The following is a 132,864-nucleotide window of genomic DNA, read 5'->3' as shown; positions in this document are numbered from 1 at the left end:
TTATGTTACCATGGCAACAGCTGCAAATTTCAATATACCATTTTCTCAATAATAATTATGAAAACTTTAATTTAAAACTAATATTTTTCTTTTAATTTAAGTCTATGCTGTGATTTATTAACCATACTGCTTGATTTAACAAAACATTAAGTAAACAGCCAATGTTTTTCTGAAAAATAGGGTCAAATGCACATTCGGCCATCAACACTTTTTTGTAAATTATGAACATAATGTCCAACATGAACTATTATACATTTCTAGTAATATTATTAAAATTAGTTGACATTTCAGCATGAAATTACACACACATATAATAAGAATATCCACCTACGTAACGCTAACATTTTATAGTTACTTATATTACTTATGTTACCATGGCAACAGCTGCGAATTTCAATATACCATTTTTTCATTACTACATGTAATTATGAAAACTTTAATTTAAAACTAATATTTTTGTTTTAATTTAAGTGTATGCTGTGATTTATTAACCATGCTACTTGATTTTAAAAAAACCCAATTAAGTAGACAGCCAATTGTGTTTTTGAATAACAGGGTCAAATGCACATATTATCAACAACATGTTTTTGTAACTTGTGGACATTATGTCCAACATTACATAACGAAATTCGCAAAATTGAAATTTTAATGGTATTCCTAGACAAGACAATTTGCTTAATTTCCTGCTATTTGTGCCCCACCCTTAGGGTCCTGGGAGAGGGGTAGAATGACCAGATTCACAAGGAAATGGGTCACAGATATGTGCTAGTAAATCTGAACAAATTAGTTTTAATGCAATATCTATATAGTAACTATTGTGAACTCCATCCCTACCCCGGGGACATTCACAAGTTATATACACTGGTCATCTATAACCTTTACATATTTGAATACTATCCAGATATAGCATTTCAGGCAAATGAGCTGACCTAAAACCTTTTCACCATATATTTTCATCGCAAGGCACTAGCAGGTCTGGGGGCATAACCCACCCCCGGGACATTTTATAGAGGTTCTAAAATACCATTTTGCGGCCATTTCAAGGAGGTTACATACTTAAAACATCAGTATAATTAGACAGTATTTTTCTATTATTTTACCCCCATGCATCCCCCCCACCACAAGGGGCATGACGTAGCCCAGTGGTAAAGCGCAGTCGGTTTGCGATTGATTCCCATCAGCGGGCTCATTGGGCTATTTCTGTTCCAGTCAGTGCTCCACGACTGGAATATCAAAGGCTGTGGTATGCACTACCCTGTCTGTGGAATGGTGCATACAAAAGATGTTTTGCTACTAGTGGAAAAATGTAGCAGATTTCCTCTCTAATACTACTAGCCTATGATTAATAAATCAATGTGCTCTAGTGGAGTCGTTAAATAAAAAAAATTAATACACCCCCCCCCCCCCCCCCCCCCCCCCCACATCATTGCCTCTCCCCGCTAGCTACGGCCCTGCTGTTTGGCAGTAAAGCTAATATGAATAATTGTTGTTATCCAGATTTGGGGATTTCCTTTTAACTCTGGCAAAAAATCCACCTGTATCACCGACAAAAATGGGAGTCCATACGCTTATGCCAGTTCATTTTTTCATGTTGGGCTCTGTCGCTTAGGCCCTTGGGGGGGGGGGGGGTCCAGAATTTGTTTATGTGTGGCACAAAATGTAGTTGGAACTGATTAAGACATTTTTGAGAAGTCAAAAATGTGAAACGTTTATGCGTGACACATGGTAGTCCGAGCGGACATATAAAATATGCACCCTACCGCAATAGGTCACTTGAGATGTCACACAAATAAATGTTGAAAACATTATCGGAATCATGAATTTATATCTGTCCAACTTCTTCTGACATGTTTATAGAGTGAAAGAAGAAGAAATCACTGGCAGTTGGGTACAAGAAGTATTGTATCTGGGTCAAACGGCGTAATATAGGTCAACTACACTGAAGTTTTTGCGATTTTTCTTTAATATTTTTATCAAGAATGTAGGATCGTTTTAGGATTTGTGTTTATTACATCCTGAATACATTTTATTTTCATGAACGACTGAGACAAAAACAATGTTTTGGGTCATTGCCTACACAACAGTGTCTGCCCTGATAAAGCACGTGGATTTTTTTTTTTAATTGTTATTTAATTTTTTTTAATTATAACCATATTTTTAAAATAAAAAACATGATTACTTACTCTGAATCTATTGCAAACCATTATCCTATGGTAATTTTCGCATATTATGTAGGTCCATACTTACCACACGATTTTATTATTATTATTTTTTTAATGTTGCACAACACAAAAAAGGACCGTGTCGATGTTCTAAAAAAAAAAAAGGTCCATAACTGTTGCGTGGAGAAAAAAGAAAGAAAAAGGACCTTACACCCATTGGTACAGGCCTGATGTACTAATCATAAGCGTACGGGATCCTGTTTTGTTTTGGAGGGGTGGGAGGGGGAGAAGGGCAGGCTAATGCCCGAAACTGAAAAACAACATTTATTAATTTTAGCGTTACTGCCAACCAGCTTTGTATAATATAGGATTTCAAACAAAGCACTACACATTTTTACATAGATTACAACTAATATTGTAGGAGAAATTATGGAAATATTAGTACATGATGAAACGGTTTCAGACCATGCAGCTAATTTTGCCCGAATATCTCTGTCGTTTTTCACCCGAATTTTAGATTTTGGTACTAATATATTTATAAAAACACAATAGATCCAACACAACTGCAGTTTACCTCATGATGATTATTTTATCTTTATAACATTTGCAGATGTGTGTGCAGGGAGTGGGTCGACCGTCCCCCCTCCCGGCCCCTGCTTGAGCAGATTAAAAAAAACCCACAACAACAACAACAACATATAATACATATCCCGGCTGAGCATGAATAAAATCCCCTATAAACTTCGCTCTCAAGACACTCCCACCTAAAATCCCAGCACACACACCTGATTATTTATGCTTTAATCTATTTCAATAATAATAATAATAATAATAAAATATTTTAAAAACGGTGCCGCGACATAATTGACACACAAGAATGATTTGCGATTGGTTATTGAAAATAATGTATGTCAAGATATTCCCCAGACTAGTTCAGCAGATATTCGTAACCCATCGTTTGTAATTCATTATAAAAAGGAGAAAATAATATATATCCACTCAGTACTGATTAATATCAGTGTGGATGTAATATGTAATGTTGAAAAGGAAAAAGGAAAAACTGGCAGAAAAACACAACAAAACAACGACAAATATGGAACACATGTACATTTGTACGTATTCACTCATATAGTCGACGTAACTGTTCAAGTAAACATAGCTAGTTAGAATATCGTCTGCTGTAGTATAAGTAAAACAGATAGCCGCACATGCAAGCAATGTGTATTATTGCTGTCAAATTGTATGGCGGGAAATGTGCTGTCACATGACCTGTTGTTTATAAATAGAAATAGGGAAATGGCACTTTTCGATCAGTTTAATATGCCATCTGATTACAACTATTTCATTGTGTTTGTACCTCTTTTAGACATGAAAAGTGATACTTATTCTATTTTAATGCAGCTGTCATGATGTAGTTCATATATAATAGTGTATTATGACAAATTTGTACAAATAAAAGAAACCGCTATACTACCAAAAAACAAGAAACAATAACAAACAATAGCACGTGCCATTTGATGGGTCATTTCTATTTTTAAAAAACCCCATAAGATATACAACAACAATTCAGCAAATATTTGGATATGTCATTCTAAGACTGTTTATTGACATTTTCTTACTTTGTTTTTGACAAAAATGTCAACAGTTATTTTAGAAAACAATTTTTAAATGAAAACAATGCTAAGTGACGTCATTGTGATGACGTTTGACGTGTATATGTTACAGGAAATATGTATTATCAGGAAATATGTATAATTCCTGAAAATTTCAGGAATTATGTGTAATGTCTGATTCACTCAGGAAATATGTGTAATACCTGAAATTTCCAGTAATTATACATATTTCCTGAAATCTGATGGTGAAAATTATACATATTTCCTGAAATCGTTCTGATGAGAAAACCAATAGTATTTAAAGAATAGTTTGTATCATGTCTGGCATGAAATAACAACAGCAATATGTTTCTAAATTGAAATACATTTTTATTGAAACATCATTTTAAAACGGAAACATAGCACATTATTTCAACATAATACATATCGGAATGTCTAGAGTCTTGTTTAGTGTTCACATTAAGGTAGGAGTGAATTGCACTTAGGAGTTTATTTGTACACGGCAGTGTTGAGTGACACCTAGAGTTGCACTGCATCTTGGCCTTGAAACACTGGCAATGATTAGTTGGACAACGCTTGGAACCAGCACAGTTGCACTTGGTAAAACCCTGCCCACCACAGTTAGATTCAAGTTCAACAGCTTGGCGGAGAGAAACGGTATTCTCTGTGTTGAAATCATCTGCAGAATACAACTTGGTAGCACACACATCAATTTGGTTGCGTGAATATTTACCACTGAGAGTGCCACCTTTCACAGCAATACTGTACATGTCATTGTCACTGCATTCAGTTACAACATCAATGATATTCCGTGGATCAGTTCTACCTCTGTCAACATGGGGGATAGGTATAGTCACATTGTCGCCGACTTGTACGGGTGCAAAGATACGCTTACTTCTTTTCACCATGCGTTCAGCTTGCATAGTTTGGGTTTCTTTAGCTCTCTTTCGCTGTATCTGAATTGCTTCTTGGCGAGAGGAAACAAGTTCTACTTGAGCATTCACAGTAACTTCATCGGATGTAGTTGGAGAGTTGGGAAGAGTTGCTGGGTCAGATACAGAGGAGTCAGTTGCAGTGGTCACGTGATCAACATCTTCACCAGGAACTGGCATTGCAATGGCTGCAAGTAGATCATCTTCTGACTGCAATCGATGGAGAATTTCAGGAGGGAGGCTAGATGATGATTAACAAGCCTTCTCACATAAGATGAAGAAGTATCCCCTATTGTTTTTATAACCACTTATTACTTTACATCAAAGACATTCATAAAGACATTAAAAACAAAGGCACACTGATACCAGTCAAACTCGAGTGTTTTGATTACTAATCTCTTTTGCACAACATAAATGAGAAAACCATGTCAGGATTTGTCGCTGCTAATCCTTAGGTATGTTTGAAGTAATTAACTAGCCACTGCTAATCCTTAGGTATGTTTGAAGTAATTAAGAAGCCTTCTACCACAAGATGAAGAAGTATTTTCTTTTCTTTCTTTAACAAATTGCTACTTTACATCAAATACTGCTCTTTAATTACTACTGGTTTACTCTTCATGACCCAAGAGAATGCTTTCAGGAAATATGTATAATTTTCACCATCAGATTTCAGGAATTACACATATTTCCTGAGTGAATCAGACATTACACATATTTCCTGAAATTTTCAGGAATTATACATATTTCCTGATAATACATATTTCCTGTAACATATACACGTCAACGGCAGGAAACGGGTTAAGTTAGTATGAGGTTAAAACTTAAGAAAATATTTTTATATGAATTTTAACTTTATTCATTATAAGTCATTACATTCATTACATATCAATTCATCAGTTTTCTGCAATTGAAGCAAACGGACTACATGTATATATGGTGAACACATGGTTATTATTCAACAAAGAACATTCTAGTGTTCATTTTGGCTGTGCAGTTAAATTTCAATGTGACAACTGGAGGGTTAGTTGAATTTGAGAAGAGCCAGTAAGATTTTTCTTCAACAGGCCCTGCTGGCAACTATGGCTTTCATGTTAATTTTCAACCCTGAAAATTGCATTTTTACAATGCCATGTTAGCGTGTTGAGTTCAGAGAGTTGGGGAAATAATTTGGGGACGAGAATGCTCCGGTATTTTTTTCAACAAAAATCAGTAGTCTTTAAATGCATTCTAGAGCACATAATATAATTATGGGAGTGACCATGTCATGTACACATTAAAGAAGTCTAAAAGAAAGATATATGTCAAGACATATTTCTGTAATGTTTATTATTACTTTCATGATGTCAAATATTTAAAGTATGGATTACTCAATATAAGTACAAATACATAATATATACATGTAGGCCTATACTGTTGATTATTTAACTTAACACAAGTTACATAAAAAGCTATCACTGATTTTTTTTTAAAAGAAGACGATAAGCAAGCACAAAAGAAGAAACAAAAGTGCAAAGTAGTTTGCGTACATTGTAGATAAAAACTTACAGAAATTAGCGATGTTGAATCGTTTTAAATTAATATGACAGAAATTTGACGCCATTTTATAATTCTTGAATTTAACACGTTTACTTTTTTTTCAATTTTGACAAATGGGATGAAACATACTTAAAATGTTTATTTTCACGGCAGATTAATCACTGAGGTCAGTCCCCAATTTTTACGGTCCCGGCAAGAAAATGTGTGGTCCATGCAAACATGTCCGGCTTAGGGAATAAAATGCTGTGATTGCCCAAAATACTTTATGGGTCATTGAGATTACCAGCAATGTGCGGAAATGTTTATAAATACATGTACCATTTAAAAAAAATGAACTGCTGTTCGCAAACTGGGAAACGGTGCACCGAACCGTGGGCCTAAAACCGCAGTTTTCGGTAACATCGAATAATCATGCCATCCCTACATATAACTATAAGTGACATATAAGTTGAAGTATCAGTATGCATAAGTGTAAAGAATGGTAAAATAATACTTCACTGATACTCAACATATATTACACTTTTAAGTGGTTTATCAGTGGTATAAGTGAACTGGAGTTGGATATTTTTCTTGTTGTTTCTATAAGTGAAATATTAGTTTGGAACACATCATTTCTTTTGCAAAAGGGCCAAGTCCAAAATATTTTCACCTCCCAACAAGCAGATGAAACAATTGTGACAGTCTATATAATGACAGAAATTCATTACCCAAATCTGTGCAGGCTGAACTACCAGTGACCCAATTAGCTATATTCCTACATCAGCAGTGGGAATCAGAAATTTGTGATGGGTTTCTGGTTAGATCACTAGATGAGGGTAAAGGGACCCAGATCATTGTGTCAGACAGTGCTAAAAATTCCATTTTGGAGGGATTGCACAAAAATATTGCAGGCGGTGGACATAATGGGATTATAGTAGGATGGTTTCTAAGTTAAAGCACATTATTACTGGCCCAGCTGGGTTAACAATGTTAAATTGTGGTGTAAAACGTGGTAAAAAATGTCCCCACAGCGTAGCAATAGAGCAGGCATGATGACCAAAATATCCGGTTTTCCCTTTCAGAGAATAGCAGTTGATCTTTCAGGGCCATGGCCGTAGAGGTAATAAATGAATTATGGTAGTTCAGGACTATTACACAAAATGGTCCAAAGCCTACTCTCTTCCTGACCAGGAAGCGGTGATTGTAGCACGTAAACTGGTTGATGAGTTAATTTGTAGATATGGAGTTCCACATGGATTACATTCAGATCAGAGTGCTAATTTTGATTCCAAGGTTTCCCAAGAAATGTGTACATTTTTCAGTATTACGAAAACACGAACAACTGCATATTACCCACAATCTGATGGTATTGTGGAACACATGAATAGAATGTTAATAGCCATGCTTAGTTTATATGTATCGAAGGTTCAAACAGATTGGGATATTCATCTACCCAAGTTAATGCTTGGCTATCAGAGCAGTGAACAGGAATTGACCAAGTTTACTCCTAATTTTTTCATTTTTTGTTCGAGAAGTAAAGCTACCAATTGAAATTGTGGAAGGTTCACCAGATAGTACAGTCCCAATTTCAAATTTTGTATGGGAGACTCATCAAGAATTTCAAAGGGCTTTCAAATTAGTTGTGAGAAAATTTGAGAAAAAGTTATCATAAGCAAAAGTTTAATTATGATCAAAAGGCTGTGATTCAAACCTGTAAAGTAGGAGATTTTGTTTGGTTGTTCAAGAAACAAGTCAAAAGGGAGAAAAGTACTAAATTGGTAACACCATAGTTAGGTCCTTTGAAAGTAGTAAAGAAAATAAATCAAGTGACCTTCAGGGTGCAAGGAAAGGTGAATGAAATTTTTTTTCAGATAAGTGAATAGTGATGTATGTTAACAAATTAAAACCTGCGGGTATTTATCGAGTGGATGATGTTGAAGGCGATATGGTAGAGCCAAGGGTTTGAAATAGGGTTGTTCAACCAGAAAGACCCACAAAGGCAAAGTCTGGAGTTATGGGATAGTTGGTCGGAGGACGAAAATGGCAAGGATTTGATATTTAATCATGTCGTAACCGAGCCTTCACTGGTTAACACGCTGCATTCTCCTTCATTTAGTACTCCATATATTCTCAGTTTGTTGCCATTGATTATTTAATTACCTCTCTTGGGTCGGTTTCTCAAGAGGGTAGTTCTTCAGTTGGGGTGTTGCCTGATAACGTGAATCAAAATTTTGATGGGAGCACGTTTGAAAAAAAACATACTGAACTGAAAGTGGTAGCTAATCAACGCATTATGAATGAGTCTGAGCAGGTGAGAAGTCCCAATACTAGTGTTCACCAATTGTCAGACCATTTGGGTGGGGACAGTTCTGTATCTAAAGACCGGTCATGCGAATCACCTGGCTTAATCAGAACAAGATTAGGTAGAGTAATAAAACCACCCATAAGATTTGCACATTTTGTCATCAATTAATGTTTTTTCTTCTTCTGGAATGTCTGGTATATATAAATGTTTAGGATGGTCATCCAATCTGTGTGAATTTGAATGAAATATGTTTGGGGGGTTTTGGGGTTGTTTATTTAATTTTTTTATTGGTGACATGTGACTTGCAATATTCTGAATTGAATGTGACATACCGGTAGTCGATTTGTGAATATCGCTATTTGTCATGTTTGTATGGACAGAAATACCAATAAGTTTGTATTGATATATTTTAGGGGTTTTGTTGGGGTTTTGGGGTTTTTTTGGTCAGAATTATTGGTATACTTTGTATTATCATTTTGATGAAATGTCATTCTATAATTGTTGGTAATGATTTTGAATGTATGTTGCAGGGGTGGTGAAAAAAACAACTTTTTCCTGGTCTGGGACCGATTCTCGATCTCTGAGACCGAATTTTTTTTTTTTTAAACGTGCATTTGCCGATCTCACTTTTGTCATTCTTGTCGGTCCGAAGCACCTGTCCATTTCTATTATTGGAACAAATTCCTATCGATCAAGTGGACTGGCCTGCCCAGACATCGGTATCTCGTGCATAATTTAAAATAATAAATAAATAGTGGTCAATATGGCTGGTGTGTTAGACGTTGTGATTTTAAAGTCTGCCTAAGTATATCACCAGTCACTGAAGTCGGACCTACAGTAGTGTCAATCGACTGCCACTAGGCTAGATATTTGTCAAAGTCACTGAGCCGGTCAAGAGATTAAACAGACGTTAACGATAGCACCATTCTTGGTTTGAAGAGCCATCAAAGTATTACACTCCAATTAAAACAAAGGACCCAGAATTTACAACTGGTTACAGTCAACATCTGTCAACAACTGTGTATGAAACTCTGTCGGGTTGAGTGTCCTTGTCCGAAACAAGAGGCGTTTGTGCAATACAAACTGCTTGAAATATAGCATAAAATATACTGAAATAATCTATAAATGTATTTATTGTTGACTGTTCAATGTAGTGTATCCAATAATTATAAAGGATTTTAAAATTAACAAAAGGTTTCCACCTTTTTTGTTAACAAGTAGGAGTAAACATGTACTGTTCTCTCTAGAGCCAGCAGAGGTCAATTTCATTCAATCAGTGATGATGTTATTACTCTCTTTGTCTAAACATGTGCTAGCTCAGGCTGTCAAACGCTTCAACTGTGCAATCTTTTTCAGGATACAGTACTGAATACTCGTACTTTTTATACATATATAGGAATTAAAATTCATAACTTTTATTCATTTTTTATATTATTTATTCCATTATGTAAAATATATACAATTTGTGGGGGGGTTTTCACTGATGTGATAAAAAAAAAATCATGTTTATTGTTTCGCGTTCACGATTTAAGATAAAACTATATAAATGTCACTATGATTTTTTTTTAAAAACTACTTGGCAAATATCGTCTTTTTAATGTTCTCTTTTTTTATTTATTTGCCTTCAAGACAGTCTAGCAATGTGTCTGTGTCGATGGACTGACAGATGGATTGACAGCTTGTATTAATTTCAGTTGTCATGCTAATTAAATAATTTAGTCCATATTTATCTACTACTTCAGGATTCAGTTACACCCTCTGTGCTGTTACAATCCCCAGCTGTACTGAATACATATTCTGATGGTACCATGGTTGGGGGAAATTTGTCAATCGGTCCCATGTGATGTCATCACTACCCCCTGAGGGGAGAAAAAAAAGAGAAAGGAAACCCTCTACATTTTTCCATTAGTAGAAAGGGATCTTTTATATGCACTTTTCCACAGACAGAAAAGCACATACCATGGCCTCTGATCAGTTGTGGTGCACTGGTTGGAATGAAAAAATCCCAATCAGTTGAATGAATACATCGAGGTGCTTCGATCCTGCGATGCAAGCACTTTATGTTAGCACTGAACCGACTGAGGTAAATCCCTCCCCCCATCTCGAAAGGAATTAAAATAATACAAGTTTCCATAACAAATAACACTAAACATTCATGATGAATGATATTCCATAAAGTTTCATGTGTTGTGGCCTAGATATGAGTTTGTTACTGTATTATGCCACATACATACATGTACGTAATGTTAAATTGGTCCATATTATAATTAATATGCCTATTAGAAGAAATTGAATGATATAGTTAAAAAAATTTGATGTGTGATTGGAAGATTTGTATAGGATGTAATTATGTATAACTGCACTGATGTTTGTTTTAATGTGAGGAGTGACTTTTTCATTTATATACATTTTTACAAATATAACAAAAACAAACCATCTAATTCTAATTTAGATTAACACAAGTTTTCTATTTACCTACTACTGTCTGACTAAAGGCATATCATATAATAATCTAACCACAAAACAATTCAATGAGCATAATCATTTCAACTTGATATATATATATATATATATATATATATATATATATATATATACTCTGTCAAAAAAGAAACGCATACATGTAGGTGATAGGGAAAGAAGAAAAGTGTTTGATTTTACAAAATATAGTTTTTTTGTACAATGTTGCTGAAAGACCATGTTTGTTAATGTTCCTGGAATGGGACAGCATGCCCAAATGCACCCTAAAACAAATTTAACGCACGTTGTGCGACAATTGCAGGAAATCAGCGTGAAATGGTCAGATTTTGGCAAATGCACGTGAAACTCGGGGGAAAAGATTGGGGTAGTGATGGGCATTTAAAGCTGCAATGCTTGCAATGATGCCTCATTTCCATTTCGATGTAGACGAGTTACAAGATGCCAAGACTAAGGGACGGTCCATAAATGTCAATGGTTTTCATAATCCTAACAATGTTAGGATTGGGTTTGACCCCCTCCCCCCCTCCCCTAATCCTAACATAAAAACATTGATATAATGTGTACGAAACATTGACCTTCGATGGACCGATGTTTTACCTGAAAAGCAATCCGAACATGGCTTTTACCCCCTCCCCCCCTTCCGAACATTGTTCGGATTGTGAAGCACATCGATATTTATGGACCGTCCCTAAGCCTACTAAATCGAAACATTGCAATAGGCTGCCTCCAGTTAGGTGAATCACAGTCAGCAGTCGCACGCCACATGAACGTCCATCAGAGCACCATTTCACGTCTCTGGGGTAGGTACCAGCAGTTTCAATCGGCTGAAGACCGGCCCAGAATTGGAAGACCTCGCATAACAACTGCAGCACAAGATCGCTACATCCAGGTTCTGCACTTGCGTCACTGAACTGCCACAGCAACTAACACTGCTGGACGCATACCTGGTTTGAGAAGGGTGTGCACAAACCATTCGGAACCACCTTCGAGAAGCTGGTTTACGGGCTATGAGACCATATGTTGGCCCTGTCCTGTGATGTCAACATCGACATTTACATGTTCGCTGGTGCACGAATGTACAGGGGTGGAACTTGGGAAACTGGCGGCGAGTATGGTTCAGCGACGAATCACGTTTCCTTCTACAGCGATGTGATAGACGACAACGTGTTTACAGACACCACCATGAATGTTTTGCCAACAACTGCGTCACCCAAGTTGACAGATTCAGTGGAGGGAGTGTCATGATTTGGGGAGCCATCTCATACACTGGCAGAAGTGAACTTGTGTTCGTACAAGGCAACCTGACATGAAATTCTTCGCCGTTACCAGGGCTGCTTACCCTGTGTAAATTTTTACTGTAAGATAGTTGATATTTTCCTGTATTTTGCCAAAAAATTCTGTATTCTTGTAATTATTGAATAAAATTTTCTGTACAATCTGTAACAAGTTCTGTACAAAGTCAAAGCTGAAGTGATGCTATCACCTAATTTCCCACTACTGGGATTTATTGACAACATTCTCTAAAACCACAGAGGAGGGAATAAAAAACCTTAAAATTACAAAACTTATTAATTATTTATTGATATACCTACACGTGAATTATTTAAAGTTTAAACCATATGTTTTTGTAACTGTTTCATGCATTCATTCTGACATCAAATGTATCCATTTTTAGTAAAAATAGTAATATGAAGGTGAGATATCTCAACTAAGTTCATAATTAAAAAAAGTATAGAATTAATTTTAACTCGATTAAAAATACAGAACCTTTTTTGTACTATTTATAACATCTGATATTTTAGATATTAATAAACATTTTTTTATTGATAATAAAAATTATTATACAGAGTATGACAAATATTTTGAAAAGTCACTAGCCACAGGGCTAGTGGGTTTGTGAAAACCACTAGCCCACCAAGATAAAGCACTAGCCCAAATTCCTGATCAATTATAACTGGATTTTTATATAATTTTTGTAACATTACACATTTACAAGTAAAACAGTAAAATAAAACAAACACTTAAATCATGTTGTAACTTTAATTTTTTTGTCGTGTCGTACGTTTGGTCTTTTGTCAAGTGTGATCCATCGTCATTGTCCCGTTTTCGCTTTTGTCTTCCCCCCCGGGAAAAATAATTGAGCAAATTCATGGTTGCAGCCAGGTATCTAAACCCACTATCAAAATAATTGAATTTAAATGAGGGTACGACAGTGTGACACACGGTAATAGATGGTTAGGTGTATTTGGTAGTGGGTTATACATTTACTAAATGATTTAGGGCCTACTATTTATGTCGCCAGGAACACTGTGTAACAGTGATGCCAATTGCTCAAATACAGGGCATCATCCCCTGTCAGACCAATATCAAAAAAATTTAACGGCGACATCTAATCCATTGTTTAAATGATGAACAAAAAAGGTATTATCTTGTATCGGTAGCTGTAACACATTATCCAAACCACTACACGTAATAGGCCAAGCCGAGTCATTGCATGTGCGGTTACCATTAAAGTAAATTGTTTTCCTGATTGCTGATAACCACATGTAAGCGAAGTGTTAAATTAGAAAACAATAGGTAAATAAAACAAACACTGAAATTCAAAGCATGACTGGGGTTTACTTGATTGAGATTAACCTGTTATCGCGATTGGTGATTTCCAAGTTCTTAGCCTAAAACATATGTGCGAGATTAACCACCACATGACGTGTCCAACCAGTCAAAACACGCGTGTCATTAGACTTATTTCCTGTGCCAGAAAGTTGAAAGAGAAAAGTAAACAATGCATGCTGTAACTGTGACGATGTAGAGATAGCATGTTACTGCAGTTTGCAGACCTAGTTCAAGTGGATTATTATTATATACTGACTGCGTTGTTGATATTATTCGATGACAAACGTCACAATCAAATTTATTAAACGAAATTTCAACCGAGAGAAACAGAAAAAAGAAGAGAAAAAAAAAGAGATAAGGATAGTGGGGACCACTAGCCCGCACGTTTGTCACTAGCCCGAACTTAAAAACCACTAGCCACGGGCGTCGGGCTAGCAGATTTGTCGAACTCTGTTATATACATTGTTTTCTCATCCCCCTCCCCCCAAAAAAAACCCCACAAAAAAACTAAACAATACCAATAAAAAAATAATATTAAAAAAATAAAAAATAAATTGTTCTTGGCACTTTAATTTAAATGCAGTTCGTATTTAAGGTCAAGGTTAATAATTAACATTTATGTTTTACATGCATCAAGTGACTTCAGTAAAGTAAATAATGTTGCTACTTAGCTTTGTTCAATATGATGCAAAACATATAACAGTTATGCTGATTCTTTGTACTATGAAAAATGAAAATGATTAAAGCTTGATGTATTTCCATTAGTCACCTAATATCATATATATCGTTTTTCATGGAAAATGAAAACTGATCTAAATATATATACACTTAAATTTTAAAACTTATGATTAGTTTGAAAATATATGTAGCAAAAAATGTATTTAAATAGATTTTCATTTTCCATGACATTCACAAATGTCACGACTTTCCAGGATTTTCATGCTAATTAGGTCAACTCCAAAAAAGTCACAGTAATGGTACCAGTCAATTATTTGGGGATCAAAACATATTTATAGACACAAAGATTTACTTCTTATGACACTTACTTAAGGAGATATGGTCATTTGACGAAATGCCCTAAAAGTGTTTATTTTAGGAGGTAGGGATACAATGGACCCCATGGGTATCATCCAGCAATTCGAGGTATCAAATAGAAAACTGTATTGCTCTGAGCATTTAATGAAGAAACTTTTGGCCAATTTGTGGAACTCTGCTTACAGTATTGGTTGACTGCATGAGAAGCCATTAGACTTTGAGCTACTTTCAAATCGAAAGCGATTTCCGAGTAAAAATATGTAAAATAAGGTCATTGTATACCCCCAACACAAGGTTTATGGGAATGAATAATGCTAAAATATAGTTAGTAACACAAAAACAATTAAAATAAATCAAAATGAATCATCTATGGGTGTCAAATAATTATTTATTGCATGAAACTCTAATATCGTTATTTTAGCCTTTTCACGGCCAACCAAAAATCATAAATGTGCTCTGCTGAGAAAACGTACTTAACCTGTTTACAGCGAGTGCTTGCTGATGTTTAAAATATAAACTTATGCGCTGGTGAATGCCGGCAGCCACCGGCTGCGGCCGTATACTATAGCATATTATGGCGGGGTGATGGTGTCAAAAGTATAAACCCAGCTTAAGCCGGGGCGGCGACTGCAATCGTTTTTAGGCATGGATACAGGTGCAGAAAGACACTGATAACAATAAACTGTAATCTCCAGTCGACAATTACGACACTTCCATGCTCTCGTTCACTCATACCACGTGATCGACAAATGACATCGATGGAGAATTTATTATAAGACCCACCCCCCCCAGTTTACTACATCAATATAATCAGACACTAATTAAGTAGGCCTACTGAATAGACTTAACGACCATGGAGGCGTGAAACACTCGTAATTCCTGAAGACTGGTTTTAAGTATACATGTAGCATTGATAAGGAACACTGACCAGTCTTGTTGGTATTAATTTTTCATTTGGTCGTAAATTTCGCGCTAAATGTTTTTTTGCGCGAAAATAAATGATTTTACAGTAGAATAGACTGCTTCGCATACTTTGTACTATCAACATATGTCACTTCATGTACAGCAAGTTGTAAATTTGATCGATTATGCTGGCTGCAAGTGTGCATAACTGGGGTCGGCTGCATGTGTTCCACGGGGCGATTTTGAACGGAGGGGATGTTTAAGCAATGACAATGAAAAAAGTACAAGAATGAGAAAGTATGTGAATGAAAGCTTTATTTGACCATAATTTGCAAATTAAAATACTTTTTTTTAATATATTAAGAACCCGTATTTTTGCAAAGATGGTACCCGTACAATCGGCCGTAAAATCCGTACGCCATACAAATCGGCATTTTAACCGTATAAAATACGGACAATCCGTACAAGTACGCAGCCCTGCATTACATGCTTCCCATTTTGGATCGACAGAGAGAACTCTTTCAGCAGGACAATGCCAGGCCGCATACGGCACGTGTAACAATGGATTTCCTACAGATGAGAACATTAATGTGCTGCCATGGCCATCGAGATCACCAGATGTTAACCCCACTGAACATCTATGGAATGAACTGGACAGACGTGTATGCCAGCGTGACCCGGAGCCTCAGGCGCTTCTACAACTGACACTTGCATTGCAGGAAGAATGGGCTAGGATTCCACGTGCCCGGATTCAGAGACTCATTCAGTCTATTCCAAGGAGATGTCGCGCAGTGATTGCTGCTGCTGGTAGCCACACAAGGTACTGATTTCAGCGCCCTCGTGCGACGATGTTTGGTGACGAAAATGCCTTGACTGCTGTCAGTCCATAGCAAGAACATTGTCACATACTCATGTCAAATTTGACTGTGATACGATCATAAATAACGAAATTATGCCACTTTGTATTAAAGAGATAATTCCATGAATATTTTGCCTATGCGTTTCTTTTTATCTATACTCTTCAAAAAAAGAAACGCAAAAGGGTACAAATGGGTTATAACTCCGATTTTATGTTTCCTACCGGTTCATGCTTTGTGAATATAAGGTCATTGCATGTCCCAAACACATTCCCACGGTTACATTCGATAAAACGCAGCTACTGTAAAATAAAGTTTCAAAATGTGAATATTCGCAAAAACGCAGCCACGTGCAAACCATGTCACCACTGCACGTGCGTTGTCTGCACGTGCAACATGAACACCGACAGTATAAAAGTGCAGGGTGTTCGCTTGCCTGGCCTCTGTATCTGGCCGACAGTTGACAATCCAGGACATGCCATGTCTCAGTGAACCGCAGAGAAACAATGCCATCGGCCGACTAGACGCAGGCGAATCCAGAACGGCCGTTGCCAGGGCATTCCATGTGTCCCCAAGCACCATCTCCAGACTGTGGGACCGTTACCAGCAACATGGATCAACACGTGACCTCCCTAGATCCGGTCGACCACGGGTCACTACCCCTGGGCAGGACCGCTACATCCGGGTACACCACCTTCGGGAACGATTGACTACTGCCACCTCCACAGCCGCAGCAATACCAGGTTTGCGCAGGATATCCGACCAGACCGTACGGAACCGCCTACGTGAGGTAGGAATTCGTGCCAGACGTCCAGTTCGAGGTGTCATCTTAACACCACAACACCGTCGACTCCGACTGCAGTGGTGCCAGATTCATCAACAATGGCCTCAACTGCGATGGAGACAGGTGTGGTTCAGTGACGAGTCCCGATTTCTGCTCCGACGTCATGATGGAAGATGTCGCGTGTATAGGCGTCGTGGTGAACGTTATGTGGCAAAATGCGTGCAGGAAGTGGACAGATTTGGCGGGGGTAGTGTCATGGTGTGGGCAGCCATCTCACACAACTGGCAGAACTGACCTGGTCCACGTGCAGGGCAACCTGAATGCACAGGGCTACATTGACCAGATCCTCCGGCCACACATCGTTCAAGTTATGGCCAACGCCAACGCAGTGTTCCAACATGACAACACCAGGCCTCACACAGCACGTCTCACAACGGCTTTCCTACAGAACAACAACATTAATGTCCTTCCTTGGCCATCGATATCACCGGATTTGAACCCAATTGAGCATCTATGGGACGAGTTGGACCGACGCCTCCGACAGCGACAACCACAGCCCCAGACCCTGCCCGAGCTGGCAGCAGCCTTGCAGGCCGAGTGGGCCACCATCCCCCGGGACGTCATCCGTACTCTGGTTGCTTCAATGGGCAGGCGGTGCCAGGCAGTTGTCAACACACGCGGAGGCCACACCCGGTATTGACTCCAGATGACCTTGACCTTGGTGGTGTGTCCTATCACTTACTCACAATGGACTAGAGTGAATTGTAAACAATCCTGCAACATTTGGTAATTATCGGACTCACCATTCAATAATTAATTCAATTCTCCAAATGTTACGACAATGTGGTTTTGCGTTTCTTCTTTTGAAGAGTATATGTCAGGAGTTTAACAATATATCACAATTCAACATGTTCAATGATAAATTGTTGTGCTGTTTGTTGAGATTTTGAGCCATTATTGTGGTCACTTGTTTAGAATGATCTATATTTACCTAGGGGACAAAACCATAATGCATATAGGATAATAAATGAGTTACCAGTTATTATCAAATTTATGTCCTGAGTGAAGTAATTTTCAGTTGTCATGAGCTTTAGCAAGTGACAAATGAAAATTATTTCATGAGGAACATAAATTTTATAATAACTGGTACTGGGTTTGTTATTCTATTTATTACCTCAGCTATTTTTTTCTTGAAAAGCCTTTTTTACGCACATGCATGAAGGCCAACCTGTATAGAAATGATGTAAACCACTTTACACTGTTCTGAGAATAGCTGTAAATTTGTAATTTAATCACGTTCATAGATAATTTCCGAAAACAAAGTTCTTTTTATTCTGCTACATAATCTATAATGAATTGCAGTAAAATTACATTTTGTTATAAATTTAACACCAAAGACAGAGAGCCGTAAATGCAAACACTTTAAACTACATGATGTCATTTCGTGTGCTTATCAAATCGTGATGACGTCATATTTAGTACCGACAAGGTCATTGGTTCGGAAGCGTCAAGTTGTCCAATAGTATTGTTCGTTAGATCAATGCAGAATATTTCTCATTTTCCGTTATGAGTGACTGCTGGGGTAATAAATAGCATTAATACCAATAGCGATATAAAAACTATTGTAAACTGACTGCGAGTGTGTTCTGTATTGTGATTGGTTAATTACATTCTTTTTTCGGGATCAAATAAACAATAATACCTGGAAAGCTAATGACATCATTAGCAATTGGAACAGGCGAAATTGATGATTCAAGGGTCTACAGTTAGATTGTAGCCAGGTATTTTTTTCAAGAAATACCAAATATACAGTTGGTTCAGAAGAAAAATGATTCAGTTAACAATGGACATAACCATATGGAGTTTTTAGATTTGTGTATGTTATTGTCTATTTGATGCCTGCAAATGTTTCATTTTTGACCTCAGGCTAATGCCTTTGGTCAAAAATGACATTTGCGGGATCAAATAGACAAATCTAAAAACTACATATGGTTATCTCCTAATTATTGTTTAGTTACTACTACCAGAAGTGTTAATATAACAATGCCCAGAAGGTATCCTAGGGTTATGTCATAGTCAAGCAGACGACAAGTCTATGTTCTCAGTGAATAAAAGCCACTACCATTTTTAAACCAAGAGGGAAAGGCATGTAATGTATATAGCATTAATACCAATAGCGATATAGAAACTATTATCATTTAGTTACTATTACCGTAAGTGTTAATATAACAATACCCAGAAGGTTACGTCATAGTCTATGTTCTCAGTGAATAAAAGCCACTACCATTTTTGAAATGAGTTTGTTGAACCAGAACATTACAGTTACATTTAGATTAACACAAGTTTTCTATTTATCTACTACTGTCTCGTATAACAATCTAACCACAAAACAATTCAATGGGCATAAGGCCGGAATTTTTTTTTTACTTGTTTCCTATTACATGCTGGAAAAATATAGGGTAGGTAGGTAGGAATTTATTTTTATTTTTGAAAATAATTTTATTTATGGATATTAAATAAAGGTATTTACTACCGGTATCCAAAATAACCTCTGCATGTATAGAAATGCATTATGCAAACCAACAATACCATTCATCACAGTGTTTTCCCTAGAAATAAAGTAAGGCATGGTAAAGTGACGTTTTGGGGGCATATTTTATGTGCAGTTTTAAATATAAGTTGTTGTTTTTTCCCATATTATACAATTTTCAAACGGACAAAAACCTTACGGCCATTTTATTTTCTATATCTATTTCATAACTTAATTAAAAAAAGGAAATATGTAGTACTATCCACATAGGTGTATTTAAAGGCTTCTTTTTACATGGGCAACTTATAAATTTATAAAAGGCAAGGCATTTTGATTTTGAGGGCAACATGGTGCTAACCTATCTGTGGGAGAGTACATACAAAAGACCCCTTGCTGTTTAATAATAGGCAGAAGGTTTACTCTCATACTAACACTTAACTTCTGTACTGGTCCAGGACAGACTTGGTTGAACCTTAATTGGATAGAAACCAGTAAATAAGTTATAACAATTTTTTTTAATGAAAACTGAAAAGAAGGGTTCTATATTTATAATAACAATAACATTTAAAAAAAAATGTTATGAATATTATCTTTCCTAGTGTATCTAAGAAATGGTAGACTTAAATTTTATAATTTGCAATGTTAGTTTTATTCTGTATGCATCCAGTATTAAAGTACACACTTGGTTTGAAGCAATCAATTGGTCCAATGAATATAAATGTAGTACAAATGCTCAGGATGCTCAAACGAATGTTGAAAAGTAAAGTTTGTTTTATTTAACGACGCCACTAGAGCACATTGATTTCTATCTTTAATATCATCGACTATTGGACGTCAAACACATGGTCATTATGACATTGTTTTTAGCGGAAACCTGCGAAGTTCCCAGTGACCACTTACAAAAAATAACTAAACGCATCGAGATCTTACTGACATATTTAATCATTTGATTTGCCAGTAAAATCCATCAGTATCAGTAAACATTCCCTCCCCTAGTTTATCATCAGGTCACTAAATTTCTACACGGCCAGTTTGTCGCTGGAGTAAATCATTAAATATAGTTATTATTATTATTATTATTATTATTATTATTATTAATCGGAACATCTCGCTACGCTAGATGTAGAATAAATCGGAAAAGATCGCATATATATTCGTGAAAACAATTTTCCGACTCTTCGCCCAATATCTCATGAAAGTTACCGAACTTCAATTTGAAGGGAAGTAACTCCATCAGTCAATTGTTAGAAGAAAAGATTTCGTGGCTAACGGGTCGCCAATAAAACTAAATTTGCGACAGTAAAACCACCGATATACGTCCACAAATCGGAAAACACAGTAGGGTTATCCCCTAAATGACACCAAATTAGTGCTTGTGATAGTTTTGGAATGTTTTCGTGGAAACTGTTGTTATATTAAAAAAACACATTTTTGGATATACAAAAAGTTTTAGGGTCGGCAGGTTCAAATTAGGGTCGGTCGGGTAACCGGAAACAAACAATATTTTATGATACGCCTAATCATTTTAACTTGATATTTATATATATATATATATATATATATATATATATATATATATATATATAAACTAGTGTCCAAAAGAAAGTATACACACTAAAAATATTAATAAGTTTCATCGAAATGAGAAAAATTTGATAAAACAATACTTAAACATGTCTCATGTACAAACACAACATTTCCGGCAACAAAACGCGAAACAAATTGACACTGTACGCAAATACCGCATTAAATGGAAAAACTACTTTGGGTGATGTAGCACGAAATCCACGTGCAGACTACTGGTATAAAACAGCTTGTCCGACAGGTCACGAGCACAGCAATCAAAAGCACACCAAAGTTATGCCACGATTAAGCAGTATTGAGAGGGAGAGCGCTATTGGAATGGCCCAGCAAGGAGCCACAAACACCGCCATTGCAAGAACGCTCGGTTGCACCCGTGTCATGGTCAGCAGACTGATGCAACGTCTACGACAAACCGGCCACACAGTAGACAGGCCTAGGAGCGGTAGACCACGAGTCACCACGCCAGGTGAGGATCGTCACATCCGGACAATTCATCTGAGGGACCCGCTTCATGACAGCGACGTCAACGGCAGCGACGGCACTGGGACATCGGATCTGTCGAAACTTCAGTATTCGAGCAAGTCGACCCTACCGCGGAGTTCACATGACACCTCAACACCGACGTAACCGACTGATATGGGCCAGGTGATATCGACGTTGGCAAGTGCGTAACTGGTGATGCGTGATGTTCACGGATGAGAGTAGGTTCTGCCTGTTCAGGAATGATGGTAGGGCACGAGTATACAGACGATTAGGTGAACGTGTGGCGCCAAATTGTGTTCAACAAGTCCACCCATTTGGAGGCGGTAGCGTCATGGTTTGGGGAGGGATCTGCGGTGATCTGAAAACGAGGCTCGTTATTATTCACGGCAACCTGAATGCTCAAAGATATCGGGATGAAATTTTGCAACCCGTTGTGCAGCCACAACCACATGGCATTGTCTACCAGCACGACAATGCGAGACCTCATACGGCAAGGCTCACCATCAACTTTCTTAATAACGCCAACATCAATGTTTTACCATGGCCAGCATGTTCTCCAGACATGAATCCCATTGAGCACTTATGGGACTACCTGGATCGGCAAGTTAGAGGACGGCCAGTGGCACCAATCACCACTCAACAACTGGAACAATGTCTCCTTCAGGAATGGCAACGCATCACGCCTAACGTCATTCGTCGTCTTACGTCATCAGTGCGTCAACGTGTTATGGCGTGTATTAATGCGCATGGTGGGCATACACACTATTAATTCGACATTTGATGACATTTTGCTGAAAATTCAATGACACTGACAATGAAGGCAAAACCTTCTTTTTTTTTTTTTTACATCATTGGTTTCCTGAATCCTGACCACAAGATGGACTACATAGAAACTGTTGGTCTCTGCATGCTGCTTCACTGAAACATAATTTTATTAACTTACATTATGCACAGCATATAAAAATAAGTGACATTCAATCATACCTGCTAGTAGCTTCAAAATGATCACTTGAAGATTTCCCTATGGCAGTGAGAATGTTATCCTTTTTGTCAGAGTGCTCAGATAACATTCGAAACAGATGTTCACTGAAGATTTCTGGCAAGTTTTCGAGCGTCTCCTTTTCACAAAGGCCTTGTACAAAATCTTTTAGAGGAATAGAACAAACAAAGTCAAATGTTTTTTCTTTTAAATCAAATACCAACTTTTCTCTCTCTGAAATGGATTCAATTTTTAGCAATTGGCTAAGATGCCTGTAAACAAATGGCAGTTCTTCAAATTTTTTCAAGTTATATTTCTTTTCACAACAGTGATGCCTCACTGCAGTAACAAACCATTTCAAAGTCAAGTTGTGTGTCAGTTCATCAGATGTTTTAATTACCTGATCAGAACAAAGCCTTTCCAGAAAGTAAGAGTGTATTTGTTCATTTTGTGATGTAGCCATAACCTCATATAGAGATTTGCAGGAATCTTGTGATTTGAAAAGCACAGGAGACTCAACACACTTTTTCATAAATTCTATAGCAACAGAGTCAGATTTGTTTAATCCTTTTATCATACTGATTACAGTTCCTGTAACAGTGTCTGACACCACAGATACAATGGCTTCATGCCTCAATTCCAAATCATTCACAAGCATGAGCAATGCTTCAAAATTGTTGTCCCTGTAATACTGCTTAGAATCAACTATAATTCTAGTTTTCAGCAGTTCCAGTAATTTCTGTTGATGATGTGACTTGGATAGAACCAAACTATTTACAATACCAATAGTAGTGTCCAATTGTGAATGACGCAGGAGTTTCTGCAATAGTTCTGGTGCACATTTGTCTCCAGCTTTTTCCTGTGCAAGAATATTTCTACAAATCTGCTTACATGTTTCTAGGCTGCATGGGAATGGCAAAGGACCACAAAAGTTAAAGCAATTCAACAAGAAAGTAGATGACATGGCAGGATAACAAAACTCGAACATATCCAGAATGTGGTTTGGTCGGTTAGGAAATGCAATATGACACAATTCTATTACAATGTTCTGAAGTTTATGCAGTGAGCCTGAAGGAACATGATCAGGTGAACACATTTTTAAACTTTTCAATATTTCCTGAGATGTTTGCTGTGGAATTGAAGCTTTGATATCTTCTTTGGTCTTGCAGTCATAACCATCAACATGGATTAATAAACCACATACATAGCCAAACAAAATGAATACCTCCCAACACGGTGTGGACTGGTTTAAATGTTGATGGATGTTTTGAATAACTGTCTTTTTATTCATAGGCTTGTATTTCATGTATTGACGTGCACGGTAAACAAGGCTATCCACATCCATTATTGCATCTTTCAAGTTGGTTGAATTAACTATTGCAAGCATATGATTAACATGTTGTGCAAATCCCATTTCAATGTCGTTAACTTTGCCTTTAATCATGGAAAATTCACGAATCATTGGTGTAATTCTTTCTACTGTTTTCCAAGATTTATCATGTATTTTTTCAAGCCAGCTATAGCCAAAATATCCTTTGGTTTGTGTGAATTCACATTTGTACTGTAAGCTATCACAATGAATAGGAATAGAAATCATACTTGTAATCCAAAGTCCTTCACACAAAGGATAAAATGGTGTCTCTGCCTTAAAATCTGCTTGTTTTGATTGTAATTCTATCCAAAATTCCTTAATTAAATTCTTTTCAATGGGATTGTGCATAATCATCTGAATTTGACATGTCGGAGCAGGCTGAAAAAAAAGAGAAAAAGATCATTCATTTAAATTTATAACTGAATAGAATTTTGAAAAATAAACAACTAGAGGCTATTTAATTTTCAATTTTATCAGTAGTTGATAATTCATTAATTTGTAAAGACCGCTTCAGAATATTCATGTGTCAAGTTTAAGAATTATCAAATTAAAACTGTATGAGAGAAGTTGATCTGTGAGAAAAAAGACTTTCAAACTTTTAATTTCTATATAAATCTTTTAACGTCAAACACTAGGTGTAAATAGATTGAAAATGTTTAATATTACATTTTTATTTTAAAAAAATTATATTTTATAAAAATAAAAATAATTCCTAAATATATCTCTCTATTAGTTTGTGAAGACTGCCTCAGAGAAACACAATACTAAGTTTCAAAACTATTCAATCAAAACTCTATGAGAAGACAAGACTTTCAAATGTTCAACTTAAATCTAAAACATAAAACATTTCAATATAAATTTAAAAATTCTAAATTTCCAAAGTATTTCTCTATTAGTTTGTGGAGTGTGCCCAATGCAGAGGATCATTGTATCAAGTTTCATAACAATCCAATTAAAACTTGAAGAAAAGTTGACAAATGCCCGACAAATTGGTATTAGAAAAGCTCCACTGACGAATTTATTTAAATGTTTTAAATATTAATCTCTAGAACAAAATAAACATGGACATTTTCAATATTCATTTTTTAATTTTAAATCTTAAAATGTAATAAAAATTCAACAAGCATTCTGAGTACTGCTAAAGCAATACAAACATCTGTTACGGCCCATTTTTTTCACCAGTATGGCTACATGTATGTCTACATTCAAGGCCCAATTTTTAGCTCTTATTAACTCTTTGGTAGATTGATTGACAGATTATTTTTGCAGCTGATTTCTATGCATGAATGAATGATTTTCTTGGTAAGATTTCAGATGATGACTTTTTTTTCATGATTATATTACTGATTACCTTTTACACTATTTTAATATGCTTTCGGTAATATGCTTACCAGGCAAAGTGAGCCTAAACTTCACTCTGACCAGCATGACTTTGCCGTGCCAGTCACCGTATGGCGAAATCTGTGTCGCCTTTTAAAAAATAGTCATCACTTGCAATATACACATCATGGATGAATGGTGATGAACACCGATTCATAAATAATAATTAAGTGTAAAGTGTCAGAGTTTGAAGAGACACTGGTGCCACAAAAGCATGCGGCAGGCTCATAAATAGATGGTCTAGCTCAGAAAACTCCCGTGTCTGGCACTAATAGTTGGCCTAAACATGCTACTGACTGTTGAAGTGTACTGTCAGGCAAATGTGCTGGAAATTGTACAAGGTTGGGGATCTAGACTATGGCAAGTGAATATTTTTAGGGAGTTTGGGTCATGCTCCACTGGAAAATACATTGAAAAAAAATATTCATTTGGAGCAGCAGACCTCGACGTGAAAAAAATGTAGGGAGTAATTAACTAGTTTTACGTAGACTTTGTCATAAAGAATAAATTCAACATACAAAACAGATGCCGAAATTATAAAATAATACAGGCAAGCCTGCCCTAGTGGATTTTTAATGTATATGCACTCATAATAAGCGGTGACCTGCCCAACACACCCAGCGGTCACTTAAACTGGATCCCCAAGTCGCTAAAGTGCCTGTGTTAAGCGGCCACTGTAAATTCTATAAAAATGTGCAGCACGTAAGCAATTTTCATACCTTCACAGATATTAGTCCCATTCAGTTTGACAACTCCACAGTGTATCAATTAAGAAACTGTGACGCATTTAATTGCCTCTGGGTAATCTAAGCTTGACCATGGTAGATTAATCTACTAGGACAATACTCTGCATGGAGTAGTTATTAAATGAAATGAGAAGACAAACTTGTGAGAGAATGAATTCTAAATGGTTAAATTAGTGCTTTTCAATTACATTTCATTATTTCTAAGGCGACATGTGAAAACTATAGAGCACATATCCATCAATTAGTAGTACAGACGATAAAACAAAATAATAATAATAATAATAATAATAAAAAATTAAAATAGAGATTGTAAACATTGCACCTGCATGTATTAAGATAACTTCTTTTTGCATATTTTATTTTTTTGATTAAAAATGCAAGTCTCCCTGCTGTTAAAAACTTTGCCCTCTCTAATGTTTGAGTAACAAGTGACTTTGCTCTATGATTTTTACCTCGCGTGAGGCCTGATATATAGAGAATACTAAACGAGTCCCCATGAGAGACCGTTTATATTACAACGAGTGTGTTTTCGATCGTACATCACGAGCGGAAGCGAGTGATGTACGATCGACAACACATGAGTTGTAATATAAACGGTCTCTCACGGGGACGAGTATAGTATTCTATTTATTACAACGCGCTACATTATTAATTTGGGTCGCCAAATAAAAATTTTGTCTCTCACTAAACAGGACACTGAACGTAAAGTTTTAATGGCATGTTGTTTATGAATGAGTTAAAGTAGTTCCATGGATCATGTGATCGGAGGTCATGACCTCTCAAAAAGCATATCTCACATTGTGGGATATGAAAAATCTCTCACGGGTATCTCCGTCACTGCGGTGTAATAAATATATATATATATATATATATATACACACACACACACATATATACACACATACATACACACACACATATATACATACATACATACATACATACATACATACATTTTTATTAAGTGATACTATTTCTGGAAGATGGAATGTTTTGTTAATGAGCACCGTTCCAAAAGTATATCGAGCCACATAATCATTACGAGGTCGATACGATCCGGGATCGGATTTCCACATCATAAAAACTGTGTCAGTCTTTTTACTTTTTTCTTTGACTCAGCTACAGTCGACCCCCTCACCCACCCCTCATTTTAAAAAATATTTTGGTACTAAAAACTTGACTTACAGGTGAATATACAGGCATATGGTAAGATATGATAGTATATGAGCTAACAAAGAAAAAATACATACCACATCAGTGTGAGTTGCACCATTTGATTCACTTTTGTCAGTTTGTGATACTGGATTTGACTTTGTGCCTATATCTGGATTCTTCTGAACTGATGAGGTGGATGTTCTGGATTCTTCTGTTTTCTTTGAACCCGGCACCTTAAATGATGACATAAAAAACTAATCAAAAGAAAAACACTTTCAAGTATAACAAGACATCCACGTACATATATACAATCACCTGCATATATACAGTCACCAGAGTAAATTGATGACACCAACTACAACACTCATGAAGTGCACAACACCCATTTTCCTTTGTGGGGGAAGGGGGGGAGGTCAGAATGATTAAATTAATGATTTTGTTTCTCAATGGCTCAAAGTAGCTTCACACCAAATTTAGTTGTAAATGGTCTCAGACTACATTCTATGTGGTCTAGATAAATAATCTGAAGAGTAATTCTCTATAGCTCAAAATGCATACATATAACCCCTCTCAGCAATTAATTGTAATAGGGATGGGACGATACGGTTTTCTTATTTTCAATTCGGTTTTTGGTCCACGGTTCGATTTATTCACAATACTTTTCACAAGTAGTATCATACATACATTTTCATAAACTATTTTAAGAGCAAGACATTTTATTTTTAATAAATTATGTTTGTTTGTTTGTTTTGTTTAATGAAACCACTAGAGCACATTAATTTGTTAATCATCAGCTATTGCATGTCAAACATTTGGTTATTTTGACATATAGTCTTAGAGAGGAAACCGGCTATATTTTTCCATTAGTAGCAAGGGATTTTTTACATGCACCATCCCACAGACAGGAAAACACATACCACAACCTTTGATGTACCAGTCGTGGTGCACTGGCTGGAACAAGAAATAGCCCAATGACCCACCGACAGGGATCAATCCCAATCAATGGGTCATTCTACAGAATGCATCACTTTTCAAAATACAAATTCAAGATAAAACAATTAAAAGATATAAATATTTACTGTTAACTTTTGGAAACTAGATGAACAAAGAAACATAAAATTATATCTGGCGACGCAGAACTGTAATCGGCCTGCACATACAGACACGTGTTACTCTGTGAACAAGGTCATTATGTCATTGGTGTTACCGGACAAGTGGGGTAGTTCAGCAGTGTGATCCAGTTGGTTTAAGAGAACATGGATGTGTTATTTGGGTGTCCCTAACAACATATATGGAATAACTTTAGAATTAAAAACTATCCAAGAGTGTAATTGTGCATTTCCACACGGATATTCTGTATGTGACTTAAATTATACACTGTGGCAGTTTTAATTATTTAATATATGGAGTCCTTCAAAATAAATTTCATCAAAGTCATAAAGGTAGAAGATACACATGTATGCTTTCCTGAATAAATAATTTAATTTCAAAAATAAAGTTTCTTGAGAAATGACAGCTAAAATATCCTTGCGTAACACCAATGACAAAACAAGTAACACCAATGACAATGTGTACCACCAATGACATTCAAGACTGAATCCTGGAAATACTATTATTCTTAAGACTACCACTACACTACTTATTAGCAAAATTATGTAATTAATATTTCCTTATATGGTTTTTTTCTTTTGATTATTCTTCTTCAGCTTACAACTATTAAAGGCCCATTAGAATAATTGGAGAAAACTTGGAGTGTTTTCTCTTTTATAGATACATTACCTGTCCTCAAACAAGGGCACCTCCCCCCCCCCCCCCACAAGTGGTCTGGTCCGAACATCCCAACAGCCAATGGGATGGCCTAAATTCTTCTACTGCATACTGCTCTCTAGTTCCGGTCACATGACTGTAACTTCCTTCTTTTTCCCTGAGCGCATCGCACGGAGAACAGGAAGCAGGGAGGCCTGGGCGGGATGAAATCTTGAGGACAGGTAATGTATCTATAAAAGAGAAAACACTACAAGTTTTCTCCATTTCTTTTCACATTACCTGTCCTCAAACAAGGGCAGCATTCAACAGATGGTGGTGGGTGCCGAGATCCATAGATGCTTGTGATAACTCCCCAAACCGGAAAGAGGCTGACTAGTGGAAGAATAAGGCCAACCTTGGTAAGCTCTCCTCCTAGGGATGCCCGTCACAGACCAATGCAGGTAATGTTCGTAATAACAACCAGAATGGTGGCATCCGTCAGCAGTGGCAAGTGCGGCTCCTAGAACAAAGGACCAGGAGGCGGCAGCCACATCTCATGCTGGTTCTGACAGGGTGGGAAGACGTAGCCACCAGGGATGCAGGTGTTAGGTAACCCTCACGTATTGAAGTGTTAGTAATAACAAGCGACAACCTAATGAGGTGCATCCGTCAGAACATTGAACAGAACAAGACCCCTGAGTGTTTTCTGTCTAGTACACCAAAGAACTGTTAGTTCAATATGACAACAAATAACCACATGCAGTGCAGGGTAAAGGTTATCGAGACAAAAGTTCCAGCATCAGTGCGTGAACTGTGCAAAAGAACAAAAGTCTAAGCAATCCTCACCTGTCGATTCGATGGACATCTCGGTATGCAGCTCAGAATCCGACAGACATCAACGGCGACGAGGACGGCTTGTATTCAACAGAGTCTGTGCAGCAACAACCGGACCCAGATGATGGAACCCCTCAACGTCTTTTGTGGAGATATCCCTCAGATAATAGTTGGCGAAGATGGAGTCCGTAGCCCAGAAACAACCAGTGATAATGTGCTGAATGGGTGTGTTGCAGTGCAGGGACATTGTGGTAGCCAAGGCACAGAGTTCATGTGGATTAGTAGCAGATGGAGCAGGTAAACCCTCCTTCTGATAGGCGGTCAGGATAGAAGACCGGATCCAGGTGGCCACCGTGTTCTTGGTAATATCCCTCAACCGACTCTGGTTACAGGAGAGGAAAAGTCTCTTGCGATGTTGTCGAAAAGATCTGGTCCTCTCGATGTACTGGTGCAGGGCTCTGACAGGGCACAACGCCAAGTCCTCAACGTCTGCTGGACCAACGACAGAGGAGAGGGCCTGCACAACTGATTCTTTGCAACAAAGTTCATGAGTAACCCCAAGTTGACCGCACGACGATCTCTGTGAAAACGTACCAAGTCCACATCAAGAGCATGGAGTTCTGAGACACGGGCAGCCGTGGCAAAACCGAGTAAAAACACCGTCTTCCGCGTCAAGTCTTGCAGGGAAGAGGATTCGATCGACTCATAAGGTGCGGTCGATAACGCTCATAACACCAGATTCAGGTCCCATCTTGGTGGCCAAAACCGGTGTACTTGATCCTCAAGGCGAAACCCTTTGATCATCTTATGGATCTCAGGAATACCCGATAACTTCGTTCCAGTAGCGACAACCGAAACGTACCCAGCGATGGTAGACCCCTTCAATCGTAAAGCAGTCCGCAGATACAGCAAAAAATTAGCGAGACGAGGTATCTGGATCGTCTGAGGTTTGAGATTTTGCCGGACACACCATCGGTGAAAGCAAAGCCATCTGACATTGTAAGCCGCAGTAGTAGATGATCTGTGTGCTTTCAAAATGGCCGCTGTGGACTGCAAAGAAAAGCCTTTCTTCCTCAAACTCTTGGAGATAAAGTCCACGCGTGCAGTTGGAACAACTGTGGACGTGGATGGTATAGTCTTGACTTGGGATGCAGCAACAGATAATCCCAGTCTGGCAGTGGTAAAGGATGTGGATCGGCAAGACGTATTAGATCTGGATACCACATCCTGGATGACCACATCGGAGCAAAGAGTAACAGGCGACAATGGTACAGCTGAAACCTCTGAAGCACTCCTTGGAAGGAGGATTGGTGGAGGAAAAGCGTACGCATCCATCTGTTCCCAGCTGATGGCCAAGGCGTCGAGATCCAGAGCTTCGGGATCTGGCACCGGAGACACGTAAACCCTCAGCTGATGGTTGAATCGTGTGGCGAAGAGATCGATGTTTGGTGTCCAAAGTCTGTTGCACACCCATCGAAACACTTCGGGATGGAGCATCCATTCTGTCGGCTGTGGCCATTCTGTCGGCTGTGGAGACGATGGCCGAGACAGCGTGTCGGCTAGTGCATTGGAAACCCCTGGAATATGGCGAGACCGAAGTTGCAGCGGAATCTCGTCGACCAGCTTGTAGAGATGATAAGTCAACTGCAGCAGACTGCTGGAGTGGGTTCCGCCCTGACGGTTGATATAAGCCACCGCAGTGGTACTGTCTGTGGCCACCATGAGAGAGGCCCCTGTCAACATCTGTTGCCAATGAAGGATAGCGTAGTAGACTGCCAACAACTCTAGCAGGTTGATGTGGAGTCCGAGTTCGCCGGGAGACCACAGCCCTGAAGTAGTCTAGTTGCTGAGATGGGCTCCCCAACCTTCCAGTGACGCGTCGACGAACAGGTGATGAGTGGCTAGGAAGGGCCGCATAGAGACACCGTCTAAGACGTTCAATTGGAGCTGCCACCACTGCAGGCTGGAGCATAGATTGTCTGGGAGCGAGATGATCAAGTCCGGATTGTTGAAATGAACAAACGGGTTGAGAAACATCTGCAAGCGCCGCAACTGGAGATGACCTCTGAGTGTAAAATCCTGGGTGGAAGTGAGGAGACCCAGGAGACTCTGCCAACCGTGGAAAGTCATTGGAGCGGTGAGGGCTATGGCAATCATGGTCTGGATCTTCTCCCAACGGTCTAGAGGGACTTGAACGAGGCCCAGATCGGGTCGAAGCCAAGCGCCTATGAACTGTAGAGACTGCGTGGGAGCCAGTCGAGATTTCCCGATGTTGATAATCCAACCCAGATGCTTGAGAAAGTCCATGATGAAGGCAACATGTGCAGTAAGCCCTGTCTTGCTCTGGCACTTCATCAGGCAATCGTCGAGGTACGGGTAAAAGGATATACCTCTGCGATGCAGGAAGCGGGACATCGGAGTCGTGATTCTGGTGAACAGCCATGGCGCCATGGATATCCCAAAGGGCAGGACTGTCCATTCATAATGCCGACCCTGTAGTACGAACCGGAGGTAGCGATGACAATCGGCATGCATCGGAATGTGAAGGTAGGCGTCCTTGAGATCTAGCGAGGCAAGCCAATCCCCCGGTTTGATCACGGCAAGAACATCTAGCAACGTTAACATCTTGAAGGATGGAGGAGGAAGCAGGTAGTGGTCGCTGAAAAACGCCAAGTTGTGGATCATTCGCAGCTCCGGTGAATCTTTCTTCAGCACGAGGAAGATGTCCGAGTAAAAGCCGGGTGTTAGGCGTGCTTCCGAAATGCTGCGAACGGCTCCCTTCTCCACCAGTTTGTTGACGGACTCCTGTAGGACCTTGACTTGTGATACGGAATGCCGCGGTTCTCGAGGTGAAGTGGTCAATGGAGGGATGGAAGACAATTGCAGACGATACCCTGTCTTCAAGATCGACGTGACAAATGGATCTTGGCAAAGTGTCTCCCAGTTTCGCCAATAACAGCGAAGTCGGCTTCCGACCATGGATATTTCGACCAGTGTGTTGCACGTCAAAACCGAGTTGTTGTTCTGGTTCAAAATCAGGGGCGGCCGTAGGTCGAGACAATCTGAGCAGTCCAAGATTGGTTGGCTAGCGTCAACGTCGGCCAGGTTTCCCCTGGGTTCGATTGGGAGGACCGGATGGTCGTTTGTCCGGAATCCGTCGAGAAGGTAGACCTCGAAAGGAACCTCTCCAGCGCTTAGATGGTGGTTGTGCAGTGAACGTAGTCTTTCGCTTCGTGGATTTCAATGTTGAAATAAGTTGTAAAGCTTTGACAGTTGCTGTCGACTGCTGGTCTTTATCATTGGCCGTAACCATGTCAGAAACCTTGCCTGCAAACAGCTTTGTTGTGGACCACCATTGAGCTAACAGCTCCTTCTTATGCTAGAAATGCAAGATTGACTTTTCAGATAAGCCTGGCGACGGTACTGCATCAACATCGATGACATAGAGGTAACCGAAGACGTCAGGAAAGCCAGTATCTGCGCCGATTGTTGAAACAGCGCGTAGCACCGTGCATCTTTTGCCTGGGTGGCCATCGCAGCAAGGAAAACATCCAAGTAAAACAACACAAACAAGCAACGTCTCTTGGCAGTATCCATGGCTTGGACTTGTTTGTCCGTCAAATCCATAGTTGACGACTTCCCAAGACGGTGAACATCTTCATCCAAAGACGGAGCCCCATCTTTAAATGGCATGTCAAACACCGGATACATACGGTGATTCCAAGACGGGAAGGCGACAAAGGACGCTGTCTCTTTAAAGGTGCGGTCTAAATCTGTCGCCACGTCGGATATGAGTGTACCGGCTGCCAAGGAACGGATAACCACATCTTCCGGAGGGACATCAGTCGCTATCATCGGTGTCGGTCCCTTCTTGGACGGCGTTGGTGGATGTGGCAAGGACGGCAACATGTCATAGACGGCCGCCAAGCAATCCCTCAGTCATATGGTCAGTAGAGTCAGGCTCATCAATGATAGAAACCGCTGTAGGCGCTGCATCCCCAAATTCTCGGAGCACTCGAGCACAGGCCAATCGATCTGCCGGAATGGAAGCCGCCGGTACGTCGAGAACCCTCGGAGGCCCTGGAATTCACATCAATCGAAGGTCGGCGCCGACGATCCATGGAACCCGTAGGGAGCCGTGCAGGTCATGGGGAACGGCTACGGTCCCAGCTCCAATGCGCCGAAGATGACTTCCCCACCGAAGATCGGTGAGCCTTGGAGTCCGTGGAACGTCTATCTGCATGAGCCGGCTTCTTAGAGGGCTGCGTAGAGACCGCAGGCCTGTCATCAGCAGTCTTAGGTATCGGTGGAGCTGAAGAAGCCGCACCCCCTGAAGAGGGGACTGGAACCAGATCTGACCCCGAAACCGCCGGTTTGGGTAAGGTCGCCATTGATGCCATTGTTTCTTCAGCATGGTCGGTAGAATGGAACGTAACACTTCCGCCATGGAGTCAGCAATTGAAGGCGAAGATTCCACCTTCTTGGTCCTCGCTGACACCACCTTCAGGTAAGCCGCGAACTCGACATCAGACAACCCTGAACAAAGGTCGCATCTTGAAGTGAGGCCACATGGAACACGACAACCTGGACATAAGTCGTGAGGGTCGCCGCCGGCAGTAAACTTCTTGCAGCGTAAACACGCTCGAACTAGTCGCTGAACATTATCAGACATGATAATAATAATTTTTCAATCTGTCAAAAGAAAGAAAAAACCAACCACAACATAAACACAAAGCCGGTAAATAAAGACGCCATTTTGCAAATGGCGTCCGACACGACAACCGGCAATATAAACAACATTTCATGTAATTAAACGCTTGGAAAGTCAAGCGAAATATGCGAAAGACCTACGAAAGCTAACGAAAGCTAACGAAAGCTAACGAAAATGAAGGTGAAAAACATTTCACCTAAACACAAATACAAAACCAAAGGTCTTATAAAAAATAAAAAATAAATCGACTCCAAAACAGAGCCAAGCAAAATGACGTCCAGACCCTTTATTTAGCGAAGAGAAAAAGAAGGAAGTTACAGTCATGTGACCGGAACTAGAGAGCAGTATGCAGTAGAAGAATTTAGGCCATCCCATTGGCTGTTGGGATGTTCGGACCAGACCACTTGCGTGGGGGTAGGTGCCCTTGTTTGAGGACAGGTAATGTGAAAACAAATGTGTGTTTCTGTATTGATAAGATACAGCCGGTCAAGACAGTTTAAAAAATATACTAAATTAAGATACAGAATTTTAATTTTATTTAAATATTAAATTAAAGATTTATTCATTCATTACTTTATGTAGTTATTTTCGTGTTTATATTAAGGCTCAAAATCTATTAATGAGTAAAAAGTTGTAATCCTACTTTTGCTTTTACGCAAGCGCTGCAAAACTCTACGTTAAATGTTCCAAATATTTTCAGAAAACGAGGACGCCTTATAAATATGTGATGTCATTCTAATGTTTTCAGTACATATACTATACAGCAAATCAAACAAATTATGTCACTATTCAAGAAATAAATCATAAGAACTGCGTCATTATTCAAAAGAGTTAACTATTTCCTTTTACCGTATATCGCTGTGTATTAGCCGACTTTTTTATACAAAAATTATCAAGTCAAAGGCTGGGGTCGGCTTATCTAAGGAGTCAACATTTTATTGGAAATGTAAAGTTAGAATAGTGACGTCACGGCTCGACTCGATCTATTGTCATTACTGTGCTCTGCATTTCCGCTTTCATAAAGGTTTAATATTGCATTTTAACACAAGCTATTACAAATAAAAGATATTAAAATTGTATATATATGTTCATCTTTAATAAATGTTGGTGTTTAAAAGTTATTTAGTAATATTTATCTGTTTAAACAACAATAAATAGTGACCGATCAAAACAATTTCGGAAAACTTCGCAGGTCACGTGTCATTACAAAACTGCTTACTAAACCGGTGAACACGTTAATTGTTCCAGCTTCATTTGTTTGGTTTGTCGGCTTGGGATTAATCGACACGGGTGGTTGGGTATGGTAGGGTATAGCCGACTAGTAATGAAAAGACCGATTAGCACAATCAACAATGCAAACAGTCACTGTGTTTTTAACGTGTGGCTGCAATCAAGAATGTTTAGGTATATTTCGCTATTTTGGTACTTATATTTTACGAGAAATAAATTAACCGGACACCGTTTCTATAAATAGAAATCGGCTACTGCTTCCGGATAAGTTTGCTGTGACAAATCACGTTTGAAAGCAGATGTACTTTGTCATTTTGTAGACCACACAGACATCTGACTTGGTTAGTTTTATATAGGGGGGTCGGCTTATATACAAGGTCTATAATTTTAAAGCCGATTTGGAGGGTGAAACTAGGGGGTCGGCTAATGCATGGAGTCGGCTAATACACAGCGATATACGGTAACTAAAAAGCCATTTTAATGCATGATATTGAATACTTTTCAAAAATAAAATTTAACACGAACACTTTTTTATTTTATTTTTTTTAAAGGAAAAAATCAGTTTGTCCAGCGTTACAGTCCAGTCCGCATTTTACTAACGGTTCGACAGGGAACGCCTTTTTTCATACTATGAAATTTACCGTATATCTTTGCCTGTAAGTCGATCTCAGCTATAAGTCGAGTCCCTAATTTCAAGCCCTGAAAACTTTTTTTTATTATTGACCCGTTTATAAGTCGACCCATGAAAAACAACTTATAAATATTGAAATATTTCATATTTTCAGCACATGAGAACAATAACGTACAATATTTGAACAAAAGAAAATTATTTTACAAACTTTGGTTTTCACGTTTTGTACATCGCAATATAATCAGACTATTCCAATCAAACTAGCATTATTACATAGCATCAAAACGAAATATTCCCTTAGTAGAGTGAAAGCTGTTTGACTGTTACTGTGTGGCACTGTACAGATGGTTTTGTGCACAGACAAAAACTTTATTTATAAACATTGACAACAGATCACTACGATAAAACTGAAAGTATCACGTTTTGCCGCCATATTAATACATGTAAGGAGGATAACTCTGGAAAGTACCAAATGATGTGTGTCCCTATTGCTCTAGTGAACTGCAGAGATCAGTCTATTTTAAGGGAAAGCTCAGTAATATTCATGAAGTTAATCACCGACAAGACATTGTTGGAACAACCATTAATGCCAGTGACCAGATTTCAAAATAAACTCAGGCAACAGGTAGTTAATATTGTTTACATTTTTGCTATTAGTGATGACTGTTAATTTAACTAAGTGGACTGTTGTCTTGGCATGTGAGTGAGATCGCACGCCTTTTCGCATAACCAAAACTGTTCTAATGCCAAAATAAATAGGTTATAAAAAATAAATGTGTCAAATTAACATATTTGAGTATAAATACATGGATACTTCAACAATAAAACTTGTAAAATAATTCCCAAAACAGTAATTGTTTTTGGTGAATTTTTTTTACCCTCTTATAAGTCGACCCCCCAAGTTATAAAATAATTTTTGGGTGAAAAACATTTGACTTATAGGCGAAGATATACGGTACTACGTACATGTACATGCTATTTATTTCTGAGCCGATTGTTTTATAAATTGGACACAAAAATAGTATTTATTTTTTAAATCCAAAACACTTTTACTTGTCTTCTTACGTCAAATCAAACTGGAATTATTAACAAAAAAAACGACCCCCCCCCAAAAAAAAACCCCATTTAAATTGGAGAAGGATGGGACGGACTATAGTAAACTTAATGGTTTTAGGGGTTTGTAAAGTTTTGTATTTAGATACTTACTTGTCTGAACTTTATTGTTAATTGGAAACTTCACTAATTGTGAAGAAAAACCTCACGGCAAGCAGACGACAAATCCGGATGTTAATTGCGCAGATCAAGCATAACGCAGTTATAGGGACGTTGAAGATATACTCTTTACATTCCAGAAAAATATTTATTTTACCTAAAGTGCCATTATGCAGCTATGATGCTGCACAAGTCCCTTTAATTTTCAAATCATCTTCAAAAATATGCAAAGCGAGGAAAACGGCATCTTATTCAAACGCATTGTCATTGGTGTTACTAATGGTAACACCAATGACAAATAAGTACATAATTAATTCATGCTCTCTAAAGAAACAGTTGAGGAAACTGAAAAAGTGCATGCTGTAGCAGACATACGATGTCTACAATAACATACAAAAAAGTTTCTTAATTAACCATTACATAAATACAATTGTAACACCAATGACAGTGAATAAACCTACTTTTATATTTTGACAACTCATTCATGACATTTAAAGAAAACTATTCACAACTGTTCATATGTCTGATGTTTTTGAGAAATAAGTTCGATGGCCGATATCTACCGGTGGAATGTTTCATCCAGAGAGCATTTAGTTTATTTTGTTTTCTCGTAAGTATATACAGTAACACTAATGACATAAAACCCCAGGGACAAGCTTATATTGCCCACCATCTTTTGAATACAGAAAATATTTACAAGATTCCTTCTTTAGTGTGTAATTAGTCAGCCATCAGTACGTATTACATTAAAGGTATTCAGTGTTATGTCTTCTGTTATATATTTTAACAGAGCATGTTATGTATAGTGTTATGCTAGGGACAGGCAACACCAATGACATTTTACGCTAATCTCGAATAAAATCTCTATCAAAGCTGATTACCAGAGAGAAAAAAATCCTATGACAGGATGATATTATTAATAAGGTATCGTTAAAGACAACAAATTTAGTTTTCTATATATAAATAAAAAAAGAAATTGTACAGGGACATAAAATTTAGCGATGCTGAATCGTTTAAAATTAATATGACAGAAATTGGGTGCATTAAAAAGTCTTTACTTTTTTCAATTTTGACAACTGAGACGAAACATACTTAAAATGTTTATTATCTCAGCGGATTAATACCTGAGGTCAGTCCATATTGTGGGAGGTTACAATTTTTACGGTCCCGACAAGAAATTTGCGGATTCTGTGCAGGATCCGAAAGCCAATGCAAACATGCAGGTTTAAGGGAATCGAATGCTGTGATTGACCGAAATATTTTATGGGTCACTGGGATTACCAGCAAAGTGCGGAACTGTTTATACATGTACCTTTTTTCCTTTTATTTTAAATGGAAATGAACTGAGGTTCGCAAATTGGGAAATGGTGCACTGAACCGAGGGCCTAAAACCACAATTTTCTGTAACACTGAATAATCGTCCCATCCCTACTCAGCAACAGGACAATTAATATACTAGCTGCCTGTACGTGTAATTGTATCTGAAAACAAAATATTGTCTACTCATCAAAGAAAAAACCCAAAAAACATATGAGAGCTGAATTATAGTCAGAAGCAAACAAAAAGCTGTTAATAAATTATTTTGAAACAATGACTTACTCAACAGGGTGCGAAATAAGCGGAATCGTATCGCAAAATGCGACACATACTGTGCATTTTTGTGTGGCAAACAATTGTGATACAATTTTTAATTGTAATTAAAAATATATATTCTGGAAATGTGCCTGGCATTAATGCATGCATAGACTACATTTAGTGCTTGCATGGGACTGTAGTTTAGAATGCAATAAAATTGTCAAAATTAAGAAAGACACGTACACGCCAGAAAAATGCACTGGAAACAAAGATAAAAGAGAGAGTCCCATCCCGTAAGTATTCAGAATACCAAGGAGTTCTGAATGCCAGACACAGAATGCTTCAGACAGTAGAAATAATTTATTTGATTGGCAAATTATACTCATTATTCATGATTTGTAAATTTATAAATGAAATAGTTTTGTGGTTATTATTACATTTTTGAAATTTGACTACATCATCAATAATGTTCGACAATTTATTCAAATAAAAATAATTTATTATTGAAAATGAGTTATTTTATTCATGAGGAGGTGTAACTAAATTCTAATACATATTTCTCTGCAGTTTATCTTATGAAATACTTATATGACAAAACAAAATTACGATCGATGGCCAAAACTGACATGAAAATGTGGGAAAAGGCCGATCGCATGATTTCCTGTTGGTATATGAGGACAGGAGAAAGTGAAAGTGGAAAAACAGTGATGTGTTCTTGGGGAAATATGCTCGCAAAGAATCTGACTGGTTATTTTTCGCTAAATATTTTTAAATATATTTTGACTGGTTCCCGAAGTGGTTATTTGGTTTAACCTGCCTTAGGCTTTCACTGTATCCTATCCTATGACATTACCAGAATGTTGGGGGGTGGGGTGAATGCCTAGCAAGAGAAGGAAGAGCTCAATCTCATAGGCACAATTATTGGTCGTAAAATTGCAAATGCCCAAGAGTTTGCGAATGCCCAAAGGTGTTTCATAATATTGGTCCTTATAAGAAACTGTTATAGCTTCGTCAATTTTTAAGATATTAAAACTGTTTATGCACCATCACGAAGTAGATAGATGGAAACATAAAAATATGGGAAATCAATTGAAATCATGACGTCATCAATGACGTCACTTTGTGTCGGCTTGATTTCAAAATGGTACCGTCCAAAGAACAGTGTGGTGAAGTTGTTAAATTGTACTACCAAAGTAAATCACTAAAAACAGTGGTTAAAACGATGAAAAAGAATCATCCAGACTTGAACAAGTTGAACACTAAACAGATCCAGAGAATTGTAAATAGATTTGAAGACTCGGGATCAGTAGAATGAATGAATGAATGTTTAACGACACCCCAGCACGAAAATACATCGGTTATTGGGTGTCAAACTATGGTAATGCAAACAAATAAAGTGATGATCAACATCAATACAAAAATTCAGGATTTAAATAAAAACAGTGTACAGAACTGTGCAAAAATACAAATATCACAGATAGATACTGACTTTTACTCAAAATTTCAATTGTATCTCGAAGAAAACAAGGGGATTTGTGCTGTATTGGCCATTCTCAAAGAGAATGTTACACCCCTGCACCATGGTGAGGTTACAGCACGCACAGGGGCGGGATCAGTAGAAGACAGGCGGCAAAGAAATCCTGGATGCCCAAGATCTGTAAGAAATGCTGAAACCATTGAACAAGTGAAAGCTGCGATAGGCAAAACTCCTGAACGGTCAGTATGGAGAGTATTAGGTGATATAACTAACTCTGCACCAGTGCTACAAGCATCTACAGAATGTTGAAATATGATATGAAGCTTATACCCAAACAAAAATTGCAAGCTTAATTGCTGAAGCTGGCAACTAGCTGGTAACTACCTTGCGACAAGGTTGTACAAGCATATTTTACACGGTAGTAACTACCGCATTTCGAGCTAGTATTTGGAATTTTTTTACAACCATGCGACCAGCTTGTTGCATGCTTGTAGCAAGCTTCCGACCAGTTTCTTGCATGCTTGCAACTAGCATCTCGCAAGCTTCTCGCACGCTTGCGACGAGCTTCACGCAAGCTTGTAACGAGCTTCCCGCAAGCTTGTTCAGTTTAAGCTAGTCTTTGTAATCTTTTTACAACCTTGCTGCAAGCTTCCCGCACGCTTGTGACAAACTTCTCGCAAGCTAGTGACGAGCTACTTGCATGCTTGCGACAAGCTTCCTGCAACCTTGCGACTAGCTTCCCGCAAACTTGCGACGAGCTTCCTGCACGCTTGCGACGAGCTTCCCGCAAGCTTGTTCAGTTTAAGCTAGTATTTGGAACCTTGCGACGAGCTTCCCGCACACTTGTAACAAACTTCTCGCAAGCTAGCGACGAGCTACCTGCATGCTTGCGACAAGCTTCCTGCAACCTTGTGACGAGCTTCCCATGCTTGTTCAGTTTAAGCTAGTATTTGGAACCTTTTTACAACCTTGCTACGAGCTTCGAAGATGCTGAAGGTAGCATTAATTGACACAATAAATATGGATCGCTATCTGAATGTGCTGAAGAGGAAATTCATTCCAGCATTGAGAAGGAAAAGTATAAACATTGATGATATATGGTTTCAACAAGATGGGGCTACCCCACACACAGCTGGTGATGTGATTGAATGGCTATCACAAACATTCAGGCACAACTTCATTTCTTTCAGGACTGACCAGGAATGGCCACCACACTCACCCGATTTGAGTCGCCGTGACTTTTTCTTGTGGGGATATCTGAAAGATAGCCCTACTCCTACCAATACGAATGAACTGAAAGTTGCAATCAAGAGGGAGATATGTGCACAAATGTCATCAGTAAATTTAAACAATGACTTGATGTCATAATTGCCCAGAATGGACATCATGTAGAACATATTTTATGAATAAACACTGAAACATATTGGCTGTCATGAAGGTAATGCCCAAGTATTATACATCAAATAAAGATTTATTATGTCTGCCATGCTTTCCAATTTATTGTATACTGATGTGTGTAGAAAATACAAATGTACAGAATAAGGACTGGGGCGTAGCCAGAGAGGAAAAAATGCTGAGGCAAACCCAGACGCTGGGGTAACCTGTAAAATAAATATCAGTGTCATGGGAAAAATAAAATAAATTGGGGGAAATTCCAGATGAGGCAAACGCCTCATCTGCCTCCTGCTGACTACGCCATTGAAGGACAAATAATATGAAACACCCTGTATTTGAAACAAATTTAATATTATTGAAATATATTAAATCTTCTCTTTTTTATGATTTGTAAATTATTTGTGTTTGTGTGTGTGTGGGGGTGGGTGGGTGGGTGGGGGGGGGGGTGATGGTGGGGGTGATTAATACATATCATTTAAGATGTAAAGACTTATAACTGATTAACATTTATTGATATCATTTATTTTAATAACAAAAAATGGACCATCTTGTACCACTTCCTAAATCATTTGGAGGAAGAAGATACATTTTGTACATCTTACTCAATCCTATTTTAACAATCAATCTTTAATTCTGCAGATAAAAATAAAATTAATAGAAAGTAAGTTCATTATATAGGCTGAGTGCCAACATAATTGATATGTACCTGCATGAGGCCCCCACCCTACCTTCATCGAGCCCCAAATATCACTAAATTCCTCGTTAGGAACTTTTAAAAATACCTGCATTATTAATTTGTTCTTCAAAGCACAAAAATGTAATATGTTACTTTTATTTTGTGGATTATATTTCATGCATATTACAGAGCAATATATTTTAATTAGTGTAAATGTTTTATACCACAGTAAATTGAGTAATACGATGTACATGAACTTTGACTATACATGTATGCAAAAAGTAAAACAATATTTACTTTTTAAATTTTTATTTCTCACTTTTCTCCAGTAACTTCCCAATCTAGATCACATATACACATGGACTGTTAATGATGTTGAAGCTCCAAGCGTAGAACATGTCTTATCTCTTTAGTTTCAAATTTATAACTGTATTAAAAATAGTGTCAATACATGTTCACTGGATCAATTTTTGAATTATGATAGCAATGAAATTCAGTGACATGGGTGTTAAGAGTTGCTTTTAATAATGGTGTCCATGCATTGGTGATGTTCTTCACTCATCAAGTTATTAGTACAATGTATGTCAAGATCCAAGGGTTGTTTTGTACCCTGTTTATTGTTGGTCAAATATGGTATGGTTATTTTGTTTTATTTTATGAGTTTATTGTTGGTTAAAAATGTATTACGATTGACTGGGTTTGGAATGTTGGTGTGATAGTGTAGTGAGCGAGGACACATATTGCACAGTCTAGTGTTCTCGAACAAACAAGTTGTTACAGCAGTTGATAATTATGTTTTCTTACACATCCGTTATTGAGAACACCATTCGTTATTTGTGACAACACATACTTGTTAATACATTTACGTGTGTTAACATCTTACAGACATACGACTGGCTGCTCTTAGGTGATGACCCAAGTGACCTCTCTGATGGGGGAGAGGACCCAGTGGACTCCTTTCGCAATCATTCAGTGAATAAATTAAATGTGTTCACCAAATGCTGAACTATACTTATAGTACTTTTTTGTCTGTATCAGTTGGAAACATTATTAATTAAAATATTTAACTTCAAATATTACATTAATAAATACAATGTTAGCAAATGTTTAAGACACTTGGTTAATAATTTCAACTTTATAATGCTGAACTATTCTTATTTGTCGTCTGCTTTTTATGCTATGCATTCAGTATGGCCACTACTAGTACAAAACATATACATCATGTAAATAGAGGTTTTGATCACACACTGTTAGCACGACTACATTTTGTTAAACGTATGATGACGTATCTGTAGCTGTTTACATGGTTAGTGTAAGAGGTTTCAATGACATTAACAGTTACGTATAGTAGAGGGCGCAAATTAAAATGGTGACGTCTAGTGAGCTGGCCACAGACCACAATTAATTTCGCTATATGTTTCTATATAGCCTTAGTGGCTATAGCATTTTTATTAATATCAGCAGGTCCATGGATTTTTGTATGTATCTTTGCCTGCCTGGGGGACACATACCCTGAAAAGGACAACCCCTGTTGTCCAGCTCTTTCTCCCAGGATATTGGTTTAAACAAACACACCCTCTAAACCTGGCCAGAGTACACCCATTTTACACAAAAAGCACTACTTTTGCATGGGCCGGAATTACCACAAACAAGTCTTCAATGTCAACACGTTACACATGTTTACAAACTACATGCTCTCCCCTGTCATTTCAGTCAAATATTTTATATAATTTATAAAAATTTATATAAGATAATTATAATCTGAGGCCAGCTGCTTCATTCCAGATCACGCTACACCCCTTTATTGTATTTACAAAATACATATTTTGTTTGTTCACTAGGCCTTTAATTGTACAGATGGGTATTTTAAAGTGTTGGATTTTATTTATGGAAACGAAAACACACACACACACACACAAACTCCCTCCCCCCCCCCCCCCCAACTTAGGAAAGAAGAATGGGGAATGAAAGTAACAAGAACAGCTCCTTCACACCATCAAGTTGATAAGTACATGTTTAGTATTCCAAGTTGAACAGCAAATTTGGCTATCAAAACAATCAAACATATTAAATATTCACACCAAGAGAATAAACAGACCTTAAATTAACAAGTTTCATGATCTGAGGTTTTCGAAATATTAAAATACTTAACATAATTATGTTTTTTTTAAGGGATTGTCTATCCATTTTTTATTTTATTGTATTAACTTTATTTTATGTTATTAACTTTATTTTATTTTATTTTATTATATTATCTTTAATTTTTATTATTTTTATTTTTTATATATTACCGACATGCACTGTTACAATACAGTGGCGTTGCATCTGAACACTTCATCTGATGCATGAACAGCATGTGATGCATGTGTACACAGAATATCACGTGTATGTGCTTATCGTGGAACTCACAATCACCAATGCAAGTGAGGTAATCACATGCGTGAAAATGGTCCCAAGACAATACCTTAATGAAGAGACGAAATGGCGAATTGTCGGTACGATAGAGGGAGGTACGTCAATATGTCAAGTTGCCCGAATGTTTGGTAAATCAAAAATTGTAATTTCTAGAGTGTGGGATAAGTACCGTCAAACTGGCGGGGTTGCAACGAGACCTGGGCGTGGCAGGCCTAAAAAGATGACACCTCGACAAAATCGTACCATAACATTAATTGCTCTACACAATAGATTCAAATCAGCTGCTGCTTTCAACAGTGAATTCCGTACAATAACAGGAAGGCGAATTTCAACATCGACCGTCAAGAACAGACTCTACAAAGCCCGCCTGAAAGCGAGGCGTTCTCTGAAGGGTGTGAGCCTAACAGCTCACCATAGGCGGCAACGATTACGGTGGGCTAGGCAACACCAGGGACGGACTGTGCGACAATGGCGTTACACCATATTTACAGACGAATTGAGGTTCTGCCTCAGATTCACAGATGGCAGAAAACGTTATTGGCGACGTAGCGGTGAAGATATGCCCAGGCTACAATTCTAGACCATGATCGGTATGGGGGTGGTAGTGTCATGGTGTGTGGAGGGATCACACATGACAGGCGAACAGATTTGATTATTGTTAATGGAAATTTGACTGGCCAGAGATATCTGGACCAAATTTTGCGTCCTGTCGTTGTTCCAGTGGCGAGAAATATTGGCAGAAATTTTGAATTTCAAGACAATGCCAGACCACATCGCGCTTGGATAGTCACCGATTACCTACGAGAACAAGGCATACCGACAATCGACTGGCCCGCTAAGTCCCCCGATATGTCCCATATAGAGCACATGTGGAACATTCTCGGGCGGAGAGTGTACGCCAGGGACCCAGCACCCGCCAACGTGGCCCAGCTTGCGGTAGCCCTTCAGAATGAATGGCGGGCAATACCCAGAGCAACCATACGTACATTAATCAACAGTATACCATCAAGGTGTCGAGCATGCATCGCCCAAAATGGTGGACACACCAGATATTGATATACACGCCCCAAATTGGTTTTCCAGATGTTAATTGAAATAAAACATTCACTATCATTTCACCCGTTCCCTTATTTTGTGTCAGTAGTATATTGTCTTTAATTTATTTTTACTTTAAAGTTATTTTATTAACTTCAATTCATTTTTAATTTGATGGGGTTTTTTTGTATTTATTATGGAACGAGAAATGACTTCACCGATCCTTTTCCACATACAAGACTGCATGTTCCGAGTTTTATTTCCCTCCAATAAGGGCAGATAACAATAACCATGTGTTTTAAAAAAACCATACAGACTTTTTTCCTTTAATTCAAAGTGAAGATCGTTTCAAACCAAGTATTTCTTGGTCTCCATAAGCTCGAAATAGATCACAATACACGATTAGGGTGGAAAAACGGTATCAAACGATCATGCATGAGTGTATTATTCCATTTCTTACATACCGTGTTTTGGTGGGTTTTTTTTATTAATTGATGTATATATATTAATGTATTTAAAATTAGTTTTGAAATATAAAGACATAGTCTAATATATTTGATATTGGCCAAATGTTTGTGGAATTGACTAAGTATTTTAGTAGGAAGGTCAAAAAAGGTCAAAGTAAGTATGTAACTGATATGTGTAGCCAAAATGTTTTATATTGTCAGGAATATGGAGTGTTGCAGTCCAGGTAATGCAGTGCCACAATTATATGTATTAGCAGTATTGAAAGGTGTGCTTTTAGTGAACATGGACAGTGGGATGGATATCTCACTCGGCTAAAAGTTCACATTAACATGGTTAATGAAATATATTGTTATTTTCATTAATGTCCTGGAATGTGGCTACAGGTGATGCCAAAGATGTTATGGTTCAGGACAGCAACTAAGGGTCGTGGCAAAGTTCTTATGCATGGTTAGTCAACCTTATGGGCAACCAGTGTAAATGCAACCAGGCTGGAAATCAGCGGTTAGCTGACATGGGCAACTGATGGAATGGTGACCTGGACTGGAAACCAGTGGTCAACCGACTGAGAGGAGACGAATAGTGGACAGTGAAACATCTGAATAGCTACACTGAGACAGTGAAGGGAGAAAAGAACATATTAAACATGGGTGAAGACAGAGTAGTAGCAGTGATAATGGTGGATTAGTGTCTGGCCTGTTTGTTATAAACTCAAATCACTTTGTTTTGAACAGTGCCCTGACATGGACTTTTATGATTAGTTTGGGGTTTTTATTCTTAAATGTGACATTCTTTGCCCAAAGTGTTTACATTGAACTTTTGTTAAAATTGGGGGTTGTTTGGGTTTTTTTTTAAAGGTTTTACTTATTGAATGACTGAATGAATTACATGGAATTGGCATTTGTGCAGAAATGGACATTCGCAGATGACTGGTGTGTGCGTGTGTGTGTGCATATGTAGTTGCTTGTATTAGGTACCGGCAGGCCACTGCAATTAGCGTGGGAATTACATAAAGCATGGCCAAATACCTAAAAATAGGTCAACTTTAACCCAGATTATCTCATTTTTAAAAACAAGTAATAAGTTTATTTTTAACTTCACATAAAATGTCTTTGAATACCCTGTCTATACATGCATTATACATGATGATTTCGTTTTGGGAAAGTATTGTAAAATAGCAATATAAAACATGCATAATGGCCATTTAGCGGTTTTTCCGGCCATTGTTTTAATCTGTCCAAGTGAAACAGCCAGAGGTAATTGGCGTTTTAACCAAACCGCTATGTGATGTATACACTGAACTAGGTCATGTCATTGCCATATTAAGGAGAAGATGACAAGCTTTCGATACGTACCTAATTTGCTTTGATTTTTAAAAATATTTATTTATTTATTTACATTTTAAAAAAACCCTCGTGATTTGGATCAATAAATTCGATATAAGCATACAAAATAATACATATAAACTAGGTATCAAATTAAAGCTGGAAATGTCTACTTTCGTTTGGTATACGAAACTATGCATGTAAAGCTATCCTCACTTTGAGCTTTGCAAAAGAAAAGGGGAACCCCATTTGTGAAAAAATGGCAGCGCCCGTGGAAGACATGGATGGCGACGAAAAAACTATTCCATCGAGATTTCAGTCTATGCTACGTAAGTATTTAAAATTATTGATGCAATCGTTCACGGAATTGTTTGTTAACATGTTGCAATATACGTGTCGTTATTAATTATTTTTTAAATGATAATATTGATGATTGAATTGGAACAGGTGTATAAATATGTAAATACATTTGCTATCGTCAATGTGGCCCATCGATTTATTTTTTTCGCGGCACGAGTAATGAGCTATTCATTCAACTGTGTTAAATTGCTAACGTGAAATGGTCATTAGAACATAATGTGCATAAAACTAGTACATAAAATTGTGTTTTATTAGTTTTACTGCTAATTAAATTGTTGAAGCGGCATGGACCTACGAGTTCGCTACATTGGTCATGTGACCTTAATACAAGCTTTTGATTGGTTGAAACAAAATCTGGTATTAATCGCTATTAAAAAACACTTCTATTAATTATAATTTATAGCTTATATTAAAATCGTTCATTATATTATTAATACTGTTTTTTGCATTGTTTTATATTTACTTACAAATTACACTGCAGTTGTTTTTCTTTTGTTAAAGGGGCAGCACATTAATATAATTATAATATATTATAAAACCAATACCTTTTTGTTTAAAATATAAAGATTGTGGCAAGAATTACATAGCCAGCCACACACACACACACACACACACACACATATATAATTTTTTTGTTTTGTTATTTCTATTTTTCTTTCTTTCTTTTATTTTTGTTACTTTTTTTCCAAAGAAAATTTATAATATATTTAAAACTCCATGTTTAGGTTATAGTTTTTAGGTTATATAGTCATTTGTTAGCAACAGGATTTTATTGTTTAATAGTCTACATAATGTTTGTTTTGTTTTTTTAATGTTAATTATGATAGAACAAATTACACAAAAAACATTTTATCCATTATTCAGGTATGCAAACCATAATTGCAAGCAGATTTTGGTTTTCCAGTCAAGGAATTTGGGTCGGTGTATTCTACAGTCTATTCGACAAAGTGGACCTGATTATTTCATTGGCCAAGTGATTGACCTGTCATTCACAGAGTCTGGAAGAGTCCCCCTTTTTGGAAAAATGTGGACTAAAAAAAGAAAATCTTTTCCGATTTCCAGCATCTGCTGACATTGACACAGTCTCAGCAGACTATGTTTTCAGTTCTGGTTTTGATGTGATGACAAAAAATGGACGAACCTGGAGTATTACCAGTTTTGAGAAAGTTGAAAAACTGTTTCAACAATATGTTGAGCTTTACTGTTAAGAGCAGGACTGAATGATGAAATGCTTAATTTATTTCTAATTTTAAACAATGCTGTGCTATTAAGTTGTATGCTTCATCATTTAAGACTAATGGTCTGATGACCAAACAATTAACAAAATCATTCTAGATACGTGAAAAGACCACTTATTTTTAATATTTAATATTCCTGTTCCTGGTAAATCTGTTTCATAGTGACTTTTAGTAACAAGCATCAAGTGACTGTTGAATATAACATATGTAAGACAGGACAGTGCAACATGCATTGATAGTTTTATTTCTGCATGAGAAATGGGTTTTTTGCTAATAGTTCATCACTAATGGCTTCATCTCTACAGTTGAGTTATCGCTTTGACAACGGATACACAGCTCAAAGTTCAAGGAGTGTACTATATATGTGTAACAATCTTGGAGCAATGAGTTTAACACCCAAGAGAGTGTTATGTTGGCACTTTCACTACGCAAAATCTTAGGAAAATATCTTCAATAGTTTTAGAGTGAGATCCATTTGAAAATTGCCGAAATATGACATTTTGGTGGTAAAATTTCCCGTATTATATTTTTAACATTTTGTCAATATACCAGATAATATAGTTAAACCAATGAGTTTAACACACATAATAGCATTTTGTAAGTACTTTCACCATGCAAAATTTCAGGAAGATATCTTCAATAGTTTTAGAGTGAGATCCATTTGAAAATTGCTTATTTTGGTGGGGAATATTTCCGCGGTTCATTTTTAACATTTTGTTATGTTTAAGAGCTTGTAACTTCATAAATTACATTCCCAAGAACTTGAAAAAAAAATAGCCTTGTACTATAGAACCAGTTGTATCTATATTATGATTCTTTGGATGTGTAATTCTATTACTTTATGATTTATGATTATGCAAAAATGACCCCGAGGCCAATTATTGTTGATTTTTGGCACATATTTTCCTGTTTTCATACAAATAATAAACTATGAAAATAGTAATCAAATTAAGACATTCTTACAAAATTAAATGGAGATTATAACATATATCTTAAAATTAAGTCAACTTTTTATGTCATTCCATATCATTTTGCGATATTTATTCCAAAAAGGGCACGCCTATAATGTAAAACTGTTCTCGACGCTTGCGAAATGACTAAAATGGACATATTTCAAAAACTAATAAAGATATTGTAAAAACTCTTTCTGTTCTGTGTTTGTATTCTTCCATACTATAAGAATCATGAATTTTAATTTTGTATGCTGGTACCTACTTGTATATATTGTGTATTGTTTATGAATAAATGTTAAATTATTTAGCTGTCATTTGTGGTTACTCTAGTTTGTGACATATCTGATTTATGAATATAATTATTATGTTGGACCCATATTCGCCATATTCACAATACATAACATGTTTGATGATTAGTGAATTTGTTGCAGCTCTAGTATATACAAAACTATAATGTGTGTAAAGTTTAAACAATTATAAATATACTAGATAAAGGTGAAAATTCACATATTGATGTGTTTGTAACTAATACAAAGCAAATTTCCTGGAAAGTGCTATACAAAATATGTGGTTTGCTAATTTTGTATTAGGAAAATTGCTATACAATGTTTATAACTTACTTCGTGCCCTGTTCAGTTAATGTATCCACTGAATTTGCAAGCAAACTGCTTATATATGATGTTTGATATTATGATGATGTATCATTAATTATGTTGTATAAAAGTTGAAGTGGTTTTTAAAAGAATGAGGTACAAAATATTACTTGTATTTTGTAATTGAGAATGGCCACAATTAATTTATGGCAAAATGGATTTTAGAAAAAATTGTGTATAATGTGTATGGCAGGCAAGATTTCTAGAATATGGTGGCTACATATGTATATATAGTAAGTGGTAGGGTTTTGGGGGGTTTTGGGGGTGGGTGGGTGGGTTTGTGATGATGTTTTGTGTTTTTACAGTCAGGCCACCAAAACATCAATGTCAATAAATAAAACAAACAAACAAAAATATAGTACTGTTAACCTAAAATTAATGTGTCCCTAAATTAATAAGAGTGACGGTTGGCAGGCTAAAATGTGCATGAAATTAATGTGAGTGGCCTCCCTTTGAAATATTACTTTCCTAGCAAAATACTTCTGTCCTTTTTGGTTAAATCCGAGTTACAGTTGTCATCAATGAAATGGTTAGTTTTGTTTAATGACACCATAGAGCACATTGATTTATTAATCATCGGCTACTGATGCAGCATCCCACAGACAGGATAGTACATACATGTACATAACATATGCCATTTGATATACCAGTCATGGGGCACTGGCTGGTCGTCTTCATTGAAGGAAGGAAGGAAATGTTTTATTTAACAACGTACTCAACACATTTTATTTACGGTTATATGGCATCAGACATATGGTTACGAACCACACAGATATTGAGAGAGGAAACCTGCTGTCGCCACTTTATGGGCTACTCTTTTCGATTAGCAGTAAGGGGTATTTTATATGCACCATCCCCCAGACAGGGTAATACATACCACGGCCTTTGATATACCATTCGTGGTGCACTGGCTGGAATGAGGTCTTCAATGAGATCAACTTACTAACATGTCTGTTTATACATCAAGTAATCTGTTTAGTCCCAAGTGGTTTTGGTGAGATCAACTCTAAGCATTAAATTTACGTAATGTGTATAGTTACCTAAATCTGGTTAAACATTAGTACATATGTATCATTACAACAGTACTTTCCTAAGAATGTAGACATATTTCAAAGTCATAATGAAACAACAATTCACCCAGTGGTATGCTGACCTAAGTTGCAGTGAACCTGAACAGTGAAAACAAAGAAACAGTCGACCTCAGGTTTAGTACGTGTGTTAAAACCAATTAATTAATGTGTGATAGATCATGTCAGCTTGTGACAGGGTCGCCAAAGACCCTGCAAACATCACACGTGTCTTGCATCTTACTGGACTATTGGACAATTAGTGTGTCTCGCCTACGATGAATTGTACCGGGCATAAAATTTGAATGTTTCAAACAACCCAATATGTTGTTCGTATGGTTTTAGCATTTACACAAACAATTTTCTTCAGTAGTTCAGAAAGAAAGAAGTGTTTTATTTAACGACGCACTCAACACATTTTATTTACGGTTATATGGCGTCAGACATATGGTTAAGGACCACACAGATTTTGAGAGGAAACCCGCTGTCGCCACTACATGGGCTACTCTTCCGATTAGCAGCAAGGGATCTTTTATTTGCGCTTCCCACAGGCAGGATAGCACAAACCATGGCCTTTGTTGAACCAGTTATGGATCACTGGTCGTGCAAGTGGTTTACACCTACCCATTGAGCCTTGCGGAGCACTCACTCAGGGTTTGGAGTCGGTATCTGGATTAAAAATCCCATGCCTCGACTGGGATCCGAACCCAGTACCTACCAGCCTGTAGACCGATGGCCTGCCACGACGCCGCCGAGGCCGGTTCAGTAGTTCAGATACAAATGAAAATTAATGGGCAACAATATTCAAACGAGAATCTAAGATGAGCGATTTTCGTAGGTTTTCATAAATACGAAAATATACTTTTTGTGTGCTAGGCCTAACTTAAAAGCCATCAGATGAAAATAAAAATTAGGTTTGTTTGTCCTAACGCAACCGACCCATGAAAATCAACCAGTGTCAAAATCTTTTTTGACCTCTTTTGGGGAAGAATTTTTTATTTTATTTTTTTAACCAATTTCGATGTAGGCTTAACCCTTACAGCGATGAATCCCGCTGTACCGGGATCCGCAATCGTTTTTACTGACGACGAATCCCGCTGTACCGGGATTTGGAACCTACTTTGAATTTCCCTCCATTTTGGTAATACGATTACCCACAATCACTTCCGTTTTATACCACTTCCTTTCGTAACAAGCATGGCTGTGTAGAGAGAGAATTTTTTTAGCGAATTATTTTCATCGAACGATAAATTTTTTCAATGATGTCTGATTCCGAGAATAGTGGATCAGAAAGTGATTCATCTGATGAAGAAAATAATGACGATTTTATGTTATTTCGAGACGAACAAGAGATCGGACGACAACGGATTTTGGCCATGTTTGAAGATGACGACGATGAGATTAATTTTGATGGTTTTTTACCGAACTTTGGCAAGGATCCTGCTTTCAGTTTTTCTAATGAACAATCGGACGACATTTCTTCAGCTGTTTATTCTGGACGACCAGGTCCAATGCGGATTTTTGACGGAAGTTGCTCAGCACTTGAGTACTTTCAGTTGTTTTTTATAGATGAATTGTTTGAAAACATTTGTTATTGGACCGACAAAAACGCGTGTTACAAAATTGCCACCGATCCCAGTAACAACAAAGCAGAATGGATTCGGCCGTCTTTGTTGGAAATAAAAAGTTATTTTGGAATTAGACTAGCCATGCTGATGTGTGTTGACTGCCCCAGAATTGAAAGATACTTTTGTGAAAAACCAGACAAGTGGATATTTCATACCCCAGGATTTGCAAAAGTGATCACGTACCGCAGGTATATTCAACTGAGTAGATATTTACATTTTTGTGATGAAACTGATGCTGACAAAAATGACAGACTTTATAAAGTGAGACCTTTCCTTTCTTACAGCCAAACTAAGTTTGAGGAAGAGTATTATCCATCTAAGAACATTTCCATTGATGAATGCATGATCCCTTTCAAGGGCAGATTGGGATTGAAGCAGTACATAAAATCAAAACCAACGAAATGGGGAATAAAGGCATTTCTCTTGTGTGATTCTGCGACAGCGTACTGCTACAGATTTGAAATCTATGTTGCTAAGAACAGTGTGTTTGAAGGGGAAAATATTGGGCTAACAACAGCTGTTGTTCTGAATTTAACTAAAGGAATTGAAAACATGGGACACATTTTGTACACGGACAATTTTTATACCAGCCCTATCCTTGCGTATAATTTGAAAAGTCGTGGCATTGGAATTGTTGGAACTGTTCGTAAAAAAGGAAAGGTTACCCCAAGCAGCTTGCTGACATCAAAGATCGAGATCTACGTAGGGGCGAGTGCAAGTGGATGATGTCTGATGGTATGTTGGCGTTGGTGTGGAAGGATAATCGGTTGGTCCACCTGCTTTCAACAGTTCACCAGCCGGATATAGATGTTGTTTCGCGTCGAAACAAACAGGGAGTTTTGGAGGATGTGCGATGTCCACAACTGATAAAGGACTACAACAGTAACATGGGTGGTGTTGACAGGAATGATCAGATGTGTCACTACAGCAAATCTGCCAAGCAGTACAGATGGTACATGCGTCTTGTACTAAAGGGACTGTTGTGGTGTATTTTCAATGCATACGTTATTGAGGGCCACGTGATCGATCACAAACCTGGCAGGGGACGAGCACGTGATTTTCAACAGTTCATCGATGAACTTGTTCATTCTTTGGTTGGTGACAACAGAGCTATCCAGAAAAAAAGGAAACGACCAAGTGTAGATGTTGAGATTCCTGATCGTCTTCTGGATGTTGGGTCTCATTTTCCGACAACCGAGGATGTGGACAGTACAAACCACACCTGTGTTGTGTGTACAAAGAAACACCATGTTTATTCCAATTCAAATGGAGGAGTATCAAGAAAAGACAATCCTTGTAAATTGACCAAGACAATTTTTAAATGCAGTGGTTGTGCCACTTACTTGTGTGTAAAAAAGGTTCGACATGTTTCCGAGATTTCCATACCAAAGTGGAATACTGGAGATAGTCAATTCACTTACCTGTGCAGTTCACCTTTTTATATTTACATTTATTGTTTACCTGTTTACCTTTGTGTTTCTTTGACTGAGGAATTCTTATTGTACTTATTATACTTCATGTGTGTGTATGTGTGCAACACACAATTCTGTGACATTTGGATTGTGTATTCGATAATATGACATTGGACAAAACTGTGTGGATTTCAATTGTATACAGGTATTATTAATTTTTTAAGGTTTACACTGAATAATAACAATATCAAATATATTTATACATGTATTCTTCACTTGTATTAAAAATGTGACTTTAATTTAGTTGAAAACAAACAGCTTTTGTGTTATTTCTTATTTTCACCTGTAATTGCAATTTATTTGACAGGTAATAACAATTTTTTTTTTTTTAAATATCACAAACAGTCTTGTCCTTTTATCTCACTAAATCCAAAAGTTTGTGCTTCTAACTATAAAACTTAATCTAAGACAGCTAATTTAGTAAAGACAATGGAAATTTGCTAATTAGGTCAAGGAAGCCATCGTCAAGGGTCAGCTTGTTAGCAGGGAGCAATCGGTGAAAGGGTTAAACAAGTATAATATTAATCTGTAGATGATATCTGTCAAACATTTTTAAACCTCAATATAATTTAACAAACATTTATTAACATCAGTTTGGATTCATTGGAAATTCTGTAAAATGCTATTCATAGTACGGAAAACACAATTTTCCCGCGACGGTGGCAAGAGATCTCGCATACGGCGGTGCATGTTTGTAATACATGGTACATGCTCTTGTAACATGCAAAATGGGTTTTAAACTATATTGACATGCTTTGACAGTCACAAAGTTAATATATAGTGGTCATTTTGTCCGACACTAGGTACAGTCACTTGAATGCCATTAACAGACCCGATTCAGTCCAAAAGAAGCTATACATGTGTCGAACTTCACGGAGAATCCATAAACGGCCGACTTATTCTGATTGGCTTGGAAGAGTAGTGAGAGAGATTTTCATGACAGACGTCTATAATTTTTTTAACATATTTAGGAATCTAACAGTAGCTAGGGATATTTTATTTGCACCATCCCACAAACAGGATAGCACATACCACAGCCTTTGATATACCAGTCGTGGTGCACTGGCTGGAACAAGAAATAGCCCAATGGGCCCACTGACAGGAATCAATCCCAAACCGACCACGCATCAAGCGAGCGCTTTACCACTGGGCTATGTCCCGCCCCAAATATGGTAAAATGTCATACTGCTTGTAATTATATTTAATCATCAAATAACAGCTTTGATAAAGAAAGTATCTTTCTCCTACTAAACAAACACTGGTTTCTGTATGCATCAATGCCATACCAAAGATATCCAATTGTCCAAGCCTATTGCACATACATCTGGTTTATAGCAGGTCTAAAATCCTAATTATTTTGTCCCTTCAATAGTCTGAGACTCTGCCTTGTCTGTGTCCATGCACTGTGTTTTTTTCACGAAAATCTTGATGTTTGCAAATAGTCCAAAAAACAACAGTGTCTTGATCCATTCATACGGCCCTAGTACACTAACATCCATACAGTTTATGTTTTGTAAAGTAAGATATGTTAGTACTGAGCCTTCAGTATCCTGTATATATCTAACAAAGAAAAAATACATACCACATCTGTGCAAGTTGCACCATTTGATTCACTTTTGTCAGTTTGTAACACTGGATTCGACTTTGTGCCTATATCTGGATTCTTCTGAACTGATGAGGTGGATGTTCTGGATTCTTCTGTTTTCTTTGAACCCGGCACCTTAAATGATGACATAAAAAACTAATCAAAAGAAAAACACTTTTAAATAACAAGAGATGACCCAACTACCACCCCCACGGACTGCACAACACCCATTTTCCTTTGTGGGGGCTCAAAGTAGGTTCACACCAAATTTAGTTGTAAATGGTCTCAGACTACATTCTATGTGGTCTAGATAAATAATCTGAAGAGTAATTCTCTATAGCTCAAAATGCATACAGAACCCCTCAGCAACAGGACTATGTAATTGTATCCGAAAACTAAATATTGTCTACTCAGTAAGAAAAATTAATATAAAACATATGACAGCTAAAGTCAGAAGCAAACAAAAAACTGTTAAAGGTGCAGACCCTAGTTTCAGCCCATGGACACTGATTTTAGTTAGTCTACAAACATGCAACATGCATTTACATAAGGTTATAACAGAAAGAAGTTAAAGTATGTGATGTTTAAACAGGAAAAAGCCCCCCCTCCCCCCCCCCCCCCCCCCCCCCCCAATTCCCAACCATGAAGTTGCTCCATGCCACTTCAAGCGCGGTAGAATTTCAGACAATACAATTTTTCATTTTTGAAGGATTTTTGTAACTCATTCAAGTCTTTAATATAATCTTTCCTAAATCCTTCCCACTGCAACTAACTTGGTCATTTGAACCCAGGTGACTTATATTGATCTCAGGACTGCAACACCTTATATCTGCCTCACAATGGTAGTGCAATAAAAATAGGAAAAAAACTCCAACAAAGGTATGTTCAGCTAGTGTAAGGCCTTCCGTGTCCCCATGCTGCTGGCCACTCCTCACAAGCCCATTCCTGTCAAAGTAAATGCCAAAAACTAGACTCCCTGCACTATATCCATAAGCAATTTTAAACAGTAATTATCATCTGTCCAAAATCTGTTCAACATTACTGAAACACCAGTATGCTCCTGTAAGAAACCAGACCAAACTGCAAGGTCATTTTTAGTATCTTTGAGCCGGATCATGTGATGAGGTTTCTTTGCATGATGAACTGATTAACCTTCAAGTATATTTCCTAGCCATTAGCATAACTCCATTGCTGAAAGTAAGTTAATTGCTCAATTAAAGAGGACCTTGATATTTTATGCAGATGGCATGCAGATTTTTGCATTTCTGCCCCCACTTGCAGTCTTTGGTATTAAAATTCCAGCAAGCTCTAACAGCAGGTTGTTTTTGCCCAATCTGAACAGGAATGCTGAAGCTGCTTGCCACTACTAATTATGTGCTGGACCCACAACTGCACATTTAACTCCACCCAAGAGTTGCTTGGATATATATACAAGCGATGAGCAAGAAAAGAGCAGTAACTCTCATCAAATTTATTAATTTTGATTTAAAAATTACCGTTTGAGTGTACCTTTATGATAATGCAACATCATTAATCAGTTTCACACATTTTTATCTTTCCAGCAAACAGTAACTGAGTTTCTAATTAAAACATTAAAAATAGACTAATTGACGAAGATTTACAAACATTTGGCAATAGGTAGTTAAGACATATTAACAGGGGAAGTGGACTAAATTTGGCTATGCATGGTCCAGCGGGTGGCACGCTGATATTGGACCATGGGTGGCAGTCTGTCTTCACCCTAGTGGAAACGACTACTTGAAGAGAAAGAAAGGTTCCTCCTACCATCTTATGTGAAGATAAGGCCACAACCTTCGCAGCAGACAACAACTTCCCGGTAGCTAACACTGCTGGGTACTTCTTGACCACAGAGCCCAGAATTTGATCAACGCATCAATAGACTCGTGCGCTAATGGCAAGCACAAATCTTGCTTCTGAGCTTCTGTTGCCAAATGTCTGTTTCCAACTTGGGGGGGGGGAGGGGGGGTGGATTTTTGTTCCCAAGAAGACTCCTTCCTCAAAAAGATTGCACCATGTGCCGACCCAATATAACACAACTCTGAATTAAGCGGGTGGGTTAATTGTAGCCCACCTGGCTGGCACTTTATGTGTGCGATGGTGGGAGTGGGCATTTCTTTCTTCAACCACCTCTCACATCACAATTTTGTTGACAAGTTTTTTACACAGACATAATATTTTAATATTTAGCATAGTCCTGTCATTCAGATTTAAAGAAAATGCTAATATATATTTTTGTTGTTGTTGAGAAATGCCATGGGCCAAAGGTTAGGTTAACATATGAAAAGAAAAAAGTGTTTACAGGGTTAGTAATATTTTCAGTCTTGAGTTCCTTGCTTCTCTCTTTTGCTCCAGATGGTCCTCCAGGTACCTCTGTTTGTGTGGATCTACAATATAGAAAAATGTTGTTGATGCATGTTATACACTTGATATATCAGGGGGTGGGACATAGCCCAGTGGTAAAGCACTTGCTTGATGCGCGGTTGGTCTAGGATCAATCCCCGTCGGTGGCCCATTGGGCTATTTCATGTTCCATCCAGTGCACCACAACTGGTATACCAAAGGCCATAGTACATGTCTGTGCTATCTGGGCTGTCTGTCCAGGACAGTGGGATAGTTGTTAGTTGGTTAGTGGTCAGTGAGAGGAAAGAAGGTGTAGTGGCCTTACAACTGAGCCCTCAAGAACTCGCTCTGGGTTGGAGCTGGTACCGGGCTGCGAACCCTGTACCTACCAGCCTGTAATCCAACAGTGTAAGGAAATTTTAATCAAATTACAAATTTAACATAATGGCATCATGCCACCAAAAATATATTTATAAATTTTGGCCAATACATAAATAATATACCTTCACTTTTGTTATTTTTGGTGTATAGGACAAGTCAGCAGAATATCACAATATATGATATAAAGTTAAAATTTGTTTTGTTCAACAACACCACTAGTAGCTAGAGTTTAAGCTCAACTCAAAACATTATTAGCAATATGGCTAATTTGGTCAGAAATGTTTTAGCCAAATTCAGTTTCTGTTTGTCAAATAAAACAAAATTAATGTTCATCACCCCTCTTCCCCACCCCCTCCAAAAAAGAAGACAATTCTTTCTATAACAGGGCTCGAACACAAGAATTTATCACCCACAGCAATTAAAAAACCCAAATTGCCATCGGTGAAAGGGCCCACCGACGGCAATTTTGAGTATGCCAACGGCAATTATTTTAAACTGACTTTTTGCAGCAAATAAACTTGACTGAAAGGTTATTTTTCTGTATGTACATGTAGTCAAATTTCTTCAATGTATGTCAATAAACTTCAATAAACAAGAATTTATTATAAATGGAATCATGGACTACTAGCATAAGCTAACATTTAACGGAACCTGGTGTTTCTGAGACGAACGTGCTCAAGTTTTTGGTGAATATGACATTGAAATTGTTCTATGGATGACATTAAATTGTATACAGTGTTCTCACTGGGTGAAAATTAAAGGAGGATGGTCATGCAGCTCCCAACCCCACCATTTTAAAAAACAAAAACAAAACAAACTGAAAAGTAAAAAAAAACGAAAAAAGGAACGTTTCGTTTCCGTATATCGTTGTGTGTTGGTTGACCTATCCCTTATTTTGCCCCTCGATATCTGGTACTGAAAAGTTTGTACGATGTACAAGCTGTCTTATCTTTTGTGCACTGTTAGTTAAAACATAGTTCTGTTGAAACGGAGTGTTGGTCTGACATCCACAGGTATTCGTTTTGCTAAACCTATCAAAGTTTTTCTGTTCTTTCCCCCCCCCCCCCCCCCCAAAAATCTTCATCGAGTAAATCGATTGCATTGATATTGTCAGCTGATAAAAAGTAGTTTTGTTTTTGTAAAGGCAGTGTAGCCTATATATTATTTGGCACCCAAGATAAATGCTTTTAATAATGAACACTACCACTTCTGTGGTGATTCCCCCCCCCCCCCCCCCAAACAAAATTAAACGTTTGTAATATGTTATAAGGAATTGCTGAATAAACAAATGACTGAGTAAGTAAAAATCACAAAAAACAAAATGGTAATGGACATGGTTTCTTACTGTGAGTGAGTAAAAGTTTTACACGTGCGTATATACCACGAAGGTTTCACGCACGCCTGTCACGGGCTTAATCTCTGACTTTCGCCAGTGACTAAGTCCGGGCCAGGAGGGGGGAGGGGTACGTTTGAGGTGGGCGGAATTTGGAATAAAAAATTTAGTGGTCGGTCAAAGACCTAAGTCCTAAAATCCTAACGACATTCTACACTTCTACACATGTCCGGACTAAGAATTTAAAACCAAAAGTTTTTGACTGCTCGGCCTAAAAGGTTTTAAGGTGATTTGAGCAATTGATCGGGCACCAAAGTAAAGTGCGTTGGATTATTTATAAAAAAAATAAACATAAGAATTTTGAGCCGCGGCCGAAAATTTTTAAAGTCCAACTAAGCCCAAAAAAGAAAAAGGAGGTTGGCGTCTACTTTGGCGAGATTCCCGGAGTAGAGGCAGGAGATGTTGGCGTCGTAGCAAAGTACGCACTACGGCACCGTAGTCGGGGCCGCAGACCGCCCGGATCATCTTGTGGATGTTCTTGTTGTCCAACTTGGCCGGAAGTATGACTTGGCGGTAGGTCTTGTCCCTCTGGTGCGTCACGACTACAGTGTCATGAGTTCCAAACATCTTGTTGTGGAGTTCGTATTTGCTGCCGTCCTCCAGGGATCTCCAGTCTGTGTTGAGGTGGCTGCCTCGTAGCTGCGCCGGGTCAGTCGTGTCCCCCTGTATGTACTGGTGAAGTTGTTTATTCAGTCCGTTCACAGCGACGGTCCATTCGGACTCTTCAGGGGGAGCGACTACCGGGGCTGGTCTCTCGGCCTTGGCTGGCCGGTCGGTCGGTGATGTTGCCTTCCTTTTTTCTCCAACGGTGGTCGATCGGGCCGATGGCGAGGCGACTGGCTGTACCGGAGATACCGGCCAGTTCTTCCTGGGCCATGTGACGGTCGGTGATGGAGGGTCGTTGGGCGTCTCACACACCGCAGTGTTGAGCTCGTCCAGTTCGGTGGCCGACGGTTCCCTTGGGGCTGGTCGCATCGTCCCAGGTTGGACTGGGGGCGGCGTCGCAGAAGGGACTGCCACTGGCGGTTGAGCCGCCAGCTTAGATCCCCCCCGTGCCGCTCCTGGCGCAGGTTTCCTCTTCCTCCACTTCCGATTCCTTGTCAGTGAGATCGCGTCCCCGTACACCAAGGTCACGGAAGCCCGTGACCCGGTGTGCATGACGCGATACTCACTCAGCTTTCCAAAACTGGCGAGCAGTCCCCCCAGGTGGGGGGGTAAGTCAAGAGCGCAGCTAACCACGTCTACTCTCATCGCGAGTTGAGTTGAAAAGCCCTTACTGTAAATAGTTCTGTAAAACTATTAATTAAGTAGACTTTTCCATCTAAAACCACAGAACTGACCAATTATGTAGTCCCAAAGAAAAGAAAATTATCACTTGGATATCGTGGGTTGTCGTTTTTGCTCCAACGTAGCATATCAATAGGCCTAATAGTGTACATTTTTCCTTTGGATTATTTAACAGAGAAAAATACTATAACCCCATTTTGTTCCGTTAATGCAACTTGAAATATATTTAGTTAAATAGTTTATTATATTATTACGTCATTTATGCTGTTTTACAAGTCAGGTTGATCAAAGAGAAGCACCTTGTCGAAAATTACTGCTTTTGTTTACACTGTACATACAGGAGATGTTCAGGAGCTGATGTCACTTCGCCCCAAGCTATCCCACCAGACGTCACAAAAATGAAACAAAATGGCTGCCCCCAGTTAGCAGGAATAATCATGTTTTTTTATTAACTCTAAAATTACGCGTTTTTCATTTCCTAAAGAGTCAGTATGCATGTGTTGGTGGTCCGGGTATGCATCTTTCCAACACATAAGACTCTTGTTTGAGTTGAATTTACCTTTAAAGGGCAGTTTCATGGGAAAGGTTGCACTGCTCGTTGATTGGAATAACAAATTTATAACTTTAAAATTGAAAACTCTGTTGTGCTAAAATTTTATAGGTACCTGTGTGAATGGTATAGCAACCTACAAACCAAATTTTATTGAAATAACTTGATTTTTCATCAAGTAGTGAATATTTATATATCAAAATAACACATTTACGAGTCATTTTCAATTTTGCATTATTCTATCACTATTTTAATAATAATGTGATGTCAAATAGATACTTTTATTTTTATTTATTTAAATACCAGATTACTGGTAAACATTTTTTTACCAACCATATCAAAACTGGATGTTGTGTTATAAATTTACAGTATTTTAAAGAACTAACCCTGTTTTCCGGTAAAAAAAAATTGAAGATGTCCTGTCATGAACATTGACCTATAAATAATTCAAATAACATTTTAGAACGACTATTTGTGTATTACTATATTCACAATAGACACCTACAGTTGTGTCAAGAACAAAAATCGATGTAACTTTGTTATTTACTTTGAGATATTTATTGTAACATAGAGCCTAAACATTTCCGTTAAAAAATGTCCCTTCCTAAACATGGGTCAAATAAATATATACTAGCATTTTACAAAACTTTAATCATATAGTACATGCATAGTAGCCTGCAAAAGCCAATTTGTATAATTATTGTGTTTGTGTGAATTGTAGTTCTGTAAATACATAAGATTTTGCATGTTAAACAAAATGTCCCCTCCTAAACATGTATATTTAAACATCTTTTTGCAAAGTGCATTTGTTACATTATCAATATATTTACTTGAATGGATAAAAAATACAATTCTATACCAATTTCATAATATATATGAAATTTGTTTGACTGATTGTTCGTAAAAGGGTTGTGAGATATGATGCATTATTGAGAATTACTGTATGTCTAAAATAAAAAGTAAAACATGCTTATATGTATGATTTAAATTCATTTAAAATAACTATCCATTCACTGATGCAGTGGCAATTTTATGTCACAATGTTCAAGTTCCGGAAAGGACATTTTACAACATATTAAAGTTGAGCAGATTTGATATTGACATGTCTGGGTGTTGCTATGTACATTGACTTGTATGGAAGTCTGAGACATTTGTTGACAATCTGCAGGTGTTAGTGGGGTTTGACTGAGATGTCAGCTTTGTTTATTATTCTGTCACACTTGGAAAGTTGTGCAGTGATAATTTTATATATACAGTCAAACTGTGTTAAACATTCACTATAAGGAGGACATGTATCAAATTGGCCTTTTAACACATGTGGTTGTTTAATACAGGTGGCTGTTTAATGCAGGTCAGTTCATATTACTACGGAATCTGATGTTTTTTAAGAACACTGTTTACTATGACGAGGGTTATTACATTGGAAGAATAACCAATACACAATGCAAGTGTAAAATGCTTGACGGTGATCATATTTGTATGAAATTCCTTCATGAATGTAAAGTGACATCAATATTTAAATGGCCATGGACAAGGTCCTCCCAGACTGTCGGAGTGGAGTGCTTAGAAAGTCGTTTCATCTTTCTTGGGCCTTTAACCATTACATGCAGATTCATATCAAATATTATTTCCTAATACAATTATGAATTAAAATTTAAAAAAAGATTAAGAGCAGTCTCAGTTTATTTAACTGAAATCTATGTTAAAAAAAATGTCCCCTCCTAAATGAAATTGCCATTTTCACACTGCATTGTTTGAAAGCTTATATTACTGCTAATACTAATGCAATCAACACTATTTGTTTTGTTTTATTTAACGACGCCACTAGAGCACATTGATTTTTTATCTTATCATCAGCTATTGGACGTCAAACATAAGGTCATTCTGACACTGTTTTTTAGAGGAAACCTCAATCAGGCTACTCAATCAGTCAAGGAGGTCTGTATATTTTATTTAGTCATGTGATGTGAGTCATGTCATGTGAGATCAGTATTTTTTTTTCCAGTCATGTCACATAAGTACAAAATGGCAGTGGCCAAGCTTTGCAGAAAATATTCAGTTAATTTTCAGAAACTGAAAGTGAAAAAGTGTACAAATGTTACATTGAAAATAAATTATGCAGCCAAAAACATGGTGCCACATACTAGTATTGTGTCATGAATTGACTTTACATGTATGTACACCGAAGTACTGTACCAGCCATTTGTAATTTTATACAGACAGTACTATACGGTCACTCCCGATATTATTCAGCAAAAAGGACCTCAGGTTTTTTGTGTTCTCATGGTGTCGGTGAATAGTGCCATTTAGAAAGGCCTTAAAAATTAACAGAAGATTGGTTCATTTAAAAATCTCAACACAACGAAGATGCAGATTTGCGCACAAGGCATGTTTTCCATCGGATCAGTCTAGAAATGGATGTGTTCATGCATTGCAGTGTTAAAAAAGCAACGCAGGTACAATGTAGGGTAGTTGCTGCATTTTTTAACATTCATATGCGCCCATGCAGCTTTAAGTAAATGACTGGTAGACCTGTGATGGAGCAACCTAAACATATTGGATCATAAAAATGACTGTTCAAATGCTGCTTTTTGTACTGCAGTGGTTAATTATGCAAAATGAAGTGTCCAATTACAAAACTGACCACAAGGATGTCAACACTGAAAATGAATCAGCAACAGTTTTAGTTTGGAAGAATTGCACATCAGAAAATATATCCTTTACCTTTATACATAGTCCAATCAATGACAGACATTCTGCTATAAAATTAGGTCTCACAGACCAATCAATACACTGCTTGAAAAACAGTAAAAGCAGAAGTTAAACATTTCTATATACGTAAAAGTAACACTGGAAGGTATTTTTAATTTTCCGTGGTACAAATTCACAGTAATTTTGAGTAAATAAATTAGTGATATTAGCGTGTGACGAGCGAGCAGTTTTTTGCCCATGCGGAAGTTGTTTTGCACGAGTACACGCGAGCGGGAGCAATTGCTCAAGCCATAACAACTGTAATTCTGTGTCTATCGAAAATAACTGATCGAGCGGATAAAGACAAGAACTGGGACTGTAAGTGAAGCCAATGGTTTTCTCTGTCTTATGAGCACCTCATCTTTCGTTGTAGCATTCCATGCAGACAACTAAGTTCTTATTCGGGTACACAACGTCATTCGTAACCAACCTGCAGGGGACATACCAGAATATAATATCGGCCTACGAATGCATACAGACAACATTGGAAGTGTTTACTGATATTCGTGAAAATGCTTGTCTCAAGGCAAAATTCAAACGACTGTACGAGACAAAACATAACTGGTATGGCGAAGACACTCTGCATAGAGATGAACATTCCATGGCACTGTGGTCCGCAGACATCACGGAACAATGTACATATTGGCGATTGAGTTTTTTCATACCATACCTTGACACAATGGTATCAGAATTGTCAAACAGGTTCAGCCACTTTCAAAATGATGCTGCTATGGCTCTATCCATTGTACCAGCTCATCTCAGTCTTCTCTCGGAACAAAAGGTTCAGGCCATCCAATGGCCGTTCAGTGAAGAGGTCCCTTGTACCAGCAGCTTGGAAGCAGAGTTGGAGCTGTGGAGCGAAGGCGGCGCAATATTCAAGACTTACCTACACACATAACTGATACCTTGCTTGGTATTGCAAAAACATTATTCCCCAACATCTCCTATATCTTACACTGCCTACTACTCATTCCGATATCAGCCGCTTCTGTTGAACGGACCCATTCAGTGCTAAAACTGGTCAAAACTAGGCTAAGATCATCTATGGGAGAAGAAAGGCTGTACACACTCATTCTTCTTGACATTCATAAAGATATCCTGCATAACTATGACTCAATCGTAGACCAATTCACTGACCAACGGCCTTGACGAATGTTACTATTAAATCCACTGGAATAAAGTGCACATGTACATTTGTAAATAATATGGACTTCAAAATTATTTTTTTCTCAAATACATACATGGCTATAGGCTGTATGGACACTTGGTCTAGAAAGTATTGAATAGCTGACAATAGACCTTAGTCTAAGCGAATGTATAGTTTCTTGTGATTCAAACCTTTTTTGTGATTTACTAAAAATTCAAACAAATTTAATAGATAAATATCAGCAACAAAACGTCAGAAATGACATATTTGAACATCATTAAAACTCCATTGCTACCCCTCCCCCCCCCCCCCAAAATCACACCACTTTTTTTTTTCACCACCGTATATTAATTAAAAAAAATATATGTACATGAAATATTGTTATTAATTATCAGCAAAAGATCATCATTTAGAGCCGCCAAAATGTGTCTTAAGCATTGTACGTTTTCAAAATGTCCTTGCCAAATGAGGGGGGGGCAATCCCCCTCCAAACCTCCCCCAAAGTTCCTTTGGCATTCCACCTCATGTCATTCCCCCTCCCCACCTGGATTTTCTTGATCTGCCACAGAGTACCACTGTGTCACTGAAGTAGTCTTGTGCTTGAAACATGTATGGGGTACCTATAAAAAAAGTACTCAAGTGTTGTGTGGAACTAGGGTAGTCATAGAAAGAAAGGAAGAAAGAAATGCTTTATTTAACGACACACTCAACACATTTTATTTACGGTTATATGGCATCAGACATATGGTTATGGACCACACAGATTGAGAGAGGAAATCCGCTGTCGCCACTTCATGGGCTACTCTTTCCGATTAGCAGCAAGGGATCTTTTATTTGCGTTTCCCACAGGCAGGATAGCACAAACCATGGCCTTTGTTGAACCAGTTATGGATCACTGGTCGGTGCAAGTGGTTTACACCTACCCATTGAGCCTTGCGGAGCACTCACTCAGGGTTTGGAGTTGGCATCTGGATTAAAAATCCCATGCCTCGATTGGGATCCGAACCCAGTACCTACCAGCCTGTAGACTGATGGCCTAACCACGACGCCACCGAGGCCGGTTAGGGTAGTCATAGATGCTACCCGTTATCTCTGAAATGAGCAGCTTGACCTCCAATTTTTTTCTGATTCAAGTTAAGGGTAAGGGGTGGTAGTATTTATATCCATGATGTTTATGTCGATTGATACACTGCAGGTAGGAATTTGAGCCATATATGTTACTATTGTTGTCTATGGGATTTGATTTGGTAGTATACACCCTAAAGATGAAAGGAGACTGATGATGACATCTGAAGTGAAAGAGAAAACCATCTACATCTGACTAATTGTAATCACATTTAAAAAAAAATAAAAGCCTCTAATTGTAAATATGTATTAGTATTTTTAATATACTTACTGTAGTGGTGTTTCAAAATGCTTTTTTGCTTGTTTTGCAGTTCTCCTTTTATCCATTAAAGACATGTCTAGTCTTACATTAGTTTTTTGACTACTTCTAGCAGTTATACCAAGATCCATTTCCAATCCGAGACCATTAGCAAACTCTGTAATTGTTTTTGTCAAATCTCCTTTGTTAATCACTTCCTTTATTTCTTCAAACTCTTCCAAAGAGGATACTGACAGAGTTATTTTAAGATCAGGAGACATTTTAACAACCTTTGCATTTTGAAAACGTTCAAAGCATTTGCTAAGTAAAGTGACATCTTTCAAGCACTGAAACACTGCATCTTCATCGTCTACCTCTTGTTCACCACCTTCGCTAACAAGAACTGGATCTATGGAAATATCAAACTCTGAAAAATAAATGTAAACAAATAAATTGGTCATACTGGTTTTAAATGTGAAATCTACATTAAAACATACAATTAACAATTGTAAGTTACTATGTTTAAAAATATGGCACATGTCAATATCCAGAACATAATTTACACTGCATGAACAAGGTACATACAAAATTTTATCATGCATGTTAATTTAATTGCTAGACACCGACATTCAGCAGTATAGACTTGGGTTTTGGTTTCTCAATTTTTAAGTCAATATTCCCAATCTGATTGCAGGGAAAAGTATTTAACATGAACTGAATGTTCTTATGTCAGTTATGTTACTTTACAATAACATGAACTGGACTGTCCTGTCTGTCTTTGAAACATCTCTTCCTGCTAAATGGACTGATGACAGCAGTGGGGTTTTCTAGCTATAGCTCTCTAATTATCTATGTGGTCCTGAATTCATTTCATTTCAACTTATTTTTGTGCTTATATCCAATTAAGGTTCAAGCACACTGTCCTGGGCACACACCTCAGTTATCTGTGCTGTCTATCCAGGACAGTTGGCTGGTGGTTAATGAGAGAGAAGAGGGTGTATATAGTGGTCTTACACCTACCCATTGAGTCGTTAAAACTCACTCTGGGTGGGAGCCGGTACCGGGCTGCGAACTCTGTACCTACCAGCTGTATGTCCGATTGCTTCACCACGACACCATCAAGGCTGGTAGGTTCTGAATTAACCATGTATGCCTGATACCATATCACCATAATTAAAAAATATGTGTTGAATGTGTTACATTTCTTTCTTTATATTTATTTATCAATGAAACTTAATTTGCATTCCTTCGCCACACATATATCAATGAATTTCACACAAATAATATTATGAATATCATAACATATGTGCTCCTCCGCAGAAACATGCAGCTGCATGATCAATCAATATATTACATTTGCTGTCACACATCTTTTGTTATTTTTGATAACACATACTACAGTGAAACCCCTCTATACTGGACATCCATGGGACCAAGTAAAATGTCCGGTTTTCAGAGGTGTCCGGTTTTCAGGGGTCTGCCTGGACGGAAATACCTTCCGTTCTCCATAAAATAGGGAAAGTGTTAAAGTGTTTTAAAACAAGAACAACAAGAATATGTTGAAAAATGGTGCATTTATGAGCATTTAGAAAAATAAAAACATCCATGGGAGTAATATTCTTTTCAAACTCTGCCTTATAAACCTCTTGTTTTTTGATGATATCTCCAACTGTTGATTTGCCAATACTAAACTTTTCACTCAAAGATCTTAACGTTGGTTTAGGTACACTTTCGAAACTTTTAATTATTTTGAGTTTACCATCGAGCGAGAGTTCAACACGGCGACGTTTAGCTGGACGTTCCGTCATGTTGAAAATCGACATGAAAATGAAACACTACTAACATCTATTCGACTACGCAAAGCCAACATATACTTTTGCTTACTCTTTATTTCGCTAAACAAACGTTTAAAAAAAACACAACACATTCACACAATAGGAAGGCAGCAAATTAAATTCCCTGTTATTTGTGTCAATCTTTGAAGCAAATCATGAGACATATTTGTGAAGGATCACATTTAAGACCTTAAAACACACTCGTAACTTAATAAAGACATCTAACCCAAACCCGAACTCCGCTAATGTTAACCATAATTACAACACAATCAATGTGTTTACAGTAGTTAACTCCATACCAAAGCTTGCGATCAGTCCTTTTAATTGTTTATTGTCAAGTTGCTAATCTTGCCTGCTGAGCGGTACCTGTACTGTATGCAGCGGTGATTACACTGATAACAGCGATCTCGAGCATGCGCATATTGCACTAGCCATCGGTGTTCACAGACAGGTGGGCGCCATATTGATTGGTATCGGTTTGATCGTCCGGTTTTCAGGGGTAGGATTTACACTAAGTTGACACATTGGGACCGAATTGTTTGTCCGGTGTTCAGTTTAGAGGGGTTTCCGGTTTAGAGGGGTAAAATATAGTGTTAAAAGATGTGTAAATCACGGGAAACGTCCAGTTTTGAGGGGATTCCGGTTTAGAGGGGGTCCGGTGTTGAGGGGTTTCACTGTATATATACTCTTCAAAAAATGTAGAGGAACTAATTTACAATTGCCAAAATTGTAAAGTATATGAGCTGTGGGGAATGGTTATATGATAATAGTGAATTAATTAGGCAAACATTACAACTGGTAGTTCAGTATTACAGTAGGTTTTATGACCACCAAAGATCACTGCAGAAGTGAAATTTGAAAGTTGATGTTTTTTTATCAGTAAATCGCAAATTCAAACAATAAAAATGACTAAAAACAAAACAATAACAACTGTATGATCAACAGAATGAAAAAGACTGACAGAAATAATGTTCCACAGTGATTAATCGACATTCCTGGAAATTGTCAAAATCGAGAATGACACCCGGGCCACACACATGTACAGGGAAACTGCATGATGAATGTGCAAACCATGGAATGTGTTTCGGTGTGTTGATAAAAAGACATGAACATTCTTTACTAGGATGTCTAATAGCTGATATTAACATTAATATTTCAGGTTCCCTTACTTTTTTTTAAGAGTATATATAACAAGAGGCCCATGGGACCTGAACTGCTCACCTGGTATATATACCTCTGAACATGTGAACCATAGTAATAATGATTTATCACAAATGGTCGTTTGGTGACAGCTAATTTGACATTAATATGGCCAATGAACAAATGAAGATGTGCATACATACATGTATGTATTGTAACCCAAACCAATAAATGATCCACTTTTACCATAGCATATATTTGCCTTGAAATTTTGTGAATTCTAATTTCAGCTGTGACATAATTAAGGAATAAATGAAGATGTAAACCAGTGATGGTTAGAGTCATGAGATGATCATTTGTACCAGCTTTGGTTGACATCTACATGGTGGACATTGAGAATAAGTCGAAGATCTTTCAGCCAATCAGAGGCTAGGGCATATTAGACTTAGAATTGCCGTGACAAATAACAACACTTGGTCAGGGCCGTGAGTGAATTGTTTGTACCAAGTTTGGTTCAATTATATCTGCATGGTGAAATATGATGGCCATATTGGTTTTTGACTTGTCCCACTTATGGGGTCATGAGAAGATTATTTGTACCAAGTTTGGTTGAAAGTGTCTCAGTCAATCAGAGGCCAGACCGGCTATACTGGATTTTGAAACGGCCTGAAAAATAACAACACTTGGTCAGGTCCATGAGAGGATTATTTGTACTAAGTTTGGCTTAAATTTTCCTGATGGAACTTGAGAAGTCAAAAAGGTCTTGGTCAGAGGCAGAGGGGCAGTTGCTGTCAGAGGTGAAGAAAATCCTCAAATTCGGGCAAAAACTATAGATATTCAGGAAAAATTAGCTTGCCTGAAACCTGAATTTTCTCCATATATTTCCATCATTCTAACCACAAATATTAGTTGTAATGCATGTAAAAATGCATAGTTATTCGTTTGCAACCCTATATTTGGCAGTAATGCTAATATGAATAGATGTTGATACCAAAATCAGGTATTTTCATAAAAATCAGCCTTCCCCACTACAAAAATAGGAGCTGGCACATTTGATGCCTATATATGGTCCAAGGCCAGGACGGCCATCTTGGATTCAGAAGTGGCCCGAAAATATAGTCAAATAATGTACACAGGCTAATTTAACAGGTTGTGATTAATTTCTGTAACTTTTGCCTATTAATGCTATATGGACCATTTAACAATTACCAATATGTAACGCATACATAATGTTCAGTACATAACACTAATTAGGACACTACGTACATACTCTAAAATTACCTAACGATCTACACCCATTCTTCCTGTCATCATAACATGGTTGACGATTGTTGGTGTTAAGAAGTAGGGGTTTTTTTTCATGACAGTCCATATTTAATAAAAGAAATGAATAAAAAATAATAATAATAATAACAATAAAAATGGTTTTTTTGTTTTTTTTCATTTCTCTACCATTAATATAAAATATTATGTATGTACTCTTTACACCAACAGTAAATTTTTTTTAATAATTTTTTAAAAATAATAATGCATAAAAATAAAATAAGGTTGGTTTATTTTTCTGAGTATAGCGTCAGGTTCCCAATAACACATTTATTTAGGCCTAAATGATTAACAAAAATAACATGGGTCTTAAAACACTGCCCCTCCCCCTACCCCTCGAGCATTATGTAATTGTTGACTCTTCTTTCATAGAACACTTGTGCCAATAGCTGGCCATTGTCAAAACTTCAAAACAAATCCTCTGCCCATCCCTGGGAAGGTGCTGTATAAAATGTTTATAAATATATGTTTTGGATTTATGAGATGACCCCTCATTCAAGACACTTCAATTTATTGAATATCACATGAGAAGCTCAGCACCTGCATAAATTTCTAGTTGGATGAAAACATGAATAGCGAATTCTGTTTATCATATAACTATCTTAAAATAGATTTTAAGTTGATATTTATCAAACAACACAGCGTTATAATTGCGGATTGATATGCTTCAATGAAAGACATCCAATCAGCTGATTGGGCGTCTCACTACTCTCATAAGAAGTAGATTATGCCATGATATAGTTCTCCAATAACTCTACAAATTAATCCTAACAAACTCATCCCTATATAGTTTGTTATTGCATGGTTATTATTCACAACAATAACATATTTAAGTAAATAATTAAAATCCAGAAATGATTAGTAAAAACAACAACAAGTCAACAGGACAGCACTTTAACCTAGATACAGAGTGGAAATATTTGAACTGATTCACTGTCACTGCTCAAGTTGAGGATTCTTCTGCGTTTGACAGGCACAGGACTGGGAGATTTGTTCAGTACATTAATGGTGATGTTTCCACAAGTTACATGTATGTTTCCTCCAAACATGGTTTGGATTAGGGTCTCCACGAGTACTCGAGTACTCGGGCACGGGCTGTGTCTAGCAAGACTCGAGTCAATTCACTGGACTCAAGTACCTATGTGCATGGAAGAGCACTCCCATTTAATTGTAAAACAAATTTAATGTCATTAAATATATTTGCCTCCGGCTATGAGACATGGAGGAAAAGCAAAAGTTGAATGTGTGGAATATGCAATACAGTGGCGTGATTTGACATCCATGTTCAGCGCTGGAATTAAGATGCATAAGGCTATTTTACTTTATTCCTTAGTCTCATTATCATCTAGTGTAAATAGGTACTCGGGTCCGGGTCGAGTTTGATTCTCGAGTACTCGAGTCCAAAAATGTTGCACTCGTGCAGGCTCTAGTTTGGATCCCTTCAGAAGTGGTGATTACTTGTGATTGTTGCCTTGTGGAACCTATATAATCTCTGTTTTTCATTTTCATAATGAAATTACAAAGTAGTTCTGGTTTGATTACCTACAGACCTTGCAAATTTGCATGTACAGTTCAACCTGTCTTAAGCGGTCACACAAGGGAGTAGATAAAAGTGGCCACTTAATACAGGTAGCTGCTGATTACAAGTCTTTAAAACATTTGTTGTTGTTCCTTGTTTTACCGTCTGTACTGCTTAATTAATTAACGGATGTGTGCTTCACAATTGACTACAAATCAACTTTCAACATGCATGTCGCCTCCTTTAGAAAAATGCAACTGGAATGTATTAAATGAATCGTTCTCAACAAGTTTATTTTCTTTTTCCATATAATTATTTAATTCCTACTTCATGCGGTGTAGTAATAGTACGTGAAATTACATATGTCAAGTGTAGCCTGTCCAGAAGCAATCAGATGCATTCCAGAGTCATACTTTCTTAATTGATAAACAGTTGAGATGTCGGGACTGAATGGGTACTAGTATTACTTAAGGTGTGAAGATTGGTTATTTGTTGCACCATATCACTGTTCTTAAAATATCCCTTTTATATAACAGTAAACATTTATTGTGGCCACTTCTTACAGGTGCATTTACATTATAAATTGTTTGGGAGGGAAAAAGTGGCCACTTAAGGCAGGTGACCACTGTTTCAGGTGGCCGCTAGGACAGGTTTGACTGTACCTTTAAATTTGTATACCATTATTACATTAATACACTAAATTATCACATGAGTTTACGACATGGATATCCTGCCCCATACAAAGGTACATGTATAGGATTAAAATTAATTTAAAAAATTAAAAGTTATAGGATAAAACAGCTTACCAAATGGCTGCATGGCAGCATGCCTTCTCCTTCCACTACTACTGGCTGCCATTGTAGTTGAATTCTGCTCCTAGATCATCTTGTGTAATTAATGCTCTCAAACCATCTGTCAATTAAAAAAAAAAGAATAATTCCATTATTAGGAACCTTTAACTACCAGGTAATTTCCTTATTAATCTTTGTTTCGTTACAATTAAGGTTAATTATTTTTTTGTATTATTATTTTTTATTGTTTTATTATTTTATTTTTATTGATCGATTTATTTCTTCTTCTTTTTTTGAGGAGAGGCTGCTTTCTTATTGTTTAAGCAGTTGTTCACTATTAAGTTGAATTTGGAGAATATATTTTATGATACATTTGTATTAATTCATTTAAAAAGGTAATTTGAAATACATTACATACTATAATTATAGTTATATGATCACCCAGATAATGAAAGAGGAAACCTGCATTGCAACATCCCTTAGACAGAACAGTACATACCAAAGCCTTTGTTACACCAGTTGTGGAACATTGGCTGGAATGACAAATGATTCAATGGGGATCGATCTGACTGACAGTGCATCAGGCAAGTGCTTTACCAGTGAGCCATATACATGTACCACCCTACAGGCCAAATTCAAGCCTGATTTTTTTTATATATGGTCTGGATTTCATAGAAAGGTATTAATTCATATTACATTATATATACTAGTGGAAACAAATAATACTATATAACAGGAAAAAAAGTTTAAATAGTTTTGTTTAACGACACCACTAGAACACATTGATTTATTGATATCGGCTATTGGATGTCAAACTTTTCATAACTTTTTACATATACTAGTAGTCTTGGTTATAAAGATATACGGTGACAGGCGGTCTCCCTGTCTATATATCCTCTTTCTAATTTAAAAGTTTCTGATAAATAACCATTTTGCAGAACACTAGAAATGGAATTTTTATCAAATGTTTTAATCAAACTTTTTATTGAACTTTTAAAATTAAATATTTCTAACGCTTTTTCAATAAAAGTCCATGATACTGAGTCAAAGGCTTTTTTAAAATCCACTAGTACTAACAGACCAGGTATATATTGCGCGTTTCAGTGTATTGCATTAGGTCATATATCAAACATATATTCTCTCCAATATACCTTCCTTTTATAAAACCTGTTTGATCTTTATCTATTATTTTATCTAAAACCGTTTTAATTCTATTTGCAACACAACCAGCAGCCATTTTGTAAGTGCAGTTCAAAAGAAATTGTCTTAGGTTCATTTTGCTTAGGAATACGTTATTACCGGGTATATGCCCAGTTTTTACACATGGAACATTTCTACAATACTGTAGCTATAATTTATTGATCTAACTATAAAATGTCCCAAATCAGCCCAAAACATTTTGAAAAATTCGGCTGTGAATCATCTGAGCCAGGGCTTATTTCGTTCTTCATGTTTTTAAGTATGTTTAAAACATCTTTATATGTTATTTTTCCTTCTAGCGCTTGTGCTTCTTCAATTGTTAGCTTATTAAAATTGTAACTGGATAGCTCCTCAACTACATGTATGTTAGTATTTGATTTTTCAGTTGGTGCAGAATATAAGATTTGGTAAACACATTTGGTTTCCGTTAAGATATCTTTTTGGTCTGTTACTACTGTATTGTTTTTTAATTCTATCCTTGATATTAATTTACTATAGTAATTTCTGGACTCCATGTTACAGAAATATTTAGTTGGCTTTTCGCCCTCTTCAATCCATTTTGCCCAGGCTCGGATGCAATGCCATTTAAGTTTTTCTCTTCTCAACTCTATTAGTTCATATTTTTTATCTTCTAATATGTTTATGTCTGTAGTATTATTTTCTTCCAAGGATTTTATTTCATCACATAGATTCATTTCTAATTCTTTCATTTTTTTTCATTTTTATAGGCTTACAATGAGTTCAGTTGATAGTGTTGTTTGGGGCATGGACAATCATGTGACATTTTTAATTCAACAATTACACAACCAGTCTCCCTCCCTCAACATTTTGTAACACATCAGTTATGAATGGCTCTGACATCTACACATGTATATGTCAAGTCAGTGTTACGTTATTGATCTAGAACGGTCCCAATGTTGTTGATAAAGATATACAAACTATGACAAAATCTGTCACTATAAAGGATTTTATTCCAAACTTGGGATTCCATAATTTAAAGATAATCTAAAAAACCTTAATTTTAGACACCATTATAAATGCATAACAAGTTGTCAAATAGACCAGCGTGTGCGTGCAGCCAGAGTTCTAAGAGTAAAAATAATCTGACCCCGATATAGCTCTGATTGGTGAACATGCCACAGAGTACTGTGCATCAAATCATGTTCCAGTCACATTGTCTGCGACTTTGAAACAAACTTATTGAAACAAACAAAAATTAAATAGTCAGCTATGATTACTAGTGTTTTCCCTAGCTTGTTTTAGCATGGTGCAGCACCATGCCTCAGTAGTCTAGCACCATCTTGCCTTAATTAACCTGTGCCATGCTGCACTGAGATTAAAAAAGCCTTTTTCAATAATTAATTATAAAATTGCCTTGATGAAACACTAGGAGATCTGTTTTAAGAATAAAGAAATAATTTGAGTAAAAAGAATTCTACAAACTATCACAAATAAAACAAAATAAACCTCCATCTTATTTGATTTTAAACAATGGTTAATCAGCTACAGAACCGTGATGCTGATTATGCATCTTCAGCTAATAGTAATACCTAAGATCTTTGAACCGCAATGCCAATTCGATATGGCCTCTTCTGGTGAGTGTTACATTCTAATTGAGGGATTATCGGTAGGACTTTTCTTTGGTACTGTCACGTATAAAGAACATTATAAATACTTATATCATATATAGAGTTAGAGTTAGGGTTACCTCCCCCCCCCCCGGGAACGCCCCCCCCATGGAAATCCGGACTGACCGGAATGGGCCTCCCGCCTGCTTGATCGCCTGATTGGCCAGTGGTGCTGCGCTCCCCTCTTTGCGAATCCTTTATCCTCCAGGGCTAAACTTAATAAATTAAAAATATATATATATATATATAAATATTATTAGTAAGTAAATAATTATAGTATATATTTATTTGGAACTGCCCGATCGAAATTGTAATTAATTGCACCTACTAATTATATATTAAAAGAATAGAATGTTATAAGGCTCTTTAATTATGGTGCTATTATAAATATTTGATTAATAATATATAAATATGTTAGACCCCAATCTGTATTAATTGTTTGATTTATTTTTTAAGTGGTCATACCACATTAATTAAAATTACCCCCTGCACTCTTTTCATCCATCCCCCCCCCCCCCCCCCCCCCCCGTCCCGGAATCGGCAACTGGCGAAGTCAGAGGCTGAATCCGGGGTGGGCGTGCCTGAACCCTTGTGGATAGGGGCACGTAAATATAGTTGCCCGTTGCCCGTTGCCCGTTAGGGTTATATAGTGACAGTGCCATAGGAAAGTCCTTCTGGATTATATTTATGGGGGCGAACTGGTACCTTTGTGGGGGTGAACTGGTTAAGCACGTGGGGGCGAACTGACATCCTATTTGGGGGCAAATTGACTGCATGGGGGCGAACCGACTGGGGGCAAACTGGCTTTAGGGCGATAAGTCTGGTACCCAAATAAGTTGTGCTGTTTGTAATTAGGGTAAACCGTCCTAACTTCGGACGCTTTCTTGTAGCTATCCGTGTGACGTCATGCCATTACCTCTGTCTCGATCTTCACATCCAGTTATGTATTGGGAACCCACTTCCGGATTCTTGACCGCATCATATGTTTATAAATCGAAAACGAGGCTTTGGCAAATCTTTTTGTAATTAAGTGATCTTATACGGCCCAACTTCGGACAAGGCGTCCTAATTACGGACAGTGCATTCGAGGCGCAATATCTACATCATGTAAGCATCTACCTGTTTACAAATCAACAGAGAAACACTGGTTTTGACCGTTTTACACATAGGAAACGTTTTATTTAGCAATTAATAAGCAGAAAAAACATGTCAGAAACTAGGTTAAAAGTTTTAGTATGGAAGCACAGTTGTGTCAGAAATCCCGTGCACGTTTTGACTTGGAGTAGATATTGAATACATTGTTTATATTATGTGTATCTTTATCAATAAATAATTAAATAGCACCTCTGTTGTATCAGAGTAATATTTTTTTAATATATATCACCAATAATATAAGGTAGGCCCTAATTACAAGTAAACATTTGTTGTAAAACAATTACGCCTAATGGAATGTCACATTAGAACTTTAAATACAAATTTTGGGAATATAAAATTGAAACTTTTTATACAAATTCATGAAATGTAAAATTGGAATTTTATATACAAATTCAAGGAATGTGAAATTAAATTAATATTTTTTCCAACTGGAAAAACATTCACCCTTTGCAACAACTTATGCACATTCATGACAAAAAAACTGATCTTCAGTCAAAACACCAGAAGCATCATGTGTCACAGGTATACAGTCAACATGCATCCATTTGTCACATCCATCACATGCAACCCATCTCAATGTGTCTTCACCCCACACTTGCAAACAAATAAAACATTTAGTCTCACTTTCACACCTGATACTAGCTGCATTTGTGGTTTTTGTTTTTTTTATTTTGGGTTCCATCTTTAGTTTTGATTTTTGTTCTCTCTTTTTTTGATTCTCAATTTTTTTTGGTTCTCTTTTTTCTTTTTCCTCTCGATCAATTCTTTTTTTCTTCAAAAATGTCATCACTTGTGAGGACAAAGTAGGAGTTACCTTTTTTTTTAGACAGGGAGTGCGTGCTGCTTCTAACAACTGGATTATGGGGATATGGGAGAACATCACTATCAGGGTCATTGGGGTGGGATGCATTTGAAAAGGGGAAAAAATCATATCTGTTTCCTGTAGATGTTGCGGGGGTGCATGATTGTGATGTTGATGCTTGTGTTTTTAATGCTTGGTTTTTTAATCTCTTCCAGGTATCAAATAAAGCTGAGTTTTTGATAGTTTCATTCGACAAAAATTTGGACTGAAACATGGCTTTTTGGCTGCTGGAGAGGGTATTTTCCAGAACCTTCAGTGCCTCGGTAGCTGGACAGACTTGAGTAACCTCCACTCCAGTCTCCAGGTTGTCAATACTCTCAATAGTGTTTGGTAAGGTGGCTTCCTGTAACACTTCTGGAGTCGTAGAATCTTCGATATCTGGTGATGGGACACTTGACACTGCTGCCACTGCACTCATTGGCTGAATTTGTTGCGAGCTGCCCTGAATGTGGTCTGCGCTGGTAGATGGAGATAAAGTTGGATCTTGCCTACTGGACACCAGTGATGGGGCAAAAGCCGATCGGGTATTTTTTTTCTATCGCAAGGAAATATACCACACTTTTCAAACCCACTCGAGACATTCTTCTCTGTGATAGACTTTTGCCAGGCTTTAGAAAACAGCTGACAGAAATTTACTTTGGAAACTATTACTCCAGGGTTTTCATTCATGAAGTCCTGACAGATGGAGTTCCAGGCTTTTTTGAAAGGTCCAAAGATACTCCTATCCATGGGTTGCAGCCAGTGAGTCGTGTGAGGAGGAAGAAGCAAGATGATGATATTTTCTTGTCTGGCACACTCAATAATTTCCAAAGTACCATGGCTGTCATGCTGGTCCATGATGAGGAGCTGGGGTTGTTCAGGGCCAATATGCGGTAGAAAATGCGTTTTGAACCATAGCTCACCAATGCCTTGTTTGGTCCAGCCTGAATCTGAACAGCTGAATTTTGAACCAGGTGGTGCTTTGTCAGTATCCATGGACAGGAGTGTCTTTGAAGTCTTACCCTTCACGATGAAGTGAGGTGGCATCATCTCTCCAGCAGCATTACCACATGCCAGAATGGTAATCTGTTCTTTATTGCCACTTGTCCTAGCCTGAAGATTCCGGATACCCTTTCTGGCAAGGACTCTACCAGGTTTGTGATCTAGGGAAATCCCACTTTCATCCTGATTCCAAATTTGATGAGGTTTATTTTGCAAACCATTTCTCTCAAGAACTTCCTCTAATTTAGCAAAATAACCATCTACGTTTGTTTTGTTCATTGCCCTATGCCTGACTGCTGCAGTTGGTTCAGGGGCACGGAGTCGTAAATCGGGATGTCTTTTCTTGAAACATCTCCACCACTTCTCACCGGGAATCCCATTTTTAAAGCGAGAAACATTGAGTCCATGCTTCTTCATCAAGGAGCCAGCATGTTCCAGAAAAACCTTGATGCTTATCCCCACTCCCATTTCCGCTAAATTGCAAGCATAGTCAACAAGTTTCCTCTCCAAGTCATAATCAGCAGTTGTTGGCCTGCCTGGGGAACAGCTTTCATCGACTCTACCAGAAACTCTGTCCATTAATGAACTTCTTGGGACATCGTACATATTACTGGCCTTTCTGATGCTCATGCCATGAACTTTAACTGCATCAACAGCATTTGTCATTTGTAATTCGCTCCATCCGTTTTGGGCTTTGATTTACTGCATGGTGTTTTAATTTTGATTTTGAGTCCTTTAGGCATACTGCAAAAAATAAGAAATAAAAATAATAAAACTATTGATTTATACATGCATGTTATTTGTGTGTGTGTGTGTGTTATTTAACAATTACATTCCATCTGGAATTATATAGCATTATTATATACAGATTTGGCATGGAACAACAAAAAAGTTGGTGACCGTAATGGGCTTCCATACAAAAAAAAATTGTGGATTTCCCACTAAGCATGCGCGTCATCGGTTTTTTTTGGGGTTTTTTTTTTTTTGTGTGTTAAATGTCAAGATGGCTGTCAAATGACACGGCCAAACTTCGGACACTTTTTTTCAGTGGATTTTTCTTGAAAAGTAAGCTAATAATTAATACATTTTGACGTAAAACATGTAGATAATTGATATGATTATGTAAATAGGTAACTATTTTGTACTTTGCATCAGATGAATTTGCATAATTACCTGGAATTGTGAAGGTTCGTAACTTCGTTTAGCCAATTGTCCGATCCGTCTTCAGTATCAGCTGTGTTCGAAATCGCCGGGTACTTGCAGGAATGTTAACTACGTCATACATAATTGCAAAAAACATGTACGAAGACAATTGGTCAAGGTTTTATTAATTTTTATTCATTAATATTACGTAGTATACACGCAACACGCAATTACCCGGAACGTCCGAAGTTACGGCTACGTCCGTAATTAGGACTGTTTACCCTATAAGAACTGTACGTCATTTTTTGCAAATTTATTGATGTATATTCAGTATAAAATTGCTTCACTATGCTATGCAATTTTATACAATTGGTGACTGTTATACATCGATACATTTGTAGAGCCACCGAAAATCCACATTTGACAGAGGCAAATTCTGCATTGGAAATCAGCCGATTCCGCAATTGTGAAAAATGGCAACTTCCATGATTTTCTGTGCGATTTTCCGTGCGGTAAGAAACCGGTAATTCCGCAATGAACCCATCATCTGCATACAAACCATCGTCAAAACGGCAATTTCTGTGACTTGTATATTCAAGTGCGGACACAAACTATACTAAATAACAGTCTAGTATTTGATTGCATGTAAACAAATAAACAATAATTGAATAAATAATGATACATTGCATTGTATTACAGTATATACTGTAATACATACTGGCATCTGTCAATCAATGATGCCAGTCTGGGTTAAGTCTTTCAACAACAATTTAAATGTTAGTAAATTTAAGATACAATTATTGAATGAAAATGTTGTTAAAAAAATAATCGCGGATTCTGCAGTGAATCAGAATGTTTTATTTTGGAAGTATTTAAAAATAAAAACAACATTTAATTTACTATAGATACACAATAATGGGCTAAATAACGGTTAACGGTTTGAGGTTACATCTTGATCAATACCGTTATTATCGGAAACCAAAAGTGACTGAACTTTATGATGCGCTACGCGCCATTGCGCTCAATGTATTTTAAGTTATTGTCAGTTACCAGTCAAGTATTTAAGAAAGCACGAGGTTATTTCAATGAATAATTAAGTAAAAAAGTCTGTTTATCGACAAAAGTACGATTTTGAAAAAAAATTTGTAAAGATAACCCCCAAAAAAGAGGACGATTTTGACCAAAAAAACATGTTTTCCGTGTTTTTCCGCGGAAAATGGGAATTCCATTTTCAACGGCCGATTCCGTGATTTCCGCGGTCGCGGATTTTCGGTGGCTCTACATTTGCAAAAAATTACGAACAATTGTTATATACATAACAGATGTACATAATTCATTAATCTCTAGCTGAAAATCAAATATTTAAATGAAGTTTTATTTGATTTTGTTTAAAGATAAAACAAATTTAAAAAAAGACATAAAAAACAAGACTGGTTTCTTTTTGTAAAGGATACCTAGGTCTATTCTTACAACCCTATTATCATTTCTTTTCCTTCTTTTTATTATTCCATCTACTTTTGAATTGTATTTGTCTAAATGTCATTTCTTTCTTTCTTTAAGTAGAAAGTTACACGCTTGGCATTTTTGGAACCTCACATAAGCTTTTTAGGTCAACAGTTATGAACTAATCAAGACAATTTTACAGACATCGCTGATTTCTGAAACGAGTTTATTTGTGTAGGCTACACAACTATATATGCACAGTATAAATGAGTTAGCCTTATCAGACGTTGTGATATATTACCTTACATAAGTGGACTGTTTCTAATTAATAATAAATTAAATAGGCAAAAGGAGTTTTGATCGGACTGGTATATACATCTTCGAAGATGTATATTAAACCAGTGTATAGCAAAAATAAGTACCAGTCATATATTAAAAGGTTGCATGAACACTACCGTTCACGTCACATTTTTAATTTTTCTGTTATTATTACAGTATTATTATTATTATACTGTTTTGTAAATAGTGGCAATCAATATACAAAATTACTTTATACATGCGCGGTTTGTTAAGTGTAACGTGCCTTATTTTTCACACTCGCCAGATTGAAATCATGTGTGCTGTACGAGCGCGATCACACTCGTACACCTTTAATGAAAACGTCTGTTATTTCATGCTTCATGTCTTCAGCTGCCAGATATGTAGTTCGTGTCAGCAGATGCAGTTTTTTTCCTTTTTTAACTGGCACCATACTCGCCAGACCCTAAAATTGATGGTCGCCCAACGGACTATCTTTGTAAAATTCTTAGCCACCCTTAGCCAATAAAGGTCACCATCTGCTAATCTCCAAACCTGTAGGCCTTAGAATATATATATAGCTGACACTTAATGATTCAGAATTGCCATTTAAGTTGCATGCACTCCCACCAAGAGTGACAAACAAAATAATATTAAAACAATAAAAACAATGAAATCTACCAATTTAGGCCTATAGACAAAACATAATTTTCCATTTTGACAATGTATAGGGCCCATGCCAAAATATATCATGGTATTGGACAGTGTTGAATTATTGGTATACCCATCACAAATTGCAAAAATAATGAAATTAACAGTGTTATGTTGCTCAGAATTTAGTCATGAATAACATATGACCACTGACCATTAAAACAGGTACATCTACTATATTTCTTATCATAACATATTTAATAGATGAGATTGAAAAAGAGAGCATGATTTCTGATAATGGCGGAAACAAAATGACTGCCGTGGTCGTTAGGGGCGTTTTCTGAAAGGCTCCACGTCTAAAAATGTTCAGGAGGGTATTATATCTAAAAATCTAAAAATAAATTCTACTTTAAAATTAATTGACTCAATATGTCATTTTATATTATTGTTTAGAAAATGCTTATATAAATAGGCGTATAATTACCGTAATTAGCTATTTGGCTATCCCCGATGATCCTGAATGACACGAAGACATACTAATTCGTCTGGCCATACGAGCAAATACTGTGTAGATGCGATATCGCAACTAGTGTTCTAGGAAAGAGAAACCAAAAGTAGATCGATCTTTCTGCGAATTATAACTTCTACGAATACAAAACGCCACTACAGGTAAGACTATACTAAATAAAATTACATAGGCGACCATGTTAAGGTTTGTGTTTAAAAACATCAAACTCAAAATTATTCAGCTTATCTATTTAATTATGTTTTAAACTGTGTCAGGTGTGTTCTTTGTATACCCTAATTAATACACAATAAATAAACACAGATTTGACAATCAGATAAACTACACAGTGGCGTAACGTATTGTTTTACCTTCCCTTATCTGGGCTACATATTAAACGTTGGTTATGCCCCACTTTGGAAAGTCACGTACACGGAAATAGTTTCCATGTAAGCCATATATATATTTGAGTCGGCAAAAGTGCACACCAATAAGGTTATGGATCAAAGAAAAATGTTTTAAAAAACCAAAAGTAGATCGATCTTTCTGGGAATTATATAACTTCTACGAAAACAAAACGCCAACTACAGGTAAGACTACACTAAATAAAATTCCATAGGCGACCATGTTAACGTTTGTGTTTAAAAACATCAAACTCAATATTATTCATTTTATCTATTTAATTATGTTTTCAACTGTGCCACGTGTGTTCTTTGTATACCCTAATTAATACACAATAAATAAATACAGATTTGACAATCAGATAAACTACACAGTGGCGTAACGTATTGTTTTACCTTCCCTTATCTGGGCTACATATTAAACGTTGGTTATGCCCCACTTTGGAAAGTCACGTACACGGAAATAGTTTCCATGTAAGCCATATATATATTTGAGTCGGCAAAAGTGCACACCAATAAGGTTATGGATCAAAGAAAAATGTTTTAAAAAACCAAAAGTAGATCGATCTTTCTGGGAATTATATAACTTCTACGAAAACAAAACGCCAACTACAGGTAAGACTACACTAAATAAAATTCCATAGGCGACCATGTTAACGTTTGTGTTTAAAAACATCAAACTCAATATTATTCATTTTATCTATTTAATTATGTTTTCAACTGTGCCACGTGTGTTTCTTTGTATACCCTAATTAATACACAATAAATAAATACAGATTTGACAATCAGATAAACTACACAGTGGCGTAACGTATTGTTTTACCTTCCCTTATCTGGGCTACATATTAAACGTTGGTTATGCCCCACTTTGGAAAGTCACGTACACGGAAATAGTTTCCATGTAAGCCATATATATATTTGAGTCGGCAAAAGTGCACACCAATAAGGTTATGGATCAAAGAAAAATGTTTTAAAAAACCAAAAGTAGATCGATCTTTCTGGGAATTATATAACTTCTACGAAAACAAAACGCCAACTACAGGTAAGACTACACTAAATAAAATTCCATAGGCGACCATGTTAACGTTTGTGTTTAAAAACATCAAACTCAATATTATTCATTTTATCTATTTAATTATGTTTTCAACTGTGCCACGTGTGTTCTTTGTATACCCTAATTAATACACAATAAATAAATACAGATTTGACAATCAGATAAACTGTACACAGTGGCGTAACGTATTGTTTTACCTTCACTTACTTGGGCTACATATTAAACGTTATATATTTGACAAATTTTTTGTTTTAGTGTTGTTGTTATGGCCCATTTTGTCGCTGGATCATTTCGTTGTCTTCAATGGTTCGATACTACACATATTTTAGGATTAAATTTTTATTTATTTTTAGATGTCTAATCATAGTTTTTGTATATATATATTAACTCGACACACAAGATGAAGTATTGTTTCCAAATATTTTTGTGCTGTGTTGGTTTGATTTTTGTGTTGTTTTACTAGTATTTTATTGCAAATGACACGCGGAATGTAAGGGAATTTGTTTATAAAACGTGTCATTACTAATGATACTTGATGAAATATCATCTATGATTGGTTTATTTAAAATTGGGAACACACTCTCTCTCACTCTCTCTCTCTCTCTCTCGCTATATATATATATATATATATATATATATATATATATATATATAAGTTAAGCACCACTAGCCCGAGTATACTCTGACTGTAAGAGAGCTAGACGGACATTTGGACAGAAATACCTCGTTCATTTTCGAGTTGATTGATTAAAAGAAATTCAGATATTAATCACTAATACACACACTACAGAAAGAAACTCGACAGCACCCACATTTAGCTAAGCTTCGGCAAACCCCGGACAGCAGAATTCTAAGTTCGCCGACCTATATCGTGACGATGCGTCACATGATCGCCCACTCAGCCATTCCGTCTTCCAGGGGCCGTCTCAAAACGACAAGTGCCCGACAATCACCCAAAAAAGTTTGTGTTGTGTAACGACACCACTACAGCACATTGATTCATTAATCATCGGCTATTGGATGTCAAATATTTGGTAATTTTATCACTGTGTTAGAGAGGAAACCATTAGCCAACTCTTCCATGTTGTAACGTCGCTTGGTATGAGATGGCCCCTGTAACTGTTGCAAAAGGTGGAATCGACCAGTGGGCGATCACGTGATCTACGTCACGAAATAGGTCACCGAGCTTTGTAATTCTTGCGACGGAGTGTCACGAAGCGTAGCTGAATGTGGGTGCTGTCGGATTTCTTTCTGTAGTATGTGTATTAGTGATTAATATGTGGATTTTTTTTAATCAGTTAACTCGAAAATGATCGATGTAAAGGTATTTGACGTCAAACATAGGGATTGTTGTGGTATTAGAGTGGAAATCTTTGCCAAGTTTTTGGTTGTCGGGAATTGCCAAAAAAAATACATAGCTTGGTCTCTGACTGTAATGAGAGCGTATGTCCAAATGTTCATCTAGCTCTCTTACAGTCAGAGTACTCGGGCTAAAGCACCACCTGATTCAATTGAAATAACAATCAATGTAATGTTTCATTATGGATAAAACATGTTCTCGGTGAAATGTATTTGTTCGGCCCGTGCTATACGAACGTGTATATTGGTACCGGAATTGCACGTACATATTACGTGGGTCATGAAGCAGGGAACCACCAGTATCACAAAAAGTCAGTTTGTTGCCAGTGTTGTTTTTTGCAGATATTTGGGTGGTAGCAGTAGTAAAAAAGCTATGGCTAGACGCAGATTGACAGAGAATGAGAAATGGCAAATGAAAGGGACGAAAAATGCGGGACTACCGTGCAGGACGATTGGTGCAAATCTTAATATCAACCACAATGTTGTTAGCAGATTGGTACGAAAACAGGCAGTGACAGGTCAGGTTAAGGACCGGCCTAGGTCAGGCTGACCTAAGAAAACAAGCAATAGAGAAAGTCGTGCTTTGTTCGACTTGCAAGACAAAGACCCTTCATCAACACAACTATCCTCCGTGAACTATGGAAACCATATAACCGGATATCCATCAGCACGGTCAGAAGAAGGCTCCATGCTGCTGTAATGAGGTCATGGCGACCTATCACAAGACCTCTGCTGACTCCAAGACACAAACATGACCGTCTTCTGTGGTGTAATGCCAGAGTGGCATGGAACATCAGAAGATGGCGCAGGGTTCACTGGTCCGACAAAGCCGATTCCTGTTGAAAGCGATTGATGGCAGAACGCGAATATAGAGACCCAGAGGAACTGCATTTGACCAGCACAACAACCAGGAGCCAGTTCCATTGGTGGAGGGTCCGTCATGGTGTGCGGGTGCTGGACCTGGTAGTTTTGTGTGGAAACCCCAGTGGACAAATTTATTAAACAGACATTTTGGATTCTGAATTTATTCCACATTTTGATAAACATGCACTTACCACGCATCCCATATTCATGGATGATAATGCCAGGCCACGCAGAGCGCAGGCAGTGCTCCAACATTTGCAAAGAAATGCCATTGAGCAGTTGCCATGACCAGCAAGGAGTCTTGATCTTAACCCTATCGAACATTTGTGGGATATTTTGGGTCACAGAGTGAAAGCCATGGAACCCCCAGTGCAGAATTTTCGGGAACTAGCCCAAGCACTCCATGAACAATGACGCAGGATCCCATATTTGATAGTCAGACGACTTGTCAGTAGTATGAGAAGACATGTGCAGAATGTCATCCGTGCGAGAGGAGGGTACATCATGTACTGAAGATGTGGCATGTTACTGGAAGTAACTGTGATGCTAGACATTCGCAAACCACTTTTGAACAAATTTGATTTGTGAACTTTTTGTCACTGACATACTGGTTTTGGTTGTGTATACCTCTGATTTTACATGTTTCAATCAATTGCCAATACACACATCAATATTTCACCATTTTTGTTTCTTTTTGGTTTTTTAATACTGAGCAGTGAATATTACACCATGAACAATTCAATAGTTGTGGATGATATATGCATTAGAAAAATAATCCATATTTGAAACATACACATATTAGAAAAAAGTGGTGGTGCTTAACTTTTGCTATATATATGTATATTGTCAAAAAAGAAACACATGAGGGCGCTGAAATCAGTATCTTGTGTGACCACCAGCAGCAGCAATCACTGTGCGACATCTCCTTGGCATAGACTGAATGAGTCTCTGAATCCGTGCACGTGGAATCCTAGCCCATTCTTCCTGCAGTGCATGTGACAGTTGCGGGAGCGTCTGAGGCTCCGGGTCATGCTGGCATACACATCTGTCCAGTTTGTCCCATAGATATTCAATGGGGTTCTCATTCTGTAGGAAATCCATTGTTACACGTGCCGTATGCGGCCTGGCATTGTCCTGCTGAAAGAGTTCTGTACAAACACAAGTTCATTTCTGCTGGTATATGAGATGGCTCCCCACATCATGACACTCCCTCCACCGAATCTGTCAACTTGGGCGACGCAGTTGTTGGCAAAACATTCATTGCGGCATCTGTAAACATGTTGTCGTCCATCACGTCGCTGTAGAAGGAAATGTGACTCGTCGCTGAACCATACTTGCCACCAGTTTTCCAAGTTCCACCCCTGTACATTCGTGCACCAGCGAACACGTAAATGTCGACGTTGACGTCCCAGGACGGGGCCAACATACAGTCTCCTAGCCCGTAAACCAGCTTCTCGAAGTCGGTTCCGATTGGTTTGTGCAGACACCCTTCTCAAACCAGGTATGCGTCCAGCAGTGTTCGTTGCTGTGGCTGTTCGGTGACGCAAGTGCAGAACACGGATGTAGCGATCTTGAGCTGCAGTTGTTATGCGAGGTCTTCCACTTCTAGGCCGGTCTTCAGCTGATTGAAACTGCTAGTACCTGTCCCAGAGATGTGAAATGGTGCTCAGATGGACGTTCATGTGGCATGCGACTGCTGACTGCGATTCGGCAGGCTTAGTCTTGGCATCTTGTAACTCGTCAACGTCGAAATGGAAATGAGGCATCATTGCGAGCATTGCAGCTTTAAATACCCATCACTACCCCAATCTTTTCCCCCGAGATTCACATGCATTTGCCAAAATCTGACCATTTCACGCTGATTTCCTGTAATTGTCGCACAACGTGCATTAAATTTGTTTTAGGGTGCATTTGGGCATACTGTCCCATTCCAGGAACATTAACAAAAATGGTCATTCAGCAACATTGTAAAAAAAAACACCGATATTTTGTAAAATCAAACACTTTTTCTTCTTTCCCTATCACCTGTGCATTTCTTTTTTGACAAGAGTTAGGGGCTTCCGGGGACAAACGCCCCCAGAAAGTTTTGAAATTTAGATGGCCTGAATGCGATTTCCTGGCATGTAATTCATAGAATGAGTAATTTTAAAACCGAATTTCGACTATTTTTTTCCTTTGTAATTTATAGTTGAGTGCTCGTTAAATAAAATAACTCTTTCCTTTCTTTGTAATTTATTTTTAAAATAATTTAACTAGCCGACGGAACAGATACTATATTGGGGGCCCATTTTGCGGTATTGGAACGTGATCCATTGAAGAAATGTGCGTGGGAACGTTTGTTGTATTTGATGAGAGTAGAAAAAAAAATCATAAATAATATGAACTTGAGTAATAGTTACCAACCTAATATGTACATAATAGAAACATGGCCTCGCATAATATTTTGACGTCACTGGCTTAATAATATTCCAATCCATTGCACTGACAGGCATATCATTTCACAGTCCAGCACCCTAACCTCTCGGCCACTTTGATTTTTACAAAACAAAAATGGAAGCACAATAATTGTTAAGCGTAGATGACAATATTATGTACTGTCAAACACTCGGTTCGAAAGTAGTGTAGTTTTTGTATTAGAGTTCATTAATTGTTTAAATTGCAACGGTCATAATGGCGCACTCAGGAACTAATAGTCCACCAGCAGAAACGTCGACCCAGTAAATATAATATTTAAAAACACAACGTGTCATAATTTTGGCAGGATCCGAATGTACTGCATACATGCATGGCATTTGACAGTGCAGCATTTAAACCACTCGGCCACCGTGATAAACTCGTCCATAACTAATAATTCACCTAAAGCTTCCAAAGAAATATATCCTCCTTTCATTTGCTGATGTAAATTCCTCTGCAACCACTGAGAGAGGGAGTCGGTGATACTCTTATGAGCATGAATCATGAGAAGATTGTTGAGTTGAGTTGATCTTGACTCATTGTGCTCCTCAACCAAGTCTTCAGTCTCCTCAAGACAGAAAAGGACCTCTCTGCTGTAGCAGTAGTTACAGGGATGATAAATTATATTTGTAAAAGAGTTGTTACTTCACTGAGCAGTTTCTTTCCTACTTGGCTCGAATTCATTGCACTGGCAATTGTTCTCATTGATCCCGCATGTTTAATGTCCTCATTAGTCACCTGAATGAATTGAGGAAGGAGCTTAAGTTGGGTTTCCAATTTAGTCATGTCAATGTCTTTGGTATACAACTTGATTGAATCTGGGATTTCTGCAGACGTCCCGTTGGCTGCTCATAGGAGCATGTTTTCCATATCACAAGCTATGTGAAAGACATTTTTATCAAATCGTGTCTCCAACAGGATGATCAGAAGTTCCAACGTTTCAATGTACTCGTTTGTGCAGCTGCTTGGGACTGTCAAACTTGTGCTCATCCTGACCATCATCATACCTTTTTTGGTCGCTTTCGATATCTTGGGAGAGTTGGTTCAATATTGAATGCAGCTGCCTCTTTGACCGTCTCATTATAGAGATGATCAAACTCGAACTCATCTTGGTGCAGTTTTTAGTAGTAGTGTTGCACAGTTTTGCAAGCTAAATGTGCTTCTTGTGCAGAAGTGTCCTTACTTTGTAAGCTACATGAAAGCTCTTCTGCTGCACTGAACAAGATGGGAAACATACCAAATGAGACACAAACTTAACAGCCATTTATAACTTTTAGGTGTATACATGTATTTTAACATAAATTTTATAAAATTGATATAGATATGAATACAAACCCCCCCCCCCCCCCCCCCCAGATCTTGGAATACATAATAATATATCATAATTAAGTAACAAAAGCTACATGTATAAAATTATTGGTACTGCCTTTTCTATTGGAAAGTGCCTATAAAAGATTCCTTGCTGCTTTGTCGGTATGGATTGGCAGCCACAGGTTTCTTCTCTTGTTATTTTTGTGGTCCTTAGGCATATGTCCAATACCATATAAAATAAAATGTGTTGAGACGGTCTTTAAATAAAACATTTCTTCTTCTGTTCTGTATGTGTGCTCACACTACTAGTATTTCACTTAAGAGCTATAAAATGTGGTTCAGCAACAGACCATGGGATGAAGAATATTTCCCATGGGGTTTAAGCCCCCGTGGGTGATTTGAGAGTGTGGGCTGTTGTGTGTGGGGGGTTGTTTTCCAGTGTTTTCACTCCTGGGTCTTTGTTGCAACCCCTATTGTAATTTTAACCCACATTGTAAACAATAATTATAATATACATTCCCCTTTCAGTGCAGTTGCAAACAACTTTTTGAATTAATTATTTTTTTATCAAATTCACCCTTATATTCAGCGTATACACTAAGGGTCCTTCCTGAGTTTGCTGCATTGTAAGATGTTTTCGACTAAAAATATTTCTACGATTAAACTTGCATATTAAATATATTTTCTTGTTTACTATATCAGTGTCTGTATATTCAATGCGTTTCTGGTCATCTTAATATTTGTTAGAAGCCAAAACTGGATTTTGTCTTATAGGAAATAAAATGAAATTTAACCTACATGTAGTACAAATATTAGAATGATCAGAAACATGTTTAATATACAGCCACTAATATTTTATGCAGAAAGATATACTTAATATGTAATTACAATCGTTAAAAGGTCTCTGTTAGTCGATAACATCTTTAAAATTGCAGCAAACTCAGGAATGTCCCTTTAAATGTGTTCAAATGTTGTATATCGTGAAAAAATGTGTTTACATTTTTTGGGCATTATCAGCATTTCTAACGATAAAATGTTTCTTGTAGAATGAAGGAAAATGATTTTATCAGAAATCTAGTTTTTAAATTTTCCCGGGTAGTATACCCCCGACCTCCATCACCCCCCCCCCCCCCCCCCCCCCCCACCCCTCCCCGAAAAATTGGGCGTTTCATTTAATTACGTCATGGCTACATGGCCTATGCCTGACCATACATACACTTTATATTTCTAACATGTCTTGCCCCCCACCCCCACGAAAAAATTCCTGCCAACGCCCATGAACTTGTTTTGACTCGATTCATACATTATTAATACCTAGCGCGTTTACATATACGTCAGTTCTAGAGGGTTCGTGTGTATGCTTTCACTGATAATTTTGAAAATTGAATGTGATTAATGGAATTTTCTGCAAATTTATCATGACAAATGCGGGTAAATCATAAATGCCAATAATATATACGTTTTTATTATATATGTAAGCATTATATGTGTATGCATGGATGTATCATAATTGTGTGTATGTATGTATGTATGTATGCATGTACACATGTATGTATCTATGTGCATTAGTGTTGATAATTATTTTTTGATGCAAGCAACTCATTATGTCAGAAGTGTACCATAACAGTTTTCAACATACCATAACAGTTTTCAAGGTTTTGTTATGACTCATGCCATAACGATAACGTGGGAAAATACGATATTTATGTAACTGTTTATTGTAAACCATATGTAAACTATGCATGTATTTTTTGATAAGGCAAATCAAAACCAAAAGCATTGTTTCATTGAAATAGTGGCAAGTTTCTTCCTCTCTCCCTCCCTCTCTCTCTCTCTGTGTGTGTGTGTGTCTCTCTCTCTCTCTCTCTCGCTGTGTCTCTCTCTCTCGCTCTGTCTCTCTCCGTCCTTATACAAAATAACCTGTAAATCAGCTGATAATTGTTAAATGTTAGATAATCGTGCGTGTTTGCAGCCATCTAAAGATGAAGGTTTCCTTGGAGAGCGTGATTTTCGAATCCCACATTCCAACAGCTAAGCTTGTAATAACCACTAGACACCCCCAGCCACCCTCTACCCACCTTCACCCGCATTCTGCCTCGTACACACATATTTGAAATGTTGTTCTGCTATTGTCAAATAAGCTAGCTAAACTAAGGACACAACTAGGTCCAAATAGGATCATGTATTAATAAAGTTTAATATAGTTTCATACTCACGTGAATAATAAAAATGACAATAAAAATGCATGTCCGCATAATTATATGTAGTATATTGGCAAGATCAAAGACGATGATTGATTGATCTGTCAGTTGTTAAGTAAGCACTGCATTGTTGACCTGTTAAACGTTGGTTACACCCTACATTGGACAGGTATTAGCATAAAAAAAAAAAATTCTGTGTAAGGGAAACCAAAAGTTGTAATTTCGACAAATTAGAGTTTTGACTCAACAGAACAACATATTTTCTGGATAAGGCAAATCAAAACCAAAAGTATTTGGCTACAATAGTGGCAAACATGAAATTTACTCTTTTGGGGGGGGGGGGGGGGGGGGGGGTTGAAGGGAGGAGCAAGCCCCTAAGTTATTTTAGGCTAAATTCGTTCCTCAAATGTCCATCCTAGTGACAGTGTCCCATCAACATGCCTCATTCCAACCCCACCCACTTTCAATTGCAATCCGCGATCCCTGCAATGCCTGAGAGAGAACTCATGTGTCGAGTTCTTGGTCATCTCTTACAGGAAGGTGTTGTCACAAAGTTGGCTGATGATTTGTATTGTGGAGCTGATGCCCTCGATGACCTTTTGGCTACTTGGCACCATGTGCTTGATGCTCTCCAAGTCAATAATATCAAGCTATCGCCCAATAAGACTGTCATCTGTCCTTTATCTGTTATCATTCTTGGATGGAAGTGGAAGCAAGGTACTATCACCGCAACTCCGCATAGAATAGCTGCTCTTTCCTCATGTCCTGCGCCCGAAAAGATTCATGGTCTTCGATCCTTCATTGGCTCTTACAAAGTATTGGCTTGTGTTCTCCCACACTGTGCCAGCCACATTGCACCACTTGACAATGAACAAGCAGGGAAACAGTCTCAAGACAGAGTCAACTGGTCTGACACCTTAGTGCATGCCTTTAAATCTGATCAGATGGCTCTTCACTCCAATCGAACAATTACATTACCTCGCCCTGATGATCAGCTGTCGATAGTAACCGATGGCTCCGTGAAACAAAATGGCATTGGTGCTACATTGTATATTACTTGGGAAGGTAAACTGCATCTTGCCAGTTTCTTCAGTGCAAAGCTTCGAGAGAGAGAGATCCTGTGGTTACCATGTGAAGTAGAGGCTTTATCCATCGCTGTGGCCACAAAACATTTCTCTCCATACATCATCCAATCCAAACACAAGGCATGTATTCTTACGGACAGCAAACCCTGTGTTCAAGCCTTTGAGAAGCTGTGCCGAGGTGAATTCTCTGCAAGCCCACATGTTTCCACCTTTCTCTCCACCGTTGGCCGGTACCAAGCCTCTGTTCAACACTTGTCTGGGTCTGCTAACATTCCATCTGATTTTGCCAGTTGCAATGCACCAGATTGTGCTGACACGTCTTGTCAAGTATGCTCCTTTGTACAAGGTACAGAAAATTTGGTTGTTTGAGGCATTTCTATCCAGGATATCATGGGTGGGCGTGTATACCTTATACCAGCAGAGCTGAATGGCTATCTATCCAGTCTGAATGTCCAGACTTACGACTACACATGCCCATCTGAAACAAGGGATGCGTCCTTCCAGAAAACTCACAAACATCAAAGACATTAAACGTTATCTTAATGTAGCATCCATTGCTAAAGATGGTCTTCTCGTTGTGAAATGCATTGAGCCATTAGTACCTATACGTGAATGCATTATTGTACCACGAGAAACACTTGATGGTCTTATCACAGCTTTACACATACAACTTGATCACCCATCATGTCATGAACTGAAGCTTGTGGTGCGTCGGCACTTCTGTGCTCTTGATATGGACACCACAATTGAACGCATTACCAGCAGTTGTCATCAGTGTTCTTCATTGTCCAAGTTACCTCACACTCTTACTACACAGTCCACCTGTGATGCTCCTAACACCATTGGTCAATCATTCGCTGCTGATGTTATAAAAAATGACCATCAGTTAATCTTTGTGGTTCGAGAATGTGTCACCTCTTACACAGCAGCCTGTATGATAGAGAATGAACGTAGTGAGACCTTGCGAAACGCATTGGTTCAGTTGTGTTTAGAACTTAAACCACTTGATGGGCCACCTGCTGTAGTTCGTGTTGATACTGCACCTGGTTTCGCTGCACTCAAGAATGACAAGTTGCTTGAGTGCCACAGCTTACGACTAGAAATTAACAGAGCTAAGAATGTAAACATTCTTATTATTACTGGCGAAAGTTGGAAATTCTGAAATCACATGTTCGAGAGTGCTTTAAAATATTTAGTGATACCATAATTATAATAGGTTGCACCAAGATATTTATTCAAACTCCTTCTTTGGAAAACCAATCACTGACATATTCCAATTATAAATCGCATAATACCTTTAAAGTTCTCATTTGAATAAGCATGATTGGTGCAATTGTTTTAATTTCAAAACTATGGGGTGGTAGTGCTTCTGATGTTGAAATGACCAGAGCGAGTGGTTTACTGGAACAATTAGAGCCTGGTGATGCAGTAATGGTAGATAAGGGTTTTGTACATTTGAAGAAATGAAGAGAGAAGTGAAAATAGATAAAAAAATTGCGGATTCTTCAGGGAGTTATGCCACTTGCTCTTAGTAAGACATCTGATGAGATTGTGTTTGTGTGTGGTGCACTGACAAATTTATTGCCACCATTAGTAACTTAAAGATGATATCTTGAGTTTTCAGCCATAGCAAGTGTTCTGTTAATTCCCCTCAATACCAGTTAAACATATCCTACTTTTCTTCCAAATTTTAAAAATGTAATTTGGAGGTTGCTAGAAAAAATAAATTGATACATACAACATTATTGAAGGTGAAAGTCCATGTTAAGCTACTACAAAATCTTCAGATGGTCAGAACAGTTTGAATGACTAAAACATTGGAGAGTGTCCCTTTAAGTTTCAAGAACATATGTTTAAATTTGAAACAACCAGAATCTATTTTAATAGTTTCTTATTTAGCTGGTTTCTTATTTTAACAGTCACGACATAAATAGTGCTGGCATTACATATGTTTTATACACCTTTTAGCTAATTCGTACTTATTTCTGCTGATTACTGCGTAAATATGTTATTGGATGAGCCGTTTTCAAATTCAATATATCTTTAAATGTAGTTTCTCCAGATGATAACATATTCGACGAATCCATACCATAGGTACTTGATGACAGGATAATAAACCATTTTCCATTGACACTAGTACATGATGCGGTGGTTACTGCATTGGGTTAGCCACTGTGATCAAAAGCTTGTTGTAATCAATAAATGTCTACTAGCTGTTGTTTTTATATAACATTTTGTTAAAATAGCAGACACCTAACCCCCCGCAATGTCCGATAAACATTCAGTACTATTTTTGTTTTGTTTTATTTTGTTTTAACGTCACCCTATCCTACATGTTTTGGTTCACGTTTTATTCCCGGCCAGGACAAAGTGAGGATTTTACCCCACTCATAATGCAAATTTTACATGTACATGTATATGAGAAATACATATAAAAAGAAGTACAAAATTAATTTTACAGCTTAAGTTGCATCATATGCTTCTTGAAAAATACTTTATGATGTTGATATAATCAGGTATTAAAACACTTCATCAGGACCATAAATTATTATATACCTGACTTTGACCAAGTAAGTTTTTTAAATTACTTTGTATAATATCTACATTTGATATTTTATTGCATCTTTATAAACCACTTTAGAGATTTAAAAAGTTTCATTCATTAATTTTCAATTATTTCAAGTCTGTTTTCAAATTTATTGTAACAATATAGGCTACGTGTTAGTGGTTGGGATGCTAATTTATGGATATAAAACAAGCTTTCTAATAATTATTGTAAATATTCATCATACTTTAAATTTCCTGATACAGTTATACTACTTGTATTATTATTATTATTATCATTCTTCTTCTTTTTTTCTTTCTCTTTGACCATAGCAATACTTTTAGGGGTTTGTATGTAGGCTAGTGTGTGCCTTGGAGGGTTTGATTGTTTTGTTTGGGTTTTGGGGTTTTTTGTAGTTTTTTTGTTTGGTGTTTTGTGGGGGGTTTTGTGGGGTATATATTATGGTATATTGAGAGTAATTAAATTATCCTGTCATCAAGTGCCTATGATCCATACTGACGTCTTGGCAGTCAAATGTAAACGTTACCTACCCACAGGGGAGATAATTCTAAAGCACAATCAATTACTAAAAGAGTGAATACACGCATACAATTATGCCCTGACAGCTGTCAGACTGTCATATGGTTGTTGACAATCACAGTATTACTATATTTAGAACACCCGACCTCTAGAAAAGTATGGAAACATTTCAGGGCCATGCATGCCTCTATTTATTGGTAATTTAAACAAAACACATAACTTTTAATATGTTCTATTCTTAGTTTCACTAGATACCATCAACGTCCCAAACTGCGTTCACCTAACGACAAAAACACGAATACAATATTTACGGAAATATTATTTTACATTTTTCAGCTACAAAGTAGATTGCAATCAATTAACGTCAAAAAATCAACAATGTGGATGTAATCCATTCCAGTAAATAAAAAACCGGCCTCAGTGGCATCGTGGTTAGGCCATCGGTCAACAGGCTGGTAGGTACTGGGTTCGGATCCCAGTCGAGGCATATAATTTTTAATCCAGATACCGACTCCAAACCCTGAGTGAGTGCTCCACAAGGCTCAATGGGTAGGTGTAAACCACTTGCACCGACCAGTGATCCATAACTGGTTCAACAAAGGCCATGGTCTGTGCTATCCTGCCTGTGGGAAGCGCAAATAAAAGATCCCTTGCTGCTAATTGGAAGAGTAGCCCATGAAGTGGCGACAGCGGGTTTCCTCTCAAAATCTGTGTGGTCCTTATAACCATATGTCTGATGTCATATAACCGTAAATAAAATGTGTTGAGTGCGTAGTTAAATAAAACATTTCTTTCTTTCTTTCCAGTAAACAGAAGTGAAACACCCTCCAGTAAACAGGAAAGAGTGAGACGTTTCTAACTGCATGCGTTTGCAAAAAGGAAGTATGTCGATCTCGCCCTGTGTCGATCTCGCCCAAGCAGTTTAATGTTTACTTCATTAAGTAAATACATGTGCAGTAGTCATGTTTTGATTTTCTTGTTGTAAAATTAATACATTGGTAGTTTACACTTCTGACGATTTCACTTGCAAGCCAGGGCGAGATCGCCAGGATTTTTCTTGTTTTAGTTTACATTTTAACGATTATTTGATATATACTAAATACTAAAGTATGCACTGAACCGACGAGGTACATTTATGATACATTATACCGGAGACACCAAGCGGGAGCAAGCACGGAGAAGTCTGGCTTCCGTTTTCTCAGATGCACACTGCGCTTTGACCTTCAATATTAATTCATATCACTATCAAGCTTTTATTTTACAATAGTTATTTACAGATCGCCAGGCTCCGCAAAAAGTATCTTAACACGCATGTGTGGTTCATCATTTTCCATTTTTAAGGCCACTACATGAAAAAATATATGTTTCTTAACTATGCACAGTTGACGAACACTTAGTTAAAAAAAAAAATTAAACAGAAAAATTCAATTTGTCAAGCATTCTGGTCCGATCCGTGTTTTATCAACACATCGCTAAAACTTGATGTCAATACTGATAGGCATTATGTTTATACCAGTGAATAGTTTGTAAAATATCATTTTTAAAATTCATGAATTGATTCATAATTAACACAATTTATACACTCAAAATTATTTACAATTATTATGAATGGATTATGAATATTATTTGTTTACCGTGTATCTTCGCCTGCAAGTCGAGTCCCTAATTTCAAGCCCTGAAAACGTATTTTTTTATTGACCCGTTTATAAGTCGACCCATGAAAAACAACTTATAAATATTGAAGTGTTTCTTATTTTCAGCACATGAGAACAATAATGTACAATATTTGAACAAAAGAAAATTATTTTACAAACTTCGGTTTTAACGTTTTGTACATCGCAAACAAGACTTACAAAGTAACGTAGCATCAAAACGAAATATTCCCTTAATAGATAGTAATAGCTGTTTGGCTGTTACCGTATGGCACTGTAAAGCATGGTTTTGTGCATAGACAACAACTTTATTTATAAAGACTGACAACAGATCACTACAATAAAACTGAAAGTATCAGTTAATCACATGGTTTTCCGACATATTAATACATGTAAGGAGGATAACTCTGGAAAGTACACTGGTTTTTATTTAAGTCCCTATTGCTCTAGTGAACTGCAGATATCAGTCTAAGCTGTTTTAAGGGAAAGCTCGGTAATATTCATGAAGTTAATCACCGACAAAACATTGTTTGAACAACCATTAATGCCAGTGACCAGATTTCAAAATAAACTCAGGCAACAGGTAGTTAGTATTGTTTACATTTTTGCTATTAGTGATGACTGTTGTTTTAACTAAGTGGACTGTTCCCCCCCCCCCCCCCCCCCCCCCCCACCCCCCCCCCCCCCCTCTTGGCATGTGAGTGAGATCGCACGCCTTTTTTGCATGACCAAAACCGTTCTAATGACAAAAAAAAAAAGGTTATAAAAAATAAATGTGTCAAATTAAGATATTTGAGTATAAATACAGGGCATACTTCAACAATAAAACTTGTAAAATAATCCCCAAAAAGGTAATATTTTTGGGTGAATTTTTTTTACCCTCTTATAAGTGGAAAAATCAACTAGACCGGAAGTACGTCATAGACGTGTTACCAACTATGGTAGACCGAATGTATCATAACATCCCCCTTTTTTTTTTATAAATCATCTATAATGACACTTTAAAATTAAACATTGCTAGTGTTTGCTTTTTAGAGTCCAGATAGAACAGAACTGTTCATAACCACATAAATTTTAAACATTAATGAGTTTGTTGATTAAAAATCCAGATATAACTCCTTCACAAAGTAGTGCCACAGATAAGTAAATGCGAACACAATAATAGTCAACTGATTAAACCCATCAAACTGTTAGTGTTAATTTCTTTAGATATGCAAAAAATTAACTGACAATTAATCAAATAATATTTGCACAGACATTTGTTCAAGAACATTAAAATTTAACAAAGTCTGTCATGGCTGAAGTTTTCACAACACGTCCAGATCACGTACGGATTGGTATTTTAGATCCGATCTTTGCAGGACTGGAAGGTTTGCATGGACTCTTCACGGTTGGACTAATAACAGTTTCTTGTGTCTCAGGAAGTCCCTTAGAATTAGTACTGTTGGTTATTCCGGTAGGTTCCATGCACGAAGGTTCCGATGGTCAAGGTTCTGAAGTTTTCTTCAGATGTACACAGTTGCGTCTGTAGGCATCTCCAACTGCGACTTCATAGGTGCGTTCATCAAGGCGATTTTTAACTAGACCTTTCGCCCACTTCTCACTGATCTAAAAAGGTTTCAGACATACAATGTCACCTTCTTCTAAGGGAGGTAAATCTTTGGCGTTTTTGTTGTACAGTTTTGCTTGTTTTTTCTGCTGATCTGTTGAGTAAAGCAGTGAGATTCTTGTCATGGTCTTCTGTAGCAGATTCTAGGTCTTCACTAGATCCATAGACAATGACATCATCAGACACACCAATCGCCCCATCAAGACCTTGCAGTACAGCATTCAGACGTTTCTGGAAGAGTTCTGAGCTCACAGATGTTCCAAAGGGCAGCCTTTTCCATCGATACCAGCTAAATGGTGTCTGGAATGTAGTAAGAAGACTAGATCCTTCATCTAGAAGTACATGCCAGTAAGCAGAGCTTAGATCAAGTTTTGAGAAAACTTTTGCATTTGCTAGCTTAGGCAAGATGTCATCCATTACAGGTAGAGGATAGTGTTCACATTTTAGAGCCTTATTCAATGGACGAGGATCAAGACAGATCCAAAGATCACCTGATTTCTTTGTAGCAACTACCATATTCGTCCAATTCGTAGGTTGATCAACAGGAGTAATGACATCTCTTTCAGTCAATCTGTCAAGCTCTGTTTTGACAAGTTTTCATAGCGATAGGTACTCGAACAGCAGCAGAAGTCAAAGGAGTAACAGTAGAGTCTATCTCGAAGTGCGCGATTCCAAGTAAGTTGCCTTGTTTATCATCAAAAACATCTGCAAAAGTTGTGAAAATATCCAGTTTCAGAAGGTACATGTTTGTGTACACCAAGTTTCGCGACACTCTCGAATTTGTTGTAATTGACAGTTATAAGACCCATGGCCTCAGATGTTTGCTTTCCTAACAATGGGATCAGGTTTTCAGCAACAACAAAAAAATCAATCGAGTACTTCTTCCTAGTCTTTGGATTGCGGAGAGTTATTCTTGTCTTCCCTTTCGGCTGTAGAACTGTCTTATTCCACATATGAAGTGACGTCTTGCACGAGATAAGAAAGAAAGAAAGAAAGAAATGTTTTATTTAATGACGCACTCAACACATTTTATTTATGGTTATATGGCGTCAGACATATGGTTAAGGACCACACAGATTTTGAGAGGAAACCCGCTGTCGCCACTACATGGGCTACTCTTCCCGATTAGCAGCAATGGATCTTTTATTAGCGCTTCCCACAGGCAAGATAGCACAAACCATGGCCTTTGTTGAACCAGTTATGGATCACTGGTCGATGCAAGTGGTTTACACCTACCCATTGAGCCTTGTGGAGCACTCACTCGGGGTTTGGAGTCGGTATCTGGATTAAAAATCCCATGCCTCAACTGGGATCGGAACCCAGTACCTACCAGCCTGTAGACCGATTGCCTGACCACGACACCACCGAGGCCAATGCACGAGATAAGAGTAGACGTATCTTTGATATACTTTTCAGGAATGACGTTCACAGATGCACCACAGTCAATCTGGAATGTGACAGGTTTCTCGTTGATCAGCATCTCTGCCTTAATTATCTTCTGTTGTCTGTCTGTTACTGAGAGAAGTTGTTCAGAATCAGAATCAGAATTAATCCGAACGTTCTCGTGTCATAGGACATTTCTCTGCGAAATGATTCTTCTTTTTACACATTTTGCATGTTTTTCCCCTAGCAAGCAGGGCAAAATTATTTCTTAAAAGGATGAGTTTTCCCGCAGAACTTGCATTTGGGCTTTAACTTTCCTCCTGATGAGTGACTTGTGTTTGCATGGGCAGACATTTCCTCACATCCAATGGATCGCAGTTGAGATGATGTAGCTTCAGCACATCGACGGATATCAATACATGTAGTGAGGTTTAGACCAGATTCTTGAAGCAGACGTTTTCTTGTAGCATTGTCAGTAATACCAAGAACGATGCGGTCTTTCATTAGACTGTCTCTCATACATTCACAAAAATTGCAAGTCTTTGACAGTGTGCGCAGTGCAGCAACGTAGTCTTCAAGAGGTTCTGCAGTACTTTGGTTTCGACTGTTAAACACATAGCGTTCATATGTCTCATTAATCTTTCCAACAAAATGAGCATCAAAACCATCAATAATATCTTGCAGTGTGTGTGGATCTGGAAGGTGCATTCCATTATACAGAGTCAATGCTTCTGGTCCAATAGTGTGTAGGAATAAAGCACATTGATATTCAGCTGTTTGACTATCTAGCTTTGCCACAATAGTATAGTTCTGCCACATCTGTTTAAAAAATTTCCACTCATCACCACCCCGTTTAACGTTCAATGGCGGTGGCGGATTAACTCTCGCAGGTAAATGTGGACCCACTCGGTCTTCCATACTTTTGTTTTACGTTCAGTGCGTAACGTTTCTCAGTTAGAAGTTTTCAGTGAAATTACAGTTCGTAGTAGGGCAGTACTACTTATGAATGCAGGAATAATAATATATGTAATGTTATTAGTAGCAACACTGTCAAACACTTCGTTTTTTCCACTTACGAATTCAAGCAGACGATCACCACACACAGCGACACGTAGCCAAAATGGCGTACTACGATTAGAAAGTTCGAACGCGGCAACCACGAAAGTTCGAGAAATGTATGTGCACAGAGTATACTCACAGACATGGGAGAAACGTACACAATAAAGCAGTAGAAGAAGAACATTTTAGAGTAACTTTCACCGCTGCCACCATGTTTAAGTTCCTTTGAACTTCAAAGAATAAAAGAAGACGGTCAAAAATTATCAACCTTTACTGCGCACTAGTGGAAAAATCAACAAGACCGGAAGTACGTCATAGACGTGTGTTACCAACTATGGTAGACCGAATGTATCATAACATTATTCACTACAATAGAGGCACAAAAATGTAGCATACCTTTGGCAGATCGAATGTAATAATTGAAAACAAATTCTAACAACAGGGGTCTTAAAAAACGTAAAAATTAAATGCTTTGGCCTTGTTGATTTGGCACATGTGAGGTCATGTGACACGCATCGAATGTTAATTCATCTTTCTCCATTTTAAGTCAATTTCTACGAGTCGTGTGGACCCCATATCGGTAATTTTAAGGAATAAACAAAAACGACTTAGTAAAATTAATGGTTTCAGGGATTTGTAAAGTTTTGTATTTAGATACTTACTTTTCTGAACTTTATTGTTTATGAAAATGTTCCTGAACTGGGAAGAAAAACCTCATAAATGAACAACATGCCGATGACAACAAATCAGATGTTGATTGCACGAACCGTGCACGAGAAAACAAAGTGAACGGAATTTGAAGCATTACGCAGTTAGGGACGTTGACGATAAATATTGATTATATAACTGTTGAATCTTACTAATATGATGAATTTTTTTTAAAAATGCCCACACTTTCTTGCAAAAGAATAATAATTATTATTACCCACTTTCCCAATGGAAAATGTAAATATTTTACTACAATTAAAAAACTAAACGTTTTAAGTTGACTTTTCTTCGTTCTTGTGTTGAAGTTTGTTTACTAGACATTACTACAAATGTGTGTACAAAAATAGCCATTTTTGACCCGTGCGGTCCAGCATATTGTAACGTTTGCGATTTACTGCGATATTGTGGTAAACTCCCTTGAACGGAAGCCAGTGCTATGGTGTACTTTCATCAACTGTTTTAATGTTAGAACTGCATTTATTTGTCAACACAATGGCATGAACATGATGCAAATATAGCAAAAATTGCAACCCAAGTATATTTACTTTCATATATGTTAGTACATTTCTTTATTTCTTCCAAATAGTTAAGTACCGCGATATCATGGTACCCCAGTATATAATGAAGCCTATTTATTTATTTATGTTAAAACAGGGTCAGACTTCGTAATAAGGTAGTTGCGATATTCTGTAGAAAGCTAAAAATTCTAATTGCAGGCGCAGGTGCAAGGGGGGGTGGTCGACACCACCCCCCGACATACCACCCCCCACCCCCCACACACACACACCACTCAAGAAAATTTAATTTTTTTTAATATATATATTCTGGGGTAGCATGATTGGACTGCACAGTCTAGACCCCACCCCCTGCTAAAATTACTGCACACGTGTTTGAATTGTGTTTGTATTTTTGTATTAACTAATAAAGGATGTAAGATGGGATGCAAGATCGCTGCTCTACTCGTTAAATGTTTGATATCTTTTCATTGAAATGTCTTAGTTGTCATGTCAGCCTGAGCAATATGTTTTAGTCTACAGTAACAATTAGTATAGATGCATACATTTTACTTTAAGATTCACTTCTCTAATATTTAGGAAATACGTATTTTTTGCAGCTGGAATTATTTCAACTATTATAAAATGAAATGCAGACAATGCAACCGGGAAAAATTAAGACAAGAATTTCCCCCTGAAGACCTCACTGAGGACTGCATGCATCCACGATTCTACTGTATGAGGGTAAGATGACTAAATATTAAGATCTTTAAATTTCATTACAATCAGTATAGCTTGGATTATTACGTGATAAGCTTTCAAGAGGTGCGCCATAACGATTATGATATAAACATTGGTATTTAGTCCTGTAGACATCACAAGATGTATGTATGTTTATTAAGCAGTTGCATAGGTGTACGGACTCCCATTTTTGTAGGGGACAGGCTGGCTTTTGCTTGAATTAAATGAAAATGGCTGAATCTGCATAAAAAACATTTATGCATATTAGCATTACTACCAAACAGCTATATAGGGTTGCAAATGAATCACCTCGCATTTTTACATGGATTACAACTAATTTTGAGGGTGGAATGAAAATTAGATACTTACCTGTGGGAAGCGATACATGGATACAAACTGAGATTATGAGTAGGGGTGGTAAAATGACTGGAAGAATTAGTTCCTATTACAGTGTTCATGTTGTAAAAGGGCTTAACTTTGAAACTGGTGTAATGAACAAAATGGTTTTTATTCCATCTTCTCGTTATGGTGAACATGTAGTGAAATGTGCTTAAATTTGTGAACTAGGAAAGAATTCATGAACTTGACAACTGCATGGATTTCAAGCATTTCATGTGTATGATGAAGTCGATGAAATGGGACAGCCATGTTTGTCAACCTGTTGGGTCTTTACGGAAAAACACTGTCAATGGGAATAATGAAGCAAAAGCTAGATTGGTGGTTCATCGTTTTGAAGAAGAAGAAACTCTACAAAGTGATTCTCCTACTGCACTGAAAGAAACTTTACAAACTATGTTAGCAGTGTCATCGTTATTCTCATGGGAATGTAAAAGTATTGGTATTAAAGCTGCATTTTTACTAGGTCATGCGATTGACAGAGATATTTATGTAAAACCTCTGCCAGAAGGCAATTCTGATGGTAAACTGTGGAACTTAAAAAACTTGATTGCAAACCGTCAGAATTTTATCCAGCATTGTGTTTTTTGGTTTCATAACAAATCTCTTGCAGGTCTGTTTCTTATGCATATTGGTGATTTTATTTGTTCAGGTACAGAGTAGCCTACTTTGCAAAAGCAGTGATTCATGGACTGCAAACAATATTTCAAATTGGTAAAGAAGCAAAGTGTACTTTTAAATATATAGGACTTGAGATAGGTCAAAACCTGACTGCATTATTCTTGATTAGTGGTCATATGTAGATAGTTTATCAGCTATTTCAGTGAGTGTCGTTAGAGCATCACAGAAACTTAACCCACTGAACAAAGAGGAGGTAACTCAGTTACGTTGTACTATTGGACAAATCAATTGGGTTAGTAGCCAAACTAGGCCAGATGTGTGTTTTTATAGTTTAGAACTTAGTGGTGGGATCAAAGATCCTAAAGTTGAAGACATATTATAAGCAAATAAGGTTGTAAAAAAAAATGAAGTCTGAAAGTTGTTTTATTAAATTAAAAAAATTTGGGAATATTAGTGACGTACGTGAGGTTAAGGCTGTTCTGTGATGCATCTTATGCTAATTTAAATGATGGTGTTTCTAGTTCGGGTGACCTTATAGTTTTCTTGATTGGATCAAACGATGAGTGTTGTCCTCTTTTCTGGAAAGCAAACAAGATACGTAGAGTTGTAAGAAGCACTCTAGCTGCTGAAACACTTGCATTAGTGGATGGACTTTATGCTATCTTTTATTTGTAACATCTTCTCAGTGAAATTTTGTTTGAAAATCCTAATAACAATATGATACCTATTGACTGTTTCATTGACAATATGTTTCTGTTTGAAAACATTCATTCAACTAAAGTTATCAGTCAAAAACATTTGAGAATAGACATTGCTAGTACAAAGCAGTACAGTAAAAGGAAATTTCTTGAGTTGTGTGGATCAAGTGAAAAACCTCTGGAGACTTTGAAAACTAGGCAACTAGTGATGTAGAATGTATGGTGTACATGATACTATAATCAGGGGTTCAAAAATCCCATCGCCCGACGCCCGTGCTAAGTGGAATTTTCAGGCATAGAATTTTGTAAGAATATTCTAAATATTAAAAGTTCCACTACTACTATTATGTTATATTTTGAATTAGGTAGATATCCCTTTTTGTATACTCTTAAGTACCGTATGATAAAATATTGGTTTAAATTATTGAACACAAAGTATTGTATCTTGTACTCTGCATATGTGGAACTTAGGTCAAAATGTGATACAGGTAATAACTTGGCAAGACAAATAAGGCAAATACTATGTTCATTAGGTTTTTATGAACTGTGGTGTAACCAAGAAGCATTAAACTATAACTTTCATTTGTCAGTAATAAAACAGAGAATTATGGATCAGTGTAATCAAGATCTTAATGGGCTCCTGGACACGTCTATCAAAAGTTCATATTTGTATAAATATTTAGTAAATTGAGGATGAGTTTCATGCGATATTATGTTGTCCCTTTTTCAGTGATTATAGAATTTTATATATCAATTAAGAAATATTATAGAATCCACCCATCTATGTTTAACTTAATTCTACTAACAATGTAAATGATTTATGTAAATTAGGGAAATATCTGTTCAAAATGTTTAAAAGACTAGAATCAGTAGTTAAATAGTCTATATACAGAATTCTATACAAAAGCATTTATATTCTCTGTGTCCTTTTCATGCCAACACCTTCCATTGTGTCATTGTACTTTTGTATATGTATTTGTATGTATAACTGATGAACTGTAAATGTTCAAGGTCAATAAATGAATTGAATGCCGGGCAAGTAATTATGTTAACTGCATATGCCCAATGACAAGTGACTAATGTAACACCTAAAACATTTTTTACATTTTGTTACAAATCTCGGTAAAACCTTTGGAAAGAGTTCCGATCGTACGAGCATTTACATAGCTCTGAGAAGAACTAACCCTAACCCTAAATGCTGGAACGATCGGAACTCTTGCCAATGTGTTGACACACCAAAACGGAAAACAATGTGTTGAAAAGTTCGATAACAACTTTAGATATTCCCCTTTTACTATCGACTGAGATCGGTAATTTCCGCCACTGAACGTTCGACTGAATTATGATCATACAAATAATCGGTTCGATGATCTTCAGAGAAATAGCGTCCAATATGTAAAAATAAAGTATACATGCCTTGTGTGTGCAATCATAATGTTTAATCCTTGCAAACATGGTAAATGAGGTGGGATACAGTTTAAAATTGTCATATTCAAATTAAATTAGACGTTAACGTGGTTCCGGAATCTGCTCTTTGCAAATGAACGGGGGCGTAAAGCAAGTTTATAATTTCCGAGTTCACTTGAACAGAGCATACATATTATGAACTGTATTCTTATAAAAGTTGCAAGACATTTTAGTTTAGATATAATAAACCTTGTAGCAGAACATACTTAATGTTTTTTTCAGTACTTTACAAATTTAAATCTACGTTCGTGTAAAATGAACGGGTAAGGTGAAGTTATATTTCATTAGCCCTATGACATAATCGTGACAAGTTAAATTTCATTAGCCCTCTGTTGTTTACCAAGCCTGCACTATTTAAAAACATTTCCAAAGTAAGAGCTCATGTTTACTTTGAGCCCAGCCACGACTGTTTGCGAGAGACTTTTCTCAGCTATGAACAGGGTAAAAACATCTCAGAGAAGTGTTTTGGGGCAAAAAAATTTTAAATAATATACACACAACAATGACACATGGGCCAAAATCCCCCAAAAAATTTGAACCAATGCCAGCCATAAAAGAATGGCTCATGAGTGGAAAGGGATTTCACAACATCCACGGTCATACAAGTGGTCACTAAGGCATACATCGACACAATAATTATATTTAGATGAACAAGTGGACATGACCAAACAAATAACAAACTTTAAATCAACAAATGGACACTATTTAAATTTGTTTAATTTAAATAAAAAAATAGAGAAGACAGTTGATACTACTGGACATATACATTTAGTACTTCCTGGGTAAGTGTTGTAACCTATTGGCAAAATTCTTTATTTGTGCAATTAAACCAATTACAGCGCTGTATCAAAAGTTTTTGCGATAATCCAAAATGGCCGACGTAAACACGGGTCAGTATGTAAATTTTAAAAACAAAATTCGGCTAGTAGAATTGATAACTATACCTCAATATTTGGTTAAGTGTCCCTTGTTACGAATGCAAGCCATAATGCGACGTGGAAGTGAAAAATATAAACTTTAAATGTATTCCACATTAAAATTTTCCCATATGTCAAGAACTGCAGCAAACAACTCTTCAGACATTTTTAAGGTTAGGGCCTTGTTTTGCAGTATTTTTTTCATTCTTAACCAAATATTTTCTATTATGTTCAAGTCTGGTGACTAAGTAGGCCATGTCATACCACGAATATTATTTTCACATTTATATTAATCGAGCTCTATGACAAAGTGCATTGTCATCCTGAAAACGGTATGGTTTATCAATAAAATGTCGGGCCAGAGATGATTGTCGAGTATTTCACGATACTTTTCAGCATTAATGTTTCCATTAACCATATATAAAGTTCCGACACCATGCCATGTAATGCAGCCCCAGATCATAATCGACACCCTTCGTTGACTTGGAACAGACATGCATTCGGGACGGTATGCTTCATGTGCAGCTCGCCAAACAAAAACACAGTTACTATCTGAGATTCATCACTAAATATCACTTGACTCCACTGGTTATTAACATCCCACCATCTCCTGTCTAGGCACCACGACAGTTTTTTTTGTTTTTTGTTTTCACTTGACGGATACTAATTTATTTTAATAACTCGCCTAAAAATCTTACTTTTGTGTAAAATTCTTTGAATTGTCACAGGATGAACTTTCACTCTCCTACCTTAAATTGATTAAAATCAGCAGTTATATCTCTAAGAACTTTTTTTTGACACTCCAAAGTAAACATAATTCTCCTCTAATTGTGATCTTTCATGGTCAACCAGTTCTTTTGGCGTTTATACAATATTTTTTTCTACACTGATCAAATGGTAGACTTGGGCACCATCAATAATTTGACAATTTCTGAGTTTCTGTGGCCATGTGATTTTAAGTCAACAATCAGTTGTTTTTTCTCGGTAGTGAGATCTGTGGATTTGCAACCCATTTTGCAAAACACTGTCTGCTTCAAGATCAAGGGAGCAGATGACTAATTCATGACGTCACCAGTGTAGCTACGTAAAAAATATATAAATAGGGATTGTATCGAAAGGCTTGGTTTTACGTAACTTGGGAAAAACACGCATTTTGCGGAAGGTAGAAAAACGCTTCCGTGTTACTGACGTCATTTTTGCAAACACTTTTGATACAGCGCTGTACTTTCAAGATTATTACACTATTAAGCACTGTATTAAATTAAATAGGAGTAACACAATTGGTTTCTTTAAGAAGTATGGGCAAGTGGAAAAATATATAGGGCAAGTGAATATCTGATTGGCACTTGTCCTGTGGCAAGTAATTGTTTTGAAAATATTTGAACCCCTGATAATACAGAATACTATTATTTTTATTAACTACATTTGATTCTAATATTTTAATTTTTCTTATGAATGTGTTGTCTACTATCTTTATCTACAAAATAACATGGGAGTGTGTTAACGTTAGTAATTACTGAGACTAATTTACAATGCTTACAATCATTCTTATCAAGACTAATGTATACAATAATTGTTATCAAGACTAAAACATATGTGGCCTCAGATTACAGTTATCTTCCCATTTGGTTGTCCAAAATCCGGAAATTTGTCCGCGCAAGTAGTCTGCTGTTTGACTGTGATTATTTCATGGCAGACAGCTATGAAGTGGCAACTATTTGACTGCTTCAAAGTGACAGGGGAGAGCATGTAGTTTGTAAACATGTGTAACTTGTTGACATTGAAGACTTGTTTGTGGTAATTCCGGCCCATGCAAAAGTAGTGCTTTTTGTGTAAAATGGATGTACTCCGGCCTGGTTTAGAGGGTGTGTTTGTTTAAAGGTAGACTAAACTCCAACAAGAGCCTTATGTGTTGGGAAGATGCATACCCGGACCACCAAGACATACTGACACTTTAACAAATGAAAAACGCATAATTTTAGAATTAATAAAAAACCGTGATTATTCCTGCAAACTGGGGGGGGGGGGGGGGGGGGGGGCGAAGTGACGTCAGCTCAAGTCCAACTTCTCTATTATGCACAGTGTAAACAAATGCTCTAATATACGACAAGGCGCTTCGCTTTCATCAACCTGACTTGTAAAACAACATAAATGACTTGATAGTATAATAAACTATTTAAATATATTTCAATTTGCATCAATATAATGAAATGGCGTTATAGTTGTGGGTTTTTTTTTTTAAATCCAAAGAAAAAATGCATATTATTAGGCCTATTGGTAGAATACGTTCGAGCAAAAACGACCACTCACGATACCCAAGTGATAATTATCTTTTCTCTGGGACTACATAATTGGTCAGTTTTGTGATTTTAGATGGGAAAGTCTACTTAATCAAGGGTTTTACAGAATTACTTACAGTAATAAAGCTGGTAAAGTCCATTACGATTTGAGGTTATCACACAATACCCTGTGATCTTCATAAAAGAGGCACATCTTTTGAGTGTGTCTAGACACAGTGTCTAGGGACTGTCTAAATATACACCTGCCAATCAAGAACCACAGGTACAGGCCACGGAAAGAAAAGACCAATTAAGCAAGAAAACACTCCGACTATTATTTCAGTACGTGATTTAATTTATATACAAAATATAATACAGTTATTTCAACACTTTGACAATGATGGTTTATTTTGTATTGAAAAATAAACCACATATACACGTTGCTGTGTTACTGGGATGAATATTATTACAAAACATTATGATGCATCTGCAAAAATCAGGTATGTTTTGTTTCTTCAGTTCGAAGACTAATTCCTGACATGACACGTTAGGTATTACGTAACCACCAGCTCGCCAGAGGGCGTATTCACTGGGATGGTACAAAATGGCTGCGCCCGTTATATATAATAGCTGTCACATTGAACCGTTTTATTAAATAACTATACGATTATACTTGTTGATATTAAGCAATAATGTGCATTATGTATCGTTGAATATGCACACCAGTCCAAAAGCCTTGCTTTAGCATTCCTTTAAACCAGTATGCTAGGAGAAAGAGCTGGACAACAGGGGTTGTCCTTTTCAGGGTATGTGTCCCCCAGGCAGGCAAAGCTACATACAAAACTTCACGGGCCTGCTGATATTAATAAAAATCTTATAGCCACTAAGGCTATATAGAAACATATAGCGAACTTAATTGTGGTCTGAGGCCATGTACGATTGGTTATTAATAAAGCGCACTTCGTTTTTGTGGTATTACAATGAGCGAGCTAATTCATCAAGATAATTAAATGTCTCCGGCACGATATTTATTATTGTGATGTTTATTGCTGTGCTGAGTTATGTTTATCCATTGGATTGAAATTTCCATTTCGGCATTTGCACTCACGATTTAATAAAATCAGGCATATGTACTTTATTTAAGAGCCTCAAAAAGTACAACATATTTTAATAAATTTTAGATTAAAATATTAATTACAATACCTTTCGAACCCTTTCCAGGATTAGATGTTTGAAGATGACAGATTTCCACATTTGAAGATTATTTTTATCCTGCCACATCAAAAATGCGGAATGAAAATATGGCGAAACGATAATTATTCGTATCAAGCATTTTACGTACAGCCAATAAAAAGAAATTTATTTCAGAACTGAACGGAATTGATTATTTATTTTGTTACTTATATTTTTATGTGTGCTTTGTGTGGGTTGCATTATATGTATTAGTAATATTTATGCCATTAAAAGTTGGGGGTTTTTATTATTTTTTTATATATATATTTTTTATTATTTTTTTTTTTTAATTGTGAGTTACAGGTCATTACTTAGTTTAAGGCTTTCATTTAGTTACTTAATTATTATTTCCTATAGTATTTTTACAAAATATTATTACAGGCCATTAGTTATTTTAAAGATTTCTTTTTTCTTTTTATCTTTTTTTTTTTACTTCTTAAAAAAAATTTCCTTGTTTAATTATCAGTTATATTAATTATTAATTGTCAGTTATTTTATGGGTTTTATTTCTTTATTTTTCATTTTTCATTTTATTTTTTGTTATAATTATATTTGTTTAGTTATCATTACTTGTCATTAGTTATTTTAAGGGTTTTATTCATTATTTATTTATTTATTTGTTATTATTATTATAAATATTTTTTAATTAATCCACACAACCCCCAACCTTAACCGATTTAACAGGAACTGTGTTGTTGAGGATTGCATCACAACCATATGAACACTTATTGGAATTAACTTGTGATATAGAAGGAAGGAAATGTTTTATTTAATGACGCACTCAACACATTTTATGAAATCAGACATATGGTTAAGGACCACACAGATATATCGGAGGAAACCCGTTATCGCCACTTACTGAGCTACTCTTTTCGATTAGCAGTGAGGGATCTTTTATATGTACCATCTCACAGACAGGATAACACATACCACAGCCTTTGATATGCCAGTCATGGTGCACTGGCTGGAAAGAGCAATAGCCCAATGAGCCCACCGACGGGGATCGATCCCAGACAGACCACGCATCAAACGAGTGCTTTACCACTGGGCTACGTCCAGCCCCATGTGATATAGTGACTTGGTCACAACTGAGGTTTGTTGTAAGTACTACTAGGTGTTGTTAAACACGGGTAAGCACACTAAATTACGAATAATTCACATTAATTGAACAAGAAAGCAAGAAACAAGCAAATGCATCTCTTGCTAACCTGTTCCATCCCCTATGTCTGTCATCCCCCACCTCTCTCTCTGTCTCTCTCTCTCTGTATGTGTGTGTGTGTTTGTGTCTGTCCAGGGTACAATCTAGACAATTTTTTAAGGGTCTCTTTTTGGTCAATTGGGAAAAAATTATGTTTTACATACAAAAAAAAGGGATTTTCAAGAATAATCAATTACTAGTGCATTGATCAAATTAGTGTTCCCATTTTATATCTTCATCATAAAAAGCATTAAAAACGATCTTATATCTTAGTGACTACTGTAAATAATTCACATTTGTTTAGTGCATTGGACACTGTTCTTTTGCCATTCTTCATGATTATAGTTAGGTTATAAACTTTCGGTCTACCGAACCTTTGGACTGTTAAACCTTCGGACCATTGAACCTTCGGACTATAGAGTTGTAACCCCATCACACACCCTGCTATTTTTTTTTATTGGACAAAAACATTAATCTTAATTGGGAAACTGATGGGTCATAATTGGGAAAACATTTGGTATTGGATTGGGAATTGGGGCCATTCACCGGCCCCAAAATGTATCGTAGATTATACCATGCTGTCTGTCTACATATATATATATATATATATATGAAGGAAACATTAAAAATGAAAAATCTGATACGCATTTGTTTTTATTTAATTAATATTTAATTAATTTATTGATTTATTATTATTATAATTATTATTATTATTATTATTAATTTATTGATTTATTATTATTATTAAATAAATAAATATTTCATTTATTGTTATTTATTTATTATCATTACTAATATTAATATTCAGTAATTTATTATTAGTATTATTAGTATTAATATCCAATAATTTACTATTAATTAATTTATTTTATTTATTATTATGTTATTTATTTAATTTTATTAATGAATTCATTATTAACATTAAAGGCATATTGTCACAGACCACTGACCTATTTAATGGCCTAATAAAGCATTACCTGAACAAAAATAATTAGATTTTCCCCTAAATGTACTTTATTCAACCATCTTTATAACCACCATACTCCACTTATTAATGGTATTTTGTAAAAAAATAAGTGAATTATGGCAATGGTCCATAATTCAGAAACTAAATTTCCAAGAGGGTTGACATGGATTTCACTCCATCATGGTTCAGTTAAGGTAACGCGATAGCTAGATTTGGTTTCCAACAATTAATGCAATTTTTATTTACTATTCCTTTTTAGAGAAATACGGTCTTTAAATCCGTGACAGTATGCCTTTAATAATAAACAATTTAATTATTAATATTTATTTATTATTTATTAATTCATTATGTATTAATTAGTTTATTAAATTTCTTTTTAACATTACCTGTCCTCAACAAGTGCACCTCCTCCCACGCAAGTGGTCTGGTCTGAACATCCCAACAGCCAATGGGATGGCCTAAAATTCTTCACTGTATGCTCCCTGTAGTTCCGGTCATGTGATACCTGATTTTTCGTGATACTTTTGTATTTTTATGGTGGATTCGTTTCCTCCATTGTCTTATTATGCTTGTCGCTATATTCTTTTGGAATATTACGCTTGTTTTAAGTGTTATTTATTCCAAATTTCTTGTGTTTTGCTGGGTAACAATGTGTGGTCGCCATTTACAAAATAGCGTCCTTTGTTTACCGACTTTTTGTAGTTCATGGTTGTTTTTTCTTTCTATTTCACAGATTGAAAAACTTTTCTAAATGTCGGATGTTAGCTTATCCCGTGTTGTACGAGCTTGTAAGAAGTTCATGTCGGGTGATGACCCGCACGACATCTGTCCTGGATGTCATGTCCCGTGCCAGGAGGAGACTAGATGTGACCGGTGTACTGGACTGTCAGCCCAGGGGTTTGCAGCCTACTTGAAGGTTATAGTTCTCACACCAGAAAGACTGAGTCAGTTGCAGCCACGGGTTCCAGTGTGCCTTCAATCACCGAATCAGTTGCTGATGTACTGAAGACTTTGCTGCCAGCAATGCTGAAAGAGATGATGACCTCCATGGCAGCCACCTCATCAGTGGCGGGTTCTAGTTATGGGGCAGATCCAGTGTCAGTGGTTTCCGGTCTGGGCCAGTCTGCTTCTGCGGTGCCGATAGATTGTCCAGTGGCTTCCTCCAAGCAGCCATCGACCGTTACTGGTTCCAGTGAGTGGCCTTTGAAGACTATTACCAGTAAGAAACGATCCGAACGGACTGAGTCTTCCAAGCGGACCGAGTCTTCCAGACGGACCGAATTGTCCAAGCAGACCGAGTCATCCAAACGAACTGAGTCTTCCAAGCGGACCGAAGAAGACTGTTTCTCATTGTTCGTCCCGTGATCATTCCAGGGATTCAGGGTCGCACCATAGCCGGATCCGTAGCCGCAGTCATTCAGTGGGTCCAGCGGTTCATCAACACTGTTCCTTGTTTGATACGGCTTCCAAGGCTTCCAGTAGTACCCAACAGGACCATGCATGGTCCGTATCTCCAGTACCAGCCAGTACTACAGATTGTCTTGCTTGTGCTCGAGTCATGAGGGATTTCTCAGATGATGTCTCGGTGCCCACCGCGGTTGATGATGCGGATGCAGCTGATCATATGACGATGACGATGACGATGACGGTGACAGTGACGGACTGCCTTGCTGCAGTTTACAAGCTGTTGCCGTTGCTTCCACATCCTCCTACACCTGCTAAGAAGGGTCCGATACTCATAGCCACAGACGTTCCGCCTGAAGACATTGTCCTGTGTTCCTTAGCAGCCGGAACTTTGGTCTCGGAAGTTTCTGGTGATCTCGATCATCCTTTCAAGAACACTGCATCATTCGTGAACTTTCCACACTGGTTGTCAAGAATGTATCCAGTTTTTAACATGCCTTTTAAGGATGCAGCTCCGGTTCTCGCTGATAACATACAGCGGTTGGGTGCAGACCATGGACACAGCTCAGCCTAGATGTCTTCATGTGCTGTCATACTTGGATGTTTTCTTAGCGGCCATGGCTACTCAAGTGAAGGATGCTCCTTGTTATGCTTTGTTTCAACAGTCAGCACAGATGTTGGCCTTCCTGACGTCATCCATCACGTCCATGTCAACCATGCTGACTCATCATCGTCGTCAAGCTTATTTGCAGAAATCGACCTTGGATTCACAGAGGAAGAAAGAACTTTTGGCTCAGCCATGGTCGGTGCCCCACTTTGCCAGGAAGACATCAGAGGTGGTCGCTGCCAGTGAGAAGGATCAACAGTCCACAGCAGCGGTCAAGGCCCTGTAGCTGATGACGACTCTTGAATCCAACAAACGGAAGAATACGTTTTCGGCACAGCCTTCTTTCAAGCATTGGCGGTGATCCTTTCATGGTACAACAATGTGGTGAATCCCAGACAGAAAGCCAGCAGCACCTCCAGATAGAGGATGTGGGTCATCATTTCAACGTTGACGCCAACGTGCAAATCTCAGACTGCTGCGACTCACTCGACCTACACCCGCCCCTCATTTCGATTCAGATCAGCGATTTCGACTTGACGCTTCCGGTGTATCCTACACCAGTCGAACTGGTCGGAGGTTGACTTCGTCTTTATTGGCGAACCTGTTAGACTCTTTCCGACGATAGTTCATAATGTCAATTTTGAAGAACGGATATCCCTTGCAATTGTCTGCAGACCCTTGACACTTACACCTTGAGAGAAGTTCCACTCGGCTGCACACGTTCAGGTTCTTCAAGAATCGGTCAACAAATTACTGGGGAAGGGTGCCATCCAGAAAAATTCCGTTGGCAGACTTAACACTAGGCTTCTACTCTGACATCTTTCTCGTCCCGAAGAAAGATTCAACGGACCTGCCGATGATCCACAACATGGCTTACTTCAATGACCATTACTTGGATCCTCCAACCGCCTTCAAGATGCTCACGGTTTGCGATGTGCTCATTGTGGTTCATCCAGAAGATTGGTGGACTTCCCTCGATCTGAAGGATGCTTGTCTTCATGTGCCGATTCATGCCGCATTCCATCGTTATCCGAGGTTCATCCTTCAAGGTAGTCACTACGAATGGACAGTCCTGCCCTTTGGAATCTCAGTGGCTTCATGGCTCTTTATGAGAATTACAGCTCCGGTGTCACAGTTCCTTCACCACAGAGGTATCTGCTTTTACCCGTACCTGGACAAATTGTCTGATGAAGTCTCGTTCCAAGACTCGGCTCTCGATCCATGTCGACTACGTCCTGAAGTTCCTTCGGTCTCTCGGGTGGATAATCAACTTAGAGAAGTCTCGGTTGCATCCAACGCCAGACTTACAGTTCATCGGAGCCCGTCTGCAACCAGATCTTGGCCATGTCCAGGTTCCCGTCGATCGTTGGACGAAGATACAGTTAATGATCACCAGAGCCTTGGTGTCTCAGATGTCTTTCCAAGAGTGGCAGAATATTTTGGGTCTCTTAACATCAGCACAAGACTTGACGCTCAGAGGTCGACTTCAGTTGCGCCGAATCCAGATGTTCCTGAATCCTTACATCTGGTATAACGATCCACACTTGAAGATTCGTCTGCCAGTTGACCTGCAGCCCAGTCTCTGTTGGTGGCAACACCGATCAAATGTCTTAGGTGGAGTCTCTTTGCAGCCCTTCCAAGTGACTCACCATCTCTTCATAGATGCATCTTTAGAAGGTTGGGACTTCATCTCAGCGACCAGATGCTGTCCAGGCTGTGGTCTCCAGAAGAAGCCGATCTACACATCGATCTACTGGAGATGTTAGCCGTTTACAATGCAATGCTCAACTGGCGTCCGAGGTTGATTGGAGCATCTCTGATGGTGGCCACCGACAGTGTTACCGTGGTGGCTTACATCAATCGACAGAGCGGTACTAACTCCAGCAGTCTTCTCCACATGACGTTTCACCTATACGACCTGGTGCACAGCATTCCACTGCAGATCCATGCTTGACACATTCCGGGGGTATCCAATGTCCTGGCAGACGGTCTATCCCGTCCGTCATCTCCGCAGTCAACTGAATGGATGTTGCATCCGGAGGCCTTTTGATGGGTTTGCAACCGTCTTTGGACACCAAACATTGATTTGTTTGCCACATGGTTCAACCATCAGCTTCGAGTCTACATGTTGCCAGTCCCAGATCCAGACGCCATAGATCTAGATGCCTTGGCCATCAGCTGAAATCAGATGGATGCTTATGCATTTCTGGCTCCAATCCTGCTGCCCAAGGTGTTGCAGAAATTTCAGAGAATGTGATTTCCAGACCTCATCAGGCTTGCCAATCCACATCCTCTACCTCTACCAGATTGGGATCATCTGCTGTGGCATCCCACATCAAGGTTATACCATCCACATCATCGCTTGTTCCGGCTGCACGCATGGACATTATCACCAAGGGCTTGACGAAGAAGGGGTTTTCTTCCAAGACTTTTACGGCTATTTTGAAGGCTCATCGTTCGTCTACTACTGCTGCATATAATGTCTGATGGCTGTGTTTCCACCGATGGTGCATCCGGCAGAAACTCCGACCTCAGACTATTCCGGTGCCTCGTCTTGCAGACTTCCTGCTGTATCTTCGTACGTCTCTGAAGCAGTGTACACGTCTGTGGTTGCTACTGTTCGTGATCCAGCCACTACTACAAAGCTGTCTACCATCCCTGAGATACTGAAGATGATCAAGGGGTTTAAGCTGGAACTTCAGTTTCCAATCCACATGAATTGCATGCACTGGCCACCACCTTGTCCCTACACTGTAGCACACCCATTCAGCACATACTTACTGGTTGTTTTTGGGCAACAGACTCCATCTTCGCTAACTACTGCTTGCAGGATGTCTCTACCAAAGATGTTGAGGGCATCCATCATCTGGGACCTGTCGTGGCTGCGCAGACTTTGGTGAATACTAGCCGTCCTTGTCATTGTTGAGCTGCTGTTGACTTTAGACTGCACACTGAGATGTCTATTGAATCAACAGGTGAGGACTTGCTAAGATTTTTGTTCTTTGCACTTTTAACATGCACTGGTGCTGGAACTTTTGTCTGGATAACATTTGCCTTGCACTGCACTCAGCTACATGTTTTCTAACTGGACTAACATTTCTTTGGTGTACTGGACAGAAAACACTCAGGGGATTGTTCAGTTCAGTGTTCTGATGGATGCACCCATACTATGTTGTTGCTTGTTTTTACTAACACTCCAATACGTTGGGAGGTTACCTAATACCTGCATCCTTAGTAGTTCCGTCTTTCTACTTATCAGAACTAGCATGATGTGGCTTATTGACTCCTGTTCCATGTGTTTTTAGGAGTCATCCTTGCCACTAATGACGGATGCCGCCTTTTCTGGTTGTTGTTACTAACATTACCTGCATGGGTTTGTGACGGGCATCTTACAATGGTTGGCCAAATTCTTCCACTTGTCAGACTCCATCCGGTCTTGGGGAGGTAACAGGTGCATCTGCGGATCTCATTACCCACCACCATCTGTTGAATGCTGCACTTGTTGAGGACAGGTAATGTTGAAAAGAAATGGAGAAAACTTGAAGTGTTTTCTCTTTTATAGATACATTACCTGTCCTCAAGGATTTATTCCCGCCTGAGCCTCCCCACTTCCTGTTCTCCGTTGATGCACTCATGGAAAAAGAAGGAAGTTGAAGTCACATGACCGGAACTACAGGGAGCATACAGTGAAGAATTTTAGGCCATCCCATTGGCTGTTGGGGGGGGGGAGGTGCACTTGTTGAGGATAGGTAATGTATCTATAAAAGAGAAAACACTCCAAGTTTTCTCCATATTATTAATATTATTAAATGTGATGTTCCATTTAATATCGTCCATTGTGGAAGAAACCAAAATAATCCTATTTTGCCAACATATGTTAATCACATTTTAAATTTGCTTACAATGGCCCGCAGGAATATTTGAGATTTTGTTTGTAACTGAAAATTGGATTAATGCAGGATTACTATTTGGACAAACTGTCTATTTATATGTGAAACTTAACTCGGAAGGTTTTCTTTATACAGTAAGTGTTTATATGTGTTGGTACATATCATTTTTCGCCACAAAATAATTAATTCCATGATTGTATCGATTCCGCCTGAAAATTGGGCGGAAACTGCACGCTTGTTTTGGCCATTAGACTTGTAAACATCGGAGGTCCATTAAATGTCAAAATTTTAAAAAACGGAACGTAGATGCCAACCTTGGTGCACTATGAGCGAGCGTGTTGGCATTTGGCGTATGTGTTTAACACTATCAAAGTAGAATTTGTATCCACTATTAATAATTTAATAATGTGTTGATCGTCAAGCAGAACTAATGCAGAAAAAACAGGATTTCAACACTTCACTATGAAATTGTTGTTGCCCATAGCAACAATTGATGAAAACTAATATTTTTAATGAACTAACTAGATAATTAGCTTCTTTGTACGTTCCTTATATCAGAACTACCAAACTTTTTTAAACGGTCATATATTACCATGTAGTAGCTGTTTGTTTGATGGCCATCTATTGTGTGATGACCAAGGTGTAACAATGTGATATGTTTTATATGATGTTATTAAGTTTTAAACCCATACCATCGCCAATAACATCTTATTGGGGGTAAAAGTTCAGTGTAAATTAAAACAAACATTAGTTACAAATTACTATCAAACTGCATACAAATGTAGGTTAACTATTTTTTTTTATACACTTTTAAGGCAATTAATCATCCAAGGTAATCTGAATGACAAAACTGTAATACATGATAGGGGCCATATCTCTGCACAAAGCAGTCGAATAGTGGATGATTCCATGGATCTTTATTAAGTGCGTCGTCTATAGGAGAAAAGCCACTCCCGAGGAAATCATTTACTGGGAATGCCACCCTTCTTGTACCGCCACAAAGTTTATTGCATCCCTCTTGCATTGCCACAAAGAGGACTGCCACTCCCAGACTAGTTCACTAAAGCACATACAGTTCTACACAATACAAGTCAAGCAGCATACCTTGGCTGTTCTAGCATTTTGCCTTCACCCCATATTAAAAATGATATTTAATATGTATAATTTAATGGTACTTTGTAAACTAACATTTTTATTTATACTGGATTTTTTTATATTTTATTATTATTTTTTTTTTTCCTGTTGGTAATGGTTTAAAACTTAATAACATGTTCTTATATGAATTTTAACTGGATTAATTATGAAGTTAAACGCCAATTCGTCGGTTTTCTTTTGATACATTTCATTTCAACTTATTTTATGCTTATATCCAATTAAGGTTCAAGCACACTGTCCTGTGCACATACCTCAGCTATCTGGGCTGTCTGTCCAGGGCAGTGGGTTAGTTGTTATTTTGGTTAGTGGTTAGTGAGAGAGAAGAGGGTGTAGTAGCTTTACACCTACCCATTGAGCCCTTAAAAACTCGCTCTGGGTTGGAGCTGGTACTGGGCTGCGAACCCTGTACCTACCAGCCTGTAGTCTGATGGATTAACCACTGCGTCACCAAGGCCTGTCTTTTGATACAAATGGACTATATACAGTGAGCACATGGTTATTATTCAACAAAAAAACAAACATTCTAGGTTCGATTTTGGCTGTGCAGTTAAATTTCAATGTGATAATAGGGCTAGTTGAATTTGAGAAGGGTCAGTAAGATTTTTCTTCAACTGGTCCTACTGGCAACCACAATTTTCATTTTTATTTTCAACCCTGGTAAATGACCCAAATTATCAAATTGACTTCAAACCAAGTTTGACAAAATCTGGTCTCGCTACACAGTTTACTTCCGGGTGAGAGTTCATTCATCACGGTCCACTATAGTTCCTAATTGTGACACGTTATGGTTTACATATTCACTTATAGGAAATAGTGAAGAATTGAAACAATATGTATGTTTAATGGTAAGCCTTCTGGCTGTATTTTTCCCATGTTATTTTGTAATATTGTGCATTGACCTTTTGGGACATGGGTGTATATTGCAAGAGACAGCAGAGTGAAACGGTTAATGAACCACCTGTTCGGACCAGTACTACAGCCAGATGCGGTCATATAGTAAAAAACTGACACGGAAATGTTCTCAGTTTTGGAGTGAAAATAAATGCTTATATAATGTATGTTCACAATGGTGTATGTTGTTAGTGCCAACTTCATTTGAAGTTGGGAAATTTAACATGGGTTACAATGGCAGATGACATCGGTGTAGTGAGACCTAAATCTGGCATTGGACTATAGATAGTGCTATGAGAGACTGATGTTTTGCACGAAGTCAGCAAAGTCTACAATATCTGTGTTCACCTCGACTAAAAATGTAATATGCCCAATACCATGGGTTGTCCATTAAAGATTTTCCAGTACAGCATACCACAGACGAGAGCTATCAGCTGAGCAAAAAGTTGAGACATTTTGCTTTGCTGTTAGCTCATAACAATTTCACTGCACACGATGAGGTAAGTGCTGAACTAGTTTGCTTACGACTGTAGCGATGACATCACTCTGACGCAATGTTTGTGTTTCCATTGGTCAGTTAGTAAATTCAGCTCAGCTGACAGCTCATGTAGCCCGCACACAGTGAGATTTTTGCCATGCATAGCCAAAAATATCAAACATGATCGATATTTTTCTCGTGACCACTAGAGATGAAAAACTCAACAAAATTGCCTCACACGAGAACTATCAGCTGAGCAAAAAGTCTCAAGTAATGTTTTTCTACCAGTAAATGAACTTATTTGCATGTAGTTTGTTGTAATGTTTTACAGGTATACATGTGTAGCTGCAGATATAATAATATATAATGCTTACATTTCAAAGCAAAAGTTAAATAATTTTGGCTGGAGGCTGCCATCATGTAGGTTTGAAATAGCACCTTTAATTGTCCTTGGATGAAATGTACTAAACAAATTAACCAACCATATTATTGCTTGAACAGTCTGTATTATTAATTTGTTTTTTGGGGGGTTTTTTATGAATTAATTACGAGTGGAAAAAATTTACCAGAGACAAATTGTCTGTGGAGAAACATACCATGTAATGTACTCGGCAACATAAATCAATAAATTAAATGAGACCGTAATAGAAGTAACATTCACAAATTTAGTTACCATATATTTTATTCAAGTGTTCTCTCGTTTCAGTGCGTGGTTTCAACATGCAAGAAGACCGGTGTATGTCCACATCCCGGGTGTGACCAGCCGGTCCCCGCTGATGGAGACGTCATCAAACTACTGGAATACACGCTGGCCGAGATGTTTAAAGAGTACCCGTGTGAATACTCGGCTCAGTTCGTGTCAGAGGATTCCTGCACTAGGATGATCAGAATCGCTGTTCTGAATGGAGACAGCATCACTCTTCCTTTCAACCCTGAGATGACAGTCTTTCAACTGAAAGAACAAATTAAAACCAAGCTTGGCCATGATATAAAGAAACAGCAGTTGATATACAAGGATGTTGAATTGCAGGTATATTTTAAATTAATTACTGTTCAAAAGCCTATCAAGGATGTCCATTTTTCAGAGGTGTCCTGTTTTCGTGGGTTTGCAATGATGCAAAATCCATTGTTGTACTCTGCCGTTTGTTTCAGCAAGTGTTCTTTTCTTACTCGGCCTTATATGTCTCCTTTCTTGAATGTCTCCAACTGTTGATTGTTTAATAATAAACCTTTCACATACATGTAGGTGTTGTGATGTGTGCTTGAGTAAACTTTTAACTTTTTTAATGTTTATAAGTTTATCATATGCATTGAGTGATAGCTCAACAATGCAATATGTTTTGCTAGACTTCCTAACATGATAGAATTGATATGGAAATGAAATACTACTTGCATGTTTTCGACCACATTATTTTTTCTTACTCTTTATTTGCTAAATATATGTTTTTAAAAGAAAAACAAGTTCCAAGAATAGGAAACACCTAACACAAACCCTAACCAACCCCTGCAATTGACCGCAGTATTTTGGTTTTTTTACTGTGGACAGAGATAAACAAATGAGAAAGACAGAGACAAGACAGAGAGACATACAGAGAGATGAATAGAGACAGAGCCAGAAACACAGAGAGAGAGAGAGAGAGAGAGAGAGAGAGAGAGAGAGAGAGAGAGAGAGACAGACAGACAGACAGACAGACAGACAGACAGACCTCACTGCTGCCACATATATGCTACTCCTGATAAACAAATTTTGTTTAACTACACCACAAGAGTACAATGATTTATTAGTCATCGGCTATTGGATGTCAACCATTTGGTAAGTTTGACATAATATATAGTTTGAGAGAGGAAACCTGCTACATTTTTCCATTAGTAGCAAGGGATCTTTTATAAGCACAGTCCCACAGACAGGGATAAGGCAGCAGTGGATTCCGACCGTACATACATGTATTACAAACTTTGGCATAGCACTTGTGAGGCACTTATAGTGACTTAAAATTCATTGACGGTAATCAATCTTGTGAGAAATTATCATTTAAAACATTGCCATTTTGTTCTCCAGATGCTGGAAAATAGCATTTCAGGCTAACACTAAATAGCTACTGCCCCACAAACTTCAAACTTCCAAGGGCCTGAAAATGTATCCATATTTAATATAAAATAACCTTTATAAAACTCTACAAAACATTGTTATGAAGGTATTATTATTGACAATACTTTGTCAAGATTCAAGTAGATGTTTTCTTATATCACGATGAACTTTGATGTTTTCACAATCATTGAGTATTACAAGTTGCTGACTGCTTTATAGGATGAATGAAATGGTTTATTTAACGATGCACTCAACACATTTTATTTACGGTTATATGGCGTCGGACATATATGGTTAAGGACCACACAGATATTTAGAGAGGAAACCTGCTGTCACTTCATGGGCTACTATTTTCGATTAGCAGCAAGGAATCTTTTATATACACCATCCCATAGACAGGATAGCACATAACACAGCTTTTGATGTACCAGTCGTGGTGCACTGGCTGGAGCGAGAAATAGCCCAATTGGCCCACTGACGGGGATCAATCCCAAACCGACCACTTTACCACTGGGCTACATCTCGCCCTCTTTATAGGATGTTGGTGGAGTGTAAGCATCTTCATGAAACTCGAAAAGATATTTTTGGCCAAAGTAATGTGATGGAATTATTTCGATTCCATCCAGAACGTATTTTACAATTTTTACGTGATACTGAATTTTATTCTAAATTTTAAGTATATCTATCTGTGATATTTGAATTTTTACACAGTCCTTTACACTGTGTTTTAATTTAACTGTTGAATTTTTATATTGATGTTGATCATCACTTTGTTTTCCCCATTACCATAGTTTGACACCCAATAGCCGATGTATTTTTCGTGCTGGGGTGTCGTTAAACATTCATTCATTCATTCATTCATTCATTCTTTTATAGGATGAGGTCCTTTTGTGGTCAAAAAATGGCAAAGATACATAGAAGTTTTTAACATGGAGATTAACACATTGTAAAACGTAATTTAGTTTTCACCAGTTATTACCAAAACAAGGTGGTTGCTACACTAGATGATGGATGTCACTATCTAGCAAAAGTGATTTAAGGTATTACAAACATCCCTACAACAGCTGTCATTGAGTTTCAAGCCACAATGAGCATTTTTGCTGGAACTGTCTTGCAGGGAACATTTTGTCTTCAAACATTTGATTAGCAACTGCTGCTATAGTATCAAATGTATTGATTAGCAATACATGTATCTTATAATTTAACATTTTAGAATTGTGTAGCCATCTCTGAAACTTGAACCATGAATCACGAAAAATTAGATCCTAAAGAAAATGTTCTGTGGTCTAGCTTTAGAAGATTTCGAAATTTGTAATAATTAAAAAAACAAATTGAAATTATCATTGAAAATTAAAGTCTACCTCCTATTATGTCCTTTATCAAATCATTCTAAAAGTGATTCTGTGGATTATCACCAAAATAAATTGGAGAAAGATTTTTTTTTTTAATTCTCTTTTGTTTTTATCCAAATTGTTGAAAGTTTCATAATCTATTTCATACTAAAGTTCTGACTGACATCTTCTGAAACATGGTAGGCTAACACGGTTCTCTGGGGAGCTGTTCAAGATGAGAGGGATAATGGATTTTTCACTAATACTGCTTTGTATGTTACAGATGTATGCAAATAGCGGTGGTTTTTCAAAGCTTGCTGACCACAACATAGCAGCCAACTCCACCATCTATCTTGCAGTGACACTGTTTGATATTCCATCTAACTTGGACCACGTCATCTTTGATCTACACTGGGGATATCCAGAGCGTTACTACTATGAAGGTTCGCATGGTCCTAAGGAACAAACCTTGCAAACTAGAGCAGTTGGAGATCGTGCAGCCTTTTATATTGTCAATGTGCCATATGACTGGTGTGTACTTAGAAGATACAGAGACTTTCTTGATGCATCTTGTCTTGTATACAAAGGCAAACAGTTTCTTAAGGTTTACGATTTCCATCCAGAACATCAGGCAGAAACCACAGTCTGCAAGGGAGTCGTCACCCATACAGGAGACAAAATGGACGACTTCAACAAGGTCGGACATCACACCATAGAGGTTTCTCTGCAGCAGCTACCACCGCATGTCACTCATTTATTCTTCACATTGAGTGGCTGGAATTATGAAAGCATCAAGGCATTTCCTGACCTAAGTTTGAAGTTCTATGATGCACGAGCACCTGAAGATAACCTTTGTGAGACAAAGCTAGCAGGTAGCGTTCAAAAAAGAGCTGTGATCATGTGCTGTGTGTCTCGATCAAGTAAAGGCTGGAAAATACTGGAATGTGGGAAGACTTCAGAGGGTTATGCTGATGACTATGAGCCTATCAAGAAAACCATCAGGACACTTTTTGACCTTCCAGATATCTAAGGATTAAGCGCAGCATCTCTGTGTATATTTAAAAGCTTCAGCATGGATTAAAAACAAAATGAAGTAAGACTATTAAAAAAGACATATGCACCAGGCTATTATTACTGAAACTGATCATTACATATAATTAATTGCAAACTATGATTGTTATGCACACTAAACTCTTAATAAATAAATAACTTTTCTTATTTATTGATGAGAGTTTTGAAAAAGTTACCTTAAAGTTGCAATCTTTATTATTTAACCATTTAGAATAGAACGTACACATGAATTGTCTTACTGCTGCACATCATTCTTACAGTACATGTGGGGTCGTTCAACAGTTGCATAACGGTCTATTGGTTCTATTGATCATCAAATGCATTACAAAAATATTATGGGGGAAGGGTGTTTGTCAATATTTTGATAACAATTTCAAACAGTTTGTATAATTTATTCATAAATTAAATGCAAGCAGTCATGGCCAGTTTTTCTCTTACACTTCATAGATGTTGGTAACTAACTTACAGCTAGCATTATATACTCAAATGTATAATATTAGATGATGATTAGGGAAGCAGTTTTAGCCTTTCAAATGTTATATAGAGGATAAGGGTACACAAATATCTGTATTTTATGTTCAGTAATATATGGACCTTAAAATACAAGTGTCCTCTATAGTCCTGTTTATATATTCATTAGAGCATACTATAGTATTAAAAACAATCCAATTTGAAATGTTAACTGATTGAAGAGTTGTTAAATACTGTCTCTTTAATACACACACAATCTAGTTTTTCTAATCTGATGTCACAGACCTTTATTTTTTTACTTTATTTTTTGGAGTTCTCTCATAACACTGAACTGGTATGCAGAAACTCTATGCCTTTTAATATTAAGATAAAGACCTTGGTTACTATTTTCTTGTCTAAAAATTACAATTGTGTAAGCTCTAGCCCTGACACACACACACACACACACAGACATACAGAGACACACACTTACAGAGACACACAGGGCTAGAGGATGGTCAAGTTAAATGGGTCCTAATTTAAGTCACATAAAATGTATCCTTTAATGACATATTTGGTAAGGTACCAAGTAAGTACGTTTAAAACGCATATCACTCTTATATGCTCATAAATGTAACATCAGACTAAGGTAAAAGCTTGGTAACAAACTGAAAGAAACCTTATTGGTTGAAGGTGTCTTAAGCTACTGAGGGAAACCTCAATGTTGTCGTTAAATAGTCTAAATGTGTAGTATGATGAATGTATAGTCGTTATAATTCTGAATCATGGCATGAATACTTTTGAAATTCTAGTTGGTTAACAATTGATGGGTGATGGTGATGGCTAATTTTAACATGCTCATATACCACTAAGGTTTCGAGCATGTCTATCCCGGGTCCTGTCTCTGGATAGCCAGGGACTTGACTCAGGACAGAAAATTTACCGTGCAATATTGAAATTTATGGTCTAAATAAAATATAGGGAAAATTAAAATTTGAATGTGCAGTCCAAAATATCAATAAATCATAAATTAATTTAAATTTTACAATTATATTTGTCATCAGTCATGCCATAGTTATTTATGTCTTACCTTTCAAATCACTGTAATTATTTTTTAGTTCATGCAAGCTAGTATTAACCAAACAAAAAGCCAACGTAGCATAGCAGGTCAGTCATAACGTGTGTTACAGTATTTTTGGAGGTTCATATTTGCATGAACCTAAAAATAATTGCAGACAAATCTTATTTTAAAATATGTTTGAATGCATTTTGTTTAGCCTTATATATGTCTGTATGTATGTAATATTCTTTGTGTAAATTTCATTGAAACTTGTATTGCATTCATTCACTAATATACATGCAGCAGATTTTTTTCACTGACAACATTTGCACTAATCTTTCCTTCATGCATACATGTTTATAGCTTCTGTTATGTTACAAAGTTTAACTGTTCTATTTTGTTTTTAATTTACATTTTGTGGTATTGTAGACACCTAAAGCAAATGTGTTGACAGCTTTTTTACAATTCGTTAACTTTTATTTTGTTAGTGATTAGCCTACTTTTTCAGTCAATACATACATGTAATTCTTTTCTACTATAAATTAAAAAACCACCCAAAAAACAACTATTAAAAGTACTATTAGTAAGTAGTATTTATATCATAATTGTAGTGTTTTATATATTGTAAGCTCATGATGGTGTGGCTTCTGATGACCATCAGTGTTTCACATTTTGGACTTTTTCTGCAGTTCCACCAGGCAGGTTTTAACCAAGCATGGTCCAAATGATCCGCTCATGGCCTTCACCAAGTGTTGTTAATCTTCAGGCCAATTCAAACTCCAAGATGGCTACCCTGATTGATTGAGACATTTTTGACTTCTGCAGTTCCAGCAGACCGAATTCAACCAAATGTGTTCTAAATAATCCTCTTATGGTCCTGACCAAGTGTTATTTTTCGGGCCGATTCAAAATCCAGGATGGCCACCCTGACCTCTGCTTGGAGACATTTTTGACTAGTTCCATGCAGCAGGCAGATTTAAACCATAATATATGTGTTCCAAATGAGAAATTTTTGACACAGTTTTCAGATGTTCTTGTATGGAACCCCATGCAAGCACCATTTAACGATGTGACAGTCACACATTTCATTTTGTATTGAAAATCTCCTGTTACTTATACTTACAAATGATGCCTCAATTAAATCCAGTGTCTGATTTCATTTTGTAAGTCACAAGTTTTCTTTTATTTAAGCACATTTTCCAAATTGCTAATTTGTTTTGGCTAAATATATATACTTGTATATATTATATATTTATATATTATGCAGGAAATCTAGCCTATAACATGATTGTAAGGTAGTGATATCAGGGCCCCAACCCTGACACTACCATACATGTATTTCTTTCTGGGATTAATTAATAAATAAAATAATAATGAAAAAAATAGTGACAATTTTTATCTTTTTTTTTAGAAAGAAGGTAATTAGAATGTATGAATGAAAGGGATGTGTGTTTGAAGACACTGTAGTACATTTTAAACTATGGCTATTTGGCGTCCATGCAACATGGTTATTTCAACACCTGAGGGCGTCTTCAAGAGTGAGAGGAAACCTGCTGCCACCACACAGAGAATTGAAAAAAGTAGCAAGGGATCTTTTATATGCATTTTCCCATAGCATATTGAATTTGTAAGTTTGGTTTGTATTAGCAGTCACCTGTCAAAATGAAAGAAAGAAAGAAATGTTTTATTTAACGACACACTCAACACATTTTATTTACGGTTATATGGCGTCAGACGTATGGTTAAGGACCACACAGAGTTTGAGAGGAAACCCGCTGTCGTCACTACATGGGCTACTCTTTCCGATTAGCAGCAAGGGATCTTTTATTTGCGCTTCCCACAGGCAGGATAGCACAAACCATGGCCTTTGTTGAACCAGTTATGGATCACTGATCAGTGCAAGTGGTTTACACCTACCCATTGAGCCTTGCAGAGCACTCACTCAGGGTTTGGAGTCGGTATCTGGATTAAAAATTCCATGCCTCGACTGGGATCCGAACCCAGTACCTACCAGCCTGTAGACCGATTGCCTAACCACGACTCCACTGAGGTCGGTCTGTCAAAATGATGCAATATCAGATCTTCCATAACCTCACTTAATAATATAAAACTATTTCAATGAGGTGACTTATAGCTGTCCAGTCGCGTGTGCAGGGATTTTAGCAAGGGCGGGTCTAGACTCGTGAGCGAAGTGTATGCGGAGGGTGGGGGGTGAGGGGAGGGTCGAGACATGCTCCTCCGGAAAATGTATTGAAAACAAAAAAAGAAAATTTGCTTGAAAAAGTGGAGGGGAGGTCGAACCCGAAACCCCTCCCCTGAACGCACGCTACCTTCCATACTATGCATAATACAATGCAAAATAATTCTTAAAATAATGCAAAAAT

At 37.4% G+C, this 132,864-nt stretch overlaps 3 protein-coding genes across 3 annotated transcripts; 1 reads left to right on the top strand and 2 right to left on the bottom strand.

Annotated features, from left to right (window-relative positions):
- Window positions 1-22,763: 22,763 nt before the first annotated feature.
- Window positions 22,764-78,668, bottom strand: LOC121379418. The gene is made up of 7 exons (XM_041508029.1): window positions 78,487-78,668; window positions 74,969-75,074; window positions 68,379-68,772; window positions 59,433-59,517; window positions 57,110-57,247; window positions 27,525-27,662; window positions 22,764-24,526 (listed from the first exon to the last, which is right to left on the bottom strand). Exons 2-7 carry the CDS (start codon window positions 75,018-75,020, stop codon window positions 22,772-22,774), a joined length of 2,562 nt encoding a protein of 853 aa, XP_041363963.1. The 5' UTR covers window positions 75,021-75,074; window positions 78,487-78,668; the 3' UTR covers window positions 22,764-22,771.
- Window positions 78,669-79,956: 1,288 nt separating this feature from the next.
- Window positions 79,957-81,517, bottom strand: LOC121379282. The gene has a single exon (XM_041507827.1). The coding sequence runs from the start codon at window positions 81,443-81,445 to the stop codon at window positions 80,213-80,215; it is 1,233 nt and encodes a 410-aa protein (XP_041363761.1). The 5' UTR covers window positions 81,446-81,517; the 3' UTR covers window positions 79,957-80,212.
- A 17,939-nt stretch (window positions 81,518-99,456) lies between these two features.
- LOC121378819 lies at window positions 99,457-131,859 on the top strand. Its single transcript, XM_041507147.1, has 4 exons — window positions 99,457-99,514; window positions 106,158-106,281; window positions 125,186-125,509; window positions 128,183-131,859. Exons 2-4 carry the CDS (start codon window positions 106,183-106,185, stop codon window positions 128,927-128,929), a joined length of 1,170 nt encoding a protein of 389 aa, XP_041363081.1. The 5' UTR covers window positions 99,457-99,514; window positions 106,158-106,182; the 3' UTR covers window positions 128,930-131,859.
- The last annotated feature ends 1,005 nt before the right edge of the window (window positions 131,860-132,864 follow it).

The sequence above is a fragment of the Gigantopelta aegis genome, chromosome 8 (assembly GCF_016097555.1).
Source record: "Gigantopelta aegis isolate Gae_Host chromosome 8, Gae_host_genome, whole genome shotgun sequence".
Taxonomy (NCBI): domain Eukaryota; kingdom Metazoa; phylum Mollusca; class Gastropoda; order Neomphalida; family Peltospiridae; genus Gigantopelta; species Gigantopelta aegis.
The sequence above is the reverse complement of the archived record's forward strand: the minus strand, read 5'-3'. Positions and strand labels throughout refer to the sequence as shown.

Excerpts from the sequence above, each read along its gene's own strand:
- LOC121379282 (XM_041507827.1), bottom strand. The coding sequence starts at position 81,445 with ATGACAAATGCTGTTGATGCAGTTAAAGTTCATGGCATGAGCATCAGA.
- LOC121379418 (XM_041508029.1), bottom strand. The coding sequence starts at position 75,020 with ATGGCAGCCAGTAGTAGTGGAAGGAGAAGGCATGCTGCCATGCAGCCA. Across the intron at positions 57,248-59,432 it reads CTGAAAATATTACTAACCCT|GTGCCGGGTTCAAAGAAAAC; the intron begins GTAAACACTTTT and ends TCATCATTTAAG. Across the intron at positions 27,663-57,109 it reads GTGCAACTTGCACAGATGTG|GTGCCGGGTTCAAAGAAAAC; the intron begins GTATGTATTTTT and ends TCATCATTTAAG.
- LOC121378819 (XM_041507147.1), top strand. The coding sequence starts at position 106,183 with ATGAAATGCAGACAATGCAACCGGGAAAAATTAAGACAAGAATTTCCC. Across the intron at positions 106,282-125,185 it reads CACGATTCTACTGTATGAGG|TGCGTGGTTTCAACATGCAA; the intron begins GTAAGATGACTA and ends CTCTCGTTTCAG. Across the intron at positions 125,510-128,182 it reads ACAAGGATGTTGAATTGCAG|ATGTATGCAAATAGCGGTGG; the intron begins GTATATTTTAAA and ends TGTATGTTACAG.